This window comes from Cydia amplana, chromosome 2 (genome assembly GCF_948474715.1).
Source record: "Cydia amplana chromosome 2, ilCydAmpl1.1, whole genome shotgun sequence".
Taxonomy (NCBI): domain Eukaryota; kingdom Metazoa; phylum Arthropoda; class Insecta; order Lepidoptera; family Tortricidae; genus Cydia; species Cydia amplana.
In genome coordinates, this window is record NC_086070.1 from 17,772,503 (window position 1) to 17,912,321 (window position 139,819).

Genomic DNA, 139,819 nt, shown 5'->3' on the forward strand with positions numbered 1-139,819 from the left:
TTCAATTCCAAAAAGCTAACTTTAGGTACTGTTAGTTGCTCGTGGCATAAATATTGGGATTAGATGTGCGATCGCTCTTGGGTACCAAGCCAAGCTATGGTAATTCACATCTTACCGCATTGTGTTCCGAATTCCAATGTGGTAATGGTCCAATACCTACTGAAAAAACTGAGAAAACTGAATGAGACCGATCACTGTGAAGATCCGAGTGGGGAAATCTCTGTCCAGAAGTGGCCACTGAATAGCTTTTAAGCAAGGGAATAGCCGCAGAAAAGCCTGACCTAACATTTGGCATTATTAACCTGGAAATGTTACCAATTAAGTTTGCTCGCAGAACTTTCGCTCCGTATTTCTCGCAGCGAGATCCCTCCCGTCTCACCGGCCCCGCCATTAAACAGCGTTTAGGCAGGTGCCGAGGACCGGAGTGAAAACTAACAAGCAAACGATCACGCTAATTGATTACGCATTTGATTTACAGCTTGAGGTGTATTCGAAAACTGATTTATTTGCTAATTGAAACAGAACTTGTCCCTTTATTCGATGTTAAGCTATGTTTAGATGGTTATATTGATATTTGATTATCAAAGAAACTAATGTATTGCGTAAAGTCTTCTGCAATGCTAAAAGCATTAAACATACTCTATTTGTATCAAGCTAGGTGTCAGCCTAATTTGACAGATTTTTTGCTGAAACATGAATGGCCTCCCAGTTCTCTAGACTTGAACAAAGATTATTTTGTATGGGCGTACGTGCTTTCGAAACTACATGATTATAAAATCATAAAATCATTTCAAAAAGGTTATCGAGCGTATTTGAGACGAAATGCCAATGGAAATGGTTCTCGCTGCGTGTGATTCATTCGAGAAGCGTTTGAGGTTGGTAAAAAAAGTTAAAGGTGGAGTTATTCCGAAACATTTGTTGTAAATATAATATATTAAGTATATAAGTGTGCCATTAGTAAATTATCATTTTAACTGTAGTAACTATTTGTACATTTATTTTATTCAATATTTGTACTGTATTCGGACTTATTGGAAACGGTGTAGGTATATGAATATGCTTAGTAGTGCCGCGAGTGCCCAGCGCAGCTCGATTTCGTTTATTTTGAGAAAAATTCTAAAATTCACGTCACACTATATAATGGGATGACCAATATCGCTTAAGTTGTTATTATGTTTTATTTTAGATACAGATCGCAAATGTAACTTAATGGTATCTCAGAATGCAACCAATCCCATAGAAACTCTGGGAACTGCTAGAGATGAATAATGCACGTGCAACTTGGCTTATCTAAAAATAACAGTTGTCTGATTGGTTCTCGTTGAAATCAGAGAATTTTATAAACATCTTGTTCTAATTAAATCGAACATTATATCATTAATACGTAACAAATATTGAAGTAAGCTAACAGTAGACATTTTTTTTTTCTTTTCAGTATTCAAGTCGGGAAAGCACAATTTTCGGCTTAGCCCACAGACAACCGCTAGCGTGCTCAATTTGCGCGCGCGGTCAATCCTTTGCTCCATTATCGAAGAATTTTCCGAGTCACTGGTCACAGTTTTATTGGAAAATGTACCTACTTTAATTCAGCCCGAAGCCATGTGCTGCTCATAGAAATCTGTCTATTTATTCCATGTTATTGAACTAACCTCCGAAACAGAGGTTATCGATAATTAATGTATTATCCATACTATATACTACTAATACTACATAAGTAATATTATAAATGCAAAAGTAACTCTGTGCTCTTCACGTAAACGTTTAAAAACCGCTGAACCGATTAAGTGAAATTAAGTATGAAGATATTTTAATGTTCGGGAAAGGACATATACTTGGTCAACCAGAACTTGACAGTAGAAAAAGGCGGCAAATTTGAAATATTTAGGCGCGAAGGGATATCGTCCTATAGAAAATTTGAATTTCGCGCCTTTTTTTACTGACAAGTTTTAGTTGACCAACTATAGTATAGTTTTTATTCGTTAAAAGGGTGAAAGGGGGTCGAAAGTTTGTATTGCGAATGAGTATGAGTCCTTTCTTGAGTGAAGGAGGACTTGAAACTTCATAGAGACAAACCAAAGAAAGTCTGCAGCGCTAGAATAAAAGTAGTTTTTAAAAATCAGTATGCGACAACACCACAGAAAATGGATTAAATAGTCTTGATACTTGTGAAATTTCTACCATATTTACCGTCTATGAAAAAATTAAGCTGTATGCACAGCTTAATTTTTATGGTAAAATAAATTTCATTCCAACAATAGATGTCACTATTAATATGTAGACATATGTATACTAATATTGATAAATAATATTGGGAGAATGTGACATTTGGCTTCATCAAAATTAATAAGCTTTTGTAATATCCGCGACAGCGGGAAATAGGTAGGTACAGAGGGCCTACCGCGAACACCGAAGTTCTCAATATGCGAGCATCTTTCTCTTTTACTCCCATTAAGGCGTAATTAGATTGACAGAGAAATTGCCCGCAATTTGCGAACTAAAGTTTTCGGAAAAACGAAATAAACCATTAAAACAATAAACATATATTAAAAATTAATTTTAGCTTTAACTAGTAGGTACCCATGCCGTGAGCATAAGCATGGAGGTTGTGGGTTCGAGCTCAAAACCCGGCTAGTACCAATGAGTTTCTCGAAATGTTAGAGGAAGTTCATAAGTATGCCTATACCTATTAGGTGTGTTTAATTTGCTGTGAAACCTTAGTCTAAACCAATATTATATTATCTAAGTAGGTACATATGGTGAAGTATTAAGATGTTTCATTCCACTTATTCGTCATGCGGAAAAGTAACTCCCGCACGCCGGTTTTGTAAGGTTTCACCATGTTTATTCCGTTCATCACAAAACACAATGAATATTTAAACGATTTTGACAAACACATACCATAGTGCATGACGTTTACTGACTGCTTAAAACACATTGCCATATGTAGTTTTTTAATTCGATGTCAAATTATTGCGCTGCAGACTTTCTTTGGTTTGTCTCTATTAGGCGACATCATTTCAATGTTTTTGGATATTTTTCCTCTAAGGTGGTTAAAAACAGGATGTAAGTTTGTATTGGGAATGAATACTTGTCTAAATGAGGAACTTGAAAATTCAAAGAAAGACATAATTTTACAATACAAGGAAACTGATTTCAGTTTTTGGAATTTATCCTATAAGACGGTTCTGCCTGTATTAACCTCTTCACGCTTAAGCCGCTAAACCGATTTGTTTTAAATTTATATAATTGAGATAGTTTTAGGCCCGGGGAAGGACAAAGGATGTTTTTATCAATCGAGACACACACAGACAAGGTCGCGGACAGAAGCTAGTTTTCTCTAAGTTGGTAATAAATGTACTTCAGAGGTATATCTATACGAGTATTTAAAGGTATAACACAACAGTTTAAATTCGGGGTATATCTATATAGTTATTTGTACAACAAGAGATCAAAGTTTGATATTTCTTTTAGTGCTTATTTTGAGTCCCGTGCAAGCGAAATATTCTATACTAGATTCACGAGCTAATTTAGAATCTTGAGCGTAGTAAGGGACTCAAAAGCGCACGAGATGTAAATAACTTTGATCTCGTGTAGTTCATAAAACTTTTCACCTCAGCAGTGAGAACATATTAGAGAACCCGAAAAATGTATTCCTTCTTCATCACTTACCTCTATTCACTCATGTTTTCTTAATATATACCAACAATTAAATTTTCACCTCAGCAGCTCGAACAAGGGTACTTTGCTACTTAAAAACAGTGAGCAAAATCGCATTTTGCTCATTTTGTCTCACTCAGTGAGCAAAATGCGATTTTGTTCACCGTTTTTAAGTAGCAAAGTACCCTTGTTCGAGCTGCTGAGGTGAAAAATAATTTGGTAGGTAGGATTAAAGTGTCATAGGTCTAGACTAGATAAATATGTATATGTATTCAGGTAGGTATATTTAAGTTGTTTGTCAAGATAAAGCGATTACCATGATGGAGAAATCTAAATTAAACATAGCAATGTCAATTAAATACACCCTTGCAAATAAAATAATTATATCATTGGAATGGATTTCTGTAAGTACAATTTTGAAATTTTCTCTGCGGGTTGGCAAAGTTTTTAAGTTGTTTGTAGAAGTTTGGGAAACATTGACTTAGGTAACGGAATTGATTAGTATCTGTAGATGTACAATTTTAACCCCCTATCCATTTTAACACTAATAGGGAATTCCTTATCTATTTCAATCACTTTGGGCAAACTAGATGTAGGTAACTTATGAGTAATCTAGATCCATCATATCCTATCGGCCTAAAGACGCCTTTCACTGGTACTTGGATAACACAACAGTAAGTTACGTAGGTAACTACTAACTAGGTTTGTATACTTTGTATGTTCTATCATATTTAACGCAATTTAAAAGCAAAAATTTAAGTGACATCGCCTATGCATAATTTTGTGGCCATATACAGTGTGTGGCCTATAACGCGGGCGAAAAATTAAAACGTAGATTCTACTCCTCAAACTAGACAATGTTTGTTCAGCGACTTTTAAAAATAACTTGTGGTTTGTATTTTAAAACACTTTAAAATTTAATCGAACACGCAATGTATTACGAAATTGATTATGCCTGTACGGTGTCAAGACTGACGGGCAATGTCAATTAGACTGAATTTAAAGTAGGTACATTGAAAATATTATTTAGTTTGTTTGAAAAAGGGAAAATTTTAAGACTACATCATTTCAAAATGTTGTTGAACAAAAGTTTTATTGTTTGAGGAGTAGAATCTACGTTTTAATTTTTCGCCCGCGTTATAGGCCACACACTGTATGGTCGCTACTTCACGTGCTAATACATATGTCTAAAACAAGTCGAATTTCCTGCGGCGCCACATTTCGGTTGAGATACAGCGCCGCCATTTTGGTCGGAAACCTGAAAGCCGCTCGGCGTGTTTGTATGTGTCGTTCTATTTCCTCGAACCACCCTGTAAACATTGCACAAATAAGGTTGTATTTTTTCTAAGGCTGTCCGAGAGGCTTTAACGCAATGTCACATGTAAACGCAGGCGACACGAAAACTTAAATCCAATATGACATATCTGACGTTATAATTCGAGATGAGATGACAATTTAGTTATAGAATATGTTACTCTTACAATCCTCAACCATTGCTTTGAAACCACAGTCAGAGCGTATGAAGACAAATAAGTTATTGACAAAATTTTACTTTTTAATAAAAGCTTTTATCGCTGAATGTAATTTTCTTTCCACAGGCAACTAATACTCATCGAGACAATTCTAACAACCCCAAACACAATTAGTTTGCGTGGTTTTATCACAGAGTTCCGATGGCCACCTCCTGTCTCCGTCATCAGCTCCATGTCATCATAATATTACATAAAAAAAATTCAGACAATTAAACAGTCCATATTTTTACATTTTTAAATTAAATTAAAATTACAATTAAATTAAAGATTAAAATTTAACAAACAACATAATTAAAATATACCTCACTTTACATTATTATTTACATGTATTAGCATGCAGTGGTTCATGTAAGGGCAATCAAACCTGCTGGAGATCATGCTCAAGATGATGTTGGGGCTAGCAGAGCAAGGACGCGCACCGCCTGCGCAGAGTGGTGAAGAAGCACGCGCGGTGCGCGCCTCCGCGAACATGCCCGATGCACTGCAGCGACGCGGCAACCCCAACATCACCCTGAACGCATCGTTATACTGGACATTGTCATCTGATTCCATTTATTTAATCTAAGGTTCAATCTCTTAAAAAAACGTTATTGTTCTGCCCGCTAGCAACTCGGCGTGTCTTTAGTTAGACAATGCAAATGCAGGTGCACGTACAAATCTGTTTCGCCTAATTGTTACTAATGCGGCGTCCGCTCCAACCTACATTTCTACCACCTAATGGCACCCACTGATACGGATGGACTTGATACTCCCAGTTTAACTTTTACAAGGAATTTATTAAATGATTCAGAGCCGGGAAACTTTTTCGGGGCTAGCTTTTCACCTATTTCGTGAGCGTAGAAATATAATGAAACTTAAAATAAACAAGACTCGACATTAAATTATAAAAATAAATGAATATGACATTAAATTAATAGACTTTTGGGTAGGTGCCTACTATTTAATGCTGGTTCAATGGATTCCACGACTCGATCCAACGACGTATAGGGGGGGGGGGGATAGCCAAGACGAAAATGGTTGACAGTTAACAGTTTAAATAGGGCAAACAAACTAAGTAATAGCGACATCATATTTACAGGCATCTTTTCAAACCTACCTGCCTCATCATTATTGTAAGTAATTAAAGTATGTAGGTAAAGACTTGTAAACTACGAGCTACGAGTAACAAGCTTCAGAGTAGCACATTCACCGCTGAGCTACGGTCGTAGCGCTATATATAAGTACATGGGTTTCCCAGAATGTAACTCCCTAGCGAAAATGCTAAGCAAAACGACAACGTGTCGTGACCAGAAACTTTCCACACCTTTCAAAATACGTAGATCCCGTATAGTTACCCGAATCTGGTCGTCATATTCATCCTTTTTGGCGTAGGTAATACCTATGCTCTAGATAAATCTACCCTTAGCTAATCCATTCATCCAAATAGGACCGTGAGGGGAAATCGGAAACTATGTATAATAGATAGCTAATTTCCTCCCGCGGACGCTCCGGCTGTGGAATGAGCTGCCGAGAATTTCTCGAGTGGCTAAAGGCTATTTTTTTAAGAACCCAGTACGCAGTAGGCTGCGTACTGGGTTCTTAAAAAAATATTGTATAAGTACACCTTGTTTGTTTGTGTACACCAACCTTCGTTGTTGCAGGTGTCCATAGACTACGGTGACCGTAGAATAATAAAAATTGTTTTAAGTAACCACGAGTCGATTTTAGAAATACTTAAGAGGAAATACCAGCTGAACCCTTTCTCAGATTTGAGAATTTAAGGTAAATATCCCCGTCGCTCTGACGAGGGTGGCTCCTAAAATTAGTGCGATACCTGCTTTGATAGTTGATTTGATAGTTGATACTATAGTGATGGACCGAATATGGACTTTGCCGAATACGAATATTCGGCCAAGTATTCGGTTCAGATCATACCGAATACGAATATTCGGCCTAGTTGGGTTAAAACTGCTTAAAACGCTGAAAACAAGTTCAATACGGGTGTGCGATCTGCACTCCTCGTGTTTTTGACCTTTCCCTCTGGACCGACCGGGAATGCCGGGAAGAAAAGAAACGGAACCGTCTCATGCCTGACCGCGAAGAGCACCTGCGCCAGCTAGCGGACGCCCTTAAAAAATAATTTGTTTATTCGGTAAATACTTATTCGGCGCAATACGAACATTGAAAAATATTCCGAATATGCCGAATACCGAATATTCGGCCCATTTATAGTTGATTCTATCGATTGTCAAATCAATATCAAGTCAAAAATACACATTATTACTGTTCGAATGCCTCTCCGTGAATTAGTCAAATTCATATTTCCTAAAATAAAGCGTCGGGTTCGAGTGCCGTGCCGTACAGAGTAACAAGTTATTCTCGACTCCCCTGATACTCATTCCAATGCAAACAATATCTCATTATTACTCCTAAAGCTACATTACAACAAAAGCAAGATAAGAAACAGCATGGCTGGTAATTATTATGATTTACGTCCAAGTTCAGCAATAAAGTACCGAGTAATAAGTTAGTTTAAAACACGCTGCGTTTATTGCCGCCTTTGTAGTTGCTGTCCCTAATGCCACTGTAATCCTTACCTGTACAGTTAATCTTGTGTAATTGTGCGACCTGATTCTGGTAACGATATTTACATATTTTGAAGAACATTGTAATAGTACATTTTCCTAAAAGCTCTACGGGAGCTGCTGGATTGCGGAGTAGGGTAGGTTGCTGGTCTGGCCTATGCCGACAATGTTGTATAAAAATCCATTGCCGGCGGGTCTCACTATTAAAACATAATAACATTAATGGCAAAAGTAATATATTCGAGTACGAAAATAAAAAATCCGAAATTTGTATAAAGGAGGTACCTATTGGACATTGCAAAAGAGTATCTTTAACGAAATAACCCATTAATCTCACCGAGTTTGACCTCGTAAAAAATTGTCTTGATAAGTATTTAATATTTATTACTGTGCAAAAAAATATAAGTACCTACAACTGAAAATAAAAGCATGTACCGAAAATGGAGACTTATCATATAAACTTTTTAATTTAGGGACCTAACAAAAGAAGGACACGTTTACTTCCCTAGATAAAGATTCAGAAAACCTGTTACAAACACAGAAATTTTAGGTAAATCTCTCAAAATAACATCTATTTATCGTATGGCAACAGGTACACACACTTATTAAATCATCCCATTGAAGGACGGGAATAAATATTGACTGTGACTGTGTCCTATTGTATAGTGTGTGTACATATATATATATATATATATATATATACTCGTATCGTATGATTGATGATCACTTGATCAGACATAGGAATCCGTGGGGCAAATTTTCTTGACAGGTAGGGACTACCTATATCGATAAACTCAATTATCGATGCTCGTTCTTTATACTAGTGATCGCCCCCAACATTGTGTGTTTTTTGTAACTATTGTTTTGAAGACAAGTATACAATTCACACATAGCATATCCTAAATAATCGCCTAATTAGGTTATATAAAGGTAGGGCGTAATACCTATTGCACTATAAAATAGTTAATATTATCTCAACCTCAAAAAAAGAAGAAGAAAATTGAGTTATTATTTTATTTGATTTTTACATTTTTAAATATAAACATTATTTTACAAGCAAACCTTTGAGTGATCACTAGTACCTATATAGAACGAGCATCGATAATTGAGTTTATCGATATAGGAAGTCCTTACCTGTCAAGACAATTTGCCCCACAGATTCCTATGTCTGTTGATGATTAAAGACGTGCCAAAAATCTTGGCAGTTGAAGTGGTATTATTCGCGTTTTATTTCTCTTTCCTCACAATAGGTCTTATCTCCCAACCCTAATTATGTTTACGTCGCGGCGACTTGTCTGAATTTAGGATATTTCCGCAGTAATGAGCTGGCCCGGCTCTGCGTTATTACAGTTCATTTGTCATCGTTTTGGACTTTCGCACCGGCAATCATTTTTAATGTCCTACTACTAAATTGACAATATACTAATTTATTTAATAATTGGACACTGGACAGAAATATTAAGGTTATTATTTTGTCGTAATTATATAATTAAGATACACGGGTCCGATCAAATTAACGCTCTTATCAAAACCTACGAAAATCTAGCCACAAGTAGATATAGATAACGAAACATTTAATTTACACCGAACTGCCATACAAGTTGCTCGAGAAATAGGCACAAATTACAATATTTCGACAATTATCCTAACGTTCTTAACAAACTATAGGAATTAATAAAGATTGTATACTTTTAATTATTGATGCATCAGATACATATAGATGCCTACACGTATTCAACATTGGCAAATGCTACTGATAATATCAAAATTAAAGGATTGTTCTTGAATACAACTATTTGAATCTGGTCATAAAATCAAAAACTTTACTTGAATTAACAGTACCTACCCAATAAAGAAAATAGCGATAGACTTCAAATGGCTAGACCAGCAAAAATTAAAGGATTTTGTCATAGGTCCGGTCCAAATTATGCAAATATAGAGAACTCTGAATGGGCACACTGTGATCCCGTCCACAGCCTCCCATTTGAGCAGTATTATAAATGTAAAATTTTATATATTAAGAGGAATTAATTTTAGAGGTATGTATTTTAGTTGTTGCTCCTAGTAGCAAAACCAACTGCCTATCTATGCAAACAAACTCAATCAAAAGTTTAATGAATCCTGCATCCTCCATGATAATAATATAACGACGCTAAGGTAGCAGGTAAGTAAAAGCGTAAACGCTGCTACGAGCTGTCGCGTGGCACTAGTAGTAGTAGATTGGGCTTCTGTGCAACATCGCATAATGTGGCAATATCATGTAATGTCATTGAGTTTTTCTTTATTGATTTAAATGTCATCTAAATGAGTGACCATCTAAATCTTACGGTCACGTGATCGTCTTACGCTGTCTCGAGCATGTCTCGAGTTTAACATTTTTTCCCCACCTCAAAAAGTGCACAGCGCCACTAAAGAAGTTTTCACTTCAAAAAAAGATACGCATTTAGTCAGATTTCAACTTTTAAAGTTAGAATGCCGCTGACGCTGGTATGTAGATAAGCAATTGAATGTTAGATGCGTTCCGAAAATTTGAAAATTGACGTTTCATTAAACTAAAGTACCACTGCAATAACTGTGGTACTGTGGCCTTAAGCAGACAGCGATGTAAATTCGTAGTCCGACGAATTTTAATGAGGGTAGATTGTGCAAAGTAACGCTTCACCGTTTGTTTAGGATGCTCGTGACATTTTTTGAAAAACGCTGATCCACGAACTTCGCTAGTGGACCAAATCAAATAGATTTATGTATTAGATTTGGTCCTAGGCTGAAGTGCTCACGCGCTTTAGATCGTTGATTTTGTACCTTTGAACTGTTCCAGGTATTTAATCGTTATCAGAATCACAATTTTCACTTTTGTTAGCAACACATTTTTTTGGAATTTACAACAACATAAATGAAAGGTAGGAAAGAAATTATTTTTAATGAAAATAACAGGCGGATATTATGCTGGGAAGGATGCTGGGAGCTGGATAACGGACGGATTGTTAAAATATGTATAAATGCAGGTATCATTCACTGGAATTACAGATTATATTGGTTTGCAAATCAACTGGTGTACATATTGAGCTATAGCCAATTAACAATCATTAATATTGTAAAAATATTTCCCATTATGTCAATATCCAGAGAAGAAAAAGGGGACTACGTTTTGTATGGAAACCGGTCGTCCCAATTCCTCTTCAGTAAAGGCACGTTCAAATTGAACAAACGATCAATGGCAATTTGTGTACTCTTTTACTCTGTATTAATAGTAGTCTTACTTAATAGATGCAATCTCGCCGTGAGGCGCAAACAATCTCAATGTGAACGTGGACTAATGGTTGTTGACAGCAGTACTATTTGCGAATACTCGACAGATTAACCGGTGCGACGAATCCATCGAGGCACACTCGTATATAGTTTTGATTGGTTTTGTTCGTCTATCCCTATCCAATTAGTTCCGGTTGCGACTGGATAAATTACATCCAAAACCAATACAAAGGAATTTAGATTACTTTTCTATTCGGAACAAAAACTAACTACCTACACTACAGTATCAGCTACAACACATAACATAACACTTGCGATATTTAAACTTTCCGTCACGGGAATTTTATACACATTAAATTGGTTTAGTCACGTTTAGTTTTAACGCCATTTTATGTATATACATATCACGTAACAATGCGAGTCTGATACATTTTAATTCAGTTTTGTTACGAAAATTACCCTTATAAATTGAATTGTATTGTTTTTTTTATATTGTAGGTATTTATTTCATACAGTTCATACACATTAACTGAGGTAGGTACAGCTTATGCCAACTTACATGCATGGAACTTGACTTACCTATTAAAACTCTACTCATCCAGGCTCTTGTGCTTCCAGTCATACATTATAGTGATGTTATTATACTGTGTGATTGTAGTGTGTGAATTTTTCGTACTTTTTAAATATTTCTTGCACCATAGTACTGCTTGTTCTCTGAATGGCCCGAGGGTTAACTGGTAGAGAATACCTTCTTGCATTAATTTCGCCTTTTGCACAATTTTTACTGTACAATAAAGTTTAAAAAGCTAAACTTAAATATAATCTAACTGATTTTCGTAACACGATAGAATCAACAACATTTTTTTAGGAATAAGTATATTAATTGATGTCTACGTTTACATTTCGATAAGTCATGTAACAAATAAACGACTGTAAACCAAAATCACGTCAATGTAACTAAAAGGTTTCGCAGGAACCGCTGACTGAAGCGAGGAGTCCTGCGTCGACGGTTTCCTCCCAGTGTGCGAGGGCTATTGCAGCAGAAACTCGACGTTTAGAACAATTTGCCCCATTAAAAGGTAAGAAACGTCCTTAACGAACATCCTTAGCTAAAGTTAATCTAATAACGAAAATTTACTTACAATGGTGTAAAAAAAAATTAACGCCTTTTTAGGGTTCCGTAGTGAACTAGGAACCCTTATAGTTTATAATCAACTAGCTTTTACCCGCGACTTCGTCCGCGTGGAGTTAGTAATTTGCTGGGTAGCTTATTTTGATTCAATCTGCTTTTTATCAATTCGGTTTAAGCGTGAAGAGGTAACAGATAGACAGACAGACACACTTTCGCATTTATAATATTAAGTATGGATTATGCCGACAAAGTGGTAAAATAAAAACTAGAATATAAAATATTTTAGGGTGCCTCCTTTTAGTTTAGTTACTTAGTGTAGTTAATACTCGTCGTAGGGTCCCTACGATAAAGTTGCAATGCAATTTTGCGTGTGGGGGTACAGTCATCAATAGTAGCGTATAAAACAACGCGCCAAAAGTACCTGCCACCCTCGATTACTCTTCCAAATAGAGATATACATATCTGACAGTTAGCGTTCAAAAGTATCTGCAAGAGTTTAATTGCTCTTTATATACTATGAAGACGCTCCTTTGGATGCTGACTATACCTACCTTAAAAATTAAAAATTATATTTTCAAAAATAAAATGCTTATTCATGATTACTATGTATGATCTATGTGTGATCGCTATGCGGTTCATTCTAAGAACTTTCAGCCTATACTTATTAATTGAGATCAAACGAATGTCAGCTCTTATAAATCGAGCTGTATACCTACACATATGTGCCCTCGGCTTAGATAGTATTAAAAATCCGATGAATGTAGACGCCCTTACTTTGACTTCATAAAATTTTCACAAACCAGCCATTTGTCAAAGTTTGGAGTAACACTCCAGACGAGGGGCATATTCTGAAGCGTGAATATTCGCTTTTTTTAAACCTACGCGTCGTAAGTAAAATTTGTTGTCCTATTTTAGTATTTATTTCTATTGGATAAGTATGTACCTAGTTTGTATGTACGTATATGTACCTAATAAATACCAGTACCTACCCAGTACCAGGCAATAAAGTATTAGGTAACTAAATTGAAATTAAATTTAGCACAGAATTTACAAGCTGTTTGAACACTTTGAATACTTCTTACCTCGGAAATCATTCCTTTGGAACAACCATTGACGAGTTCCTTGACAGATGGATTTAATATATTTTATTTAATATCTATTAAGTATAATTAGACCCTAATCTGACTATAATAGGCCTGCGACTGCTAATTAAGTAGGCTTTATAAATAATTTTAAGGAGCTATCAGCGACAGAACCAACATCAGGGTCACAATCTATGAATAATAATATGACCGATGTTTTGTTTACTAAGTAGGTAAATAGTAGGTGTATTTTTCTGTAAGATCCAGTATTTACTAATGGATGGTCTCTTTGGTGTGGCCCTCTTGCAGTTGACGACTGAGCGGCTTTCATCTGATATGATGATGATAATGAAGTGATTATTAAAGACCTTCAAAATGAAATACATCTAATGTTATTAAAAATAGCAATAGAAGAAAATATATAAAATATACAAAAAGTGCGAAACTGTCTTAATTTATAACTAAAGCTATTCATACTAAAAGCTATTGCTAATAATACATTATCATTTCCAAGGCCAGCGGTAAACAAAAAATATTAGGTGTATTTATGTAATACGTAAGAATTATTTTTTATGAATATATACAGCTCTTATGTATAGTAAAATAGAGAAGTAGACTACAGACGTAGTGCATAATTGTTTTCCATCGTATTTTCTCGGAAATGTTCGTATTTGACATGCTACTTCAGTCAACCTCAGTACTTTGTGTATTTACTGAGAGTTCGTATGTTTCCGTGAAAATACGATGGAAAACAATTATGCACTACATCTGAAAATCGTGCATTCTTAGTGCGCCGTCCCACATGTTTGTTTTGTTTTAAAAGCTTTTATTTAACTTGCCCTGTTAGTACCTATGTGTTGATTTGTTAGATAGTTAGTGTGTAATCTTGGAAGCTATTTAAATTTGACCCCCTTTCCGATTTCTGATTGAGCTGAAAATTTGCATAGGTATACATATGTAAGTCGGGTGATAATGCATTATTATGATACCATCGAGCTGATCTGATGGTGGAGACAGGAGGTGGCCATAGGAACTCTGTGATAAAACAACGAAACCTAATTGTGTTTCGGGTTTTTAGTATTGTCTCGATGAGTATTAGTTGCCTGTGGAAAAAAGTACAGTCAGCAATAAAAGCTTGTACCAAGATTTTTTTTTGCCAAAAACTTGTTAGAAAGGCAAACACATTAAACAAACAATTCTTGATTTTTTTATGAAACTGTGCTACTTTCCCGTTTAGGCTGTGACAGCCTCAAGATGATGTACGGTAAATACTCGTAAGACGCATGGCATTCACATTAAATTCGAGCTGATGGCTCAGAATGTAACGAAGTAACGTAACTCATCGCCTGATGTCGTTTCTTACAAAATATTTATGAATTTATTTCAAAAAAGGACATGTAAAATATTCAAGCGTTAAATATTTCTGCTTTTCAATGTACATGTTGCAGTCAAAAATGTGAACTGGTCAAAAGAACTTTTAACCGACAAAAACGGGCAAAACTGCTTTTGACTGAGCATGTTGGTCAAACGTAGTTTTACCTGAAAATCATACCTATTTCTGGCAGCTGTTTCGTTTTTAGGGCGTAGCAAAAAAAATAACCCTAACCTACCTATCTCTGGGAACAGTTTCGTTTTTAAACAAATTTCTATGTAAAAATTGTCAAGTGCGAGTACTTTTGACTGATAGTAACAGTCACAATTACTATTAACCAATGATTTTCAGGTAAAACTACTTTTGACCAACATGCTCAGTCAAAAGCACTTTTGCCTGTTTTTGTCGGTTAAAAGTTCTTTTGACCAGTTCACACTTTTGACTGCGACATACGTATACTGAATAATACTAAAGTTAGCGTTCCTAACATGACCTAAACGTTTAAGATGAACGATAATATGAGTAGATACATCATAAACATCATCATTATCAAACATTGAAAATCACTAAAAGCAGAAATTACACGTTTTTTTAAATAATGACTAATGGTGTTATTCATAAACGCGCTACAAACTTGAATTAATTAGTAATCGCGTGTCTTATTCTGTCATTTTGACTTATATTTGTATTTGCAAGAAAGAGATAAAACATAAATTAACTAATTGAGGCTTGTAAAATTTATGAATAAGTAACAGAACAAAAAATCATAGCCCACCGATGTTATACCATGGACCTTTGTTATTACACGCGAGCCCTATAAGTAACTTACTTTTTTGGACATTCAGTTAAAAGGAACAAATAAACAGAATCAGGAAGCTGGGATTTTTCACCTCATCTCCAAGGAATAACAATCATTCGAGACTATTCCGCTTCCATCGCGCGCCTAACTTTTTTCAACAACGAAACATTTAAAAAAATTACGACTTCCCCTATCTGCGATAGGCCAAAATATTACATACATTGATAAATAAGATTTAGGAAGTACAGTGGATTACTTAACTATATATTAGGTTTGTGCAGTTTAGGATCATAGACATTTAGAAAGTAAAATACGGTTGTTTCCCCAATTTAGTTCACATGTAAGTATTGTAGATTTTAAAATAATTAAAATCGTAAAGATGTGTCTGCTCTCGTTTTTTCTATGTATATTTCTGTAATCTTGATTTCGAGGCCGTTGTTAAAAATTAATGGTGCATAATTCTATAGGAAACAACTCTACATATTGTGTTACCTCAACTTTAAAGAATATTATTTGAAAATTATTTTTTTCTTCAATTGAAGTGTGCATATATGCTTAGATCTTTAAAACTACGCAACGGATTTTTATGCTGTTTTTTTTTAATAGATAGAGTGATTCAAGAGGAAGGATTATTATAATTTGTTAACCCGTGCGAAGCCAGGGCGGGTCGCTAATTAAACAATATACTTTAAAATTACCTTCCTAAAACTCTTTTAGTCTAAAATACATGAAAACCCAATTAAACGGTGCGGGGTTGAGGTGAGTTTACGTACCTCGCCGCGGAACTTTTAATGGCAAAGTTTGATTCAATTTGAAGAGCATATCTTGCACAGGACAATGGGCGGCCCGCGATGAATAGGTTCGTTATACTCCAGCGGCGAGGAGCACGCCGCGCCGCACGGCGGACGCGGTGTATGGACGTGGTACACAGACAGCGATGTTTTTTAATGATTGCAAATTTCATCCAGTAACTCGCTTTTGGTAGCTCTGCCAGCCGTGTCCCTTATTATGACAATAAAGTTCACTGAAAAAAATACCTACTAATGGAAAATAATAGAGAAGAAGGATACTGTCATACATAGTGCCTACGCTAATACACATTCTGACGCCATTGAATTGATAGAAGTGGGACATATTATACAGTCTAAGTTAAATCGAGAGTACACTACGCTCAGTTCTTTTAAACATAGGTACTTCAGTAAGGAGAAAGTTCTCAAAAGTTATGTAACTTTTGCCTTTAACTTAATTTTTTTACTAGTAATCGATGCCGCATATATTTTTTCTTAAGCTTTGGCTCAAGTTCTTTCTCCCATCGGGCCAACTTAAATTGATCATTCAAAACTCATATAATAGCCACTAGAAATGTTTCCAGCCGACATTGGGTATTAAAGAGATCGATTTATTTTTTCCTTTCAAGCCTTTTCCATTTTGAATTGCTGCTGTCCTGACAAAAAGGGTTAGGAATTTGGCGACATAGTCATATGTAGTAATTCTCTTTAACCATTTTAAAGGTTTTTGTGTTTGGTGTGCATTATTAGTTAATTTTACTATACTATCTCATGTCATAAGTAGATTATGTTATGTTTTGGTCCTCTAATAAGTACCTAGCGATTTTTTGACAATGTCAGCGAAAACCATTTAATCGCCATAATGCATAATGTTGCTTAGATACAGTTTTTAGGGTTCCGTACCCAAAGGGTAAAAACGGGATCCTATTACTAAGACTCTGCTGTCCGTCCGTCCGTCCGTCCGTCCGTCTGTCACCAGGCTGTATCTTACGAACCGTGATAGCTAGACAGTTGAAATTTTCACAAATGATGTATTTCTGTTACCGCTATAACAACAAATACTAAAACCAGAATAAAATAAAGATTTAAGTGGGGCTCCCATACAACAAACGTGATTTTTGACCGAAGTTAAGCAACGTCGGGCGGGGTCAGTACTTGGATGGGTGACCGTTTTTTTGCTTGTTTTGCTCTATTTTTTGTTGATGGTGCGGAACCCTCCGTGCGCGAGTCCGACTCGCACTTGGCCGGTTTTTTGAATATCCCAACTACATGCAAAGTTGAATTACTGACCGCGCAGGTGCAATATCGTAGTCTCCTTTACTGGCTTTACTGCACATTGCATCTTACACAACTACGCCTCAACACGCAACGGGAGGTAGGAAGAATTACCGGAGGTCTCAAATCAACATTGTTTGAACGCCATACTTATATTCATTCGCTAACAATTCGTTCTACTTACAAGTAATCAATTTCGGCGACTCGTCAAATAGCATTACCTACATTAAAATTTCACGAATTATTTTATGGTAAGTAGAGTACATAGAAGTATACTGATTTGAGGTAACATTTCAATTTATTTCACATAGGTATAAGCCTACAGTAAATAACAACAGTAAACAACCAGTGCGCTTACACTCTAAATACAAATTATATTTAACAGTTAGGAAATAGAATTTAACAAATATTAAGCATTATTAAATTATACAACGGGACTTAATCGCGTAATTAATAATGTGTAAAAATCGTGAAAGTTTAAATCAGTGTTAAATATTAAGCATGTTACGTAGTTATTACACATTAAACATGACCATAAAAAAATAAGTAACGCGACGCATAATATGTTACTACATAGTATATATTGTAGCTACTTAGAACTTCATTGAATAATGGTATGTAAGATTTGGTAGGATTCAAACACTTTGCAAATTAAACTTTATTCGGTCGAAGTACCGTCGAGTTTCGTATCTTCGCCTGGATCTTGACACTTTTCCTAAAATATCTCTCAAATTTGAAAGCATTTTAATCCGTTAAGACGAAAACTGTTATTTTCGATACAAGTGCGAAAAAGAGGAAATTCGAAACGAGTGGCGATAAATTAAAACACGACCGAAGGGAGTGTTTTAAATTGACACGAGTTGCGAATTACCTATTCGCACGTGTATCGAACAACGTTTTACAGTACATATAGCACTTTAAAGTTTCGACATACGCACGAAAAGTGCTATTTTACGCACTAGTGCGGAAAAGTAGCCCCATATGTACTGTAAAATGTTGTTTAGTACTCCCAACTAACAGTATACACCACTAAAACTTAGAATTTCATTGGTTAAGTTGGTAATAAATGGCCCCTAAGGCAATAGGCGATGTTTGGGTATTTTTCCCAATCTTCGCCTATGACATGTCTTGCCGCCAATACTTACTTTTCTGTGACTTACACATGTTAAGTAGTATCTCCTTGAAATGTGCTAATATACTATGAACCTTAACTACACCAGACTAGGCATATTTTTAAAAAACGGGGTAGTAGGCGAAGTTTGGTAACAATCTGAAGTTGTTTTCATACATTTTCTATAATGAAGCTAGGGCTGCCAAAAGGTATATAGTTTTATTTTTAGAAGTTTTACCTAATGTCGCTCCTGGTCTATCTCTGGCCGGAGTGCAACGCAAAACTTCCACTAGGTACATTTGTGCCCAGCAAGGCGACAACTTTATAACTCTAACAGTTCCAAAACAATTACCGTCTTAACCTGCTCGTTTGAAATTTCAAAACGTTTAATTTATAATAAAATTGTTTGTATTTAAGTGCGAATTAGGCACGTTATTCGTCTCTTATTCGTTACTTTGTACGAAATTCAATTAACAAAGCTTAGTTTTACAGCCCAATGAACGAAAAATCCAATCGAATGGCTTCAGTATAAAGTTTAACCAAAAACATACACAGCGACTGAATTTCCTTTGATCGCCAATGTTTAATGTGAGTTAAAATCCAACGAGATTTTGGAAATGCAACGAAAAAATACCTATAAGAAATTTAATATGGACTGTAACCCCGGTTTTATACTTAGTTCCAATTCCAATAGTTAATGACCCGGTATAATTTTTCAATTTCTATGCCCGTCCGTCCGACTGTCGATCCTAGCTGTCAGAGGCTTAACTCGAGCTGAATATCCCGTCTAGGTCAAGTGAGTCAAATGATTGAATAGGTAGATGAAATCAAAAACCTTTGAGTATTAGATATTTTTTACCTCGGAATTCGCACCGCTCAAATGGAAAAACTCAGACCAGTCTAATAAACTGAAGCTTATTTTATGCTTTAAATTGTATTCAACTGGAAGAATAAACCAAACCAGTAAGTACGTGATAGCGTGATAAAATGGTGTCTGTCACTTTCTACCCCGCGGTTTACCTTTGTTTTGTCGCCAATTTTTCTGTAGATTTTTGTTTCACAGAAAAAATTTCAAGTAATTTCATATTGCAAAATAATCATTACACAGAATATTTAATTCAAACAATTTTAGTTCAGTTTAGTTACATTTCACAGAAAAAATTAAAAAATTGTTTGGTTTTAAGGATAATTTATCCATGTAATTTCATTTCACAGAATCATCGATATGTATAAAAGTTACTTCTCATAAATATGGTTTACCAAAACTTAAAATACAGAACATTATTTAGTCGAACATTAATTTCATAGAATAATATTTATTATTAAAGTATTCTTCATACATATTTTTGTTAGGCCGAAAGTCATTGCAACGTTAACAAAAACGTTGCGGGTAAAATCATATGAAATGTTGACGCAAATTAATTTAAATGTTGCGGAGTTGTTATTGTTGGACTTATATTCTTTACCGAGTCGTGGTCCGCGTCTGCTCCGGCGCTAAGGTCAAAGCAGCCCCTTCGCCCTTGCGTATCAAAGCGCAGGCACAAGTGCTATGGCGAGCGAGGGCTGCTTCCCCTCCGCGCCTCCGGCTTTTTACAACACTCTAGGACAGACAAGACCACGTGGATAGTGGGGTGCTCCGATTCGGATTTAGTTAGACTTTTAAGTCTAAGTGCGTTTATGTGTGCCTATTTGAAATGTGTTTTATTTAAATGAATACTAGGTGAAACGTAATTTAGTGAAGTAATCATAGTTGAAATCAATAATCTGTGAACTCTAGTGTCGTACAAATAATACTCTATGAATTCTACAGTTAGTATTTTATTTTATTAAAAAATCTTTCAATAAATATTCTGAATTTTAATAAAGTTACATAGTATGTATCTTTAAAATGAACCATCGAAGAAATAAAATTAATTGTAACAAAAATGTGGGATTCGATTATTCTATGAATAATTTTCTTTAAAACAAGATTCGGCAAAAAAATTGACGGTAAAATAAGGGTACACCCTACCCCGCGGTGTAAAAAAGTGACAGTTATTTTATCACGTGGATAAAACCATCCATAATGCGCCTGCAGCTTCACTGCTTGTAGCCACTCACATGATTCCAGCAACTAGAGTTTCAAGATTGCGCACCTCTAAAATGATCGTCGCAACTTGAGTTGCAAAAGGAGTGTATGCGGTTTTTTATTTATTATCTGTGAAGGGCTGCACAAATACGGTATAAACAATTTTTAAAACACAGACTACCAACGTGACAATATTTAAAAAATGTTTCAACCATATAGACACAACCACAGTATTTCTTATCTATTTTACTTTGCAAGTTGTTCAGGAAGTGCGATGTGTAAAAAGTTGCTGCGTGTTTTAAAATGCCTCAAGTATTCAAATTTAGATATTTCTATTAGTAATGTATATTAAACTACTCCGCGTTTATTGGTCTATTAGTTTAAAACTATATTTTAGACCTACTTAATATTGATGACCAAATAATATCACTTCAAAACAATAGTTCTGTAGATTCTTGACGTGTTTCTTATTTGAATGCCCTACATTTCTAAGATTACTAAATATATCTTGAGCAACCAATAGACATTAAATAGTTCGATTATTAAGTTACATTAATAAACCATAGAATGTATTAAATCACTGTGTATTACACAGGATTAGCGATCAAAACATGTGACGGTAAATTGTAAGTACAAACCCGGCAACTGTGGTTGCTTAAAGCATTTCTGCATATCGTAAGGCATGTGGTGTACTAGACGCGTTGCATACGCGTTTTGGGATTTTTTTTACTACTTACTTATAATTTGTATTTACTAATATTTCTTTGCTATTTACATTGAATAAACTAAATAATTATACGATTAAATAAATAATTAATTAGGTATTACAATTTTAAAGTTCCTATTTCTGTTGAACATCTGCACCGCGCGCTGTTGTGTCTCCACCCTAAATGGGTAGCCATCTTTATTTTTGAGATGGAAGAAGTCAGTTTACCGGCTTATTTACGTTTGTAATCAGTATAATTTTATGTGTTAATAGTTATTATTGGTTTATTGTGCTTAATATGTTGTGAAGTGTGTGTTATGGTGGATGTATTAAACGTGTTAGTGTAGTTATAAGTTAGTTCGGTTGTTGGTGATCGGCAATTATAAAAACACCAAAATTTAGTAGGTACGTAGATACTCTTTTGTTATTTTAAGTTATATAGCTACTATCATCGTTATAATTGCATAAGTTATGCATTTTATTTCAAGATTATTAGTGTCTTAAACTGTTTTTTACTATATTTTAGTACTTCAGTGTCTAAATTAGCCACAAAAAAATCATGAACATAATATATAGTTTCACAGCAGATTGAGCAATTCGAAAGTTTCTTATCGGAATTTGAATTAGTTTTACTCGGCAATTTCATAGGTGAGCTATCAAGATGTTTAGTACCAATTAAAAGCTTATTAAGTCTTCTTTAAATTGAATACAAAAAAAAGATACGTTATCGATTTAGATTTTTAATTAAAAATAGTTTTCTACTATAACGCGGACATTATTTCATTGGGTCAACTTTGTGAATTTTTAATAATTATTTTTATTATAACAGCACAATGCTATAGTAGTAAAATAAATTCTTTGTTTCTTTATCATTAAAAAACCAAAATAATCGTTGCAAATGCTTTAGCAGAAGTAAAGTTATCGATTTTTGAAAATATCATGACACTGTGCCGTCGTATCTGCGAAATGGCAGAGCAGTTCAGGGCACCTTTTGTTAAAATCGGAATCATGTGAGTGGGTAGTAACTCCAAAAGTAGCGAATGAGTGTGTGCTTATCCCAAACTGCCACTTTGTTGGTATTTTCCCAATAAAGAGGATCGACCAAATCCATTTTTATTTTATAAAAGTTTAACTATTTCAAAAGGCTAAAAGTTATTATTTATGAGTGTACCAATAGGAGAAACAATAAATCTGTCTGCTCGTATAAAAGCCAAAAAAGGCAAAAAGTCCATTCGCGTCAACGTCGGATTTAAAAGTAGGTACAGTTCGGCACGCCATTTTATCCGTTACTAGCTCAACAAAGCTTTTATACTGTTTTTGTATTATTTTTCCAGTATAAGTAACATTCTTTTCCAGTATATATGTATATGTACCAGATTTTTTATTTAGCTACGTTCATTTAACATTTACTAGGTACCTAACGGAGTCAAACACGGTCGACGGTCATTTGACCGTTACTAAGTAAATAGATAATATTTAATGGTCGGTACCATTAGCTACAACTAGATAAATTGTTAGTAGGTACTTTTTTATATGTAGGTACAGAAAAGGGATCCGCGATAGCAGAAATATTTGCCTACAGCTGTTGTCCATTTATTCTAAATATGAGTATAGTTTTTCTTATCCCCGAAATCGGTATATCACGTACCCTTTAGAATAAATTCGACCTAATATTAGGTGAGCCATCTGTTAAGTAAATATAAAGTGCTTACCAATACGTTTGGGTAAAACTACACAAAAATAAAGTTAAACTGGGCTTTGATTTTTGCTCTACTATGGGAAGGGTTAGAGTTGTAACAGTCTATTGTATATAACATAATATTATGCTTATGGCGTATGTTATATTGTAACGTCAAAACTAACTACCTACTGGAAGATTTATTCAACCACAACCTAAAATTACAGTCTAAAATTAATAACTATAGATAAATATAAACTAGTTACCTACTTATAATAAAATTAAAAACTAAACTAATCTAAATTAAAAAACATCTAACAAAGGACCCCGCGGCATTGTGCCAAAGATGCTGGCAGCATTCCCTCGCTGAATGGCAATGCTTATGCACACTAACTACTAGTGGTCTAGTGTACCCATGGTCTAATAAAACATGGTCTTCTCTTCCCAGAGTGTCACTTGCCTACGTCACAATAACATTGCCACTTTATTTCAACATAACTTGTAACATGGGTACATTATATCTATGGTTAATAAGTTAAAATATTTCTTTATAATTTTATAATTTTCATTTATATGTATTTTATCTTAAATTTTACAATAACACGTCATTTTTAATTATTCGTTAGCAATATCTTCCGATTCACGAAAGAAATTTCAGACGTTCGGGTACCTAATTCTGTTTACACTACTGGCAACATGGGATAGCGCTGTCACATTTGACAATCCGCCATGTTGTCCCTGACCGTCATCCTTGTCGAACGCGTGTTAATTGTTATTTCCTTCTCGCTCAGTGTCAGCAGTCGCAGTGTTTTCCGGACTTTTCACGTCGTAAGCTTGGTAATTAATGTTTTGTTACGAAAATGGTTGGCTGTTCTATTCGGAACTGTAAGAGTAGGAGTGAAAAGGGCAGTATAGATTTGTTTTATTTTACTATGTTTCTACATGAATAACTTAAAATTAATGCCGTTAAAATAATTTTCACCGTTGGTTAAAATTCTCCCACATTTTAAAGTTTGAGAACCTGAAAACAGCATGATGACGTAGGCAAGTGACAGTTAGGTCATTCGCGAATCTCGGAAGAGAGTACCAGGCGGAGTATATTATTATACCATGAGTGTACCCGTCCGTGTCGCTCGCGCCCTTGCCAACTACATCATTTAAAACTACATCATTTATGTCAAAATGTAAGTTCGAATTGGTCTACATAATTGTAAATTTTCAAATTCGTACGTAGAAAACGTAAGCCCTAGGAATGGACATAGAATACTTTATTGTTAATCCGCCCCTGGGCAGGAGGAGAGAACACAAATCGAATCACACTTCCACGGAGCCGGAGTCCTTTATGTTAGTCGGTTTAAAAGGCACAGTACATAAACATACATTTATGTATATTATTATGGACTATTTATATTATGTACTAAAAGTTCCGTTAACTAATCACATATAATTTCATGCGCTACCTACTTAAAAGTGTTTAGTACCTAGTTAGTAAGTACTTAAATATTCTCAGTGCAGAAAATTAGCTTCTAAGACTGGATGGGACCTTAGAGCTTGCTAAATCTGAATCGAAGTAACGAGCCTACACAACGAATTAAGACGCTGGGTCACAATTCAATGCCATACCAATAATGAAATTGAAATAAGGTTTTAATCAAAGCATTGACTAATTACATAAGTTCGGAGGTGCGACGTAAAACCAGCCCGATAAGCGAAGGGCCCGGAAAGTTGTGTTTTCCACGAGCCCGTGTAGAGGGAGGCATTTGAGAAGTTTGCAGCACCTTTCAGATATTTTTCCTTTGCGTTTGGAGTGATTGAAGAGCCGTTGAGAACTTTTATTGGCTCATACTTTTGTTTCGAAATCAGAAATCCTTGAAAGTACCTAGTAGTATTTATGTAGGTAGGTATTTGTAAAATGTAGGTACCGGCTATAATGAGTATGAACGTTGTTACACGCGTGTTATGGAACGCATTAACTATAGTTGGTCAAAGCTTGGTCAAAGCTAGTACTAGTGTAAGATAAAGATAGTATGATTATATCTCTGTCTATGTTTGAAATGAGACAGTCCTTTGACAAACTATAGTTACATTTTACATGTGTACAGTCAGCAATACTATTCGCTTAACACCTTTGCATACAAACCTCTCTGCAGGGGGGGGTCACATTTGTCTGCAGCTGATTGTACGCCTACTACCCACAGGCACTAATAATACCTACCACGTGGTCATGGGCGAATGTACCTACACATATTAAGATGGTATGGTAGGTAGCTATCATATTTTACTTTTCTGAAGAGACCCTCGAGATTATCAAATATTTATTAATAGTTAGTTAGGTACCTATGGTATGTAGATTCAAAAATATTGTGTCCACGAAAATTCGTATGAATATGATCGGCGCTTGGCCGGCTTTAATAAAAACAATTGTCATATGGTTTTCTTTACCGAAGATCAACTGGTAGATTATCTATGTTCCAATTTAAGACACTAATTGGTCCGAACTGTGGTTTACACTAGAAATGGGCCGAATATCCATTATATCCAATTCCACAATGTTCGTCGTATTCACCTGTATTCTTCGTATTCGGCAAACTCTATATTGAGCCCATCTCTAATTTACACCGACCAACCAGCGCTACATAGGTATACAAGGGCTCGAAAACTGATTAACCCTTTACAGCCACGTCCATTAAGTAGTATGTCTTTAATTAGACACCAAATGTGATACTTGCGTGCCTCACGAACGGCGGTGACAAATAGGCGGGAAAATGGCAGGTCGTGGGTGTACCTAAACGATACGTAGGTACCACTCTTACTACGCAAAGTCACACATGGTTAACAGAGAAATTTTATTCAATTGTACAACGGGAATTAATCGCGTATTTCAATTTTAAGATTTACCTCCGACGTTTCGAGGACGACGTTGTCCTCGTGGTCTCGGAGAAGACTGGCTAAAGTTGACATCAACATCTTCTAGCTGCGCGAGTTTTTCGAACTACCCGCACTTGGTCTTGTTTATCCGCTTGAACGTTTTGCGCACTAGGAATGTTACTCTGTCGACTCGACACACAACACTAACGATATTCGATTTATCGACTGTCGATATTCGTTTACGCTTACATTTACTAATGACTGGATTCCATGTGGATGAGATCTTGAAACCCTCGTCCCGACTGAAATGATTTTTTTTTTATTTCAATGGGTTCCCGTACTTTCCTACTGTAGAAAACAAAGCCGGAGAAACAAAGCGCACTTGCAGCTGTCAAAAATCGTCAGATGAACAAGTCTGCCATGGCTGAGCATTTACTGAAGTCAGGACCAAACCACTGAAACCGAATTTCGCAAATTGCGGGCATTTCTCTCTGTCACTCTAATTACGCCTTCATTGGAGTAAAAGAGAAAGATCCCCGCAATTTGCGATATTCGATTTTCGCGGTAGCCCCTCTGGATTGAGCTGCATAACCCTAAAATCCTTTCCACGGATCGTCATTTCTAATCCCATTTTCTAAAGGGGAAAAGAAGTATAAAGGGATTATTTTTATTTTATCGTTTTTGAAATCGGTTTTTAGGGTTCCGCAGTAAACTAGGAACCGTTATAGTTTCGCCATGTCCGTCTGTCTGTCTGTCCGCGGCTTTGCTCCGTGATCGTTAGTGCCAGAAAGCTGCAATTTGGCGTAGATGTGTAAATCAATAAATCCGACAAAGTCGTACCTACAAAAAAATCTAAAAAAAGACTTTTTTAAGTGTACTTCCCCTAATAAAATTGTATCACATCCCCCCATCCCCTCCCTTTAAACTATGGGTTTGCCTCTAACTTTTGAACTATGGGTCCAAAAAATATGAAAAAAAATAGTAGAAACAGAGCTTAAGAAACACAGAAACTACTTACAGCAAACATGATCACTTTAGAGTCTGTTCGGAAAGAGAAAGAGTCGTAGAATGTATTAGGCCCCATCACTGACCATCCAGCCTCTAGACATAGCATAGTCGCGCTACCCCCTCTGCCACACATACGGTAGCGTTACTCCATCTTCGAGTCACGCCTACACCGCTTACTTCAGTCGGCGGACCGGGCTCGGTCTAGAAACTTCGGTAGCTCGAAGAAGTTTTTGCTATCAAAAATGCATTATTGTTGTGTCAAATTGTGTGGCAAGAACACTAAAAACTCTGGTGTACAAAAAAATGGCATTTCATTTCACAGGTAAGCCGATGTTTTAGAGATTTGGATAAAAAAATATTTTAATTTAAGCGTCTCATCAAATTTGACAGCGCTTGAAACTCGATGACGTCTTTTAAGAAAGTCTCTTTCTATCACGCTGCATCCGTATACATCCTTTCTTGTCTTTTATTACGTGACATTCCTAAGCCCAAACTAGTGATGTCCATATCCATAGAATGTGATTGTTTACTATTGATAAGGTCATTCAATTCAAATCGCATAGGTATTTGCGAAAAATTCACTATAAAACAAATAAATAATATGAGAATTACACTTACGGTCAGGTACCAATTTCCCCTTGAACATAACCGATATTGTCAATTCAGCACTACATAGGTACTCGTATTACTTTTAGCGATTATAAAAACATTGCAAAAATTTATCACAAGACCAATTTTATACAAAAACACACGGTTGCAATTTAAAATGCATTATTTTGATTCCATTTTTGTTGAGAATAGTGGGTGCCGGTTTAACTTTTTAATTTTTGCTTTTTTTCTGTGTACGACTGCCAACATGGCAATGATACTTGAACATTCGGCCAAATAATTTAAACCTCATTTAGTTAGATTGTGTTAAATAACATTTCATTTACATAATAACAAATCAATATTTGATTTAAACCATGTAATAACTCTTAATAGAATTATACAGGATGTTTTTAATGGGTGGGTATAGTAGGATACCGCGAATACAGGATGGATTTTCTTTTTGGCTCAGTGAGGGCAGCTACCAGATCCCGTACTGCTACGAGAAAACGGTCTTAAGAGACCTTCCCTCGATTTTAAATTAATGAAGATTGGCATTTACAGATTTTGGAAAAAACATACAGGATACGAGAAAAAGGTCATTTTTGACAAACTTTTTTTTTATGCCAATCGATCCCATTCCTATTGAGGATCAAAAGCTTGTATGGGAGCAAAAAAAAATTTCATGCTAGAAAAGCCACAAATCGAGGAAAACTTTTCCCATAATATTTGAATGAAAATGAAAACTTTTATTTTTCACATGCTACTTTTGTATGCCAATCGATTCCATTCCTATCCAGTATCAATAGTTTCCTAGGGGTCGACTTACGGTAATGTACTAAAAAGCCACAAATTGAAGAAAACTTATCCATACATTTACTATGGAGAAAACGTGAAATTTAATTCACAGTTTTCTATCTGGCCAATCAGTCCTGTCCTGTTACATTTAAGAACCATAATACTGTATGAAGACATTGCTGTACGAATGATGGGCGAGGTAGAAAATTGTGAATAAAATTTCACATTTTCTCCATAGTAAATGTATGGAAAAAGTTTTTATTAATTTGTGGCTTTTTAGTACATTGCCGTAAGTCGACCCCTAGGAAACTATTAATACTGGATAGGAATGGAATCGATTGGCATACAAAAGTAGCATGTGAAAAATAAAAGTTTTCATTTTCATTCAAATATTATGGGAAAAGTTTTCCTCGATTTGTGGCTTTTCTAGCCGGAATTTTTTTTTGCTTCCATACAAGCTTTTGATCCTCAATAGGAATGGGATCTAATTTGAAATCGAGGGAAGGTCTCCTAAGACCGCTTTCTCGTAGCAGTACGGGATCTGGTAGCTGCCCTCACTGAGCCAAAAAGAAAATCCACCCTGTATATAAAGCCGCAACTCGACTGATTAATTGACATAATTGCTCTCCCAGAAGGGGGTTCCTGGGGTATTTGACTTTGATACGGTCGTATAGAGGGGGTGGTTTGGTGACTTCCAGAAAAATCCGACTTTTGGTCACTAAACGGTGACAGATACGTGGGAGATGCTCGACCAAATGTCATAGAGGGACGCTGACAGTTTCTGAAGCCGCCATTATTTTTTCAAAATGGCGGATTCAAAATGGCGATCATTTTTCAAAATGCTCCCAGCGCGCTAAAATTTTGGTCACGAAAACTCGGGGTCACCTAGCTGTATTCCTATGGATTTTTTTAATAAAACCAATATGGCGGTAAAAATGGCCACTTATTTTTTATGAAAAGCTTCAAAGGTGAGAGATAGGTGGGGGGTGCTCGACCAAATGCCATAGAGGGCCCGAGACAACACAAATTGCATTTAAAAAGTTTCAAAATGTACTAACTAACATAAAAACACCTTGTAATACCATGGTTGCAATAAAGAATTATGATTATGATTATGAAAATGGCCGTCTTTTTTTTTTCAAGTTGGTCTGAGCGAGTTGAGATTTGGCATGCGGCGAGCTTGGGGGCCCAAGATTAGTATGTGAATTATTTTTTGAAAACACTCAAAATGGCGGCGGACACGGGCAAAGGAAAATTTCCAAGTAGGTTAAGCGAACCCGAAGGGCGAATATCAGGCTGGGAGGCCGAAGGCTGACCCGCCGAAGGCCCGAAGCCTTCACCCCGACTCCCAAGCGTGCAACCCTCAGTAATTTAAAGCGAGGCCGAAGGGCGAGCTGCGTGAAGAAGTGCTTCCAAGCAGGGATGTTGCGAATATCCGCATCCGCATCTCGTCTCGTCTCGCGCTTCTCTAAATCCCATAAGACGCCTTTTTACCAATAGTTTATTTTTAAATTAATTATATAAAGCAGATACACCTGCTAACGAAACCACAACGTTATGGGTTAATGTTTTCGAACGAACGAATCAACATAGCATTCAAAACATGCTTGCATATTATTACTGTTATTACATTATTGACCGTGATTGACAATGTTATTATTCAACGTGTCACATCACTAGCGCCCGGCAGATATTACTGTCTGACGCCCACGTGTGTTTGAACGGACCAATCACGGCACGGGACTCGCTCACCTCGTCCCCCGCACCCCTGTATTTTTGGCAGCATCGGTTTCATGAAAGAATTGGCCTAAGTTGAGTCTAGAGGCTGGATGGTCAGTGGGCCCCATACATTTCACGACTCTTCTCTTTCCGCACAGACTGTAGCCGTTTTTGAGTTATATACAAAAAGCCTTCTCTTCATTGTAAAAATTCGTACAAAGCGCTGCGAAAGTACTCCCTTTTGCTTGAAATGTACATGATCAGGGCCGGATTAAGCATGTCGGGGCCCCTAGGCAGTGCCATATTTTAATTTCAACCTTCGGCCCCTATTTCTCCACGCTGACAGGTACGACAATTGTCAAAAAAATGACAGACCTCTGTTTCATCACGCCGACATTTGCCAGGTGACATATGTCCAGTGATAATTGTCATGTGACAGGTGACAGATGACAATTTCGTAAATTGTTTTGTATAGAACTTCATATAAACATGACAGGTATTTTGGTATAGGTGAACCAGGATCTATTGAGGGTGCGCCATATTGCGGAATTTCACTGGAACTAATTTTTTTCATACTACACTGAATTGTCACCCTATACATGAGAATAACAACGCCCTCTTGACAATTATCATACATTACTGGTCAGGCTATACAATTGTCCATCTTAAATTTAATGACAATTATTTTGTGAAACAAGGGTAATGTTTACTAGTCGACATATTTGTCAATTCTTGACAAGAAATCGTTAATTGATTTCGATGTGCCGTGTTGTCATCACTTACATGATATTGATTGAGATCCCAACCCCATCTAATGCAGTATTATTTGTTGCAAAAAACATTATTTGTTGACAAGGCGTGAAAGCATAATTTTTCAAAGTAGAAATCTATTTGTACTTTATTTATATATTCACTTATACTATAAGAATATCACCACTATTGCTTTCGCGGAGATTCATTTTCTAACTAACCAAAACCCTAACTTTACTGTTAGTGCCCAACTTCGCCCAAGTAACGTATTAAAAAAACGTTACCTACCTCAACATAGGTACCTAATTTCGCTACCGGTCCCCAACTTCGCATTATAATTTTTTTAAATTATGAAAACTATACTGAGACTTATTCCAAATCCAAATCCTAAATGTTGAATTACTAAACGACTTCATAGGCAACAATTACAATTTATAGTGGAATTATGATTTCATGCTAGTTAAGAAGAATTTAAAAGCGATTTAAAGCGATTTTTATTTCTATCCTTAAGGCGAATTTAGAGTACAAAGTTTTGCCAACGTTTATTTTCAATGAACTGCAACAATGATAACGGGGTTTACTAACAACGAAAACACTACAATTGTCACCCCTACACACACAATTGTCACAACACTACAAATGTGTAAGCCTGACACAGCTCCGATCTCATGTCAATAATTACCGACAAATTGACAAATATGTCGACTTATAAAAACTACTCGTGTTTCACCAAATCATTGTCATTAAATGAAAGATGGACAATTGTAACTAAATGCCTGTCATGTTTATAAGCACTTCTATACAAAAACAGTTTACGAAATTGTCACTTGTCACTTGTCACTTGACAATTGTCACTCGACATATGTCACTGACAAATGTCGGCTTGGTGAAATAGGGGCCGGTGTCGGTTGAGCCGATCCGAACATGCCGAGCGATGTCTTTTTCGCTCTTATTGCGTGGACATAAAGCTTTTTTCTATCAGTTTTTGCCGATTCCTTTTTACGTCAAGTGTGGCCCTTGGAGGAGAGCCCTTTTTTCTCAATAAGTAGTTAAATATTGTGCGAGGCTGAACAGCGATTGTCCGACCATAATACCAAAAATAAAGATATTCCATACGTTTAAATTACTATTCATTCACCAGTCAAGTTAGCATGTAGGTAGAGTTAGACCAAGAAAAGTCTGCAGCGATTTTGATAGCCCACGCAGTGCAAGTGTTATTTATACGTCATAATTTCATAGAAGTTTGACGTTTAAAATGACACGTGCACTGCGTGGGCTATCAAATCCGCTGTAGACTTTTCTTGGTCTGACTCTACAGGGTCAACCAGAAAAGCAGCAAAAAACGCGAGCGCAGCGAGCGCGAAATTTTTTGTTTAAAAATTGTGAAAGCGTGTTAAAGGCCGGGCCTAAAATTCCGAAGTTCCCCAGTGAGCCGAGCTTTCATGCGAGGTCAAAGCCGTGCTTCAGGATAAGCTCAGCTAGAGCACATACGCCAACCAAAGTCCATTGTATTAAAAAGCGAGACCGCAGGCCGAGCTTGGCGCAGCGAGGCCAAAGGCTAAGCTGAAGAAGAGGAGATTTGGAAGACAAACCAAAAATGGAGGTAAAAAGCGAGGCTCTATTTTTACCTCCATTTTTGGTCTACATTACTTAACAAGCCCGAAGCGTACTTATAACCAGCGAGGTGAACTTTCATGCGAGGCAAAAGGCCAAGCTTCTGAAATCAATGTTTATATTTGTTAAAAAGCGACGCCGAAGGTCGAACTGTAAGATAGCAGCCTTACAGTTAGCCTACTGTGACAGAATGGTAACTACGGAACCCTACACTGAGAGTGGCCCGACATGCTCTTTGCCAAGTTTCTTTTTTCTTTAGTTTAATATTTTTGCTCAGAAACAGTAGGGTAATCTAGGGATATAACACTGAACTTTAATTTATAAGAACATTACCAGCATAAAAAACACACATTGTATCCCGCTATAAAAAATATGCTATAATTATAATTCTTGAAAATAAAATAGGCAAATCATTACTTTATTGATTTCGTGCTATTCATATATATAATATTATAAAAACTGATTCTCTAATCAACATCGACAATTTAAAATAAGGCATGTACCAATCAAGTACCAATCTAGTACATTGATTAAATAATTCGATGCATCCCATGCAATTAATTGTTCCTGTCCCACAGGCCCACGTCCTCTATTAGTTCATATTCAACTAAAGTGACCCGTGGACTGTTTGCTTCGAAAATAAATAATTTCAATCTTAAAAAAAGCTCAGTGTGAGGTAACTTTGGGTAATTGACTTTTGTAGTCGATGATTGTATGACACATTTATTAATCTATGGTATACGTTGGCAAGTGGCAACATCGGTACAGTGTGTGAGCCATCGCCCTGTTAACGGTGTCATGGCGGTTTGAGTTGTTGAAATATTTTTTTTTGTTGCAATAACTTCCAAGTTTATGTGCTTTATAACGAACTGAATATTGATTACGGTCAATAAAATCACGCGACACAAAATAGAAAATAATGCGCGAATACAAAATAGTAGTGTTAGGTAGCGGAGGCGTGGGAAAGTCCGCCCTCACAGTACAGTTCGTACAAGGCATCTTCGTGGAGAAATACGATCCCACAATCGAGGACAGCTATCGGAAACAAGTGGAGGTCGATGGGCAACAGTGCATGCTCGAAATCCTTGACACGGCGGGAACGGAACAGTTCACGGCGATGCGGGATTTGTACATGAAGAATGGGCAGGGATTCGTGTTAGTATATTCTATCACTGCACAATCGACGTTCAACGACCTGCAGGACCTGCGGGAACAGATCCTACGAGTGAAGGACAAGGACGACGTGCCAATGGTGCTGGTGGGCAACAAGTGTGACCTGGAGGCCGAACGAGTCGTGGGCAAGGAGCAAGGACACAACCTCTCGCGCCAGTTCCAATCGTGCGCCTTCATGGAGACCTCCGCGAAAGCCAAGATCAACGTGAACGACGTGTTCTATGACCTAGTACGACAAATCAACAAGAAATCTCCTGGCCCACCAGGGAAGACCACTAAGAAATCTGTTAAGTGTACTCTCTTGTAAGGCTTGAGTCCCTGGAGCCTCCGACGCAACTAGGTATAAAACATTTAATAATTTGAAAGACTTCTCGAACCTAAATTTGGCTCTTGTGGTTCCGAAAGTTAACTAAGCTGGGTGGGTCGAGTGTTGTTACTTGGTTGCCTATAGCATTTTAAATGTGCATTTGTTGAGCTATAACATGACCAGTGCTATAGCGCGAGTGGAAAATGCACAGAATAACGCAAAATTAATACAAACTCCTATCCTGTAAATGTGTAGTTACACTTTTTGATCTATGTAAATTAGGACAAGTATTCAAATAGATTCTGTGTGTTTCACTCTAGAAAATTCCAATTGTAATGTGTGGATGCTGATAGGTTCAGAAGTTAACAAGTCTAGTGCTGTTATTCCATTAACCAGTGCGCTGATCAAGGCGCCGGGGAGTGTGTGCTGATCAAAATCCATTACAATAATATCCTGCTGTAATAGATACAAGGGTTGCTTTTGAGGAGGAAGTTTAAAGCACCTGCCTCCTTTTTAATAGGATTATCAATTGATTCTTTTTATATCTTTGTTCTCTCCCGATTGTACCCCTATTAAGCCTATTCCAGGCATTATATGATTTATCCCCAAATCTGTCATTATAATTTCAACTTTAACAATCCGTTGTAAGGTTCAAATTAAATTTGGGCTTACGAATAATGTGACTTGTTGTCAAATGAATCACCAAAATGTAACTATTTGGACCTGTTGGGAAAACCTTCTAGATTGGTACAACCTGGAAAAGGGTTAATATAAAATAAACCATGTATACATGGTAAGATGGTTTTTTTTTTACAAAATTATTTAACAATTTAATTCAACATGCACTCCTTGGCGATTTGAATTTACAATCTCAATTTGGTCAAGATTCTTTCATAGAATAGAATGAATTTTGTCAAATTTAGTGTGCTTTAAACTTGTGAATCATGCTATGTGCAGACAGTCTAGTCTCGTCAATTACAATGAACAGGAAAAGCTACAACGGCCTGTATTTGCCATAAGATAAACACTCAAGGGCGTTCACATTGTAATACAGTACAGGCACATGTTTTATTATTTAATTATGAGTTTGGTAGACTTGTGGGCAAGTGTAAATGGATTAACATCTTAATAGCAATAATAAGTGCCACATATTAGTGAAAATTTGTCATAAGTATGCCTCACTGTCTGGACCTAGCATATAGTATAACATAATTTCTAGAATATTGTTCTAATAGTACTGAATAAAAAAACAAATGGAGCCTGACTTCTGAACGGCTAGGTGATGTGAGCCAGGCTATGAGGGGCTGGGACAGCCCACGGGCCTGAACCAGTGTGTAATGTTTAAATAATTAAGGATACATGAAATTTTTCAGATATATTGTCTTGTTATATAATTCAAATGTATCGAAGGAAAAGTTGAAGTGACACCATGCAGAGTTGGTGACTGGAACAAATATTAGTGAGCCTTAGCGAGCATGCGGCTCTGCCGCACTGCCAGATCTATAACCCCTTGCTCTAGGAAATTGAACTCTAAAATTAATCGTTATGGAAGATGGGATAAAGTTTTATGATTACCAGCTCATTTAAATGTAATTACCGACCTATGTTTTGCTTCTATGGAACTTTGTTAAACATACTAATTATAGGTGTTCAAATATTGTTACGGAATTAGATGTTTCCTCCATTCTCATTTCTTTACATTTAAGGTTACTGCACAAGGATATTGGTAATGACTTCGATCTGAGTTGAATTATATTTTTTTATATATATTGTGCAAATTAGAACTTGTATATTTTTATCTTTTCAATTAATAATCGACTTGTACAATAACTATTAATTTCTTTTTTGCAAATTTATCAATAAAACCGATTTTAAATTTATGCAGTGGCTTGTTCTCTGTGGAGGCGAACTCCCCTCGCGCCCTCGCCGCCGTGACTCACGCCCGCAGCTCCCGTCACCAATCAAACGACACTTGGCTCGGAATTTTAATGGAATTTAATTGAATGAAACAACCAATTACCATCTACAACTATATTTATTAATCGGTGTAAAAGTTTTATAAAACGTGTCCCACATTGTACAACGAAATCAAAATGTAGGTACAAATTGCTGATTAGTAAAAACAATGGCAGTGATGTGGCGGGCATATGTCGACATTCTAGTAACATAAGAATTGACACAGTCCAGTGGAAATTAACATAGTATGCTAACTTAATCTAGGTACCTACTCGATAACTAAGCAATCTAATCTATAATGCAACTAAGTGTCTGATTACAAAATAGTTATTTTCGATACAAGTGCGAAAAAGAGGAAATTCGAAACGAGTGGCGATAAATTAAAACACGACCGAAGGGAGTGTTTTAAATCGACACGAGTTGCGAATTACCTATTCGCACGTGTATCGAACAACGTTTTACAGTACATATGGCACTTTAAAGTTTCGACATACGCACGAAAAGTGCTATTTTACGCACTAGTGCGGAAAAGTAGCCCCATATGTACTGTAAAGTTACATTACATGACAGTTCTGTTGGCGCGCCCGTGGAGTGAAACAAGGTCTAACGCTAGACTGAGTGCACTCTGGGGCACGCGGCTCTTTCAAAACAAGGTCTTAAATGCAACATTTTCAACTATAAAATTTGACATCAAAAGCTCGTGGATTCGCCTAAACCTACAATTGCTTTAGTACTTATGTATTGCATTTATGTATATTTTTATCAAGGCACAGGAGCCGGGCCGCCGGCGTGTCGTGTTTATCTGTCGCTTAGCAGGCAATGGGGTCATCCACATCCTGGCGCGACGCTTTTATTTTGTTATTGAAAGTTAACGAGTTCATTAACTGCATTGGTCAGCGAAAAACGGGGCGACGCATAATGGACGTGCGGTTATCAGTGCTGGTAATTTACTGCATGATAATGCTCGTGAATCGTGAAGTTACAGAGATTGTTGCGCGCTGTGAGTCTACCTACTTCACGATACTTATAGTATACTTATACGGCTATACATAGTAGGGACGAGGAAATTTATAAATATCAATATCAGTACCTATCGTTTACTACTACACTAAACACAATTACACTAAAAGTATTTTTTTAATGGACGTCACAGTTGCAACTTTTAATATTTTATTTAAATTTTAAGGGTTTTTGGATTGTGAGAGGATAAACGTAACAAAAACTGGTAGAATTTGGATGAACCCATTGCTCACACCAAGTATTCAAGGAAAACCGCTACCTACACCATGCCTACTAAATTGACGCAAAATATTAATAATAGTCAACAAGTATCGTCATTACTTAGTTTATAAATCACAAAAACGTCAAGCAATTTCTATGACCTAACTAAGCTCTCATCATTGTTCCCTTACAACAAAACATTTGCATTTTCAGATAGATTTAGGTAATTGTTTATTTGCTCAACTTTATTTAAGATGCGTCTTCTAGACATTTCTACCGATATTGTTGTGCAATTAGATTCAAACTGATCCCTAGACACTACAAGTTACTCACTAAGCAAGTCTGGATAGAAAATGTTCCAGTGCGTACCACCATTTAAGACTAGATTTTTTTCAATAGATATGCATATTAAATAAATATATGAAGACAAGGTATAATTTGAAATATACAAATTTTATATAGTTTACTTAGCATAAACAAACTGAAGATACCTTAGGTAGAATAGGTAGGCAAGGAATAGGCTAATGTCGTGTTACAGGACTCCTGTAACAACTAAAATAATTTCGTCGTTATTAATATTATTACAATACCTGGCTCGTACCAATGAGTTTTTCGGAACTTATGTACGAAATATCATTTGATATTTACCAGTCCCTTTTCGGTGAAGGAAAACATCGTGAGGAAACCGGACTAATCCCGATACGGGCCCAGTTTACCCTCTTGGTTGGAAGGTCAGATGGCAGTCGCTTTCGTAAAAAACTAGTGCCCACGCCAATTACTGGGATTAGTTGCCAAGCGGACCCCAGGCTCCCATGAGCCGTGGCAAAATGCCGGGACAACGCGAGGAAGATGATGATGATTAATATTATTACAATACACGAAAAAAAACATTTGGAATACATAGGAATGGAAGCAAGTAGATCACTCCTCGTATCTACGAGTACGTCATAATCTTTGTATTTTCCTTCCCATTCATTTAACAGTAGGTATAACTTCTAATTTTGACGATTCTAAAAATGTTTTACTTCGTAATCATAACAAACCCAAACATTTTAAAAATGCGTAATAAATACCATGATTAAACGATGAGTCACTCCGCATACAAAATGATTTCCGTCAACTTCCGGCTGACCTTCAATGACTCAGGGGTTCAAGTGATCAGTCGGTCAAGAATTGAATCACACGTTTTATCGCACATTTCGACGTCATTTTACTACTAACCGTGCAAGTTTGCACTTTTAACGGTTTTATTTTTACCGCACAATAAAATAATAAATCAATCTGATATAGGTAGGTATTTCCATATTTTTGACTAGGTATTTAGCCAGATAGTGGCAATGTCACGAATCATATTTACAGAAATGGGCATTAGGTGGGTATCTCTCGAACGAGGCCGAAGTCTACTTAATGCGACCACTTAGTATCTAAACATGGTCAGAACCACATCATTAAAATATTTCGTTTTCCATCAGACTAAAGTTATATATTGAAATAACTCTTTCTACTAGCTGTGTAGGTAGATTAATATACCTAAACATATTGTCCTATATATAAAGTCCAAGAAAAACTCGTGCTTCGAATTAGCTGATGTAGATGGCGCTGTACGGCAGCTACTTCAAAACATATGGCACCTTTTACAGAGCCATCATCTTCAGCTGTCAAATTCTGGAGCACTGTTTTTATAAACATCTTATTATAAAATCAATAAAAAAAATATTATTATAAAACATTATTATATATACGAGTTTCATCGTAGATAAAAAAAAACAATATTTCAGTATTATCTTTAGTAAGTACAATTCTAATAAACAATTAGTAAAATAAATATGTTGTGGAATAAATAACCTTTTAAATTTAACGACTTCTAATCACAAGCTTTGTCTCGTAAGTAAATATATATATATATATATATATATGTATGTATATTATATATTAGTCATAATAAAGCACGCAGTGTCAAACTTTTGAATAGAATAGATTTCATTTAATGAGAATTTTCGTAAGATGTGTAAATTTTGTACCAACCATAACTAGGTGTGATAATGCCCTTTTAGGTACTTCGCTGACAACTTTTCGGAGTACATGAGGGATTTCGTACTTTCGTTACGGTCTCAACATATTATGTGTTAATATTTAACAAATATTAATTTTAAATATATTAAAAACGGGTCACTCATGTATTTTAAGTCGAAAAACGCCGAACATATCGAGCGTTTTTCGACTTAAAATACGTGTGTGACCCGTTTTTAATATATTTAATATGTCTTTCGTCTCACGGAAGTTTTGTTATTAAAATATTAATTTTAGTGCTTACTAATGGAATGGACCTAATGGTACACCTCTAGGTACCTGTATGTATAACGTAGTTATTTAATTACCTTTGCCTGTATCTTGACATTGGCACCAATTTCTTGAGCAAGTAATTAAACCTTTTTCAATAAATCAGTTAGCCACATATCACACAACAATAAGTTACTTTTCTCAAACATGCAATGAAATGTCGTCGCTCCGGGCGTTATATCAGGCTTCGAAGTATCACGTTTAGGGCGGAGCAACTCCAGAGAACTGTAAAGGAACTTCATACGAAATTGAAGGCCTAGGCCGGGAAGTAATATTTTTTAAAATTCTAATGTAAACATGGGTCTGTGTCCATGAACAGGCTAAACAGCCGAATTATAAAGATAGATAAAGATAAGATAAAAGATAGTTTATTCAAGTAGGCATAATTACAATGCGCTTATGAACGTCAAATAAAGCTAGGTAGACCGGCTCCAACCCTACACCTCTGCCCCGAGAAGATTTAAATCCCCCCTCAATTGGAGGAGGGTATCCCAATATGGGACCGGCAACAAACTCGGCGGGACACATCTTTTCAAAAATAATTACATCTTATAATTAACATGCATTACGAGAAAATAAGGGAAAAAATACAATTTAAATTACTATAGAATTCATGCAATTATACACATAAGGTGTAATAGAAATTTGATTTAGAAAATATACATATGTACATGGAATCATACAAAATCGTAGCTCTTTCAGAAAACTATATATATATATTTATATATTTAGTGAATGAATGGTTATCGGACCAAAATATCCGTGTTAACGCCTGTTATACACGAACGTACTGATATTAAGAATAAGAATCTGTATGATTCGATGTGTTGACGAATAAATTTAAAATCTTGTCTATACGTAAGTCACCAGAGATCATAGACAATATTTAAAATCCTCTGCATTTATTTTATTTATTGAAATTGAGATTCTTATTATCAGGTTGTGTATAATGGCCCTAATAGGGTCTATTCGAACACTACACACGCGAAATATGGACGACTTCCGTAAAAAAAAGTCATTATGGCGAGATTGGAAGGAAAATTAAAAAACTTTTCTCGTGTAGCTATTTGTGGTTGATATTTATAATTTGTTTTTTTGAGTGGTGATTTTTTTTATTTCATGGCATATGTTTGAGAAAAGCACTATACATGCCTAGCCGTGAAAAGGTCTTGCCGACTTCGTATCACTATCCGGCCTCCCTACGGTCGGCCGTCTATACCTACTCACCCGGCAAGCCCTTCTTTCCCGGCGTCTGCAGTAATGTACTATAACACGCTACTTTTATATTGACTAGATAAATTGCTTCATAATACTGTTATTTACTATCTCACTTTATTATATCTTACATTAGCAAAATATTTAAGTACCTACCGTAAAATTGGCCTAGCCTCACTCCAAAATTTGAAATTTAAAATTATTACTCATAACTCGTTTCCCGCTGTCCGTCTGTCTGTATGTATGCTTAGATTTTTAAAACTACGCAACGGATTTTGATGCGGTTTTTTTAATAGATAGAGTGATTCAAGAGGAAGGTATATGTATAATTTGTTAACCCGTGCGAAGCCGGGGCGGGTCGCTAGTGTACATATAAAACTGTTTGAGAGCAATTTCCCAGTGGGGAGCAAAGGACGGACATTTTACGGTAGGTAAATAATTCTTCAATAAAAGAAACTTAAAATAATTGTAATCGTAAACAATGATATTAACAATGCAAAAGATATGTTTCAATACTGTGTGTACATTTTATAAATCTAGAATAAGTATATGTATACTAGTAAAGATGATGAAAAAGAAACAGTATCTCAGAGCATGCATTATAAAATATGTAGGTACGATCCACAGCGTGGCATGAAACTTATGAATCCTTTTATTTATTGGACATCAAGCTCGCTAGTCTGTGGCCATGAGTAAGCCCATTTTTAATAAAAAAAAAACATACATATTATGAGACATAATTATCAATACATTTGATTTCGTACCGTATTTTATTGGTATTAAATGCGTTTTTATTTTACGCATAATTGCAAATGTGTGTCCGCTAAAGAGTAAAACATGTGAACTATGTAGTTATTCATCTGGGAACATTCGTCCGTTAGCACAGCGCGTGAACCTCTAGATTCGTTACAACAAATGTTAGATCAGCGAGAGTTGTGGTCAACCTACAGCAGGATAGGCCGGTGGAATAAATAGTACCTACTACCACAGTGCGGACACGCCATACATCAAAAATGATTTGCATTTATGTGTGCGCGGCACGTCTGTACACGCGTCATTGAGTTTCTGACGGAATCCTGACATGCTCTCAGTAGAGCGACTTACGCACACATTCATGTCGCGGGCGAGGTAATCCGAGTCGGGGCGGGGCGGTGCGTGTCCGTTCTGTATGATAATACTATTATGTACTTATTCTGTGCTACTACCGTACAGAAATGAAACTTCCTACAAAACGGAAGTTTGACAGCGATTCAGGGACGAAACATGTATCCCTTTCAAATGTATGGCACTATCTCATTCGGCTATTTAGGGTTGTCAAGTTTTAAGTCATTATCTTATCTGGGGTTTTGCCAACCCTAATTAATTGCTCGTAGCAACGCTGAGCCGAGAGCGCCCGAAAGATCTAGTTTCACCCCACTGGTAGAGCCATGGTTTTATTTGGAGCTGTCGTAACTGTCGTTGAGCGGCGGGAGGCTGTGCGCGAGCGTGCTGTCGAGCTTGCGCGCCTCGTGTTCCAGTGTGTACGAGTCTAGCGCCGGGTCCTGCGGAACAAGTTTCGGTTGTACAATACAGCCAATTAATTTCTGATGCGCTATTACCTAGACCTTCCACATATTTGGTTACCAGGCCGGGCCAACACAGCCGCCAAGCAAAATGCGGGGTATAGACATTTTTTTAACAATGGCGGCGTCTAGATGAACGGAACGGCCACATCACTGTTCGAAAGACGTAACATTTCATGTATATTAAGGAAGTAGTGCCTGTAAAAAAAACCCAGTTGCACTCTGGGAGTGCCGGCAGAAGTGAAAACTCAATGACTAGTGCAAAATGTCTGCAGCACTATGTATAATTGAGGTTAACGCCATCTAGCGTTATTTCGTCGCGTTACTTGAAACCCCTAAGCACATCACTGTTAGTACTCGAGTTATATTAGTACCAGTTAGAGGGAAACTCACTAGATGGCATTTAAATCAATAAAGAAAAACTCAATGACATTGTAACAGTTTTTCGATCAGGTCACGTGTCCGTCTTACGAATCTTACCAGTCGCGAGTTTAACATTTTTTCCCCATCACAAAAAGTGCACAGCGCCGCTAAAGAAGTTTTCACTTCAAAAATCTACTTCAGTTAGCTAGTTTACCTTAGGGTAAATGCCATTCCCGGTTTTTATCCCTACACCCCGGTATAGTTTGTAGCTTTCTAATAGACCCCGAAGGCTAATCCTATTGTCTATTGTTAAGAAAAACCGCTCGTGCCACGTGCCACAACCACCTGCATAAAAAATCGGTACTTCGGTTACTGAGTGCCGGCGAGTCGAACGCTACAGAACCAGTCTAAAATGTGTCGTAACAAAGGCGCGTTATCGGAGAGCGCACCTACACTGGTTTTTTGAGCGTTGGACTAGCCCGCGCTCAGGTGCCAAATAGAATAATTAGGACCCTTTTTTGCAGGTAAGTAGCACGTGCGGTTTTACTGAACAATAGACAATAGGATAAGCCTTCGGGGTCTACTAGAAAGCTACAAACTATACACGGTATATCTAGATCTTGTGTCAAATTACCTGTGAAACAGTACGCAGCGAGTCGCCAAGCGCGGAGCGAAGACGCTGCACGTCGCGAGCGGCGCGCCCGCTGCGCGCCACGTAGCTTTGCCGCCGCCGAATCTCCGCCGACAGCTGGCTGCGCAACTGAGATGCCTGACACAAATAGGTTGCCACAGTTAAACTAACTTAATAGGGATGATGACACATGTTGAATTTTATAACAAAATCTAGTAAAATAGATAGCAAACGAGCAATTTATCACAATAATGTGGATATTAAAATAAAATATTGAAAAATTACAAAAATACAGGACCTGAAAGTTTCAAAATTTTAAAAAAGTTTTTTTAACTTCCAAAAACGATAAAAGTAAGGGTACCATTCGATTCCTTACATTTCATGCAATAAAATATTATTATTCTCTTTATTTATTTTTCCTCTTAAGTTAGGTTATTTATAATATGAATATAAAAGTAAAATATAAAAACACTTACAAAACAATAAAAAAATACATATAAACACATAAAAAACCTAACCTAGAATGCCGCCGGCAGCGGGGCAGGGCCCAAGCTACCGGTGGTCAGGGCCGCAGAGAGAGGAACCGGCGGACTATCCGCGCCGTGTCCAAGATCACCGCCTTCTGCATCTGGCCCTTGATCCAACCACCTAGCGAGAGTCTCTCAAGATGTTGGTCGAGACTCTTCGCTATTAGACCGTTCGCTGAAACAACTATCGGGACAATGATCGTCGAATCAACATCCCACATGGCGGTTATCTCGTGAGCCAAGTCTAGGTACTTACTGGACTTGTCCTTCTCGGCTTTCACGAGATTCTCATCATGGGGGATGGTAATGTCAACGAGCACGGCCCGGCGTTGCGCTCGATCTATTATCACAATATCAGGCTTATTGGCTACAATAGTCCTGTCAGTGATAATAGATCGATCCCAATAGAGCGTGGCACGACCATTCTCAAGAACTGGCACAGGTGAATACTTGTAGTACGGTACTTCGCGGTCCACAAGACCGTATAGAAGAGCAAGCTGTTGGTGAATAATCCTGGCTACGAGATTATGTCTGTGCAAGTACTCGCCGTTAGCAAGATGAGAACAACCGGAAATGATATGCCTGAGTGACTCTCCGGGACGGCGGCATGCCCGACAAATGTCGACCGTACCGTCCTTCAGGATATATTTCCGATAGTTGTTCGTCATTATTACTTCGTCCGCAATTGCACAGGCAAAACCCTCGGTTTCTCCGAAGAGGTCCCCGAATCGTAGCCAGTTCACCGACGCGAGCAGGTCCACATCGGGTCCCGTGAGAGCCTTGTAGAACCGCCCGTGTAGCACCTTACTCTCCCATGCCGCCTTGCGATCCGCAGTACTTAGTACCACAGGTTTGCGCCAGTTCTCGTTTGCCAAGGAGAGCGGCGTGAGGTTTCTGTCTACTGCCACCACATCACGATGCATCCCACACTGGTTGTTAAGGAAATAATTCCTGAGATTGTACACCTCGCGGTTGTGGAGATCCTTGGCGTTTAGGAAGCCTCGGCCTCCACATTTCCGTGGGATGTACAATCTCATAACTGACGAGCGTGGGTGTAGCATCCGATGTGCGGTGAGCAGTGACCGGACCCTCCGATCCAGGGCATCCAGCTCGGTCTGAGTCCACCTTAGTATGCCAAAGGAGTATGTGAGTAGGGGCATTACCCAGGCGTTGAAGGCGCGCACTTTGTTGCCTCCTGACAAAAGACTGTTAAGAACTTTTGTGAGCCGACTGAAAAAGCGCTCCTTCACCGACCGTCTAATACCCTCGTCCTCAATACCCAACGACTGTGACATACCAAGGTATTTATAGGTTTCTGATTCAGAGATAGATCTGAAAGACATTGTCTCAGAAGGTTGTAAATTTGTTGAATTTACAACCCTCCCCCGCTGTACATGCATAACCGCACATTTATCGACACCAAACTCCATGTTGATGGCACTACTGAAGACTTCGGTGGTTTTCAGTAGCTCCTTCAAGTCTTGGTTATTTGGTGCAAATAATTTGAGGTCATCCATGTATAGAAGGTGAGAAATGACTTCACCCTCTCTCCGAAGCCGGCAACCTAGTCCCAAATCCTTCAGCAGGGTGCTGAGGGGATTCAGAGCTAGGCAGAACCATAGAGGACTCAGACTATCACCCTGAAATATTCCTCGCTCAATCCTTATGAAATCCTGCGGGCCAGGGCGGTCATCCCCGCCTCCTGGTTGACGAAGGACTGTGGTCCACTGCCTCATACACGCGCTTAGAAAGGCTCTCAAAGCTGCATCAACTTTATACAGCTCTAAGACCCTCCCCAGCCATGAATGAGGCACCGAATCATAGGCCTTCTTATAGTCAATCCAAGCGGCTGAGAGGGCCTCCCTGTTCCGCCGGATTTGTTGGCAGATGGTCATGTCTATGAGGAGGAGCTCTTTAGTACCACGGGACCCAACCCTACATCCATTTTGAGCGGGGGCCAAAATATTGTTAGCGACAATGTGCGCGTTGATTTTTGTCCTTAAAATGGATGTAAGGAGCTTATAGAGTGTAGGTAAGCACGTGATGGGTCTGTAGTTCTTCGCTTCCGTGGTACTACCGGACTTATAGAGCAGGAAGGTGACACCAGTTGTTAAGGAAGGTGGGAGAGAACCAAGCTCAAGGGCTTGTTGAAATTGTGCTGCCAAGCACGAGTGCGAGCATCGGAACCATTTTAGCCAGAAGTTGTGCAATCCATCCGGCCCAGGACTTTTCCAGTTCTGGGTCGTGCGGATGGCACAACTTACGTCATCGGGGGTGATAGTGACTACCCCCATAGGTTCGATGGACTCGCACTCACGCTCGACAACATTCATCCAACTCCCCTCGGTGTGTCCGACAGGCACCGACCAGATGCTACGCCAAAAGTCAGTCATGGCAGTAGGATCCGGCGGCTGCGTGTCGGACTCACGAAGGTTAGTTTCCTCCCACTTTCGGTACACCTTCCTTTGGTCACTCTGGAAAAGACGATTCTGCTGGAATCGATCCACACGCTCTCTGTAGCGGCGAATACGGTTTGCCCATGCATAGACTTTCTGCTTAAGAAAGTCGATGCGCTCCGTGATATTGGCAATATAGTCGCGGGGCTCAATACCCGTCCCCACGAACGCCTGATTCACAAAGCGCATTACTCGGGGGCGGTTATTGCCCCCCCTAAAGCAGATCAGCTTTGCAATAAGAGTCCTAAAAGAGCTGATACGTCGCTCGATCCGTATTTGCCATGCGGGGGCACCTCCGTCGGTCCTAGGTGCACGTTCAGAGTCCGGAAGCTTGACTCGTGCAACACGGCACGCCGCGATGGCTCCGCAATACATGATCGCGTGCGTATCATCTAAATCTTTACTAGTCCGTAGATATGGCTCTAGTAAAGCGTTTAGGGCTCCCATTAGCGCTAGATTGCGTCTATTCATAGGCAAACGTGGTAATCGTGGCCTAGTGTTGGGAGTGGAGCGATACTGCGTAATCGCCTCATCCAGAGTCCTCCTCAATTGCTCATTGGCTGTACTACTCACACACTGCGCGATCTCCTCCTCGTCGGCGTTGAGATCCACCCGCGGTGCCCCCGGTGCCTGGTCGGGTGTCGGCACCGGATCCGGCGACGTCGCGGGCGGGTCCTGCGCCAAGGTGGAGGCCGCGCAAGCAGAGAGAGCCTCCAGGCGAAGCCGATCAAGTGTCGAGTCATCCAACCGCTTTAGTCGCTGAATGACGCGCACCTGATCCGATAATCGCTGCTCCGACACGGTGATGGTGGGTTCAAGAGCCTGAAACAGAGGCAGTATTCTTGAACGATAGGCGGATAGTTGTGTTCCCCCCTCTGTAGCCCCATAATAGGCGCGCATGACGTTCTCGTTCATTTGTTGAGTCCATCTCATGCGTCGCACTATACCACCGGTAGCGGGAGCCGTGGGCGGGGCAGGATGTCCCGCAGGCCCCAAGCGTGCCGGCAGCGGTGGCCGCCCTCGTCGCGCAGGTGGTCGTGGCGGCGGCGGCGGCGGCCCGCTCTCGTCACTGGACCCGTCTGTGTCAGGCGCCGTTGCGAACTCGTCGCCTGACGACGATGCGGACGAGGAAGTGGACGAGGCGGGCGGGGGTGGTGGGCGTGCGTTTGTTGTTACCGCTTTAGCTTTAGCTCGACTCCTTGTAATCATTTCTTAGTTTTGCCGGTGGTGTATGACAACTGTCAACACGGTAGTTATGCGGGTGCGATACCATGATCGAGGTGTTTACAATGAAATATATCAGTTGTCCGCATAATTTAATAATAACTCTGTTCACACATGAGTAAATTATCAGTATTTTAGGGCAAAAACCACATGTAAAAATATAATTTATGAAAAGAAATATAAAAGGACGTCTGTCAGTGTCAGCGGTTTTTTTTTTTTTTTTTTTTTTTTTTTTTTTTTTTTTTTTTTTTTTTTTTTTTTGCCTTATTATTATTATTATTTATAAAGCAGGCAGGCAGTTGAAATAACTGATAATGCCTGTATCCAGAGTCATCAACAGAGTTTTCCGTGCTGAGTAGAATTTGCATTGTGCTTATCTAATTTGTTCTTGAACTCATTGACACTTTGGGCCGATACTACGTCTTCTGGGAGTTTGTTCCAAGCTTTGACCACTCTGTTGCTAAAGAAGTGTCTATGAGGATTATTGTAGGACCTGCGAGACACCAGCTTATACTGATGACCTCTCAGACGGTTGTTATTATTGCGTTCTAGCATCTTATGGAAGTCTTTGAGATCATAGTGTTGGGTTAGTATTTTATATGTCTCGATCAGATCTCCACGCTCTCTACGCTCCTTCAAGGTTGTGAGCTTTAGGAAGTGTAGTCTTTCTTCATAGGACATGTTTTTGAGTTTCTTCGGTTTTTTGGTGAAACTACGTTGAACCTTCTCCAACATGTCAATATCCTTCATAAAATAAGGGCTCCACACTTGAAATGCGTACTCCAATATAGGCCTAACATAGGTTTTGTGAATTTTTAGCATCATATCTGGCGTCAGAATCCCAAAAGCTTTTCTTATGAGGTAGATAAGGCTCTTTGCTTTCTTATATTGCTTTCTTATATATTGTATAGCAACTATATACATAAACGCAATATTTCACCGACAAAAACGCAATTTTCTTGTTTTGTCCATACTACAAGATGGGCGATGACGTCACAGCCCTTGGCCGTTTTGTATAGGGCGTTTCGCGAGTGAAGTGCGACTGTCGGCCTTTGACTACAATTTCTGACTTTTGTGTTACTTTAATGCAATGGGTCCCATATAGACATTTGATCCTAAAAACAAACCCGATCGATTGATACCATAAAAAAATTTAGTCATGTAGCCTATTATATGGTATAAATAAATATTATAGGACATTCTTACACAGATTGACTAAGTCCCACAGTAAGCTCAAGAAGGCTTGTGACTCGGGAACAAATATATATGCTCATCACACAAATAAATGCCCTTAGCGGGATTCGAACCCAGGTACGCGGCTTAAGAGGCAGTGTATAACTTTACTATAAAACAATAGGTAAACACTTTCACGTCAACTCGGAAAGGATATATGTGGGTTTCCATAAGAGGGGTCCTTATGCTTCATCTGTAATAAGGACGTTTTTATCAGAATTTCTGTTGACATTTTATATGGGAACGTGCTTATTGCACTTGAAGCATAAGGACCCTTCTGTATTGAAAAGCCACATACCTCTTTGAAATTAGTGCGCAAATTCAGCAATGTTCCGCTAACTTCGCTTTTAATAGATATAAGCGACGCACAGTATAAGTACCTACGTAACGGTATTTTGTGGTAGGCACATATTATTTAGAATCCTGTTTAAAGGTTTCTGATGTTATTTCCTGATTCGAAAACGAAGTGTGGTCTGTATTTTTCCTTAAAATGATGGGCTCCTGTAGGTAAGTAATAACAATACGAATAACTTCGTAAACACGTCATAGATCAGAGGTCCCGATTTATCCCGTCCCGTAATTTCGTTATTACCCAGTGCTGTCGGGACCGGGAATTATATGCCTGATGGTTTTAATGACATAGCATAGGTCACGTTCAGAAAACAATAGGGATGATGACACACGTTGAATTTTATTTTTATTATTTAGCTAACTAGATAGAAAATGAGCAATTAATAGATTTGACAGTTTATAAAACGCAAAATCAAAAAGCGGCCAAGTGCGAGTCGGACTCGCCCATGAAGGGTTCCGTATTTAGGCGATTTATGACGTATAAAAAAAAACTACTTACTAGATCTCGTTCAAACCAATTTTCGGTGGAAGTTTACATGGTAATGTACATCATATATTTTTTTTAGTTTTATCATTCTCTTATTTTAGAAGTTACAGGGGGGGGGGACACACACATTTTAGCACTTTGGAACTGTCTCTCGCGCAAACTATTCAGTTTAGAAAAAAATGATATTAGAAACCTCAATATGATTTTTGAAGACCTATCCATAGATACCCCACACGTATGGGTTTGATGAACAAAAAATTTTTTGAGTTTCAGTTCGAAGTATGGGGAACCCCAAAAATTTATTGTTTTTTTTCTATTTTTGTGTGAAAATCTTAATGCGGTTCACAGAATACAGCTACTTACCAAGTTTCAACAGTATAGTTCTTATAGTTTCGGAGAAAAGTGGCTGTGACATACGGACGGACAGACAGACAGACAGACGGACAGACGGACAGACAGACAGACAGACATGACGAATCTATAAGGGTTCCGTTTTTTGCCATTTGGCTACGGAACCCTAAAAATGAAATTACTTTACCTGTGGTTCTAAAATTTTATAAACTTTTATCGGACGTAGGACGACAACGTATTTAAAAGGCAAAATATGGACTTAACTCTGGGTGTTTTAACCTTTTGACCGCCAAACATATCAACTGACGCGCGCATTTACAGTGTAATATAGACCTTCATGCATTCCAATAAGGTTTACAATAGCGCGCTATATTTTTTTTTTAAAAAGCGGCCAAGTGCGAGTCGGACTCGCCCATGAAGGGTTCCGTATTTAGGCGATTTATGACGTATTAAAAAAAAACTACTTACTAGATCTCGTTCAAACCAATTTTCGGTGGAAGTTTACATTAATGTACATCATATATTTTTTTTAGTTTTATCATTCTCTTATTTTAGAAGTTACAGGGGGGGGACGGGACACATTTTACCACTTTGGAAGTGTCTCTCGCGCAAACTATTCAGTTTAGAAAAAAATGATATTAGAAACCTCAATATCATTTTTGAAGACCTATCCATAGATACCCCACACGTATGGGTTTGATGAAAAAAATTTTTTTGAGTTTCAGTTCGAAGTATGGGGAACCCCAAAAATTTATTGTTTTTTTTCTATTTTAGTGTGAAAATCTTAATAAATAAATAAATAAATAATTAATGTGGTTCACAGAATACATCTACTTACCAAGTTTCAACAGTATAGTTCTTATAGTTTCGGAGAAAAGTGGCTGTGACATACGGACGGACAGACAGACGGACAGACAGACAGACATGACGAATCTAAGGGTTCCGTTTTTTGCCATTTGGCTACGGAACCCTAAAAAATAGAGTTAATGGCGTTTGTGAATGTACCTGGTTCTCGAGCCTGATGATCTGCTGCCGGTGACTGGCCTCTCTAGCTTCCAGGAGCCGCTCGGCTTGCAGGGCGGCCTGCCGGTAGTGGTCGGTATCTTCGCGCCGGCTCGGCGATGCCGTGGATAGGTCACTGAGGTAGCGAGTTCGCGCCAATTTCAGTTCTGCCTCCTAAAACATTATATCTGTAGCGGAGTGACATTTAGGAACGCACTCCTAAAATTATGTTATCTATAGCTGTCACTTTGACAGCTCTCTCTTACCTATCTAATAACGACAGACGGATGTGCTGTATAATAAGATCATTGTAAATAATATTAAGAAGAAAGTTATTACTAAAATAAACACAAGAACAAGTCTAACAGGTGTTTTATTGAAGATACTACAATATCAAGTCAATGTTCAGTGACAAATGTAACTTTTAAATGCAGACTACACTTTTCTTTGTATTCGGCCACAGTACTATAGGTAAACCAGAACTTTGGGAGTATTGTCAAGAGGGCGCTCGTTTTGAATTTTATATAGCAACAATTTGTATAGTGGGGACAATGGAAATTGGCAGATGATTTTTGTTTTATTCCGACAACTTTAATAAGTGCGAAGTTTGATGTTTGGATATTTCTTCAGTTTTTACGCTTAAATGGCTGACTCGATTTAGATAAAATGAATAGCGTGAATATCATCCAAATCTATTTTCTTTTTTTGTTTTCTTTTTTTTAGGTTTGGTCGTTTAATTCCGCCCTTACGCCCTTCGCTAGCAATCCGTGATACCGATGCATGCAATACACCTAATACACAAATCAAATTATTACAAGACATCAACCAAATCGTGACGACCTGACTATAGTGACATTTGTCCATAAGTTTGAAACTTACCCGTCAAATCAGATGCTAATTTCGTTATGTTTTCTAATGGAAGAAATTTCTCTCCCGCACGTTTTTTTTCCAATAAATAACTATATACACTATTTACAACTTTTTTCTCTGTAAAATCTAAAACTTTCGGCATGATTATTGCAGTCTAATAATAATTCACACGAAACTAGACAAAGCAATGTTTACATTGTCAATATTGACAACTATCATAGAGGGTAGATGTTGTCTATTATTAAAATTGTTGCCATTGCTAGAAATTAGTACCAACAAATTTCCGTAACATGGCGCACCCTCAATAGATCCTGGTTCACCTATAATTCAAAAGATGTAAAACTAGATGGGTTTGTTACGGCCATCTGACAGCTCAAAGATTAGTTCAGGTTTGTCCCATTGCATCGTATATACATTCAGTTTTCGAATAAATGGACAGTCAGGTCCTTATCGTCTTCTAAAATGAAATTGAAAATCGGCTGTATACTGTAGAGGGTAACACAGGAGCCTCGTACTTATTGCAGCGAAGTATAATGGCAAGTTTAAGCTTCCAATGTAGTCAACAAGATGGCAGACCCTACAATGCACAAGAAAACTGCAGAGGGCAGTACTTTGGCGTCAAGTGTCAATGTACAGTTTATGTGTCCGATTCAGGCTACTACAAGATGGCAGATCAGCAATGCGCACGGAAGGGCACGCTAAGCGCTCAGATTCGAATCCTTGTAGAGCATCTAGTTGTCGGGTCGGGGTCTAGTTGAATCGGGACCTAATTAAAAAATAATAATTCTGCCGTACATAGACGCACATGACATACAAATGTATACTTGGTCTCCCGCGGTACAGGCCTAGCCTAGTGCGGGGACTCCTGGAAATTCTGTATTACGTAACCCATGATATGCACCCACTCGATGTCACATTTCGGTATTGTACTGTTCTGTTTTGTGTGCAATAAACTTACTTTTATAGCTGGTCAAGCAAATCTTGTCAGTAAAAAAAAGGCGCGAAATTCGAATTTTCTATGGGACGAAATCCCTTCGCGCCTACATTTTTCAAATTTGCCGCCTTTTTTTACTGTCAAGATCTGCTTGACCAGCTATATCTCTTACCTTATCAGCAAGCTCTTTCTCCATGCGCCGAATCTTCATCTTGAGCTCTCTGTTCTCAAGCTCCAACAAGGTTAGGTCGGCGCGGAAACTCTTGTCGTTGCGTCCCGCGCTCAGGTTCGAGTCCTTGTAGCGCATCGAGTCTTTAGTTGAATCGGGACCTAAACGTGATGTTCAGAAAAATATATGGATTTGACATATCTTATCTTCAGCCTTGGAGGATATAATCAAACGGAGACGCCATGTCTGTAATTTTCTGTACAAAACAGTCTGCCGATTTTTGCGGGGGAGGGAAACGTCAAATGTATGCGTAACGTAAAAATAGCCATGTCAGATAAACGTCAGTACATACATTGTGTATGACCGTTGGCCGCCTATTTTCGACAGAGGGGAAAGCCTGTTAATGGCTACTCCGTTTAGTTGTATCCTCCAAGTCTTCAGCTAACTTGTGAAATATGTAAAGATTACAACAAGTATTCCCTTACAGTTATATAGGAAATACGTTGACATTGTAAATCTATTCTGTACTCTAGTCTTAAAAACCGAAATTAAGCAGCAGTAACGTGTCAAAATGATGCGTAGAAAGTTAATTCCACAGTGACGTGACCGGTAAAACCCTTATTAATACGTCAAAAATAAGGACAAATATGTGTTCAAACGCATCAATAAATATGTGAAGAAGCGCTGGTGGCCTAGCGGTAAGAGCGTGCGGCTTGCAATCCAGAGGTAGCGGGTTCAACCCCGGCTCGTACCAATGAGTTTTTCGAAACTTAAGTACGAAATATCATTTAATATTTACCGGTCGCTTTTCGGTCAAGGAAAACATCATCGTGAGGAAACCGGACTAATCCCAATATTAAGGCCTAGTTTCCCCTCCGGGTCGGAAGGTTAGATGGCAGTCGCTTATAAACTAGTGCCCACGCCAATTCCTGGGATGCCGGCACAACGCAAGGAATATGATGATGTGTTCAAACGCATAAGTGTAAAGCAGGGATGTTGCGAATATCCGCATCCGCAACCGCGGAACTTCCGCATTATTTTCAACATCCGCATCCGCATAAAATCGATGCGGATGCGGATGTGGAACAGGTCGGTACAGGAACGTCTTAGCATCGGCTTTTAGTGCTTGACTGCTAGGTAATTTAGTCATTAGCCAAAAAACCTATTAAAAATTAGCAGTCAAGCGTGAGTGGGACTTAATATACGGAACCCTTGGACCGCGAGTCCGACTCGCACTTGGCAGGTTTTTTGAAATAAAAATTACTAAAATGTAATATTTGATGTTTTTTATGTACCTATCTTGACATCCGCATCCGCGGATGTGAGCCTTTAAAAATCCGCATCCGCGGATGTCAAAAAATCGGCATCCGCAACATCCCTGGTGTAAAGTATATGCTAGTAATAATTACCGGAATCCAAATCCGAGTAGTAAACAGTCTTCTCGGTCCTGTCGTGGCTCTTGCTGCGAAGTGCCGAAGTCCTGTTCAGGCGGCGATCGGCCTCCACCTTACGGGCTGTCTCTTGCAGAGCATCGTTCTGAACAGCCAATAATTATGTTAAAGCTTTTTCTATTGCAAGACATCGTAAATGTATTATTAATAGATCAACTACCGCCATATGAAAAAAAAATTTGGAAATCATGCATTCTTTGGTATGATTTACCCTATTTATTGATTTTCCTGTTATTCAGTTTTATTTAGCACCACCTACTTTAATCTATGAATTATTTAGTTACATATTCCAGCATATGGACATGATAGAAAAAGGCATAACTAGGGGATAATTGCCATAAAATGTCTGGGTTAAAATTGTTAAACAAGATTATCAATTATTTGAAAATCTCGAATTGCAATCTGCCGTATCTCGAAAATCGACCTCGTGATTCCATATTGTCTGTTGATCACAGCCCTATTTGGATTTCTAACTGCCTGCCTTTTTTATCTGTATTAATTAGATAGGGATGAGTAGTTTATCTCGCGCGCGAGATACTGTCCCGACGCAATCGTGCTAAGCCTACTGTATACATATATACGCTTGCCTTAGCCTTCAGTTCGTTACGCTCGCGCTGCAGCGCGTGCAATTCCCGCTCCATCTCGCTGTCGGCGCTCTCCTTGCCGTCCCAAGTCGTCATACGTAGCTGCGACTCCAAGCCTGACCTGCTCACAAAATGCCCATCATTTTTATTTCGCTAGATATTGTTAACACGATTACATTCCCAAAAACTTAAACGACCTTATCTTAGCCTGTGGCGCCTAAACCGATGAGCGGTCTGGTGCCAACCATAAGTGTACGGCCTGAGTAGACGCTCGAAGCGGAGCGTTCGGCGGGGCGTGCAGCGTGGCGTCGGGGTCAGGAGTAATTTGAGCAGCGTGCACTAAGGCCACTACTATACGTTTGCATTTGTTTAACATGCACGCCGCACGCCCCGCCCCGCTGCACGCCCAACTCGAGCGTCCACTCAGGCCTTACACTAAGGTTGAGTTACCTCGCTGAATGCTGAGAAATAAACGAGCCAGCCCTCTGATCACCGATGGTGCAGATGAGCAAGTATTTACCATTTATTCTTGTTTGTAATACATAGTATGGTATTTATCATACTTGTTTGTAATGGTATGGATTGATGAACATCAAATGCATACAAAACCCTTTAAATCGAGAAATACCTGTAAATTCACTTTTGGCCCGCCTTTCTGATATGAGTCATGTATACCTTTGCGATATTCGGAAGATTGCGGGTCACTTCTGGCTCAGGACCGGGATAAGTGGCGTACTCGAAGAGGCCTATGCTCAGCAGTGGGCGATAAAAGGCTGATATGATGATGATGATACCTTTGCACTTCGACGTTGGCTAGTTGCGTCGTAAGCCTGTGCACTTGATCCTCCAGAGTGCAGTTCAATCTCTTCAGCTCGACGAGCGCTGACTTCGCGCTTTCTAACTTCTCGCTCAGTACGCGTCGCTCGTTCTCGCAATTGGCTGAAACAAATTAGGTAAGGTCTTGAATACCGTACACAGTTTCTTCCCGCGTTCTCAGCCTTTTCGCTATCATAATAAATGTTTCTAAAGTTACATTTATCAAATTGGCGAATGAATACAAAAAAGTCGTAGATATAAGCTCTGTACTCGGTCTCGCGTACTTTTCAGTGTGATTGCACCTTTTATAGACGCGCAAGTGCGCAACAATCTAAAAGGGATTTAGAACAGAGTAGAACTTGGCCTCGATGAGCATGCGCTGAGTCTTGTTCAACTCTTGTTGTCTTTTTGTTGTTGTTGTTGTTGTCTTGTTATTGTGGTTGTTGTTGAGTGTTGTCAACTCAGCTCTGAGCTCGCTCTCGGCAGAGGCGGCCTTTTGAAGCAACATCAACAGCTGCTCGACCGTACGCTTCAGTAACGTGCAGCGCGGTCTTATAACTAAAGCTACGGACAAAGGAAAACTTACCGATGTTCTTCTGAATCTGCCTCAATTTGTCCATAGCATTCTGCTCGTTGTTCTTCGCCTCGTTGAGCATGCGCTGAGTCTTGCTCAGCTCCGCTCTGAGCTCGCTCTCGGCAGAGGCGGCCTTTTGAAGCGACGTGGAAAGTTGCCCAACCGTGCCCTTCAGTAACGTGCAGCGCGATCTTAGAACTAAAGCTACGGACAAAGGAAAACTTACCGATGTTCTTCTGAATCTGCCTCAATTTGTCCATAGCATTCTGCTCGTTGTTCTTCGCCTCGTTGAGCATGCGCTGAGTCTTGCTCAGCTCCGCTCTGAGCTCGCTCTCGGCAGAGGCGGCCTTTTGAAGCGACGTGGAAAGTTGCCCAACCGTGCCCTTCAGTAACGTGCAGCGCGATCTTAGAACTAAAGCTATGGACAAAGGAAAACTTACCGATGTTCTTCTGAATCTGCCTCAATTTGTCCATAGCATTCTGCTCGTTGTTCTTCGCCTCGTTGAGCATGCGCTGAGTCTTGCTCAGCTCCGCTCTGAGCTCGCTCTCGGCAGAGACGGCTTTTTTAGCGAGATCGACACATGATCGACCGTGCCCTTGAGTGACGTACATCGATCTTCTAACTAACGCTAAAGACAAAGGAAAACTTACCGATGTTCTTCTGAATCTGCCTCAATTTGTCCATAGCATTCTGCTCGTTGTTCTTCGCCTCGTTGAGCATGCGCTGAGTCTTGCTCAGCTCCGCTCTGAGCTCGCTCTCGGCTGAGGCGGCCTTTTGAAGCGACGTGGAAAGTTGCCCAACCGTGCCCTTCAGTAACGTGCAGCGCGATCTTAGAACTAAAGCTATGGACAAAGGAAAACTTACCGATGTTCTTCTGAATCTGCCTCAATTTGTCCATAGCATTCTGCTCGTTGTTCTTCGCCTCGTTGAGCATGCGCTGAGTCTTGCTCAGCTCCGCTCTGAGCTCGCTCTCGGCAGAGACGGCTTTTTTAGCGAGATCGACACATGATCGACCGTGCCCTTGAGTGACGTACATCGATCTTCTAACTAACGCTAAAGACAAAGGAAAACTTACCGATGTTCTTCTGAATCTGCCTCAATTTGTCCATAGCATTCTGCTCGTTGTTCTTCGCCTCGTTGAGCATGCGCTGAGTCTTGCTCAGCTCCGCTCTGAGCTCGCTCTCGGCAGAGGCGGCCTTTTGAAGCGACGTGGAAAGTTGCCCAACCGTGCCCTTCAGTAACGTGCAGCGCGATCTTAGAACTAAAGCTATGGACAAAGGAAAACTTACCGATGTTCTTCTGAATCTGCCTCAATTTGTCCATAGCATTCTGCTCGTTGTTCTTCGCCTCGTTGAGCATGCGCTGAGTCTTGCTCAACTCCGCTCTGAGCTCGCTCTCGGCAGAGGCGGCTTTTTGAAGCGACGTCGACAGTTGCTCAACGGTGCCTTTGAGTGACGTGCATCGGTCTTCTAGTGAGGCTATGGTGCGAGCGTAACCCTCGCAGCGCTCTTGGAGTTTCTGGACAATGGAATTCGTTGTAGATTTAAAATGCATAATGGCGTTATTCATAAACGGCTGATGACTTAATCAGCTGATGATCATCGTTTGTCCCTCTCTATGGCATAACGACAGATAGGGCCAACGGTGATCATCAACTGATTAAGTTAGCAGACATTTATGAATAACGCCGTGGATAGTGCGTTACTAGCGATTTAAGGTTAAGGTAGAGTTCACAACACGTTCGGAAATTAAAAATCTGAGTATTTATATTTGCCTGCGTAATGACAAGCCGCCTGCCCCTTAGATATCTTGGTTAATCGTGGCCACTGACAATCCAACCTCTAGACTGAGCTTAGGCCAATTCTTTCATGAAACCGATGCTGCCAAAAATACGGGGGTGCGGGGGGACGAGGTGAGCGAATCCCTTGCCGTGATTGGTCCGTTCAAAGACACGGACCAATCACGGCGCGGGATTGACTCGAAGATGGAGTAACGCTACCGTATGTGTGGCAGAGGGGGTAGCGCGACTATGCTATGTCTAGAGATTGGATTGTCTGTGATCGTGGCTAATTCGTACACGTCGTCACTTGTTATTTGCCCGCGGGCCGCTTGTCTATTTATGTTCGAAATTTGAATACTCGTTGTAAACGGATGTTTAGGGTTTTTGTGGTCAATACTAGTTTACCTTGAGCGCCTGGTCCCGGTCCCGGGCCGCCACGGCCGCGCGCTGCACGTCGCCCTCCAGCTGCGCGCGCCGCACGTCCAGCCGCGCCGCGCGCCCTGACAACAACCCCAACATTACAACCCCACGTTACATGTTTAGCAATAGTAGACCAGGTACCTTAAAACCACGATTTACCCGCAATGTAGTGCGGAGTATGTTCCCCTCCACTGTTCGTTACGTTACTATATAAGCATGTACCGATCTTAATTAGACAGTGTTATAATAAACCTCTTACCGACAATAACGTGTGTTTCGCTTACACATCTCCCACATCACATGGCGATCCTGCCAGTCGTGATTGTGGTGAGCGCGAGTGAATGAAAGGAAAGCGGTAAAACCGAAGGCTTTAAGAGATCCGGCTCGCGTAAAGGAAGCGGGAGAATTTGAAGACCGCCGTTCTATATGGACCGTATCATACGATTCGCGGTCACCACATTCCATTTGATTGACTTTGACCATAATAACTTTACTAGTACTATTAACAGTAGTCAATAATACCTTCAGCCGCTGCTAGCGCCTCCCTCAGCTGGCCTACTTCTTGCACGCGCTCCGCCAACTGTACTCGCAAATTCTCGCCTTTATTCTGCGAAAACCACTCCAATTATGAACTTCTACAATTACATATTCGAATTTAATATGTTTATAATAACATACACTCCAACAATTTAAAAAATTTACGATTTTTTTACGTATCGAACGTCAAACATTTAGGTTTCTCAAAATCATCATTAAGTAACTGCTATTTTGCAAGATTGATTACTCAAGATTTACCTCGTTCTGAACCTTTTCTTCGGTAACGGAGCTGAGCGTGGCTTCTAGGCTCGTGATCTTGTCCCTTAGGTTGCTGATTTCGACAGTCTTAGACTGGACTGATTCATTCTGAAAACAACATTTTAATGTTCAACAGTATGCTCTGCAAGCGAGATTTCTCTTCCTGCACTGTGCGGAGGTTGGAAGTAATAGACTGCAGTTTGTCGCCCTTGCCTTGCCACTTCTACAGTTACATGAAGTAATGGGGGTCCCGTTGTTTCCCATAAAGTTTTAAGTGATAATGTATTGTTGGTCATATTATCATTAATTCATTATTCATTAGTCATAAAACTGAAACATTTCACCTAACCGTTAACCTAACGAAAATCCTGAAATATTAACCTAACCAGGTTAGGTTTGTTTTATGGCAATCCTGAAAAGTGACGCGTTTCTGAACCAAATGAATGACTAACAAAAATGCGGGCAAACAATACATTATGGCTTTAACGATTAGGGAAACAATAGAGACCCGAACACAGACAATCAACCTCTAGACATAGCATAGTCGCGCTACCCCCTCTGCCACACATACGGTAGCGTTACTCCATCTTCGAGTCAATCCAGAGCCGTGATTGGTCCGTGTCCTTGAACGGACCAATCACGGCACGGGATTCGCTCACCTCGTCCCCCCGCACCCCCGTATTTTTGGCAGCATCGGTTTCATGAAAGAATTGGCCTAAGCTCAGTCTAGAGGTTGGATTGTCAGTGGACCCGAAGTAATGTTATCGATTATCGAGTAATCGACTGCAGTTATTCTACGGTACAATGAAGTAAATCGGTTTACCAGTCCAGTAAGCTGCGCGTCCTTCTGTCCCAGCAGGTTCTGTAAGCGAGCCTTCTCTTCCTGCACTGTGCGGAGGTTGGAAGTGATCGACTGCAACTTGTTGTCGCCCTTGCCTTGCTGCTCGCTTGCGTCTTTGAGTTGCTTCTTCAAGGCGGATACTTGAGTTTTGTAGTCATCCTGTTACAAATTGACAGACTTATTTAAATTGTGAAAAAGTTAAGTACTACTAATTTTAGTATTTTGTTTTGCCCCCATTAAGCGCAGAGCTATCTCGTAAACGTGATCATAGACAAAGGGATGTGTTGGAAAAAGAAGACAGCAGGAAAGAGCTGCTTCCCTCAACACACTCGTATCTTTAGCTAGTGTTTCAATAACCAATGTCAGAAGGAACTAACCTTCTCCCGTTCAATCTGGCACACTTCGTGCATGAGGTTGCGAACGCCCTTCTTGACGAGCTCGGGGTCCACGTCGATGATCTCGTTGCGGTCTTCGGAGTGGTCGCGACCTGTGAACCATATGTTTCATATAAATGAAGCTTTCATTATTGGATAGTTTGTTGTAAGCTACGAATTTACAGAAAGATTTAGACAGAATTTGTATTGAAACAATTCATAAAATTTTATTGTTAGAAATACCTACTAGGTGAATGGAAGGTTATTTTCACAAAGCTTTTCTTTAGGCATGTCAATGAAGTATTTTTGACACTAATGTCATGTTCTCACAAAAACTTCCTACTCGACATAATGCCAACGTCGGTTCGAGTACGGTGGTTCAAGCGGGGTTCTATTACCCGAGGGCCACGAAACACACACTCAAACTGTCAGAAACGTACAAGCTCGATAATGTCGCCAAACATGTACGGTGGTTGGTTCACGTGCACGCTCGTGACGTTCGGAGCAGGGATGTTGCGGATGCCGATTTTTTGACATCCGCGGAGGCGGATGCGGATGCGGATTTATAAAGGCTCACATCCGCGGATGCGGATGCGGATGTCAAGATAGGTACACAAAAAACGTCAAATATTACATTTTAGTAATTTTTATTTAAAAAAACCGGCCAAGTGCGAGTCGGACTCGCGTTCCAAGGGTTCCGTACATTAAGTCCCACTCACGCTTGACTGCTCATTTCTAATAGGTTTTTTTGGTTAATGACTAAATTACCTAGCAGTCTAGCACTTACGCCGATGCTAAGACGTTCCTGTACCGACCTCTCCACATCCGCATCCGCATTAAACTCCGCATCGATTTTATGCGGATGCGGATGCAGATGCGGATGTTGAAAATAATGCGGAAGTTCCGCGGTTGCGGATGCGGATGTTCGCAACATCCCTGGTTCGGAGCGTGCATTCCGTGGCCTTGGCATCACAGTACCAGCAGGGGGGTGTCACTCCGCAGTTTACGTACATTTGGCCGGCGCGCCCATCGGACAGGCGTATGGCAGTGGGCTGCCGCTCGGCGTGCACGATAGTCGTGTCACGTGGCGCTCGCGCAAAATTGAAAATACACAATGGCTTCGAAACTTACTTCCGTGAGAATCAGACATACTATCTCCAGAAAATGTATGTTTACATAATCAACGTTTGTAATTCCTACATATTTATCTTAAAAATAATAAATCAGTGGGTAGGTATAGGTATAAAAACTTGTCAAGTGATAACCCCGTGCCGACACTCACAGCTCGGTCATAAAACTGCGGCGCGCAAAGGAGATTCACGGTTCGTGCGCGGTTATAAGGTTCAATTTTGCTTGCAGGCGGCGATATAGGTGTAATTTTATACCTAAATCTGACTTTTGTGAAGGAGTGAATTTTCTGTACGGTAGTACTATTAGTTATTCTGTGGTACCAGTACCTCGGTGCGGGCTGTAGCGGCGCGCCGGGCTGGCGAGGCGGCGGCGCGCGGCGGCGTGCACGGAGCCGTCTGGCTGCACGCCGCACACGCGCCGCAGCGTGTGCGCGATGGACGACAGCTTGGCCTCGGCCTCGCGCTTGCCGTGCTCGCACTGCGCGAGCGACGCCTCCAGCGCGCGGCAGCGCCCTTCGCTGCCGCCGAGACGGGCCTGCACACGATTTCACACCCGATAAATATTTACCAAAAAAAACCGGCCAAGTGCGAGTCGGACTCACGCACGGAGGGTTCCGCACCATCAACAAAACATAGAGCAAAACAAGCAAAAAAACGGTCACCCATCCAAGTACTGACCCCGCCCGACGTTGCTTAACTTCGGTCAAAAATCACGTTTGTTGTATGGGAGCCCCACTTAAATCTTTATTTTATTCTGTTTTTAGTATTTGTTGTTATAGCGGCAACAGAAATATGACGGTTCGTGAGATACAGCCTGGTGACAGACGGACGGACGGACGGACAGCGGAGTCTTAGTAATAGGGTCCCGTTTTTACCCTTTGGGTACGGAACCCTAATTACGAGCCTGAAAATCGGGTCAACAAAATTTTATTCGTGAAACATTACCTTCAACTCCTGAATCTGCTGTGTCGCGTCGGCGAGACACACTTCAAGATTATGTTTAAGTTCCTCGAGACGACGCTCCTTGGACCGGCAGTCTTCCAAACGTAGAAGCAGTTCCTAGAAGCAGTCGAACATCATTAGAAATCAAGTACGTATGTGCTACTATAAATGTAAGTCATGGAAAGTTTTCAGAACGTTAGAAATCTGGAAGTAATTGATAATTTTTACAATAAAGAAGATATACCTAAGTATTTCAATAATTTCGACAAATCATTATAGTTCGTTTTTTTAGGGTTCCGTAGCCAAATGGCAAAAAACGGAACCCTTATAGATTCGTCATGTCTGTCTGTCTGTCTGTCCGTCTGTCCGTCTGTCTGTCCGTCCGTATGTCACAGCCACTTTTCTCCGAAACTATAAGAACTATACTGTTGAAACTTGGTAAATAGATGTATTCTGTGAACCGCATTAAGATTTTCACACAAAAATAGAAAAAAAACAATAAATTTTTGGAGTTCCCCATACTTCGAACTGAAACTCATAAATTTTTTTTTCATCAAACCCATACGTGTGGGGTATCTATGGATAGGTCTTCAAAAATGATATTGAGGTTTCTAATATAATTTTTTTCTAAACTGAATAGTTTGCGCGAGAGACACTTCCAAAGTGGTAAAATGTGTGTCCCCCCCCCTGTAACTTCTAAAATAAGAGAATGATAAAACTAAAAAAAATATATGATGTAGATTACCATGTAAACTTTCACCGAAAATTGGTTTGAGCGAGATCTAGTAAGTAGTTTTTTTTTATACGTCATAAATCGCCTAAATACGGAACCCTTCATGGGCGAGCCCGACTCGCACTTGGCCGCTTTTTAGCATTAGAAAGAACTTGCAAGAAGGTAAGCGATCTTGACATGTCTTTTAATTGGAAACGCTTTTTATAAATCAAAAACTATTACTTGAAAGCAGAAGAATATAAATGATCGTATTAGATTCATAATTGTTACATATTTGCCGTAACTTATTTTTAAAATGTGTTTTTCAATTAAAAGACACATAATAGTATTTTATGCAACCGTTGTTTAAGAGGGGTCAAAAAAGGCGAGTGGCGTGAGTAACAATTTGAGGCGAAGCCGAAAATTGTTAATAAAGACGCCACGAGTATTTTTTGACTCAGTTAAACAACGTTGCATACAATACTTTTTCTACGACCAAACACTTACTTTGAAATAAAATTGTAAATTTAACAAATATTTTTCATGTCATCTAGTGGACTTCTCTACGGTATCTACCTGTTTTTAGTGATTCTTGTGCTATTACTGATATTTCTTCATCTATGTTAACTTGAAAGACACACTGTTTTTTAACACAAAAGTTAAGTTTTCATTCGACAGGCACAATAGTATTCATATTAAAGATTCACAATAAATTCAAGAAGTAGCAAAGAATGGAGGGTACGAGCGCAGTGAAAGCATATAACTGGAAACCGCCTTTGGGAACATTACCGTTCAAATTCTCGGGCCAAATTAGCACACATACACAATTACGCCTACATTTAAACAAGACGATACGTTTACAGAGCCTGTCTCTATTACACTAACGTACACAGCTAAGTGTAGATGAAATGCATATAATGTCAATAACTACCAATCAGCGACATTAATCCGCTAATAACCTTCTTGCTGTACGTACTGGCCGCTGAGAGTTCGCGGTTCATATTTGATTAGAATATGACTTGGACAGGGATAGGTTTATGCCATACATTGAAGAACCAGTCAAATAATTCACGTATAATAATTTAATGCAGATTAAAACATAACTAGTTAAAATGTTGTTATGAAATTAAATGACAGACTAACTCAACATAATTAAATATTCATTGTTGTATAAATGTATTCCGCTATAATAAGTATTTTGTATATTTTATTATCAATCTGTATGGCAGTGTGAAGTTACGTTCAGCACGGCTAGCACATGATGGGCGCGACAGTCGACAGGCGAGAAAATGCCGCGACATAGAGCTCTCTCGCGAATCGGTAGCATAAGAGCCGCGCGACAACCCGCTGTCTCGCGGACAAATGTCAAAGCGACATAATTTTGTCGTTTGACAGTTCCACGCGGGATACTCTCGAAAATCGTAGCACGAGTGTACTATGGGAGACAAAATGTCCCGCGTTTGAACGTCAAAATGAGAGAAATTGTCTTCGAGGCTAGAGGGTCGCGACTAGGGTTTGCTCCCGGTACTGAGTTTGGCGACAAGCGCATTTGGTCGAAGTTTTGTTGACTTTTGTTCTAAAAGAAAGATAATTTTCCATATTTTATATTTATTTCATACTACAACACTTTTTTGTTTAAGTATAATTTGAATCTTGAGTTTCATGATCATGCCATTAATATCAAAATTATTATATTTTTTCACAATGACTTGTTTGTTCTCTTAAGTTAAACGAAAATCCGACAGAAAAAAATCTAAGCCTAAGATTGTACGATCACGACCACATCAACAAAGCAAACCTTTGGTGGCGAATTGACTGGGGGATAATTAATAGAAACATAAATAATTGATACAAAAATATTACATTGCTAATCCGGGAAACAATTACGTGCTATCAATCAGTGCTAACCCGTTATATTTACACGCGTATTTTTACATGCAATTATTGTTGACAACCTATATTATGTCGCTCCTTAGGTGTTTCCATTCATTGTGGGATATAAACAACACAATCCCGACCTGAATATTGCGATCAACCTCACTTATAATAAGTAAATGCAAAAGTAAATCTGTACCTATGTACAGTCAGCAGCAATAGTTGCTAAGCGGGCGAGGTGTTCAAAATGATCTTGACGCGACTTTATTGTTAAGAGAATAAGAGCGCGTCAAGGTAATTTTGAACACCTCGCCCGCTTAGCAACTATTGCTGCTGACTATATGTTACCTCTTGACGCTTAATCCGCCGAACCGATTTAGACGAAATTTTGTGAAACAACATTCCACAAAGAATGCAAATAATGAATCTGGCAGCTCAACTCAAACTCCACCTCACAGAAGACCACAGCCGTAATACTTACTTTGTAGTGTACGAGTTGGTACTAGCCTAATCCTTAAGTTACGATTCCCACCGACCGGCTGGAGTTGGGCCGCGCCGGAATGCTTTTTCAGTGTACCTATTTACATAATGTGTGGCAGAAGCGATAGAATCCGCCCGGAGCCATCCGATCCGCAAGCAGCCGACCGGCTCGGCTTTGGGCATACAAATGTGAAATGCGCTCCGACTCCGACGAATCGTACTTAAATCTGAGTACCTATCTCAAAAAGGTCAAAGTAAATAAAATCATTTAAAGTTTTTGGTAGTATTTATTTAAAAGTCACATTATTTGAGAAGTGTTATCAACACTCGACTGTCCTTGCACGGAGTAGGTTCCCAACTTGAGCCCTTCTATGTCCTCCGTGATGGCAGGAGGGCTGCGGTTAGCAGCAGCATGCTTAGGTGTAGAGAATACCTCCGTGTTTGTGCTTGTGCATGATTGTCATTCAATCTATCTTCGAAGCCAGCAATGCAGCGGCTAGCCAGCCATAAGGGAGATATGTCGGGGATTAGCATAAGATATTTAGTCTGTAAATAAGATTTAAAAGGAATGTAATTTTTTTGCAAAAGACAACGGAAAAGAGCTTTATGAAGATTGAATTGTGTACGTAAGTACTTACAACTTGACTTCTTCGTAAAGATGGTATTTTGTTAGCCAAAACTTTTAACAAAAGGCCAATTATTCGTAAGGAGTTGTATTTTAATGATTAGGTAGGTAATCTTTAGATAATTATAATAATATATTCCAACTTGTAACGACAAAGCGAATCAAATTTTGATTGACAGTATTGACACTGACATTTTCGACTTAAAAATAATATTTGCTATTTCTTATTCTTCATACTGCGAGAAAGAGACAAAGTTATCGTGACTAGGGACGCTCCGTTTCTAAGGCTGACTATTCATTACTTATCCGATTATTATTTTACCGATTCAGTGTTGCCACGAATGAAAAGTTTGTTCCATGTATAAATGGCCACATTGGCTAAGTCGCGCGCGGGATGGCTCTCTCTCGTGGAACTCTTTTCTCGATGTGCGAACTCATGCTGCCAAAATCGAGGAATTGACAGATAGAGATAGAAATTTGTGACGGGCGACTGCCGTCTCTCGCGGCGCGAGCTATCCCGCGGGTAATCATGTGCTAGCCGTGCAGAGCCCGTACCATGAGTCACTGACAGTGTCAAAACTGACATTTACGCTATCGAGAACGTAATTTACTTTCTATACATCTCGTTTGCACTAATATGCGAGTACGAGCGAGATGTATAGAAAGTAAATTACGTTCTCGACGGCGTTTATGTCAGTGCCAAACTGATCGTAGCCGTACTGGTATAGTCTGTTTTTCTAATATCAAGTACGCCATAGTAAATGTATGGCGAACTTGATCTTAGAAATCGGACAGGCTATACAGCCTGCAAAATTTACATGGGTACACGAATCGGAAAAACATTTGAACAGGAGGAGTCACAATAAATCCCCACTTTCAGTTCCAATGGAAATATTTTATTATGTATATAGCCGGTCAAGCAAGTTTGTCAGTAGAAAAAGGCGCAAAATTTTGTATGGGACCATAACCGTTCGCGCGCTTACATTTTCTAAATTTGCCGCTCTTTTCTACTGACGGAAATGGCTTGACAGAGAACCTACATATATGTGACAGTAGAGAGTGGATTCAAATGATCAACATTTTCAGATAATGTGTGTATTTGTTAAATTAATTCAGTGAAAGCGTGATAGAAAAAAATGTATCTACATATAGGAGACCGGGTATGATTATCTCACGGGTTATCTCATGAATAGAACATAATATTCTAGATATCTTGACAGGCATCCACTCAATTTCATGTCTCTCTAATTGGACAGCTTTTTTCCATAGTTCTCTGCGAATAGCATCTTGTGGGAATCTGAATGGAAAGTAATGTAAAATGACAATACTAAATTTGATTATTAATTTGAAATAACTAGGTAGTTTTTTTATAGTTCCATCTCATGAAATAAAAAAGGAAAATACAAATCTGTAAGAAGGAATTTATTACTACATTTATAATTATATAGAAAACACCTAAACCAAACATAAGTTAATAAAATAGTCTACTTCATTTGGCATAAAACCATCCCTATTATCCTCGCAATTTAAAAAGTCGTATGTTGTTATGAAAGTCGTATGCAGTTATTACGTTTTAGCTTAGCATGATAGTATTGAAAAAATGTCGTCATGTTTATTCCAAATTTTACTGAAGTTATCTGTTTACTACAAGTGAAAAGTGATTCCACTGTCCTTGATATGAACTAAAATAACTTCTGCACCACTTCACGACCCATGAAGACATTTTTAATTACAAAAAAACGTAGTTTTTATAAACTAATTTAGCCATCCGTCACTGACTGTCATCTCGGCCGAACTGAAGTTGCCAATCGAACACTCTGTAAGCACCGCCTACAATCGAATACTTTACGTTGGGTCATAATTGAGCGGACAGAATACTTCCATGGTTTATATGCGTTCACTGTACGAGCGGGAAAAGAATGAATGAAATTAAAAAAAAAACATGTCTATGGTTCACTTATTTGTCATATATGACATTTCACACCCATAAGCGAGAGCGAGAAAGATATATTTCTTTCTCGCTCTCACTTATGGGTGCGACGAACCAAGGTCGCGTTGCGGTGCGACAGTGTGTTATGACTATAAGGTTGGCAACAATGTATTTTTTAAGTGGCCATTACACGAAGTATCGTAAAAGAGCCAAAAAGATACTGCGTGTATGCACAAATGCTTTTTTAGGGAATAGACTAAAGACTTGTCTTGACAACTTTAAGATAGGGTTTTAAAGATGTGTGCACGACCCTTTAAATGACAAATAAAAGTACGGGAGTAGAAAAAGATTGTTTACCTTATTTCTAATGCAAAAAAAACGAACTATAGGTGCATGCAGTTCCACATAGCAACATGTTTCCATATACAACACTATTAGCGCGCGCGGCAGGCATCTCGGAGCCCGGCGCCGCACTGTCGGCGTGTTCGCGAGCGAGAACAGCAGATGTTATTAATAATAATGGGCCTTGCCCCGCTGCTGGCGGCACCCTAGGTTAGGTTTTTTATAATATGTTTATATGTATTTTGTATTGTTTTTGTAAGTGGTTTTATATTTTATTTTTATATCCATGTTATAAAATAACCTAACCTAAGCTTCAAGACAAATAAAGGTAATAATAATTTTCTTTACTCAGACAATATACAGTCCACATTTGTTACTCAGCTACTTATAACTAGATTAATTGTACTTACATACTACACTAGAAATACAGTGTGTAAGTCCAATACGGGCAATAAATTAAACTAGATATAAGAATTTACCCGTCTAATCATTAATTAAGAAGTTTTTAAAGTTACACTTAATATGACTCCGTAATGAATTTTTTTCACATGTACCAAGCAGCAATGTACTGCAAACATTAAGAAACAGAAGATGACATGACATTACGAGATACGAGCTTTTTATTGTAACTGCTAACAAACGTTGACAGTTACTTTAAAAAGCTCGTATCCCATAACGTGTGGTGTATTACATTGCGGGCCGAATTATTTTGTATGGTTAAAATTTTCATTGCATTTCTAAGTAAAATGTATCTCAATATACTTTTTAGGTCCTATGCTAACCACCGTTTAAATATTCGCCCGTATTGGATTTACACACTGTATACAGGTAATTATTTTTACTTGTCCTTTACCGCATACGAAGCCAATTATGGCGGATATCATATTCAGCTATTGCCGCCACGTCCACACTCGTCTACAAAGATGTAGGTACCTGGTCCCTGGCGCGGCAGGCCTCCTCGAGCTCGGCGCCGCGCTGGCGGCTGGCGGCGAGGTCGGCGCGCGCGGCGCCCAGCAGCGCCTCGAGCTCGGCGCCGTGCCGGCGCGCCGCCGCCGCCTCGTTGGCCGTCCGCTCCCGCTCCTCGCACTCGTTCTGGAGCCTATCATATTCAGCTATTGCCGTCACGTCCACACTCGTCTACAAAGATGTAGGTACCTGGTCCCTGGCGCGGCAGGCCTCCTCGAGCTCGGCGCCGCGCTGGCGGCTGGCGGCGAGGTCGGCGCGCGCGGCGCCCAGCAGCGCCTCGAGCTCGGCGCCGTGCCGGCGCGCCGCCGCCGCCTCGTTGGCCGTCCGCTCCCGCTCCTCGCACTCGTTCTGGAGCCTATCATATTCAGCTATTGCCGTCACGTCCACACTCGTCTACAAAGATGTAGGTACCTGGTCCCTGGCGCGGCAGGCCTCCTCGAGCTCGGCGCCGCGCTGGCGGCTGGCGGCGAGGTCGGCGCGCGCGGCGCCCAGCAGCGCCTCGAGCTCGGCGCCGTGCCGGCGCGCCGCCGCCGCCTCGTTGGCCGTCCGCTCCCGCTCCTCGCACTCGTTCTGGAGCCTATCATATTCAGCTATTGCCGTCACGTCCACACTCGTCTACAAAGATGTAGGTACCTGGTCCCTGGCGCGGCAGGCCTCCTCGAGCTCGGCGCCGCGCTGGCGGCTGGCGGCGAGGTCGGCGCGCGCGGCGCCCAGCAGCGCCTCGAGCTCGGCGCCGTGCCGGCGCGCCGCCGCCGCCTCGTTGGCCGTCCGCTCCCGCTCCTCGCACTCGTTCTGGAGCCTATCATATTCAGCTATTGCCGTCACGTCCACACTCGTCTACAAAGATGTAGGTACCTGGTCCCTGGCGCGGCAGGCCTCCTCGAGCTCGGCGCCGCGCTGGCGGCTGGCGGCGAGGTCGGCGCGCGCGGCGCCCAGCAGCGCCTCGAGCTCGGCGCCGTGCCGGCGCGCCGCCGCCGCCTCGTTGGCCGTCCGCTCCCGCTCCTCGCACTCGTTCTGGAGCCTATCATATTCAGCTATTGCCGTCACGTCCACACTCGTCTACAAAGATGTAGGTACCTGGTCCCTGGCGCGGCAGGCCTCCTCGAGCTCGGCGCCGCGCTGGCGGCTGGCGGCGAGGTCGGCGCGCGCGGCGCCCAGCAGCGCCTCGAGCTCGGCGCCGTGCCGGCGCGCCGCCGCCGCCTCGTTGGCCGTCCGCTCCCGCTCCTCGCACTCGTTCTGGAGCCTATCATATTCAGCTATTGCCGTCACGTCCACACTCGTCTACAAAGATGTAGGTACCTGGTCCCTGGCGCGGCAGGCCTCCTCGAGCTCGGCGCCGCGCTGGCGGCTGGCGGCGAGGTCGGCGCGCGCGGCGCCCAGCAGCGCCTCGAGCTCGGCGCCGTGCCGGCGCGCCGCCGCCGCCTCGTTGGCCGTCCGCTCCCGCTCCTCGCACTCGTTCTGGAGTCTACAGAAAAAAAAGTTGACCGAAAAAAATCTGCGGAAGTCCCTACTATATGTGTGTATCTGCAAACTAAAAAAAACCGGCCAAGTGCGAGTCGGACTCGCGCACGGAGGGTTCCGCGCCATCAACAAAAAATAGAGCAAAACAAGCAAAAAAACGGTCACCCATCCAAGTACTGACCCCGCCCGACGTTGCTTAACTTCGGTCAAAAATCACGTTTGTTGTATGGGAGCCCCACTTAAATCTTTATTTTATTCTGTTTTTAGTATTTGTTGTTATAGCGGCAACAGAAATACATCATCTGTGAAAATTTCAACGGTTCGTGAGATACAGCCTGGTGACAGACGGACGGACGGACGGACGGACAGCGGAGTCTTAGTAATAGGGTCCCGTTTTTACCCTTTGGGTACGGAACCCTAAAAACAGTATGTACCTGGACTGAAGCTCCTTTATGTCATGGTTGGCTTGCTCCAGCGCGGCGCGTTCCCTCTTCAACTGGGCCTCGGTAGCTCTCAACTCCCGTGTCACGTGTTCGCCGCCCGTCTCCGATTCCTTCAGCATATTCTGAAGGCGCGAGAGCTCCAGCTCCAAGGATGATCGGTTTTCTTCGAGCGCTGGAAGATAAAGAACGTTGACGCTGGATGGCGTAAAAAAGACCAAAGATTAAGTTGAGACTAAGAAACATAAATTATACTAAATTCTAGGTCGCAAGACGGGACGAGAGATCCCCAAGTAAACATCATTCAAGGGATTGGAAAATCAGTCTGGGGATAAATTACAGGAAAAAAGCATAGAAAAAGAGTGGTGAGAGTATGTCAAATGCTCGAAAAGGACAACACAACACTCACTGGCCACGCTGTGCACGGCCTCGCACACTGCTCGGCGCGCTTCACGTGCTCGCGCAGCTCGCGGCAGCTGCTGTTGTACTTGTCGCGCTCAGCCGCGCAGTTGCTGAGCGGGAGAGGGACAACAGGACAACACTCACTGGCCACGCTGTGCACGGCCTCGTCGCGCGCGCGCGCCGCCTCGCGCCGCTCGTGCTCGGCGCGCTTCACGTGCTCGCGCAGCTCGCGACAGCTGCTGTTGTACTTGTCGCGCTCGGCCGCGCAGTTGCTGAGCTGAAGAGGGACAACAGTACAACACTCACTGGCCACGCTGTGCACGGCCTCGTCGCGCGCGCGCGCCGCCTCGCGCCGCTCGTGCTCGGCGCGCTTCACGTGCTCGCGCAGCTCGCGACAGCTGCTGTTGTACTTGTCGCGCTCGGCCGCGCAGTTGCTGAGCTGAAGAGGGACAACAGTACAACACTCACTGGCCACGCTGTGCACGGCCTCGTCGCGCGCGCGCGCCGCCTCGCGCCGCTCGTGCTCGGCGCGCTTCACGTGCTCGCGCAGCTCGCGGCAGCTGCTGTTGTACTTGTCGCGCTCGGCCGCGCAGTTGCTGAGCGGGAGAGGGACAACAGGACAACACTCACTGGCCACGCTGTGCACGGCCTCGTCGCGCGCGCGCGCCGCCTCGCGCCGCTCGTGCTCGGCGCGCTTCACGTGCTCGCGCAGCTCGCGGCAGCTGCTGTTGTACTTGTCGCGCTCGGCCGCGCAGTTGCTGAGCGGGAGAGGGACAACAGGACAACACTCACTGGCCACGCTGTGCACGGCCTCGTCGCGCGCGCGCGCCGCCTCGCGCCGCTCGTGCTCGGCGCGCTTCACGTGCTCGCGCAGCTCGCGGCAGCTGCTGTTGTACTTGTCGCGCTCGGCCGCGCAGTTGCTGAGCTGCCGGCGCACGTCGGTCAGCTCCTTGCGAAGACTTTCGGACTCGTTCTCCACTGAAATACAAAACAGATTTATCTAATATTTGCAGACTTTCATCAGCTGTCTGTTTTTAACAGGAAGGACAAACTAATACTTTTCAAGTAAAATTTGACACACTTTCCTACCAGTGGAATATTAAATGTTATTGAAGTGATTTAGAATGCGAATGCAGTGTTTAGGAACTTCCCTACTAAACAACAGTGTGCCATTTTCGACCAAAAGGGTACTTAATACTTATTGTCGGTTGTCAATAAGGCGCTATTTCCATATAGCTTCAATGTGGTACCTTTTGGTTAAAAACGCCTGATTGTGGTAATGCTAACGAATGACAAATGAGAAGAAAACTGTAAAAATTGTTTAAATAATGTGGTTTTTTTTTACATAGGTCATTACTGCTTCTACTCACGTTCTTTCAATTTCCTAATAGTGTCCTGCAGCTGCGTGTACGCGTTGTCATACTTGTCTTCGGCCAGCGAGAGCTGCGCGCGGGCCTCCTGGCACTCGCGGTTGCTCGCCTCCTTCTCTAGGTGGAGTTCCTTGATGCGGTTCTCGAAGCGGGCGCACTCGTCTTCTGCTGCCGCCCTGAACGAACAAATGGGAAGTTGTTCGAGAAGGTTTTAGAACGTAACTTCGATAAGGAAGAAATCCAGGGAAACTTCCCTGAATTCATTCCTTATCTTAGGGTGGTATTCCACCTCTCCAATTTCTTTTTCCAATGTATATTGCACCTCACGCAATGACATTGGACAGGTGGAATACCACCACTTTGTCGTTTGGTCTCGTGTGGTAAAATTTGGTGTCTCGCTATATGAGCTCCAGCTAGCTTCTTTGGGACCTATTGGAAGTTTTAAGCGTAGCGAACTCGTTTTTCAACCGGTTGATGTGTCTAGGTACTGGCCGAAGGACGAAGAACTGGCGCTCCTATCTGTTCTGAAAACACGCTACATATCCCCTAAGTTCTATATCATACTCTACAACTTATTTGGGCGCCTCAAGGAAAGTATTCTTATACTTTCCTCGTCTTTCAACCGATGTGTCCGCGGAAGATCGGGGACCTTTTGCCTCCTGTTCCGACTAAGAAGTCGGAACGGCGTCTCGCTTTTCGCTTTACGCATTCTCGTTTGTTCTAGGAAAAATGTAGAACTCGCTTCACTATCCCTGAAGTTTCTATCGTACTCTACAACTTACTTGGCCTCCTCAAGGCGAGTCTTTAGCGCAGCCAGTTCATCTTTCAACTGGTTGATGTGTCCGCGGTCCTGGTCGGAGCGGGCCGCGGCGTCTCGCTTCACGCGTTCCAGCTTGTTCTGGGAACAATCTAGAACACGCTTCGCTTCCTCCAGGCGTTCTAACAGCGCTTGTTGCTCTTGGTGAACTGAAATTGATTAAGAAATCAAGGGTCTAAAAAAGTTATAAGTACAAGAAGAATAGAACTATTCTGCGAAGGGCTTTTCGGGAGTCAAAATGTACCCGTCCAAGTTCTTACGGGTCACAACTAACGGAATATGTTATACTGACCCATGATCAAGGCCTGTTGTTTGTCGCTCTCGGCTCGCAGCATCGCTTCGTCGTGCTGCAGTATGAGCTGATCGCGTTGAGCCAGAAGTTTTTTCTCTCGCTCGCGCGCACCTGCATCGCTAGCTTCCTTCTCGCTCGTTAGCGCTGCTATTGTCTGGGATAGCTTTTGCTCGAGAGTTTGGCGAAGTTGTTCCTGTAGTGTAATTTAATAACGTTACGGTGCTGCTTTTAGTCTTAAATATCTAGGAGACCGAGCTTTCCTCGGAAAACATATAAAAACTCAAAAATGTGCGTTTTCCCAGAGATAAAACCTAGCTAGATCGATTTTTCGCCTCTAAAACCGCCATATAGGAAATTTCACCGAAATCGTTAGAGCCGTTCCCGAGATCCCCGAAATATATACATATACATATAAATAAATAAATATACAATAATTGGTCGTTTAAACTTTAAAGTTATTATATCTTAGTAAGTAAGTGATTTCAAACGTGTAAAGGTTCAAAGTGCAGGCGCGAAGGCATTGAATAAGTATACAATATACATGAATGTATCTATGTGTGTAAATAGTACATGTCTGCATAATTATCAATCAACCATATACACGACCAAACAAACTGTCATTTTAGTGAAAACCAGACGGTTTGGTCAATCGAACTGTCACTTGCGTGTCTGAGATATAAGAACAGATTTTACGACAGGATCCTGTGAACGCCATCTGGACTACAATATAACGTCACGAATTGTTGTTCCATTTCACACACAGCATCTGTTAGTTCTAAATTAGAACTAAAACGATCCTATCGTTACCTTTTCTTCCTTAAGCTTGGTGATGTTCTCGGCCGTGGTGCGGTTAATGTTGGTGATGATGCTCTGGTACTCGGCCTCATTCTTCCCGAACGACTGCAGCTCATAGTTTCACGCCAACCTCATATTTTATTGATATGGGCCTACCCAGTGAACGATTTAATGTGACAGCACGAGTTGTTGTTTCATTTCGCACGTCTAGTTATTCAACTGTCAGTGGAATAGTCCTAAAATGTTCCAATAGTCACCTTCTCTTCCTTAAGCTTGGTGATGTTCTCGGCCGTGGTGCGGTTGATGTTGGTGATGATGCTCTGGTACTCGGCCTCATTCTTCCCGAACGACTGCAGCTCATAGTTTCACGCCAACCTCATATTTTATTGATATGGACCTACCCAGTGAACGATTAAATGTGACAGCACGAGTTGTTGTTTCATGTCGCACGTCTAGTTATTCAACTGTCAGTGGAATAGTCCTAAAATGTTCCAATCGTCACCTTCTCTTCCTTAAGCTTGGTGATGTTCTCGGCCGTGGTGCGGTTGATGTTGGTGATGATGCTCTGGTACTCATTCTTCCCGAACGACTGCAGCTCATAGTTTCACGCCAACCTCATATTTTATTGATATGGACCTACCCAGTGAACGATTTAATGTGACAGCACGAGTTGTTGTTTCATTTCGCACGTCTAGTTATTCAACTGTCAGTGGAATAGTCCTAAAATGTTCCAATAGTCACCTTCTCTTCCTTAAGCTTGGTGATGTTCTCGGCCGTAGTGCGGTTGATGTTGGTGATGATGCTCTGGTACTCATTCCTCCCGAACGACTGCAGCTCATAGTTTCACGCCAACCTCATATTTTATTGATATGGACCTACCCAGTGAACGATTTAATGTGACAGCACGAGTTGTTGTTTCATTTCGCACGTCTAGTTATTCAACTGTCAGTGGAATAGTCCTAAAATGTTCCAATCGTCACCTTCTCTTCCTTAAGCTTGGTGATGTTCTCGGCCGTGGTGCGGTTGATGTTGGTGATGATGCTCTGGTACTCGGCCTCATTCTTCCCGAACGACTGCAGCTCATAGTTTCACGCCAACCTCATATTTTATTGATATGGACCTACCCAGTGAAAGATTTAATGTGACAGCATGAGTTGTTGTTTCATTTCGCACGTCTAGTTATTCAACTGTCAGTGGAATAGTCCTAAAATGTTCCAATAGTCTCCTTCTCTTCCTTAAGCTTGGTGATGTTCTCGGCCGTGGTGCGGTTGATGTTGGTGATGATACTGATGATGCTCTGGTACTCATTCTTCCCGAACGACTGCAGCTCATAGTTTCACGCCTACCTCATATTTTATTGATATGGACCTACCCAGTGAACGATTTAATGTGACAGCACGAGTTGTTGTTTCATGTCGCACGTCTAGTTATTCAACTGTCAGTGGAATAGTCCTAAAATGTTCCAATCGTCACCTTCTCTTCCTTAAGCTTGGTGATGTTCTCGGCCGTGGTGCGGTTGATGTTGGTGATGATGCTCTGGTACTCGGCCTCATTCTTCCCGAACGACTGCAGCTCATAGTTTCACGCCAACCTCATATTTTATTGATATGGACCTACCCAGTGAACGATTAAATGTGACAGCACGAGTTGTTGTTTCATGTCGCACGTCTAGTTATTCAACTGTCAGTGGAATAGTCCTAAAATGTTCCAATCGTCACCTTCTCTTCCTTAAGCTTGGTGATGTTCTCGGCCGTGGTGCGGTTGATGTTGGTGATGATGCTCTGGTACTCGGCCTCATTCTTCCCGAACGACTGCAGCTCATAGTTTCACGCCAACCTCATATTTTATTGATATGGACCTACCCAGTGAACGATTTAATGTGACAGCACGAGTTGTTGTTTCATGTCGCACGTCTAGTTATTCAACTGTCAGTGGAATAGTCCTAAAATGTTCCAATAGTTACCTTCTCTTCCTTAAGCTTGGTGATGTTTTCGGCCGTGGTGCGGTTGATGTTGGTGATGATGCTCTGGTACTCGGCCTCCTTCTTCCCGGAGGACTGCTGCAAGGAACTCTTCGTTTCGCGGAGCTTCCGCTCGCTGCTGTCCAGTTCCTTCGTGAGACGAGCTATTTGACCTGGGGTACGAGAGGAATTATTAACGTTTGCTGTTTTAAAATTATTCGCCTAAAGAAGAATGGAGTTAGCTTCTTTTATTCTAACAAAGGTTTGACCAAGAAAATATTGTTAAAATGAAGAAGAATCGGATCATGAAAACAGATTAAGACCTTATCTTAGGTTTAAACAGAAAAAGCATTAATTGACTTTCATAAATCAGCATTGAATTTTTTTCAATCCAATATTTCAAACAATAGATACAGTATGGCATGGCAGTAGGAAATGACCAGCTTTATTACAACCAATTTTACTATGAGAACTTTCTTATCTGTGGTAGTAGGAAAATCTGTACTGTAATGTTATAACGTCATAAATTTTTGTATCGTTATGAGTTTAAATTTGGAACAGCAGTCAAAACTCAAGTGGGTCTCTATTCTAGTATCCATAGATATTAAAACAGTTATCGATACGAAACGTCAAATTAGTATGTTTTTTAATAAAAACCGCATGATATTTGATCTCGAGTGACATGAGAACAGGGACTTCATTCTTTTGTCTAGGAATTAAAAAAAAATATGGATGCGTGACATGCGTGAAAAAAGTTTTCATTCACCGCCATTTGACGTACAGTTTATCTTAGTTTTAAGTATCTGTTTAGATAAAGTAGTGTATGTAACTGTACATAATTAGGCATTAAAACACTCGTGTGATCCTATTAAGAAACTCACTAACGTTCGTTTCTTAAACCCACACTCGTATTTTAATGCCTCTCATTATGTAGCAGTCACATAAACTACTAGTTCAAGAAACTAAAATACAAAAAAAAAAATCATTAGAGTACAATAGCCAATGCTTATCCCTTTAACTTGATTATTGTTAATACGAGGGGCGTTCAAAATATTCTCGGTATTGATATCTTACAACCTCTTCTAAAATTTCTTTCGTTACTGGCCGCTAAGGTTTATTCATTGACATTAAAAAAAAGTATAATTCGAACCGAGATGTTCTTTTGTTTTTCTGCAATTGCTGAACAAACATGAACATCATGTGGGAATTGACAATGTTAACTAAATTAGAACATCGATGCGTGATAAAATTCTTGACAAAACAGGGTAAAAATCAAAAAACCATAAAAGAGGAAATGGATTGTGTTTACCGTGAGTCTGCTCCTTCTTTATCTACCATTCAAAAGTGGTCAAGCGAGTTTAAACGTGGAAGGGAGAGTGTTGAAGACGACCCTAGACCTGGTCGGCCTGTAGTAGCTACTTCACAAGAAAATATTGATAAAGTGGAAAAACTTATATTGGAAGATGGTCGAGTGAAGGTAAAATCTATAGCACAAGTAACCAATCTCTCTATTGGTACCGTACATGATATTATCCATGACCATCTTAATATGTCAAAAGTAAGTGCAAGATGGGTTCCGCGAATGCTGACTCGGCTTCAAAAAGACATGCGTGTAGCTTGTTGTTCCGATTTTATTGACCTGTGCGGTGAAAATCCTGATGAGGTGCTGCAAAGAATAGTTACTGGAGATGAAACCTGGGTTCATCATTATGACCCAGAGAGTAAACAAGAGTCCATGCAGTGGCACATTAAGGGTTCAGCTCATCCCAAGAAGTTCAAGGTCATCCCTTCAGCTGGCAAGGTCATGGCCACGATATTTTGGGATTGTGAAGGAGTATTACTGATCGATTATAAAGAAAAAGGTGTAAATATCACAGGACAGTACTACGCTAACATTCTACGTCAATTAAAGGATGCAATCAAGAAAAGAGGCGAGGAAAGTTAACCAAAGGTGTTATGCTTCTGCATGACAACGCCCCCGTCCATACTGCTCATATTGCCAAGGCAGCTATTGTTGAATGTGGGTTTGAGACTGTTACTCACCCACCGTATAGTCCCGACTTAGCCCCCAGCGACTTCTTTTTGTTCCCCAATCTTAAAAAGGATCTGCGTGGAAATAAATTTTCCGATGATGAAGCATTGAAGGCGGCAGTGGAGGAGCATTTTTACACCAAAGATAAAAAATATTTTTATGCAGGATTAAAAAAAAAAATTGATCGATCTTTTAAGTGTATGAACATAGGGGGGGAGTATATTGAAAAATAAAAATATCAAACTTTTCGTACTTGTTCTCATACCGAGAATATTTTGAACACCCCTCGTACATATTTTTAATTGACTGGTTTGAATGTACGTAAATGTGGACTCAATTGAAATAAGTGGTCGCGCTCCAAACGCTACGAGTATGTGTGGTAACCGTGGTAACCACATCTGCTCTGTCAAGTAAATGACCAGAGTTCAAAGCACGTTTTTCACACCAACCTTTGTGGTTCTCCTGCTGAACCATCGCGTCTTGCAGGTCACGGTCGAGTTTAGCGCGCCGCGCCTCCGCGTCGTCCAACATATTCGCCGTGTCGAAGAGTACGGCCTCCAGGGCATCTTTCTCGGCGCGGACGCTGGCCAACTGCTCTTGGAGATGCTGCTTGTCTTTGTCCAGACTGTCTATTAGTATCTGCCAATGTAATTAGGAACTAATTATCAATCCAATTAATTAGTTACCAAAAAAATAGCAGACGCTACTGGTGATCGTAGAGCTGGCAGTTTCATCGCACAAAGATTAAGTATTGCGATACAGCGAGGAAATGCTGTCAGCATTTACGGCACCATGCCGCAGGGGTATATTTAGTTTTTAGTTATTTATTTTAAGGTTAGTTTTACTTATGTTTAGATTTAGTTTTTAAGTTTTATAGGTTAATGTTTTTGTATGTTTACTAAAACAAATTGTTTTATGTTGCATTAAAAAAAATAGGAACATAGTATAAATATGTAAGTACACATGGTCTAATAAAACATGGTCTTCTCTTCCCAGAGTGTCACTTGCCTACGTCATAATAACATTGCCACTTTATTTCTACATAACATGTTACATGGGTACATTATATTTATGGTTAATAAGTTAAAATAATTCTTTATAATTTTATAATTTTCATTTATATGTATTTTATCTTAAATTTTACAATAACACGTCATTTTTAATTATTCGTTAGCAATAATAATAATAATAATAATAATAAAATGCTTTATTGCACACTACAAAAGAAATAGTACAAAAGTATGAACAGGTACAAAAATGTAGGTAACAACAGGCCGATTCACGAAAGAAATTTCAGACGTTCGGGTAATTCTGTTTACACTACTGGCAACACAGGATAGCGCTGTCACATTTGACAATCCGCCATGTTGTCCCTGACCGTCATCCTTGTCGAACGCGTATTAATTGTTATTTCCTTCTCGCTCAGTGTCAGCAGTCGCAGTGTTTTCCAAACTTTTCACGTCGTAAGCTTGGTAATTAATGTTTTGTTACGAAAATGGTTGGCTGTTCTATTCGGAACTGTAAGAGTAGGAGTGAAAAGGGCAGTATAGATTTGTTTTATTTTACTATGTTTCTACATGAATAACTTAAAATTAATGCCGTTAAAATAATTTTCACCGTTGGTTAAAATTCTCCCACATTTTAAAGTTTGAGAATCTGTAAACAGCATGATGACGTAGGCAAGTGACAGTTAGGTCATTCGCGAATCTCGGAAGAGAGTACCAGGCGGAGTATATTATTATACCATGTAAGTACAGATAACATAGTATCACTAAGATAAAAATCTACGGAAAATGGTTTATGATAATGAGAGCAATGAAATCGCTCTAGTTAGTTTGTTATACTATCCGGGCGCCTCGCACCTGTTCATCGGTGGAGATCAGAATGACAGGCCATCTAAACTTTTCTGTTCAAATAAAGAAATGCTAAAGTACGAGAACAATCCTGAAGTTATCTCAGTCATAGAGGACCGGTCCCATATTTTAGAATTAGAATGAACAACATTACACTACACATTATTAGAAGAATAACGTTAAACATCACCTATCGATTCTGCTGTGAATAAGAGTTTGAGGCCTGACGAACGAGGCCTAAATATTTCATATCTTTAAATTTATACATCATAAGATTTTTTTTCTCCCAATATTTGGCAGGGCATTAACGGAGTTCACGAGCCATCCTCTGCACATATGTATAGATAAGATAAGATAAAAGATAGTTTATTCAAGTAGGCATAATTACAATGCGCTTATGAACGTCAAATAAAGCTACACCGGCTCCAACCCTACACCTCTGCCCCGAGAAGATTTAAATCCCCCCTCAATTGGAGGAGGGTATCCCAATATGGCACCGGCAACAAACTCGGCGGGACACATCTTTAAAAAAAAATACGTCTTATTAACATGCATTACGAGAAAATAAGGAAAAAATACATAAGTATGTAAGTGCTCCTTATTCACCTGTTTCTCCTCAGCGTCCTTGACGTGGTCCTCGAGGGTACGGTTGAGTCGGCCCACAGTCTCGCTGGCTTGTTCTAGTCGCTGTTGCAGACGCATGATTTCTTCGTTGAGAGAGTCCTTCTTACGCACCATTGCTGTCAGCTGGGAGCTTAGCTCGCCGCGTTCTCTGTTTTATAGATCCATATTAGATACATATAAAACGAGTTTTTTTTATGACTTGCACTCAATAACAATCAGGAACGGAGATTTTTTTGTAACCCATAAACGCCTCAGGCAGTTTCCGCAATCTAGCTAGCTAGATAAAGCTATACTGATATATAGGGACCATGCGCGTTGGAGTCTGCCACCTTCTAATTTTAATTGAAAACTTTAACTTCACTCCAATGAGCAGAATCATATAGTTGGAGAGACAGCAACCTTCTGGCCTAAATAGGAAACTTGGTATTGACACTTCGCGCCAATAAACAGAGGGCACCTGTGCTAGACTCTACAGTGCCCGCACACTCCCCTATTTCCCTTGAAGAGCTTTCTTTCTTGCTCGTGACTTGGTGTCGAGCCAAACATTTGTTAGGAGACTTAGTGTAAGGCCTGAGTGGACGCTCGGAGCGGAGCGTTCGGCGGGGCGTGCAGCGTGGCGTCGGGCTCACAAGTAATTTGAGCAGCGTGTACTAAGGCCGCTCCTATACGCTTGCATTTGTTTAACAAATCAAAACAAATCAAATATAATTTACTGTCAGGCAACTAAGGCCCATAGACCCCACCTTACAAACTAACATACATACAATAATAAAAATCTTATAAGCTAAAAATGATTTCATTATTATTTTTTATTATTTAACATGCACGCCGCACGCCCTGCCGCGCTGCACGCCCAACTCGAGCGTCTACTCAGGCCTTACACTTAGGGAGTGCTAATCCCAGCTGCTTAGAAGACTTGCTATATTAATAATCTATTGTCTTGTCTGACCTGACCACCTGCCGCAGCTCCAATTCAACCTTCTCCCTGTCCTGGTCCAAGAACTTGATCTTTTCGTGCAAGGACGACTTGTCGGCTTCGAGTTCCATCCGCGTCTGCTCGGCTGCGAGCAGCTCCTTGCGCAGAGAGTTCAGGTCGCCCATTTGTTCCGAGGACTGATTCGATAGGGAGGATTTTTCGTCTTCTAGCTATAGAAAATTTAAGAATCATATGGTTAAATTGCATTACTCACTAATCCCTATGGGATACGTTCGTTAAAGGATTGACTTGTTATGGTAAATTAATTGTATTTTTGAGGATTTTTAAGAGAGTAAGGGGAAGAGTCTGTTTGGTAATGTTAGATTGTAATTCTTCTTGTTTACCTAAATAAATGAAAAAAAAAAAAAAAAAATATAAGAGACTACTGACAAAGGTGTTACAATATTACTGGATTAAAGTTTAATCCATGTAAGTTTAATCATTAAACTTACATGTTTGACTTCTTCATGCAATTTCTTCTTGTCCGTTTCAAGATTTCTGATAACCGCTTGCATCTTCTCTACCAGATCTTGCAGGTCACCTCTCTCCAATAGCGTTCTCTCAAGCTCTATTTCTAAGTCATCTGTAAAAAGATAGTTTACTCTCAATTTTAAGAAAACAAAAATATTTCAATAATTATGCAACTCAATGAGCAAATTTAAGATAAAAAAACTTTGAATAAATAAATAAATATTGAGGACAAACTTACACAGATCGACCTAGCCCGAAATTAAGCAAAGCTTATACTATGGATACTAGGCGACGATATACATACGTATATATGATTATATGTAGATAAATATACACTCCTACACTAGATAACAGTAGAGCTTAGTTTCCTTACTCCTGTGTTTCTCCACCTGCGACATGATGGAGTCCGCCTCCATCTTCTGCTGCTCCAGCAGGTCGCGCGCCAGCGAGGTCTTGTTGAGCTCCTCGCGGACAGTCACCAGTTCCGAACGCAGCCGAGAAGGCTCCTCTATGACATTAAATAACAGTAGAGCTTAGTATCCTTACTCCTGTGTTTCTCCACCTGCGACATGATGGAGTCCGCCTCCATCTTCTGCTGCTCCAGCAGGTCGCGCGCCAGCGAGGTCTTGTTCAGCTGCTCACGGACGGTCACCAGTTCCGAACGCAGCCGAGAAGGCCCCTCTATGACATTAAATAACAGTAGAGCTTAGTTTCGTTACTCCTGTGTTTCTCCACCTGCGACATGATGGAGTCCGCTTCCATCTTCTGCTGCTCCAGCAGGTCGCGCGCCAGCGAGGTCTTGTTGAGCTCCTCGCGGACGGTCACCAATTCCGAACACAGCCGAGAAGGCTCCCCTATGACATTAAATAACAGTATAGCTTAGTTTCCTTACTCCTGTGTTTCTCCACCTGCGACATGATGGAGTCCGCTTCCATCTTCTGCTGCTCCAGCAGGTCGCGCGCCAGCGAGGTCTTGTTGAGCTGCTCACGGACGGTCACCAGTTCCGAACGCAGCCGAGAAGGCTCCTCTATGACATTAAATAACAGTAGAGCTTAGTTTCCTTACTCCTGTGTTTCTCCACTTGCGACATGATGGAGTCCGCCTCCATCTTCTGCTGCTCCAGCAGGTCGCGCGCCAGCGAGGTCTTGTTGAGCTGCTCACGGACGGTCACCAGTTCCGAACGCAGCCGAGAAGGCTCCTCTATGACATTAAATAACAGTAGAGCTTAGTTTCCTTACTCCTGTGTTTCTCCACTTGCGACATGATGGAGTCCGCCTCCATCTTCTGCTGCTCCAGCAGGTCGCGCGCCAGCGAGGTCTTGTTGAGCTCCTCGCGGACAGTCACCAGTTCCGAACGCAGCCGAGAAGGCTCCTCTATGATATTAAATAACAGTAAAGCTTAGTTTCCTTACTCCTGTGTTTCTCCACCTGCGACATGATGGAGTCCGCTTCCATCTTCTGCTGCTCCAGCAGGTCGCGCGCCAGCGAGGTCTTGTTGAGCTCCTCGCGGACAGTCACCAGTTCCGAACGCAGCCGAGAAGGCTCCTCTATGATATTAAATAACAGTAAAGCTTAGTTTCCTTACTCCTGTGTTTCTCCACCTGCGACATGATGGAGTCCGCTTCCATCTTCTGCTGCTCCAGCAGGTCGCGCGCCAGCGAGGTCTTGTTGAGCTCCTCGCGGACAGTCACCAGTTCCGAACGCAGCCGAGAAGGCTCCTCTATGATATTAAATAACAGTAAAGCTTAGTTTCCTTACTCCTGTGTTTCTCCACCTGCGACATGATGGAGTCCGCTTCCATCTTCTGCTGCTCCAGCAGGTCGCGCGCCAGCGAGGTCTTGTTGAGCTCCTCGCGGACGGTCACCAGTTCCGAACGGAGCCGAGATGAACGCTCCTCTTCAGCCCTATACATAAATAAAATATACTAGGACAATCTTACGCAGATCAAACAAGCACCAAACTAACCAAAACCTGGTACTCGGTGGTGATATACATACTTTATATAGATAAATACGTACTTAGATACATAGATACTCCTAACATCCATAACAAGTATTTGTGATACGTAAACACACCGCCGTGTGTAGCCCGTTTTCGTGCGTTGTAATTTACATACTTAAATCACAAGTTCTTTAACTATTTATATTCTAACTTCTCTCAAGCCTTAGGCTTATTTTAGGCCTGTCAGTTATAGATGAATGACAGATTCCACGTTCGTGACGTTCAGTATGGATTTTCGATTGGTAGACTCGCAGTGTACAGTCGACGTCAAAGATATGTTTTACCCTTTAGCACCTTACTCCTTTGTAATAAGGCGAAAAATGTAAACATATCTTTGACGTCGACTTACGCTTCTCCGTCTTCAGCGCGTTGATTCTTTAAAGCTTTTCGTAGTCTAAAAGGATCTATCCCACCTGTATATGTTAGAATCAGGTTAGAATAGATTCCAAACATACACCGACCTCAGTATGGACTCTCGGTTGGTAGACTCGCGGTGCAGGTGGTCCACCTCCGAGTTGAGATTCCGCTTGTCCGTCTCCAGCGCTTCGATCGTCTTCTCCAAACGCGCATTGATCTTCTGCAGCTTTTCGTAGTCTGACGTCAATGACTCTACCTGTACAATACAAAAATAAAACAATTTGAGATCAATAAATGTAATTGAATAAACTACCGGCAATCGATAACCAAAGAGAAATATGTAATGCTAATGTGTAATAAGTAAGTGTTTTTTTATGCTCAAAGTTTTTCTTCATTCCTCCTTTGTCATTCAAAAAAATACAAAATTAGCTAAAGTTTAATTTCATGAAAATAAACGTACAGTCAGCTACGGATAGAGTGCATGACCCCGCCTGGATACAAGTGCACTTAAACAGTGACTAAGCAGAATATTTTTTTGAAATGGTGATTTGGGATTTTCATTCATTAGTATACCTACATAATTATATTCGGCCAAGCAGACCCCAGGTTCCCAAAGTGAACCGCGGAAAAATTCCGAGTTGATAGAATAATTATATTCAGTCTTCAGAGAAGTTACCTAAATGCTGGGTATGTTAAGGATCCTGACAAAATGATTAGTCAACTTTGTGCGATTTTCTCGAGAACAACATTTTCTGCCCTAGGGGCTGCTCATAAATTACGTCATCTATTTTTGTCGATTTTTGGAAAAATCATGCTCGGAATGACCCCGTTTCCTCCTACGTCATGCTACCATCATCCGATGTCCAGTAGGGCCCCCCCTAATTTGAAATGACGTAATTTACGAATAGCCCGCTATACGGCAGGTCCCAAACCACAAACTCAAAAAGTCAACTTAACCTTTTCGACGCCGTGTCAAACACAAAAGCTGTCACGCTGACGCCACGCCACCGAAGTGTCAAAACTGAAATTGAACTTTATGCATATGCACGTAGGTCTATGTTGCTCTGTGGTCTGTGACCGATTAATCGGTCTTTCGCGTTGAACCTACGGTGCGGATATATCGGTCATTGGCGTCCAAAAGGTTAAACAACATACCATGGCGTTGATCTCGACGCGGTTCCTTTCGAGGTTGTTTTTGTCAATACGCAAAGACTCCACAGACTTCTGCAGAGACTCCTTGTCTTGTACCAGCTGGTTTAGATCCGTGTTCGCCTGGTCCAGTTTAGCTGCCAAAATACGATCAATAAATAAGGAATGTAAACCGGTTCTTAATTCTATGGAAAAACCGGTTATTAACCGAAGTTTCATAGGTACAAATAAAATCCGGTTTACATTCCCTTATAAATACTTATAAGGTAAAATAAAGTAAGGTATTGCAGAATCGGACTACAGGCAATTTTTTGACAAAACGACTTGGTAGTATGAAATTTGCACAGGTGACTCATGTATTACCATCAAGGAGGCTCGTGTTTTTTGTTTTATTAATCGTTAAAATTGCAAAATCCTTTCAATTAATTTGTTCAAATTATCCTTTAAATGTATGTATTCAGTTTGATGAGCTTGAAACCCAATCCTCTATGGACGCTTACTTCTTGCAGTATTGATCCAATTATAAATTTGTCATCGTTTTGGTGATATATTGAGAACTATCAGGGATAATTTGTATATGTGTGTGTTCTGTACCATAAAGAGTTAATACAATACAAGGACAAGACTCTCATTGGCATTTTTATCATTTCTTCTTAGGATAGACAAATAGGGACAGCAGTTATTTTTAAACATAATTTATATGTATTTTAAAACCTATATAAAACTATAAAGAGTAGGAAATATGATTGTGACGTCACATGCTAGTGTTTCATATAAATTCCATAGAAGCAAAATCTTTTTAACAGTTCGTAAAAAGTAACTGATTTGACTAGTAGTCAAATACCCTATTCAGATCGCTCTGTTAAATATTATACACCTGTACCTTGCAGGTCCTGCACTTTGTTCTCGAGCGTGAGTATGTTGGAGTCTGCGGCCTCGCAGTGCTTGCGGCTCGTCGACAACTGCTCCCGAGTGTTCTGGAGTTTCACCTGAGAACAACGACTTATGATTCTAGTATCAATTTAGTTTTTTTGCACCTCCTAATTATATCATTTTTTTTTTATTTCTCCACTACCTAAAGGTTGTCTAGAAGAGATCGCTCTTTAGCGATAAGACCGCCTGTTGTTTACCTCTGTCTTCGTGTATTATTTGTGTTTCCATGTACATTTATTCTGAGGTTGTGCAATAAAGAGGATTTGTATTGTATTGTATTGTATTGTATGATGACTTTTAAAGGGGCCCACTGATTAACAGTCCGCCGGACGATATCGGCCTGTCAGAACAAAAAGTTGACAGTTCCGAACAACTGACAGGCCGATATCGTCCGGCCGACTGGTAATCAGTGAACCCCTTAATTCTTTAAAAAAATGTAACGTTTTGCGGTGAACCTAACAATTGCTTTGTATTCAAAAGTACGCTGTAAAATGAATTGGCCAAAAAGAAAAAACCGGACAAGTGCGTGTCGGACTCGCCCACCGAGCGTTCCGCACTTATTAGTATTTGTTGTTATAGCGGCAACAGAAATTCATAATCTGTGAAATTTTCAACTATCACGGTTCATGAGATATAGCCTGGTGACAGACAGGCCGACAGACAGATAGACGGACAGACAGACGGACAGTGGAGTCTTAATACTAGGGTCCCGTTTGTACACTTTGGGTACGGAACCCTAAAAATGAAACACTATACCTGCAACTCGTGTATTTGTATCTGGTACTTGTGCAGCGCGGCCTGCACGGCCGAGATGGTGCTCTCGGCGAACGCTGTCGCGTTGGCCGCCTGCGACACGCCTCGGCGCGGGGACCTGCTGCTATAATCGACAAACATCGGCTTTTAATATTAAATATGTTTTAAAAGTATCCAAATATGTAGGTATGTATGTGAAGGCAATAAGGCGCATTAAAAAAGCGTTTGAATGACACGAATGGATACATGTGTATTTATTCACACGATGGCGTTGGCGCTTTTTGTGAAGCGGCGTTACATTTTAGACTTTAATCCTTTGTCATTAGTCATTAAATTGAATTTAGCGTGCAGACAGATTCAAGCGCTTTTTTAACGCGCGTTGAAAAAGCGCTCGTGTGATGGGGCACTAAAACTGCACGATATTTGGTTGGACCAACCGCCTTTTTTCCAATTCACGCCCATTTTTGTCTCAGCAAAGATCAGGCAATATTTTGGTATTATTTACACTACTTTAGACCTACTGACTGGCGGTCTTCCTATTGGATGCATACCCGTACGCCGCTCCGGTATCCTGTCGCTATATACTTGAATAGTGCTGTCTCGCTCACACACTGCAGGAGCGTGCTGATCAGTGTGATAATTGCGTTAGCCCTATTAACTGTCTTGAACTCTATTCAAATCACTTTAATTTAGATACCTGTCAGCCATATGCAGATGTTGCGACGGCACATCAGCCTCGGAGTCCTGTATGAGCGCTCGAGCCACTTCTTCCAACGCGGATCGCATGGCGTTCGCTTCGGAGCACATAGCTTCCGCTACTTCGTAACGTTCCTCCTAAAAACAGGTCAAATATAAGTCCTTCAACACAAACTGCTACTGTGCTGTCAGTCCAGACACGGAGACCTTAGACGTACTAAGTTACTTACTTAACCCTTCGAACACCACGCCTATCGTCTGCGGCGCGTCATCGTGAACCATGTTGGAATGCGCGAAGGTTGAAATTGGGCTGTAGCCACGCGCGTCAGTTGACGTCTTTGGCTGTCAAAGGGTTAAGGAACCAATGTCTTGCGCTGGTGTAAACCGTATCTTATACAATATAATAGAATAGAGAGCATTTATTCGTGACAAAAAATAAAAGAAAACAACAAGTAACACAACAACATAATAGTCACGAAATGGTCCCGACTCAGCACCCGGTCTTCCGTCGGGGCCATGATCTTTTACAGCACGAAGTTATAAAAAAAGCACACATTATAAAAAAGAAATAGTATTTTATGCAACCGTTGGTTAAGAGGGGTCAAAAAAGGCGAGTGGCGTGAGTAACAATTTGAGGCGAAGCCGAAAATTGTTAATAAAGACGCCACGAGTATTTTTTGATTCAGTTAAACAACGTTGCATACAATACTTTTTCTACGACCAAGCACTTACTTTGAAATAAAATTGTAAATTTAACAAATATTTTTAATTCAAGAAGTAGCAAAAATGGAGGGCACGGGCGGGAAAAGAATGAATGAATGAAATTAAAAAAAAACATGTCTATGGTTCACTTATTTGTCAGAGATGACATTTAAAATAAGGTTGGCAACACTGTATTTCATTCAATATTTTTAAAGTGGTCATTACACGATGTATCGTAAAATCGCCAAAAAGATACTGCGTGTATGCACAAATTCTTTTTTAGGGCACAGACTAAAGACTTGTCTTGACAACTATAAGGTAGGGTTTTAAAGGTGTGTGCACGACCCTTTAAATGACAAATAAAAGTACGGGAGTAGAAAAAATTAAAAAACACACCATTATTATAACATTGCACTCTTTACAGACACTCACCAATCCCTGCAGTTCCCCTAGCAGACGTTGTATGCGCGCGTCTCGCTCGCGCAGCTCGGCTTGCGCCGCGTCGCGCTGCGACGTCGCTTCGCGCAGATCTATTCGCAAAGTCTCCACTGTTATGTTCGGAGTTGACGTCACGCCTGACGTTGAGTGGTGGTCGGATTGAGGCTATACAGAAAATAGTACCATTAAGCGCCATATTAAAGAGTGGGATTTACTGAGTTTGCTCACTAGTACTCGCCCAAAAAATAGGTAAATGGTAAACAACAGTTATATTTATCCATATGGCCTATGTACACGAGCATACGCATTAAAATAGCGTACCGTCTCAGCGTGCCCACAAACTCACGCATAACCGACTCGAGGTCGTCCTCCACTCACACTGACAATCCAACCTCTAGACTGAGCTTAGGCCAATTCTTTAATGAAACCGATGCTGCCAAAAATACAGGGGTGCGGGGGGATGAGGTGAGCGAATCCCGTGCCGTGATTGGTCCGTTCAAAGACACGGACCAATCACGGCACGGGATTGACTCGAAGATGGAGTAACGCTACCGTATGTGTGGCAGAGGGGGTAGCGCGACTATGCTATGTCTAGAGGTTGGATTGTCTGTGTTCACTCAATACAGATCGTGCTCCGTGGTCGAGTACAACTTGGAGAAACGACAAAGACAGATAACAGGAAAGAGACATTTACCCTCACTCCCTGTGCATACGCATTTATAGCGTATCCACTGAGCGTGCCGACGAGCTCGCGCGTGGCCGACTCGAAATCGTTCTTCACTTTATACAAGTCTCGCTCCGTGGTCGACTGCAGCTCGGAGAAGAAACGCTTCACAGAGACCACCTCGCGCCAGAGGCTGAGCAGCCGGTTGTGCTCGCTGGTGTAGTAGTCGTTGAATGCCTGTAAATAAAGTTACAATTTCACAACTGGCAACATTGTGCAAAAGGCCATTGGTAAGGCCATGTTAATCATATCATTCATATCAATGTTGTCTTTTAAATTTGTGATTATAAAATGTGTAAGTTACAGACTTGCTAACAGCGTTAGCAGTTCAACTAGACAGTATGAGTTTCTATGTATGTATAGTTGCATTATAGATAAACTAAAACCAAACAATAGAATGTGGGATTCATAGTAACGGAATGCTTCTGGGACTGAATTTGTATGGCGAGAAAACCGTAAGATGAACTTTTTCACAACAGTTATTTATCCAGTTTTGTCAAGTTTGTGGTAATAGACTAAGAATAAAATTACTCCAAGAAAGCCACTAGAGTGTGTTGAAATTCCATAAGTTAATTATTATAAAATCAAAACAGAATTCATTAAATCGGATGACTAACCTGTTCCTCATCTTTCCACTCATCCTCTTTGACAGTCATCTCGTCCCGGAGAGCCTCCCAGTCGTTGGTGAGCTTCTGCAAGTCATTCGTTAGTGCTTCATTCAGCTGGTGGGACTCCTCAAGCTGGTCTCGGAGAAGGTTGTTCTGGTTCACCAGCTTTTCACACCTATACAATGCAAGTCTCAAGTTTTGACATTATTTGTACAAATGCCACCCATCAAGTCAGTAAATGAAATGCAGTAGTAGCCAAATACAAAATTCATATATTCCATCAGTTGCAATTGCATTCATTTGAATGCATTATCTAGCAGTCAGGGGATGGTTCCTTAAGACATCTTACATTACTATCAACTAATGAACATAAATCTTGAGATTTATAAAAACTTCTAGACCAATTTATAGAATACAAACTAAGAAACAAACATGACTAAGCAGATAAGAAACTTTTAAAGGATAAAAGCTAATATACAACCATTAGTTGTCATGTATTTGTCACTAGGATTGGCAAGACTCCACATGAGCAGAGCTACTCTAGCTATTGTCTCTCTCAGCCCTCAACAAACTTACTTGCGTTTCTCCTCATCCAACCGCCTCAAAGCCGTTTCCAGGTCAGCGATGCGCTCGTCCCGACGAGTGTCCAAGCTGGAAGCGGACGGCAGAGCGGCCGGCGCTGGCAGCGCGGTGGCGGACGCAGGCTTCGCGCGGTAGCTGTCGGTGCGCGGCGTCGTCTCCTGCATATGCTGCTCCAGCTCTGAGCAGCGCTGCTTGTATTGTAGCACCTGCAGACCAAATCACAAAAAGAATACTACAGGTGGTGTTAAATATACCGATTCTCAATAGAATTTTTAAGTCATTCGAACTTATTTGTACTCGCTATTTACAAACTTATTGTAAGTGTGGCTGCCCTGCAGCGATTCTATCAAAAAAACCACGCCAAAATGAGTATTGGTAGTGCTAAGTTTAATAAGAATTTGTTAAGTTAGTTAATTCAACACTTACTGTGATTTCATTTACAATTTTAAATTGTGACATAATTCAGGTAGACTTTTAATAGAAGATGTGTAATAAAACTAATAAACCTCCTTCTTACATAAAAAAGGATGATAAAGAAGTCAACTTGTGGACTGTGACAAGGACAAACATTAATAGTGCTTTCGCTGCTACTCCTACTGAATGATACATAAGACTATCCCGTTCGGTCATTTCCCCCACCCCTCATGCCAGATCCAGTTATATACTAGATTCATGATATGATAATATTATGAAAGAAAAATTATAAACTAAAATTAAAAACTATATAAAGCTACAACTAAAACATAAACTAAAATTATAAATAAAAAAGTGGCTCCAGCTCTGTGCCTTTGGGCAGGGTGCCAAGAAGGCTGGCGGCATTGCCGCGCTGGACGGCAATACCAATGCGTTGCGCAAGGTAGGAGCCAGCCCTCTTGTCACCCGTCGCCTCCACGAGGCGCTTCGCCAGCTCGGTGAATATGCCGTGGGCGCCAGGTCCCCACGGCCCAAGGGTTTCCACCCCAAACGGCTCAAACATGCAGCCAGGATCAATGGCTGCATATTTGCGCCGCTTGAGGTGTTCAGCCGCGTTGGCGGCCGCACCAGCTCTGATTGATGTTCCTGGAAGATGGGACGGCGCAAGGGTGTCCACGCATGTGGCATCCCAAACTAAAGGCCGTCCAATCTTCCAGGGAACGAGGGTCATGCCGTCCGGTCTTTTGCCATCATCGCGGGCCAAACCAGACGGTTCCAGAACACTTACTTGATTATAACGTAACTTTTATTTATAAAGCAATGTTGTTAAATTGATAATTCCAACGTACCTCATAGTGGTTTTAAAGCAAATTTCCGAAATAAATATAATAATGTTTTAATAGCAAGTAGAATCAAAACAAAACATAGCTTTGTAAAATGTCACTGTCAATGTGACATTTTAATAACTGTCAAAACTGTACGTTCGGAAATAAATTCAACAACAATTTAACACAGAATACAAAATAATCTAGAAATTTTAACAGTCGTAATTAAGAACCAAAAGAATTCTTTATGATTTAATATAAAGTCTATTTTTTTTATTCGGTATACTGAAATGACAGTTCATAGTATGAACATAAAATGTCATTTCATACTATGAAATGTCATTTTAGTCCACCGAATAAAAATATAGACTTTAGTTAAAAAAATATAATATATACACCTTTGCTTGGAGTCTCGATACCAACGCTGCCTGCCCTTGCTGCGCGCGGCGGTATGCATCAAGCCGACGCCTATGGTCTGCTGCTTCGCCGGCCAAACGAGCGCGAAGCTCATCATTCTGCCGCCGCAAGTCACTGCTTACGCTGCCGCCTGGGGAATCCATCTCCGGTGGACTCTCTAGCGATTTCTGAACGAAACGTAATAAATTTGACGCCTGATGTAAAATAATAGCAATCTTTCTTTTCTTGTATAATTTATTATGTAGGCGCAATTAAGTAAATTAAATACCATATACCCAATCACAGCAATCACCAATTATGTTCACCATATATCAAATCCAGGCGGCGTAGCACGGTCGCGTTTTTATCGCTTATCACCATGCCTGTCACGTTCTAACAAGTATGTAAGTGCGAAAGCGACGCGCATAGTGATATATGCGATAAAAATGGAACCGTGCTGCGCCCGCAGATTATTTTAACTGCATCTATAAAAAGTTTGTAAACAATTTTTTGCTCACCTCCCTTTTCAATCGCTGATGTGGGAGCGTCCCAGTCCTCCTCGCCACCGGAGCCCGAGCGCTCCGCGGCGTTGTCAAACCTTCCCTCGCAGGCAACTGAAAGAGAAACAACACCTTACCTTTATTACAATCGCGTGTCTAAACCTAGCTTTAACCCGAATTAAAAGGCGTTTAACTACCAAAAACGTCACTTTCTTTTTTATCTTCCTTTTGTGTTTTACTTCAAAAAACAAATGCCGGGATTTATACTCGTAAGACATTTTGGGCAAGAAACGTTTTCAGCCAACGTTTTTCATGGCGTTATGATGGAGCCGTGGTCTGTAAATGCGCTATCCCGGTAGTTAGTGGGGGTTTGTAAGGCGGTCGCCGCGGCTATCGGGCCGGGCATCTAATTACTGCCCGCCCACTGCAGTTACACCGTTGTAAACACCATACTTCATAGCCGCATAAGGTGAATAAACCTGTCTCTCTTCAACACGGAGTAGGTACTTAAATCGCTACGTTGGCAACTTGGACACGTAGAGAAGGGTAAGTATTTTAGGTACCTATTTCCAAGTATTTCGGTACATTATTACAATTGCAGTGTGGTTCCTAATAATATGTGTGTATTGGTACCCAACTACATAAGTACCTATATAGTAACGGCACCAGTCATGGGACATTTAAGAGGAAATTTTGAGTATTTGTGATATTTCCCTGATACATGTAAAAGTTCTACCGCTTAGCTTGTTAAAAGATGAATATCCTATCCTTCTTTCATGTTTCAGGCGTGTTGTATCAAAGATACTGCAGTTAGTTTCCACATAATTAATAAATTAAAAGTATGTTTTTTTTCTCCAGTCATGGACACCAAAGCTCCAGTAATGGAACCCCGGTAATGGACGTGGATCCAGTAATGGGCCCCCTATAATGGGCATACCCTATCAGTATAAGATATTGGAATAGGGAATAAGTTTTTGGCAAAAAACTAGTTATTAGTCATTTTTGTCACCCGATTGCATTGTCATCCGATGTGCATACGTATCCAAAATTTCAACTCAAATGCCATTTCCAAGATTTGAACCACACTAACTAATACAGGGTGGATTTTCTTATTGGGTCAGTGAGGGCAGCTACCAGATTCCGTGCTGCTACGAGAAAACGGTCTTAGAAGACCTTCCCTCGATTTCAAATTAATGAAGATTGGCTTTTACAGATTTTGGAAAAAACATACAGGGTGCGAGGAAAAGGTAATTTTTGACAAACTTTTTTTTTGATGCCAATCGATCCCATTCCTATTGAGGATCAAAAGCTTGTATGGAACTAAAAAAAATTCCGGCTAGAAAAGCCACAAATCGAGGAAAACTTTTCCCATACAATTTGTATGAAAATGAAAACTTATATTTTTCACATGCTATTTTTGTATGCCAATCGATTCCATTCCTATCCAGTATCAATAGTTTTTTTGGGGTCAAAATTAAATTTCAAATTTTCTCCATAGTAAATGTACCTATGGAATTTTTTTTTATTAATTTGTGGCTTTTTAGTACATTATCGTAAGTTGACCTCAAAGAAACTATTGATACTAGATAAGAATGGAATCAATTGGCATAGAAAAATAGCATGTGAAAAATAAAAGTTTTGATTTGCATACAAATTGTATGGGAAAAGTTTTCCTCGATTTGTGGCTTTTCTAGCCGGAATTTTTTTTTAGTTCCATACAAGCTTTTGATCCTCAATAGGAATAGGATCGATTGGCATCAAAAAAAAGATTGTCAAAAATTACCTTTTTCTCGCACCCTGTATGTTTTTTCCAAAATCTGTAAAAGCCAATCTTCATTAATTTGAAATCGAGGGAAGGTTTTCTAAGACCGTTTTCTCGTCGCAGCACGGGATCTGGTAGCTGCCCTCACTAACCCAAAAAGAAAATCCACCCTGTATACAAACTAACAGGGCAAGTTAAATAAAATTTTGTAAAAACGATATTAATTTATCCGAAGTCCGGGAAGACCTCCTGACATAGTTCGTACGAGTAACTACATTATACTTCTGTATTGTTTAAACATGAAATTACGCCATGGCAAGCATCATGTAAATTATCCCATCATAGGAGGTATGCAGTTTTACAGCTCCTATAATGGGATTGGGCAAAATACCTCTATTTTTTATACATCTCTAGAGTCACAACATAATGTGTTGTATACCTTATCTCATGGTAAATGCAATTAACAAAACACATTCTAGTTTACACCAAGTAATAATTAATTACAATTTAATATATGAACTCACCTCTCTTAGCGAAGTTGTTAAGAATTCTTACTGGTTATTTTTTCCAGTGACACGACAACTTTTGGGTTGGCGCCAATTTCTTAAAAATTAACCGAAATTAATAAAAAGTAAAACTTAAACAGCTCTATGACTCTTATTTATGGTAAAATATTGCCAGTGTTTATAAACTACTTTTACATACTTATTTTAGAGGATTTGTGGTTTTATGTCCCATTACCGGTTCCACGTCCATTATAGGGTCCATTACGTTATATTTTGTGAAAAATTAACAACCAAGGGAAATATTCTAGTGCATAAAATACAGAAAAGAAAAGTTGAGATTCCACTTAGTATTTGAAAACTTGTACCTAGCCTAGCATCAAAACTAGTTTTCTTAAAAACGCCTCGGTGAAAATTAGTTATAACTAGGTATTAATAATAACAAACTAATTTTTACACTGAACATTTTCTAACTGAAAAAGTCCAGTCAAAACTAGGTTTCACCAATGACACCAATAGACCAATAAGCATTACGTTACGAAAAACAAGTTTTAACTTTAACTACGAAAACGCATTTTCACTAAAACGTGTTTTTAGAGTAACAATAATTAATCAAAAATAAGACTTAATTAGTGGCGTAGCGACGAGAGGCCTAGGATGGGGGGGATGGCCTTATAGGGTTGCGGCACATGAAAGGGGCTCCAGCAAGACATGATGAGGCTTGGCGAAAAATAATGGCGATTTTGGCAAAAACCAACTCTACGCCACTGAACTTAATGAGATTGATCTCGAACTAAGAGTATAATTAAAAGAACTTAGGAGCAACTTAGTCTGATTGTAAACATCTGAAATGAGGGCACATTAGACGGCTTTTGACTTCGTAAACAACGTCATTTACGTAACAGGTCAATTACCCAGCAATATACTATAAAACTGGGTGAATGCAATTGTCTTAACCTTGCTCGGCACGCTATGCTAGTAGAGGTCAATACAACAAGGCGTAATAACTGCATATTAGGTACCTAATAAGACAAAGACAGGTAATAACCAGATGGGCATTAGCCAGCCCTGCTAATGCTAGAGCTATAATTTTTCTTTTATCATACTATTTTTTTGGGTTAAGTATTATTTTGTAACAATAATTACCTCATAGGCGATGTGAAAAGCAGTATGTGTCACATGGTAGCAAAATTATTTCCACCTTGGGCGTCAATATGCCACGCCATAAATATGTAATTTTGCTCCCTTGAGACACAATCTACTAAATTCGCCATCACAGTTACGTTCTAAAGAACAAATAGGTACCTACTTCATTTATGCTTATTCGTAATTGCTCACTATTATCTATATTCAAATCTGAAAAGCAGTGCCACTGTCAATTCAATACACTTTATTTTGCTAGCTCACATGTTTAGTGTTGTGTGGTTGTCCGCAATGATTCACCACTCACCAACACTACGCGGTTGCCTAGCAACGCAATCAGCGTAGGGTTGTCCCTAACAACAATGCGCCTTGAACGTTCATCGCACGATTCCACAATGCATTATCAAATAGGTCTACACTTAACACTTCAATAATTCTAGAGTTACTTGAAACCGCTGAAAGGTCTATTACTATTAATTACGCAAGACATGCCTACTAACTCCTACTAGCCTCAGCTGTTAACTTAATCACCGCACCTAAAATCTATTTTTTTATTCGGTAGACTGAAATGACAGTTAATAGTATGAAATGACATTTCATGTTCATACAATTAACTGTCATTTCAGTCTACGGAATAAAAAAATAGACTTTACTCGTACATGAGATGCGTTATTCGACTTATTTAATGACAATTAATGACACTACGATTACAGTCACATTTCTTAAAAGTATAAAAATAATTTTAATATTTTAGATATTATTATCTTGTTCATTTTTATATATTACGAGGGGTGTTCAAAATATTCTCGATATGAGAATGAAAACAAACAAGTACGAAAAGTTTGATATTTTTATTTTTCAATATACTCCCCCCCTATGTTCATACACTTAAAAGATCGATCAATTATTTTTTTTAATCCCTCGTAAAAATATTTTTTATCTTTCGTGTAAAAATGCTCCTCCACTGCCGCCTTCAATGCTTCATCGTCAGAAAATTTATTTCCACGCAGATCCTTTTTAAGATTGGGGAGCAAAAAGAAGTCGCTGGGGGCTAAGTCCGGACTATACGGTGGGTGAGTAACAGTTTTAAACCCACATTCAACAATAGCTGCCTTGGCAATATGAGCAGTATGGACGGGGGCGTTGTCATGCAGAAGCAGAATACCTTTGGTTAACTTTCCTCGCCTCTTTTCTTTAATTACATCCTTTAATTGACGTAGAATGTTAGCGTAGTACTGTCCTGTGATATTTACACCTTTTTCTTTATAATCGATTAGTAATACTCCTTCACAATCCCAAAATATCGTGGCCATGACCTTGCCAGCTGAAGGGATGACCTTGAACTTCTTGGGATGAGCTGAACCCTTAATGTGCCACTGCATGGACTCTTGTTTACTCTCTGGGTCATAATGATGAACCCAGGTTTCATCTCCAGTAACTATTCTTTGCAGCACCTCATCAGGATTTTCACCGCACAGGTCAATAAAATCGGAACAACAAGCTACACGCATGTCTTTTTGAAGCCGAGTCAGCATTCGCGGAACCCATCTTGCACTTACTTTTGACATATTAAGATGGTCATGTATAATATCATGTACGGTACCAATAGAGAGATTGGTTACTTGTGCTATAGATTTTACCTTCACTCGACCATCTTCCAATATAAGTTTTTCCACTTTATCAATATTTTCTTGTGAAGTAGCTACTACAGGCCGGCCAGGTCTAGGGTCATCTTCAATACTCTCCCTTCCGCGTTTAAACTCGCTTGACCACTTTTGAATGGTAGATAAAGAAGGAGCAGACTCACGGTAAACACAATCCATTTCCTCTTTTATGGTTTTTTGATTTTTACCCTGTTTTGTCAAGAATTTTATCACGCATCGATGTTCTAATTTAGTTAACATTGTCAATTCGCACATGATGTTCATGTTTGTTCAGCAATTGCAGAAAAACAAAAGACTATCTCGGTTCGAATTATACTTTTTTTTAATGTCAATGAATAAACCTTAGCGGCCAGTAACGAAAGAAATTTTAGAAGAGGTCGTAAGATATCAATACCGAGAATATTTTGAACGCCCCTCGTATGTATACCACGGTCAGTAAGTAAAATATTTGATGTCATCAGCTTTCTAAAAAGATATTCAAAGTACCTTTAGAAGTTAAAACCGTAGGTACTCCTGCTATGTGTTACATTTTTTTAAAGTAACTGAACACCTTTTTACACCACACTCCCGTGTATGATACCTGCGGAGTAAAGAACTGTACTGATTAAATATTTAGTCACTCTGTGATGAGGGGTGCCATAGGGGTGCCACCGTTTCGCTTCAGCGGTCACCCTTTAACGATTGCAATGTGCTGATAACAATATCAGTAGTTTTTATTGATTCAACAAGCCATCATGCAGTCTTATGCAATGCATTAATGCCATTGCCATTGATTTTCTTAACATAAAGTTAAAAGGTGCCGAATACAGTCGAAATATTTAATTGCTGCGGCGAACTGTGAGCACGCGTGCTTTATTACCCAAGTTATTTATTTTTAACCGACTTCCAAATCTAAAAGTAGGAGGTTTTTTTTTATGTTTGTTACTCCATATCTCCGTCATTACTGGACCGATTTTGAAATTTTTTTTTTGATTGTATGTATATGCATACAGATTGGTCCCGTTTTTGTCAAAACCCAGTTCTGATGATGGGATCCATGAGGAATCGAGGGAACTCCTCAAATCTTAAAGGCATACATATAGTGATTTTTGTGTTTTTATCAACAAATCAAGCATATACATTTAAAAAAGTGACATTTGATGAAGTGGAACTGCTGATGATGATCAGAACGGAACTCTTCAACGACGCATAGTACACGTTTGACGATTTGTCCTCTTCGTTATGTTTGTTAAGCAAGTTAAGTTTTTAAGCCACATTTTTGTCAAGCTCGAGTTCTGATGATGGGATCCATGAGGAATCGAGGGAACTCCTCAAATCTTAAAGGCATGCATATAGAGATTTTTGTATTTTCATCAAAAAATTAAGCATTTTCATTAAAAACTGTCGCATTTGATGCAGTGGAACTGCTGATGATGATCATAACGGAACTCTTCAACGACGCATAGCTCGCATTTGGCGATTTGTCCTCTTCGTTATGTTATTATATTATGTTATGCTTGTTAAGCAAGTTAGGTTTTTAGGCATATTTATGTCAATCTCAAGTCCTGAACATGGGATCCATGAGGAATCGAGGGAACTCCTCAAATCTTAAAGGCATACGTATAGAATTTTATATATTTTCATCAGAAAATCAAGCATTTTAATGTTTTTTTAATGTTTTAATGTTTATTTGGGCACAAACGGTACAATAATACTAACAGATATTAATATTATTCAATACATGAACCAATGAAGTTGCCACTAACTACTAACACGTATACAAAAAATAAACAACGGAATAACAATATCCACAGAACAAACATTTGTCGGCATTACTAATGAATTTAAAAATAAAAGATATTAGTGGGGAAAAAAATGAGTTAAAGTTAAAATATTCTAAGCATTAAGTATTCAATGTACTAAGAACCTCAAACTTAAACTTAACTAACGGAATGTTAAACATATCAATGTGTGAGAAAAGATTATTATTACACTTGCAGGCTTCATCAATGAAGGAATTTGCTTTGTATTTTTTTCGCGTAAAGGGGATGTGAAAGAGTTTGTGATGTCGTGTGTTCAAACGAGGAGTTCTGAAGTTAATTTTATTTATTAAATAAAGGGAGTCAATATGATTTGTTAAAATTTTATATAAAAAAGTTTGATCCTTTAATGTGCGCCGACCTTCGAGTGAAAACAAATTTCCCACGTTTGGTGGTTGATTCGACTTATAGGCTTTATATTTTAAATGTTTAATTAGTTTTTTCTGGATTGCCTCAATGCAGTTGACGTAACATTTATAGCTAGGATTCCAAACGGTGGATCCGTATTCGAGAATTGGCCTAACTAAAGAGTTAAACAACATCCGTAAAGTATCAGCCTCCTTGAACTCTTTAGTGGTTCTTAAAACAAAACCGAGTAGCCTGTATGCCCTACTTGTTATGTTCTCTATATGGTTGCTAAATAATAATTTGCTGTCTAAATGTATGCCTAAATCCTTAACATTAGAGACTCTACGTATTATTTCATTATTTAAATGGTAATTGAATTGTATGACCTGTCGTTTTCTGGTGAAAGTTATAATATTACATTTTTTTGTGTTTAAATGTAGGTAATTTTTTTGACAATAATTATACAACCGTGTCAAATCTGCCTGTAATGAAAGACAGTCATCTATATTTTTAACTACTTTCAATATTTTTTTATCATCTGCATAAAGTAAGCAGGTAGACGATTTAAAAACTGAAGTAACGTCATTTATAAAAATATTGAAGAACAAGGGTCCCAAATGAGAACCTTGGGGGACGCCAGAAGATACAGGGATAAAACTGGAACAAAAGCCTTTGACTGCCACTGCCTGACTACGATCGCGAAGATAAGATGTACTTGTATGTATTTACATTACAAACTGTGGCATTTGATGAAGCGGAACTGCTGATGATGATCAGAACAGAACTCTTCAACGACGCATAGTACACGTTTTGTGATTCTGAATTTCGATTTTGACTTGGACTGGGCCCCGAACTCCGGACTCGGACCCGTACTCGGACTCGGACCCGTACTCGGACTCGGACCCGGATCCGGACACGGACCCGGACCTTGATCCGGAAAACCACTATGATACCTAAACTAAACAAACCACTATGATTACCATAAAATGTATACATATTACCAAATAAAGTATAAGCGCCGTTAAGTGGGTCCAGGCTAGTAGTTAGAGAAGTCGGTTTTTTTCTATTAAAGATTATATTTCATTTATTCATAACAATAAAATTATTGTGTTGAACATAAGCATGTAATTAGAAAATTGTACTCTACATTAAATTAGATTAAATTAAAGCTTAATGGGTGAGTTACAATTGTAGATGTTTACGGAAAGACTAAAGAGTGTATACGTTATTAGCAGATATTTTTCTGGATAATAGAGGTATTTTCTGGTGTTTGGGAAGGTGTTATAATATTCATATAATATAAATAATTCCCATATAGTATATGTCCCTATTATTATGTCTCCGCTTCACGTATGGCGGCGGGCACGTGGAAAATGGGAATAGACCATTTGCTGGTATAGAATCTGGTTCTAAAGTATTTTTAGAGTGTTTATGGTTTTTTTAATGTTTAGTTACTATGTCACGTACCTACCTATTCCTAATTAATTATAAAAGATCAGACACGTTGTATCTTATCATGATTGTTTCATGAATTTCATAAACAAGCCTGCCCCTAACAATTAGATAAAAGTAAATCACCTAATTATAGCGTGCTACGAGTACCTTCCTACTTATAATGGGTCATTAGGTAGATAGGTGGGTACCGATAATATTTATACATAGTACCTATCTATGTAGGTATATATCGTCAGATGACAACCAAAACTCACTACTTAATTGAAAAAAAAAAACAGTTAAGTCCGAGTCGGACTCGCGTTCCAAGGGTTCCTTACATTAAGTCCGACGTCCGACTCACTGCACACGCTTGACCACATTTCTAATAGATTTTCCTGTCATCTATAGGTAAAAAAATATTTTGTGTATTTTTTTCAAAATCGTAGACCTTGAGTTTCGGAGATAAAGCGAAGGGAAAGGTTATTTTTTTGACTATTTTCTTAAATAACTTTTAACCTATGTATTTTAAAATTATAAAAAAAAATCTCAAAATGTGCTCTTTCATTTGATATATCACACGATATTTTCTTATTTACCTACCACCCAAAAGTGGCCCCATATTTAAACTTCATTTGTTTACGTTACATGTCCATCTTTGGGTCACTAATTTAGATATGTGTAGTGAGGTACCAAATGTCAACTTACAACTTAATTGGACTAATTGGTCCAGTAGTTTCCAAGAAAATAGGCTGTGACAGACGGACAGACAGACACACGAGTGATCCTATAAGGGTTCCGTTTTTCCCTTTTGAGGTACGGAGCCCTAATTAAACAAAAATTAACCTTATTTTGGTACGAATACGATTCGCTATGGCTCTTAACTTGTGAAAGTAATTACCTATGTATAATGAGTTAAGGTACCTACCTAATAAGTATAAGTAGGTAACTGTTTCAGTAACCTCACGAAACCGTATATTTTGTTTCATAATACTGCCTTAACTTATTTATGAAATAGATAACTGGTAGTTAAGTGTACTTACATCGGTTATCTACTTCCTATTATGGTTACATATATAGCCCTAATCTATTTCCATTTACGTTTGATCAAAGTACAATATCAACACACTTGATAAAGGCATCTTTGCATGTTTACTTGTTATTACATAAACAGTAATCACATTTATAAAACAATTACAAATTACCTACATTAAATTTAATCAAACAAAAATATTAGGTAAGTAGTGTATCTAAGTATGGGCCTAATTAAGTGGGCATAACTACCGCAATTACTCGAGGGGATTTTGTACTTGAATTTTCCATCAAAAGCACCGGATCTTTTATCTCGTCAGTGAAACCGTTTAATCAGAGTTAACCTTTATTTGCTTCTAATGTAAACTCGCGTTAGCGAAAAGTTAAGAGCCCATCAACGTGCACACTAGCGCCACTGCTAAACAATCGTGATTATTTCAATTTAACGAAAGATATTTTAAAAAGGGGACCGCTACGTACTGTATCTTGTATTAAAGTACCTTTTGAATATATCAAACTAGTTTCTATGTTGCTGGATTCGTCAATCTATGCGTCCAAAGTTAAAATGGCCGTTTTTGTTTTGAGTTTATAGACAAATCCAACAACATAGAAACTAGTTTGATGTATTCAAAAGGTACTTTAATACAAGATACAGTACGTAGCGGCCTCCTTTTTTAAATATATTTCGTTAAATTTAAATAATCACGATTATTTAGCAGTGGCGCTAGTGTGCACGTTGATGGTGTTTTACTTTAAATAATACACTTTTATATTGTAAGAGTGACTCTTTATTAAAACTTCCATAGATAGCTACAAGTCCACAGATAGCATAGCATACATGATCACAGATACACAACACCTCCCCTACCAGTCCAGCAGCTGCCTAGGTCTTACCTCACGACCGCTTCTAGTCTGGTAATATTTTGGTACAGGTTCATTATCTCTTACATTATTATCATTAAAATTATTTAACACATCACTATTCATATTATTTTTCCCATTTTTTCCTACATCCTCAGTATCAGTTTTATCATCTCTATGAACACCATCATTATTAATTATTTCAACATTCATAGCACTTTCATCAATAAAAGGTGACCCATCGCTGGAGTTTCTGCTTAGAGATGTAAGATTGGTGAAAGACTTTTTAAGATGATGAGTACTTCGTCTAAAAGGTCTGGACGAACTGTCTTTAGTGATCCAATATGATCTTGGTTCTTTACACTTACCCAGTATAATTCCTTTTTTCCAGTACTCATCATTTTTTGTTTTGTACACAATATGATCTCCCTTTTTAAATACAGTTTCTTTTCTCTTAACATGTCTGTCATGAATACTTTTAGTAATTGATTGCCTTAACTTTAACAGCTTATAAATTTCTTTAACTACTTTTGGTTCCAAGGCTTGTCCATTAGTAGGAACATTGGTTCTGATACATCTACTGTTTAATATTTGTGACGGAGAGTATTTAAGTCCAGACAAAGGAGTGTTATTATAACTCATAATAAAGTCTCGGTAGTCCGCTCTATCCTCTGAAGCTTTTTTTAGTAAGTTCTTTGCAATATTAACAGCTTTTTCTGCCATTCCATTGCTTCTAGGATAATGCGGACTACTGGTTATTATTGTAATATCTTTAGACTTATAATAGTTAATACATTCCTGAGATTTAAATGGATTGTTATCCGCAATTATTTCTACTGGATATCCAAATCTTGTGAACACTTCTTGCATGGCATCAATTACAGATTTCGAGGTTTTATTAGTAAGAGGCCTAACTTCTAGCCAATGAGAAAAATAATCAACAATGACCAAGTATGATTTACCTGCAAACTCTAAAATATCTGTGCCTACTTTGTAATATCTGTATTTTGGAATTTTATGCGGTAATAATGGCTCATGTGAATTAGATGAACTGAACTTTTCACAAGTTCGGCACTTCTCAATAAACTCTTTGATATCCAATGCTAGATTTGGCCAATAGAAAAGTTGCCTGGTTTTCTGAATAGACTTGCTAATACCACTGTGACCTTCATGTACACATTTAAGTACATACTGTATTAAACTCTCCGGTACAATAATTTTATTATCAAGAAAGATGAGGCCCGATTCAACATAAATTTTATCTCTGAGTTTAAAATATGGAAGGCATTTTCTTTTCAGTTTTTTCTCATCTGGACAACATATCAGCAAAATGTATTTCTTTACCTGGCACATATTTTAGTTCTAGACTGTAGTTTAAGAGCTTCAGACAAAGTCTTCTTAAACGTGGTGATCCTACCTTACTAATTGGTTTAGACATTATTGCAAGTAGAGGCTTATGGTCAGTTTGAACTACAACATGTGATCCATAAATATATTTATGGAATTTTTGAGTTGTGAAATATATTGACAATAATTCTTTTTCAGTCTGGCTGTAATTCAACTCACAATCATTCATAGTTCTTGAAACACATGCTACAAGGTTTAAAACATTATTTTCTCCTGGTTGAAACATACAGCCACCGACCTCATTTTGAGAAGCGTCACATTGCAAAATTATTTGTTTATGTGGGTTGAATGGACATAAAGCAGGAGCTTGAGATATTTTATTTTTTAGTTCTTTAAAAACTCTGGCATGCAATGGTAACCACTGAAATTCAATATCTTTTCGAAGTAATTTGCATAATGGTGCTAATAATTCAGCCATTTCAGGAACATAGCGTCTAACATAGTTGAAAGAACCAATCATTTGTTGTAATTGATCTTTATTTGTTGGTTCTTTTAATTTAATTAGTGACTCAACTCTTGCTTTATCCACACTCATACCCTTTCCATTAAATATTTGGCCTACATACTTGACCTCAGATTGTTTATACTGTAGTTTATCTTTGTTGAAGACGGCTCTAATTTCCCTGGCCTTGGCCAAAACTTTACTCACAGCTTCATTATGAATTTCCTCTGTCTCACCCATTATTAAAATATCATCAAACCAAGTTATAACATTTGGTATATCTCCAAAGTAGCCTTCAATTTGGTCCTGGAAAAGATCAGGTGAATTAGATAAGCCATATGGAAGAACTAAGTACCTAAAAACTCCAAAAGGTGTTGAAAAACAACATTTCCATGATGACTCATCTGTCAAAGGTATACAATGAAATGCTTCAGACAAATCAAATACACTGAACACTTTTTTTCCTTGCAACTTAGCAGCTATTTCTTCAACTGTCAGTAAGGTTTTTGGCTTCCTAACAATACTTTTATTGAGGTCTGAAGGATCTAAGCACAATCTTATTTTCTTATTTGGTTTCTCTACAATAACAAGTCTATTAATACAAGCAAGACTATCTATATCATCTACTTTAGTTATAGCACCCCTTTCCATTAATCTGTTCAACTCTATTTTTAAAGGTTCATACAATGTATAAGGAATTCTTGGTGCTGGATGACAGATTTGTTCATGATCAACAGTAGGTATTTCACATTTTTTTGGAAACTTACCATGACCTTGGAAAACATCTATATTTTCTTTTATGAAGTCCTGTTTTAGAGTCCCATCTCCAGCTTCATCAACACTATAAATTCGCTTAACTAGTTTTAAAGCTTCACAACCTGGCACTCCTAATATCATTGACTTGCAATCTACAACTCTGAAGTCCTCATAACACTCTCGTTCCCTGTACTTGCAATGGAGACGGACCTTTCCAATGGCTTTGACTTTTGTACCATCAAATGCTTCTAAGGTCTTTGATGGTCTGAGCGCCTCAATAGATTGAAGTTGCTTGAAGAGTTTTGTTGGCATGATACTTACTTCTGCCCCGGTATCAATTTTACCATATATGCTCTTTCCTTCGATCTCAATAAAGTCCATCCATTTGTTTTTCCCTTTACTAGTAACTGCACCACAAAATAAAGTGTCATCAGACTCCACTGAATCTTCTTGAGTTAAATTAATTTTCTTGACTTTACAGCTGACTGCAAGGTGATTCAATTTTCCACATCTGGTGCATTTTTTCCCATAGGCAGGACATTCTCGCAGCCCATGTTGAGTTTGGCATCTCCTACATTGAAATACGTGTTTTTTCTGTGCCTGATGGGATTTAGATTTTTTTACCACATCAATTTCTATTGTCGGGTTCATCTCCTGCACCTGTTGTTTACTCATTTCTGAAGTGCGACAATAGTTGGCTGCCTTTTCAAGTGTAAGGCTATCTAGTTTCAGTAAAGATTCTTGTACTGTTTTGTCTAATACTCCTTGTACAATTTTGTCCCTCAACAATTGATCTTCTATTGAGTCCTTGTTTTGTTTATAGTTACATGTCAAAATTAATTGTTTACATTCCGTAAAGAAATTATCAAAACTTTCTCCTTCTAGTTGTTTCCTATTATTAAACTTAAATCGTTCGAAAACTTCATTTACTCGCGGGCTGACATATTTTGTTATTGCGTTCATGACCGAATCGTAATTATCTTTTTCACTCTCGGAAAGCTGTAGCGACGTGGTGACTATTCTGGCAGCTTCCATTCCTAGCATATTTCTCAATAGGGCTAATTTTACCTTATCCGCGGCATTATCTTGCCCTGAACCCACCAAGTAGTCTTCAAAACAGAGACGCCATAGCCGCCATTCTGTTGCCGCATTTGCAGCTCGCAAATCAAAGTTTGGTGGCAGCTTGATGGAGGTCTTTACTATATATTTTCTACTTTTACAGACTGCGCCATGTTTTACTTTAAATAATACACTTTTATATTGTAAGAGTGACTCTTTATTAAAACTTCCATAGATAGCTACAAGTCCACAGATAGCATAGCATACATGATCACAGATACACAACAGATGGGCTCTTAAGTAAAAAGTATATCGGATGGAACAGAATGAGGGACTTTTATGCAAACGGAGAATTGTTTAGGCTACGTACTTTATTTTTCACTTATTAATCACGTTATCGTTTGTAAGATACAGTTTGTTAAACATTAGTGCAAAAATCTGCATGTTTCAACCAAATGTAGCAAGTCCCTAGATCCGGCCCTTAAACAACTTTGTATGAACTCGTTTAAGGGCTTGTCGGAAGCCGGTGTTGCTCGAAGATAAAACTCGTCAGTGTTTTGTTTTTCACGATCAATGGAAGCCCATCACAGCTTAAAATTTAGCTGAAGCTTAAAACCTCCGCCATGAATAACTTTCTAGTGATCTCCATGTGAAGACAAAACATACCTATTTTCAAAAAATTTCGTCACAATGTATTTACTTTTAGGTCCAATCCATTATCGGTAATCCATCGTTATCAGTAACTTAGCCATCTTTTTAACAATTTTAACTAACTACCAACTCCTTGTTTAATTTTTTGATGTCACAAAGTTTATTTAATTCTGAAGTAGGTAGTTCTTATCAAGGTAGTTTCTGACGATATATATAGTAAAATTATTTTTATACAGTACATTATGCATTACATAGATACTGCTTATTTAAGCACGAACTCGTATCGTACGTACCATGAAGTTAATCCCACCATTTAAAGGATATTACTTGATAATTGTTGCTCTCCTAAGAAGGGTCCTTATCCTTCATGTGCACAAAGACCCTTCTCTAATGGAAAGCCACAATTTTTTTAATTTACTAAATATGTATGGTTGGCAGACACGCCTTCTATTCACTCCCCTCAACAAATCTTTAATCGGTATCTATTGAGACCTCAACAATGTCGCTTGCGTCAAACGAATCAGGTCGTTGACCGATTGCAGGATTCGTGATAAACACTTTGAAATTGATACCTAATTCATAAAGCTAGTCCCTAGCATAACTTGACCCTGACATTCGTTACTGCTTTGCTTAATCGTAGGTCAGGCTTGAAATGGTCATCGTAATAATGCACCCTGTAAGCGTTGTCCACAACAGCGGTGTTAGTAACGACTGATAAGTTTTTGTTATTATCTTGCATATTACGTTGTAGTGTCTCGCGTTTGCCGGTTGCTAATGAATCAAACACTTATAGGATTGATCGTTAAATTTACAATATACTTTCATTGAATTATAGGGAAGACCGGAGCTGGAATAAAATTTAACAGGGGTAACTATTAACAATAGTTGTTTGTACAACAAGAGAGCAAAGTTTGATATTTTTTCAAGTGCTCATTTTGAGTCCCGTGCAAGCGAAAGATTTAAAGATTAAACCAAGAGCGTAGCGAGTGGTTCGAAAAATGGCATCTTGAGCGTTGCGAGGGTTTCAAAGCACGAGGGTTAAACACAATTTGCCCCTGAGTGAAACACAAAATTTTTACCATACCAACCCGGAGAAAATATTAACTGTAACATATGAAACAAAATCAAACCAAATGAAAACCTTACAAACTAATGAATAACACAAAATAAATTTACGAACAAACAGAATTGACGACTGCATTTGCTATTAGATAAAACTAATCCTGTTAAATCTTTATCATTCAAAATCATCATTTAAAAGTCAATTCTACCAGCAAACATAAGAAAACAACTCAAAATTTGCATTTGATTAGGTACTTTGCCTCACATGTGAATAAAATGCAACTTTGCTATCAGTTTTTGAACAATAAAAAGAGCCTTTACCAGTCGGTGTGGTGAAAAACAGTTTTACTCCAGTTTTAGGTATACTTACAACCCTATTTTTAAATATTTTAGGAGCGTGAAATATAGATGGAAATTAACTTTATTATTGATATTATGTACCTATAGATAATGCATATTTCTCATCTATTTTTAACCGACTTCCAAATCTCAAAGAAGGAGGTTATCAATTCGGTTGTATGTTTTATTTTATTTTTTTTATTTTTTTTATTTTTATTTTTTTTTATGTTTGTTACTCCATATCTCCGTCATTACTGGACCGATTTTGAAAATTCTTTTTTTGATTGTATGTATATGCATACAGATTGGTCCCGTTTTGGTCAAAACCCAGTTCTGATGATGGGATCCATGAGGAATCGAGGGAACTCCTCAAATCTTAAAGGCATACATATAGTGATTTTTGTGTTTTTATCAACAAATCAAGCATATACATTCAGAAACGTGACATTTGATGAAGTGGAACTGCTGATGATGATCAGAACAGAACTCTTCAACGACGCATAGTTCACGTTTGGCGATTTGTCCTCTTCGTTATGTTTGTTAAGCAAGTTAAGTTTTTAAGCCACATTTTTGTCAAGCTCGAGTTCTGATGATGGGATCCATGAGGAATCGAGGGAACTCCTCAAATCTTAAAGGCGTGCGTATAGAGATTTTTGTATTTTCATCAGAAAATCAAGCATTTTTATTAAAAACTGTCGCATTTGATGAAATGGAACTGCTGATGATGATCAGAACAGAACTCTTCAACGACCCATAGTTCACGTTTGGCGATTTGTCCTCTTCGTTATGTTTGTTAAGCAAGTTTAGTTTTTAAGCCACATTTCTGTCAAGCTCGAGTTCTGATGATGAGATCCATAAGGAATCGAGGGAACTCCTCAAATCTTAAAGGCATACATATAGTGATTGTTGTGTTTTAATCAACAAATTAAGCATATACATTTAAAAAGTAACATTTGAGGAAGTGTAACTGCTGATGATGACCAGAACGAAACTCTTTAACGACGCATAGCTCGCGTTTGGCGATTTTTCCTTTTCGTTATGTTTGTTAAGCAAGTTAGGTTTTTAAGCCATATTTATGTCAAGCTCAAGTTCTGAACATGGGATCCAAGAGAAATCGAGGGAACTCCTCAAATCTTAAAGGCACACGTATAGAATTTTCTGTATTTTCATCATAAAATAAAGCATTAACATTAAAAACTGTCGCATTTGATGAACTGGAACTGCTGATGATGATCAGAACAGAACTCTTCAACGACGCATAGTACATGTTTGGTGATTTCGAATTTCGACTTTGACTTGGACTGGGACCCGGACTCGGATCCAGATCCGGCCTCGTACCCGGATCCGGTTCGGACCCGGACCCGGACCTGGACTCGGACTCGGACCTGGACTAGACCCGGACTCGGACCCGGACTCGGACACAGACCTTGACCCGGAAAACCACTATGATACCTAAACTAAACAAACTACTATGATTACCTACCATAAAATGTAGGTATAAAGTATGATGAGGCCAAACCCCTCCCGCTCAAACCCCCGTACACCGCACCGCATGCGCCGTTAAGTGGGTTAGGTTAGGTTTGAACTGCTATCCTCACAGAACCGAACAAAAGTGGGTTAGGTTATGTTAGAACTGCGAGCCTTACAGAAACGAAATGCTACTAGAAAAGTGGGTGGTTTTACCTCCTTTTCTACATAGCGCACCATCTACAATAATCTTTCACCGGGCCGCATAGAAGTCGGTTTTGTTTTCTTAAAAATTATTTATATAGTATTAGTCTTAATCTTCGAGAAAGTTGTAATCAGCAGATACACTAAGGAATATGAGATGTAATTTTTATCAGCCCACGCCGTATATATTCGAGAATAAATAATACTACACATAATATATACATACAAAACTTGCTTGTTTACCGCAGTGAATTATGGATTGGACGAAGTACCTACATATAATTATCGTCTAGTCTACATTATCGTCTCCTTACGTGAATGTGTTTATTACTGCACTTTTATCTGTTTATTTTGGTTACCAATACATATTTATAATTCCACGGTAACCTTCACGGATAAAAGTCCAAGGTTAGGTTGACATATAATTTTAGTTAACTTTAGGTATGGAAAGTGGGTCTATAATATTATTATGAGTTAATAAATCCAGAAGCGCTATAAACTTGGTTAAATTTAAAAGGTCCTTACAACTTGTCTTCATAAATTTTGTCACGATTATTGCGCGTTCTCGGCTAAGATCCGATGATTTGATTAAGAAATATTTTACTGTATGTACTTATAAAACACATTTGGTGCACTACATAGGCCTGAGAGGAAGCTGGGCTCTCACAGAAAATGTGTAGGTACCTTATGGACACAGTCAAGGTTGGCAACTTCGAATATATATATTTTGTGATTTAGACTAACGAACTTTCGCCCTGCGCAGACGCAGAGTAAAATACTAAAACATAAGTACCTAAGTACCCTACACTTTTGTAGGCACGTAACTGAAATTCGGTCATTGGACCCCATTATCGAAGTCATTGTTTTTGTCATCTAATACAAAATATTATTGTTCACAGTTTAAACATATTGCGGTGACACGATAATATTGTAGTTCATGTCGTTTCTTTCCTATCCATGAAAACCGACACGAGGCATGCGATATTTTATCGACTAATATTTTACCTACTTTCTTATTTCATTTCCCATTCTGCCCGGCTAGTGAAATATAACTCCGTAAATAATAGTCCGTATTATCTTATAAAGGCTGTCCCAAAAAGGACGCAAGATTTGAAATTGATGAAAAACAATTTTTTTTTTCTTTATAATATAACTGTATATAAAATCTTGAAATACATAAAATAGGGTTATTTGTGGAATAATACGTCAGGCAAATGTCCTCCTAGGCTTTCCTGGCACAAACGCACTCTTTTGTCAAAATTTTCTATGAACATTTTGCATAGATGCGGCTGAATTTCTCCAATGCAGCGTCGAATTTATTAGGGCGAGCGAAGCGAGCCCTATCACTATTCGACAAACTATGCATTCTTGTGGTACACTTTACGGAAAAACTATCGCACTTATAGGTTTGAAATTTAACATAGTAATTTAAATTCATGTCTAGATGTGTTATCAAACATAAAAATATCATTTTATAAACCTAAAAAAATAAAATAAAGGAATAACACTTTGTATTACTACTAGCGACATCTGTTAGAAAAATTATGAATTAAAATTCGTGCTAATGTACTATGTGCTAACAACGATGAATACAAAAAAGGGTTAACATTTGGGATTCTGACCCATCTCGCTTCGCTCGGTTTGATTCCCAATTTAGCAATCAACATGATATATTTGTCGACTCTCTGTCTTTCCTTCTTACACGTGATAATATGTCTAATCTGTCTTGTTCTGATTCTATCTGTTCTGTTTGTGTATAAATTAGTTTATTCGTCAAATTACAAATTTAGCAATTAAGTTTCTCTGAATACTGGAACATTCAATCTTGCTGTATATTCACAGCGGAGGTCAATTTACTCGTATGTTCTGTTCTGTGACGCCGATGAACTGAGGGCCTACCGGGAACCATGTTCGACGTGTTGTCTCCATGTCACACTTACGTAGTAATTTACAAGTGCGACAGAGAGGCAATACATCGAACGTGGTTCGCGGTTGGCCCTCAGATCAGTCATGTTATGTTAGCAAAGCAAACTTAAATCGGGTATATTTTCAGTTCGAGAAAGTTTTAGTGTTACTATTGCTTGGAACTGCCAAAATTATAAATAAAGATAAGCATATTTTAGGCCGTCTGTATCGGCCTACAACCCGACTGCAACTTGTATGGAAACTGCACGCCGACTGCACGCTAATTGCAACGTCGGCGTGCAGTTCAACAAAATGATCCAGAACCCTGGCAGCAAGTACCTAGTGGAACTCAGGTTTGGTGCAACATAGGCATACGCTGTTTTAGTAATTCGACACGTCTTGATGAGCACTTGGGAGAGCAGTACGATAGAGCTGATGCTGAACCCTGGCTGTACCTAGCGGAACTCAGGTTTGGTGCAACATAGACACATCCTGGGCTGGACATCCGACTCGTCAGTTCCATTCTGGGGCCATTGCTGTTTGGAATCATGATCGATGACTTACCATCTGTTGTTAGATCTGCTGGATGCTTGCTGTACGCCGATGACCTCAAAATTATTTACGGTATCCAGGACATATCAGACTGTTTATCTCTCCAAGAAGACGTAGACAGAGTTCACCGGTGGAGTATCAAAAATAGGTTGACTTTTAATACAACAAAGTGTGCGGTCATGACATTTAGTAGAGCTCGCAATCCACTTTTCTACGAGTACATCCTGGATTCGGAGACTATATCCCGGGCTAATTCCGTTCGGGATCTAGGCGTTATCCTTGACTCCCACCTCAACTTTCATGACCACATGTTGTCATTGGCGCGTGACTGCTACAAGAGGTTAGGGTTTGTAGTCAGGAATTCTAGGGATTTTCATGACACTGGTACTATAAAGCTCCTGTACAGTGCCCTAGTAAGAAGCAAACTCGAGTCCGCCTCCGTTGTTTGGAATCCTTATGAGGCATCTTATGTCTTGCTTCTGGAGAGAGTGCAAAAGGTATTCTTACGGTTCCTCTATAAAAAAATGTATGGGTACTATCCGTTCCTATACCCAACCAAATTTTTGCTAGGAATACTGGGTTTCAACTCTCTGGAGGTAAGACGTAATTTTGGACTTCTCACTACTGCTTGCGGTATCCTGCGCGGAGAGTCGGACTGCATTGAGCTGGCGGGGCAACTAGTACGTCTGTACGTTCCCTCACGGACCAGAATCGAGTTCAGACCTCGTGACCGTTGTCTCCTGGCAGTCCCATCTTCGCGTACTGTAGCACGTAGGAATTCCCCTCTGGTTCGTTCTTTGCTCCTTTTGAATGCGCTCCTTGCATCAGCCTCTCAGTGTGATTTGTTTGCAGGCAGACAGGTGGTTGTGCGTGATGAATGTTTGAGGTTTTGTGAGAAGATGGATGCACGTCCTTCTACAGTTTAAAATGGTACATTATCGTGTGTTAATATTGTGTAATTTGTGATTAATTGTATACTGTTTTCTTCTTCTTATAATATTCTGTGTAAGTTAGCAGTGGTTTGGTATTTATACTGTTATGCTGTATAACTTGTTTTGAAATAAAAAAAATAAAAAAAAATAAAAAATAAATGATGATCACTTGGTGCTGGGTACTGACCCAAGATAGCTGATGCTGAACCCTGGCAGTACCTAGTGGAGCTCGGGTTTAATACAACATATGCACACGCTGTTTTGGTCATCCGACTCGGCTTGATGAGCACTTAGGAGAGTAGTACCCAAGATAGAGCTGATGCTGAACCCTGGCTGTACCTAGTAGAACTCAGGTTCGGTGCAACATAGCCACACGCTGTTTCAGTCATTCGACACGTCTTGATGGGAATTTGGGAGAGCACTACCCAAGATAGAGCTGATGAGCTGATGCTAAACCCTGGCTGTACCTAGTAGAACTCAGGTTTGGTGCAACATAGATACACGCTGTTTTGGTCATCCGACTCGTCAGAATGAGCACTTGGGAGAGCAGTACCCAAGATAGAGCTGATGCTGAACCCTGGCAGTACCTATTGAAACTTAGGTTTCGTGCAACATAGGCACACGCTGTTTTAGTAATTCGACACGTCTTGATGAGCACTTGGGAGAGCAGTACGATAGAGTTGATGCTGAACCCTGGCTGTACCTAGCGGAACTCAGGTTTGGTGCAACATAGGCACACGCTGTTTTAGTCATTTAACACGTCTTGATGAGCACTTGGGAGAGCAGTACCCCAGATAGAGCGGATTCTGAACCCTGGCTGTACCTAGTAGAACTCAGGTTTGGTGCAACATAGGCACACGCTGTTTTGGTCATCTCACTCGTCTTGATGAGCACTTAAGAGAGCAAATTATACGTAAGTTTATGTGCGGAGCAGCATGATTACCGCCAGTAGGTGTCCAGACGGGATAGTTTTACGCTCAATTGCACACAATTGAGCGTAAAACTGGTGTGGACGCATAAATAAATTCAAGGACATTGGCTCGTTGACCAATTCCAATCCTCCAATCCTGGGGTCTAATTAGTAGGTATATTTCTTTCTTGCTCTCACTTATAGCTGCGTCCTTAACTGACTTATTACGTACCCACTCGATCGAACATGGAACAAGCCTCGGACTGGATCAAAGTCGCGGTCCGGTACGTTTAGGTAGAAAAACTCCGCGAGCCCTTACAAAGCTCTGCTTTTTGCTAGTTAATTACTTTGAACTATCTTTGAATGATGTTACTTTTTAATGAAGTACCTATGAAAAATGAGTACTATGAATGTAAATACACGCAAGTCAATAAATTAGTTATCTTGGCCTTTTTGTTCTTTCAAAATACTGAACGCGACACCGTGTATAAGTAAGGGTAGAACTTTGCAGTCGTATCTAATAACCTGTCACCTACTTATCCTAAAAGATAGCTAACGATTTAAAAGAAGGCTCAAGGCCTCGCGAAAACAAAACTATCTTTATGAGATTCCTTGGCAGTGGCGGATTTGCAGTCTTTGCCGCCCTAGGCTCAGACCCTGTAGCCGCCCCTTTCTCAGTATCAGCACCCATCATACTGACTGCATTTAGGTCAGGCAACGAAAAGGTATAGAGGGAAATGCTTGGACACATTTTTAATAAGTAACTTTGTTTGGACTCGTTAGGAGGTCAAAATATCAAAAGTCGCCGGCCGTAGCCCTTGAGCGGGGGTGGGGGGTTTGATTTAAAGGTCCCATTTTTCGGTTTTTCGCTTATAATATCTTAGAAACTATGCGTCCTTGTGACATGATCATTATACAAAATGAAAGCTGATTAAATTTGCTACAAGTTTTATACAGTCGAGTTTTTCGATAGGTATCTTGTTTAGTTTTTGAGAAAGCCGCTCTTGAATGTCTATAATTTTGCATTAAATTTCCATCAATAATATTCACAGTGCTCACGAGGAAAGGAACCCGAAAGATTTTAACAGTGTAGCAGATCTGCGAAATTGACTCCACACTCGCGTTCGCGGCTTCGTGCACGAATGTGGAGGGCCCTATACAAGCCCTCCTTCAGACTATTGCGCGTGAATCGCGGCTCGACTTCGCGGAGCGAATATATCGCGACGTTGACGTATGACTCCACACTCGCAAAGTTCTCGGTGATTTCGCAGTTTAGTTCGCGCCAAGATGGCTGAAAAGCATCAGCTGATTGACTTAACTGTAATTTATCTACGGCAATGATTGCTGATGCTTATGATATCGAAAAACTGTACTAAATAAAACTTGTAGCAAATTTAATCAGCTTTCATTTTGTACAATGATCAGTCGTTAGAACGCATAGTTTCCGAGATAAGTATAAGCGAAAAACCGAAAAATGGGACCATCAAATCTCCCTCTTTCCCCGGCTCATTAGCTACGGCCGGGGACTTTTGATATGTTGACCTCCTAAGTAGTTCAAACAAAGTTACGAAGTCAAAAACTGTGTTCCAAGCATTTCTCTCTATACCTTTTTTTGAGAATTCGTTGCCTATATATGTATAATTTTGTGTTATTTCTTGTTATCATCAGCGATTTTTTGCCACAATTTGCCGCCCCTAATATCTCGCCGCCCTAGGCTCGAGCCTACTGTGCCTTATGGGAAATCCGCCACTGTTCCTTGGTAAGTGCGTGTTCAGCCAGAACTGGGTCACTAGTCCTTAATAATGATATTATGAGCCATTTTCAAAACTTAAAACTTCTAATAAAGGGATGGGACTTGTTCACAATTTAGTTAGGGCCACTTGCACCATTCCTTCCACTAACCCGGGTTAACTAGTGTAAAAAATATTAGTTTAAGTTAGCTTAATTTACTTATATAGTTATATGTAAGAATTGTTATATAATATAATTAAATATTTTAAGGAAAATGATATAATAACTGACGACTATACATAAGTATAGTCGTCAGTTATTATATCATTTTCCTTAAAATTATTGAGCAATTATACTTTTTTTTCCCTTATACATTTATATGTATAAGGGAAAAAAAAGTATAATTGCTCAACCAGTTTAATATATATACTAGGTATTTGTGACGTTATCTATGAAAAGGGACCTTATTGTCGAGGGCGCTTACGCCATTATTAACGATGCTCCGATATAAATACAATACCGCGCGACGCTGTGCGGCGTAAGCGCCATCAACAATAAGGTCCCTTTTCATGGATAATGCCCCATTTATCTACTAGGCCGACTCAGATAGATGGCAATCTTTTTATTTCAGTTATAACCGTCAAATGGTAAGCTGGCGTTTAGAAGCTTTGGCAAGTTTCCAAGTGGCGAACTTAGGCTCATTAATAGTGTCTAACTTCCTGATTCCTCAGGAGATAACCCGAAATTAAGACGATCGTTTTGTTGTGTTTTCACTAAACGATGCCACAACAAAAAACATTAAATTTCATTAAATTAGCATTATTCGGCCCCAATTTCACCACGGTGACAGGTGCGACAATTGTAAAACATCACTGTTGCTGACGTCACAGGCATCCATGGGCTACGGTTACCGCTTACCATCGGGCGGGCCGTATTCCTATTTGCCACCATCAGTGTATTATTTTAAAAAAACTTTATTATATGGGAAAAAAACAGATATTTCTCTTACCAAGTTTCTGACAATTGTCACAAGAAACACGACAATTGTCACATAATTCCGACACAGAACTCATTTCCTGTCAAGAATTGCCGACAATTCTTTTAAATCTTGTGACGAATTTTAGACTTGGTACGTGCTTGGTACCAACGTTCTTATACTTAAGTATATTAATTCATATTTATGTATTAAGCTTAAACTATAGTTTAACAAAGGACTGTCTCATTTCACACATAGACAGAGATAATCATACTATCTTTGTCTTACACTAGTACTACCACCCAAAAGAAAAGGATGAGTATAGTTTTCCTGGTTCTTACTGACTGACAAATTGGTTTGACAAACTATACCTACCTACCTACTACTCTTACTTAATATTTCAACTGCCGAATTTAATAGGCATGGATGGATGGATTTAATAATACATATAATACAATGAACATGTATGTTACTGGAATCTAAAGACATTAGGTACTACCTACCTACCTAATAGGTAGGTAGGTACTCTCTCTCTTTTGTCAGTTGAGTACCTAATCCTATAGTAGTCAAGGGCAGCTACAAAATATATAAATAAACAACTCAACCATCTAGTCTCTATTTATCATGAATTCGACCTCTTTGGCTTTTATCGAAATGATAAACGAGCTAAGTATGGTAGTTACACTTATCTCTAAAAACAAATAAAAAGGAAAGTACGCATGCACTTACATGTACCTACGCTACAACATCATTCCATGTAAACTTACCGTCATAAGAAAGATTACAAATTGTGCTGTTCAAGTAAGCTCGATAAGTCGAATCCTTTTTAATACATTTCCATGAATCGAAATCGTTCCTTACGATGCCGTATTTCCGCGGTTCGTGACATTCTCGCATGTCATCCCGCGAACTTCCCGCTCGTAAATAACCGTTTTATGTCACGTGTCTAAACGGCCATCTTGGTTTACCGGTAAATTTTAACAAACATACGTTTGCCGTCACGTTCGGCCATCCAATGATTCGGTACGTTACCCTACAAGACGCAAAGTTCAGAATCGCGTGACCATGTTTTTGGACTCGCAAAATTTCGTGTATAGGCTTTATAAAAATGGGAGTGCTTGTCTTCATATCGATTGTGCCAACTGGTGCTTACCTCCGATCTCGATTCGTCTGCAATCGGTACGAATCAAGTGATTGCTACTTGAATTGTATTGTAGAGTTATTTTGTAAAGCAAATTGAAACTTCAGCTGTTCCTTCAATAGGTTTTGTTCTTTAATGGTTTGAACAAACTACCGGTTACTAGATATTGCTGACTTTAACCAGGGTACTGTTTTGATTTGCTCATAGCTGCAAAAATCATATTTTAGAAAGTAAATTTATTTAATTTCTGGTCATTCTAAAGTCGGAATAATCGATCGAAATCATAAATTGAGCATCGGTGAATGATGAACAAAACTCACTTTTTAATACTTCTAAATCAATAAACCTGCGAATTATACTTATAAATATTTCACCCCTCTATGACACAGATTAATCTTTTTAACGAACTGCCGTATTCGAACTTCAATATATTCACAAGAGACGACACGTACTAGATCCATTCTAGATACGTTATAGTTTTGATTTCAACTAGTTCTCTTTGGCAGCGCAATTCGGGCAACCAATGTCACTTTTACGATAGATCGTTTAGATATCTGTTAGATGTGAATTAGATCTCTAAGTAATATCTTGTAGAAATCGTTCAAGAGTATCTCCAGAATCGCGGAAATGTCAAATTTGACAGGTTAGATCTTAAACATATTATCGTTATCGTATCTTGGCGATGCATGTCTAAAAGATATCTAATAGATGTCTATTACAAAATCCGAATCGGGCCCGAAGTCGTGTTAAGATATGATCTATCGATCTTTATCTTAGACGGAGGTGCTACGCCGTAGAACACTACGTAGCACCTTCTACGAACGTCGGCAACATTCGACTCATTTCACACACGGCGATTTTTTACCTCCGACGCAAAAGAGGTACGTTATATTATAAGTTCAAGCGCTTATGGGCCCGATTCGGATTTTGTAATAGACATCTATTAGATATCTTTTAGACATCGCCAAGATACGATAACGATATGTTTAAGATCTAACCTGTCAAATTAGACATTTCCGCGATTCTGGAGATACTCTTGAACGATTTCCACAAGATATGACTTGGAGATCCAATTCACATCTAATAGATATCAAACTCTATCTAACCTAAAAGTGACATTGGTTGCCCGAAGTGCGCTGCAAAAGAGAACTAGTTGAAATCTAAACTATAACGTATCTAGAATGGATCTAGTACGTGTCGTCTCTTGTGAATATCTTGAAGTTCGAATACGGCAATCATTCACACACGGCGATTTTTTACCCCCGACGCAAAAGAAGGTACGTTATAGATTTATAAGTTCAAGCGCTTCTGTCTGTATGTGGCATTGTAGCACCCTAATGAATCAACTGATATTTAAGTGTGATTTTTGAAGTGAAAACTTCTTTAGCGGCGCTGGGCACTTTAATTAGTGTCCGACCGAAACATGTTTTTTTGCCGAAACCGAAACCGAAACCGAATGTTCGGCTTTGGCTCTAGTTTCGGCCGAAACCGAAACCGAAACCGAAACTTTTGTAGACTTGTTAAAATCGTTGAAAAAATGTAATAAAACCGCTTTTACACACATATTATGGGGCCGTCAACACCCAATGTCCTTGAAATTGATGTTACTTAAGCAGTTTTTTATGAAAATTACTAGAGTTAGACCAAGATAATTCTGCAACGATTTTGATAAGTTGATAACACACGCAGTGCAAGTGTTATTTTAAACGTCAAAACTTCTATGAAATTATGACGTATAAATAACATTTGCACTAGTTGCACTGCGTATGCTATCAAAATCATTGCAGAATTTTCTTGGTCTAACTCTATTCATTCACCAGTCAAGCTAACATGTAGACACAGGGTCAACCAAAAACGCGAGCGCAGCGAGCGCGAAATTTTTTGTTAACAATATCGCAAGGCCGGGTACTGATCTTCACCTGGGCCGAAAAGTCCGAAGTGCCCCATTGAGGCGAACTTTCATGCGAAGTCAAAGCCCTAGCCGTGCTTAAGGCTTCAGGATAAGTAGTTGAGCACAGACTCCAACCAATGTCCATTGGATTCAAAAGCGAGACCGCAGGCCGAGCATGGCGCAGCGAGGCCAAAGGCTAAGCTGAAGTAGAGGACATGTGGAACACAAACCAATGGTAAATTGAGCTAAAAAGTGAGGCTAGTTTTCTTATTATTATCTTGCCCAGGGCCCAGTAACATGCGACAGTGCTATCTCATTCACTTATGTATTGACAGCCTCTTAAGACTGCGTCAACCGTCCAGTGGCGCCCTCATTAGTGGAATTGTGTTTTATAATAAAACAATTAATGTCTGTACCTAATATACATGAATCAGTATATGTAGGTATTAATATTGTTGTCCTACTTATTCCCCAACTTTTGGTCTTTGTCCGAAGTACCATTTCGTAAGTTTCGGCCCGGCCGAAAGGTTCGGCCGTTTTTTGGCCGAAACCGAAACTACAGCCGAAACATGATTTTTTGGCCGAAACTGGCCGAAACCGAAACCGAAACCGAACCTTCGGTCGGACACTTTTGAGGTGGGGAAAAAATGATAAATTCCAGACAGCGTAAGGCGATCACGTGACCGTAAGGGGCGTAAGGCGATCACGTGACCGTAAGCCCCGTAAGGTGGCCACTCATAATTTAAATGGCATTTAAATCAATAAAGAAAAACTCAATGTTTGACATTTATGTTGTGGATTCCTTTTCAAGACTCTTTACCTATGTTCAAATAATTTGACGTTGTCATGGCAGTATGTAAATAAACATGTCAATGAAAAAGTGTGATCTTATTTGAGAATGATAATAATATAGGTATAATACAAAAAAGGAGTTACCGAGTATGTATCGTGTTACCGGGCGTCGGTAACATAGTGAGGTGAGTTTTCACTCCTATCGGCACTCTCGGAGTGCAACCGTTGTTGCTTGTTTTTCAAATCGAAAGAAAGTCTTGTTTGCCAAGATGGTTCAGTGTTTGGCACAAATTTGCCAGCCGAATTTTTAATTTATTGTTAATGTAGCTATGCTTTGGCGATGGTTAGAAGTGATCGTCGTCTCGCTATAGTCGATATATAAGTCACGATTCAAAAACAAAAATCCAATAAACCTACCAAAGCGATTAAATTTTATAATGCTACCTATACCTAGTACCTACCTACAATTGTACCTACTGTACATGTACAGTCACCAGCAAAAATATATGACTGTGGGCAGCCGTGCAAAAATATCTGATGCTCCATTGGAGGCATAAGTATATGACGACACTACCTCGGTAAAAATATGTGATGCTTTGTGGTCGGCAAAAATATCGTTACTCTGTATCCGCATAAATATCGGATCGGATCGCTTAAAAATATTTGATTACTCATAAAAATCAAAATTATGTGATTACTCTCATCTGGCATAAATATCTCTCCAATGTGAATGCAAATACATCGGATGGCAGACGGACCGCCTATATATCTGACACGAAATTATGAAATATGTCATCAATCGGCAAAAACGAACCATACCTGGATAGCATAGAGCCTTACATTGTTTGAAGTGATTTGACAATTCACGAAAAGAGTGCAGACTTGTCATTGCATATGTCTGTCTCACATATTTCAGATGCAATTTTAAATTGTGACATAATTCAGGTAGACTTTTAATAGACAATGTGTAATAAACCTCCTTCTTACATAAAAAAGAATGATGAAGAGGTCAACCTGTGAGACTGACAAGGACAAACAATAATAGCGCTTTCGCTGCTACTCCTACTGAAAGATACATAAGACTATCCCGTTTTGTCATTTCCCCCACCCCTCATGCCAGATCTAGTTATATACTAGATTCATGATTGCAATACGTTACAATTCAAAATTATATCCAGTTTATTCCGTCAAATCGATGATAGAATATAATGTGAGACAGACATATACAATGACAAGTCGGCACTCTTTTTGTGAATTGTCAAATCACTTTATACAATTTACGGCTCTATACCAAACATGTATGGTTCGTTTTTAAAGGTCGATAACATATTTGTGATTTTCCAACGTGTCAGATAAATAGGCGGTCTCTCGTCCATCCGATGTATTTGCTTTTACAGTGGAGAGATATTTATTCCAGATGAGAGTAATCACATAATTTTGAATTTTATGAGTAATCAAATATTTTTAAGCGACCCGATCCGATATTTATGCGGATACGGACTAACGATATTTTTGCTGGTCACAAAGCATCACATATTTTTACCGAGGTAGTGTCGTCATATACTTATGCCTCCAATGGAGCATCAGATATTTTTGCACGGCTGCCCATAGTCATTTATTTATGCTGGTGACTGTACATGTATAAAAACGTTCAGTGTGACCTTTGTTCCGGAAACGTAACATGCAAATTTTTAGCTAAACTATAATTCCCAAAACTGGGTTACTATTATTAAAAAGATATAAGCACGGATCCTTCTTCATAAAATTACTTAATGTTATTTTACGGACTTATTTCAGTTCGGTCGGTAGGTTATTTGCTCTGACACGCACGGGTGGCACCAGTCTACTGCTCATTTGAAAAGTTGTGAGTCTGATAATAACATTTATTACTTTGCCTTTCCCGAAATAAGAAACAATATGTAAATTCATTTACCTATAGTAATGTATTTTCCCTTGACAACAGCTTTTGTTAACTTGTCAGGCCGCGGTAGGTACTCGGAAAACAAGATCCGTTCTAGAGAAGAGAACGATACGATATGTAGTAGACACCTGGTAGTTTAGATTTCAGCTAGATATCTTTTGCAGCTCAATTCGGGTAACCAATGTCACTTTTACGTTAAATTATGGTATTAAGATCGTTTAAAAATCGTTTTTAGGTCTAAAAATACATAACGAGACGTTTTAGACATTGTGAAAATCTTTCAAGAGTTTCTCCAGAATTGCGGAAATGTCAAATTTGACAGGCTAGATCTTAAACATATCGTTGTCGTATCTTGGTGATGTCCAATAGATATCTAGTTCAAAATCCGAAACGGGTCCAGGGTCGTCGTAACATTATCGTATACTATAAATACCTATTGTTATACATATAGATAAGTGCCTCACGTAGGTACTTATATGTAGGTATATACATGTATGTATATCTACCTATTTTATTATGCTGTGTTTAAGAAGATTGTCTACTATATATCTAATATAATGACGTCTAGCCTTTCTGATCTCTCATTTGAAGATATCTTCAAAACGCAACATATTATAACTATTATAGCCGTCTGCATTAAAAGTTCAGTGACCACATTTTAAACAGGGAAGGTTGCAATAGTTCTAAAATGTTTTGTTTAGAAGAAATCTTTAAAGGACGCATTTACCTCGGTTGACCTTGCCGTAGTAGACATTAAATCAAGTTGTGCAATTTTTCTTATCAAAAACTCTGTCTGAATGCCTATACTTTAAACCCGGGATCTACAATCGCACGTTATCACGCAGCATCCCCGTGCCACGATCTCGTGTCAAAGTCACGTTCACTAACGCTAATTAAGCACTTTGTACCGGCTTATCACTGGCTTTAATTAGGGAATAGACCACTGTGTCATAAATAAATACCTACGTCTCATAGTACAACCTCGAAATGATCAGGGTAGGTTTTGATGAAACTTTGTAGATACCTATATTTTTATTTTATTGCACCAAATTGCACCACTTAAGAATTTTGATTATCACATGAAAAATAATTTCATGTTTATTGAAATTTGAGAAACAATTGACTGCTTATTTAATTTTTATAAGCCTTAATTACAATTAAAGCCTTCTTTTACTGTTATTAAAAGAAATACAGAATGTTTTGTGAAAAATACAGGGCGTGTAAAATGTAAGATTGGTTGGGAATTTGCTATCTTTTCCGGCCACCAAAAAATCTAAAAAGTGCTTACGGATTTTTTTAAATTAATATTGAAAAGTAGGTACTAAAGATTTAGGTACTCATTTACACATAAGACTAAAAATATAAATAGGCCTTCCTTTTTTTATCAAGTTGAAACGGGTGAAATCTTCGTAACTCATCTAAATACGCGCGGGCACATGATTTTATTTAGAGGTCCGAAAAAGATAGTGAACAAACAAACCTATCTAACAATGGTATAAAGGTGTGTTACGAATGTTACGATACATTTGGCCACTTTGAGAGAGAGAGAGAGACAGAGATAAATTTTATTTAACATCAAACACATTCATTAAAGGTAGTCGATGCTGACTGTACAATAATTTTATTTTAGTTGCTCAGTTTTAATTCAAGACACTCTTTCAACTTTGCCGCAATGAAATAGGTAAATATTAAAACCACGAGAGACCTCAGTTGCTCCATTCCAGGTTGAAAGGTTTAAATTATTAGTTAAAATGGGTCGATAGTAACTTAATACCTAAGTGAAGTATTAGGTGTACATTACCTAATTAATACAATAATTATTACAAACTTAAGGTAATTAATGTTATTTATTCATGTTTGGTCTCCTTTGTGACACGAATTAGTGTTTCATTCACCATAATTTCAGGGCTTCGTTACAACTATGTAACTGTAATCGGAGAAAAAAATATTCCGTTCTAGTATTATCTAACCGTTGACCCGGTTCTAATTATAGGGGCCCGATTCGGATTTTGAAATAGACATCTATTAGATATCTTTTAGACATCACCAAGATACGATAACGATATGTTTAAGTTCCTGTCAAATTTGACATTTGCGCGATTCTGGAGATACTCTTGAACGATTTCCATAGGTAGAGATCCAATTCACATCTAATAGATATCTAACTTTATCTAATGTAAAAGTGACATTGGTTGCCCGAATTGCGCTGCAAAAGAGAACTAGTTGATATCTAAACTATAACGTATCTAGAATGGATCTAGTACGTGTCGTCTCTTGTGAATATCTTGAAGTTCGAATACGGCAGTATTTCCCTTACTGGCCTTATATTTCGGTGCAATGTCCCTGATTGTGTTCTAAAAATATGCCTTCACAATCTTCACATCCGTCGATAACTGCATTAAAAGGGAAATCGCATGCAATGTTAACTTAAACTACGGTTTTCGCGACTGTTATTGCAAGTGAGTAGAGTGTAATTTGCTTTGCACTATGTTTCAGATAGTGGTCACTAGAACGTCCCTACCTATACATAATTATTATCAGCATTATAGACAATTTAGGAGTAATGACCATTTTGTCCTGTTACTATATATTAAAACTTTAAACAATTTGATTGTTCGTCATTTAGCGCTTTATGGAACCCGGGACGTATATTTAAAGTAGGAAACACTTGTTATTAATACAGCATTTTAAGTATATAAATAATAACTCAAGTTTACTAATTGGATTAGGTACACCATTAATGTTAAGTACACTAGTTGGCAAAACACAAGTATTGATACCAAAAGAGCCTTACTGCCGTATTCGAACTTCAAGATATTCACAAGAGACGACACGTACTAGATCCATTCTAGATACGTTATAGTTTAGATTTCAACTAGTTCTCTTTTGCAGCGCAATTCGGGCAACCAATGTCACTTTTACGATAGATCGTGTTAGATATCTATTAGATGTGAATTAGATCTCTAAGAAATATCTTGTGGAAATCGTTCAAGAATATCTCCAGAATCGCGGAAATGTCAAATTTGACAGGTTAGATCTTAAACATATCGTTATCGTATCTTGGCTGTGTCTAGACGATATCTAATAGATGTCTATTACAAAATCCGAATCGGGCCGTTAGGGCAACAAAACCATATATATATAGGTTGTACGATACACGTGCGAATAGGTAATCTGCAACTCGTGTCGAATTTCCTACTTTTCGCACTTATATCGTAATGTACTATTATAACTAGAATTTATGCAATTTTGTATCAGTCATCTTGTAAACATATGTACCTACTAATATGATATCAAGGTTACGACTTGCGACCCGGATGCGATGCGATATCTGATTCGTTTATTTTCGCGCATCTAATAATTTTAGACACTAATTATTATAGAAAAAAATATACTTGTTTTATACGAAAAATATTTCTTTCAAAAGGTACTGTAATATATTATTTTTTAGAAAGAATCTCAACATATCAGCTATAAAATAAACAATTGGGATTAATCAAACAAAAATAAATAAAATTTAGAGTTAATTTTTTAATGTTACAAGTTAAGAAAGAATAATTATTGAATGTAAGTACCCTAATTACAGGCAGAGAAGACACGGGTGCGGTCACGTAGACAACACATATATGTTTTCCTACTCCAGACATAGTCAATGTCTGAGATTACTTATCAGTTTAAATATAATAAACATTACTTACAAGGCAGCAGGCGTATAATTCCACACTAATACTTACTTATGATTGTATTTAATCTTTGTAGATCAGCATGAATGATACTTACCTGAATCTAATCACATCGGAACCGCTATGACATTAACTATGATTAACTTATGTATGAGTATACGCGGGTTTACCTATAGTAGACGTAGACTGGTCTTAGTGTACCTACTTGTTTCTCGAAAGCCAGAAGTGTAGCTTTTTTGACTTTTAGCTTTTGATTTTACACATTGACTTTGACTAAATACATTTTGATTTTACGCGACTGACGAAGAAGGAAGAATTATTCGGCGGGTTTAAAGTTAGTAGGGAAAACATCAAAAATTTACATAATCAGTTAGCTAGTTCGTAAACTGGTAAGTAGGTAAGTATAAATCTTAAAAAAACATGATTTTGATTTTTACATAACCACATTTATTAATTATTTGATTCATTAGCGTCACTGGGGTACACATTTGTATATCCACACAACACTTAACATTTTGTGTTTCCTCTATACTAGATTAATTGATTTATACCTACTATCAGAACAGCACCCGTAATATCAGCAGTTTTATCAAGATTAGAGACGATTATTTGTAGAGACTAAAATAAATAATACAGTTTCCTGAAGGAATGAATATGTGGCATTTAAGAAAACGGAGGTAGGATAGTTAAGTTGATTCATAAAGGAATAATGTTATAGCATAGAAATAGGGGCCCGATTCGGATTTTGTAATAGATATCTTTTAGACATCACCAAGATACGATAACGATATGTTTAAGATCTAACCTGTCAAATTTGACATTTCCGCGATTCTGGAGATATTCTTGAACGATTTCCACAAGATATTTCTTAGAGATCTAATTCACATCTAATAGATATCTAACACGATCTATCGTAAAAGTGACATTGGTTGCCCGAATTGCGCTGCAAAAGAGAACTAGTTGAAATCTAAACTATAACGTATCTAGAATGGATCTAGTACGTGTCGTCTCTTGTGAGTATCTTGAAGTTCGAATACGGCAGTATGTACCGGTTGTTCACTTCCCAGCACTGCCGTGTCAAGCTAACATTAGATGCGATGCCAAACGCAACGCACCATTTCGCCTATCTATCCCGGCTCAAATAACTATCGCAACTTTAATTACCTTCAAAACTTGAGGCAAATAGGTCAATTGTCACGAAGAGAAATAAACATTTGATTAAGTAAGCAAAATCCCGAATTCTCTCAAAAATAATTAATACCATTCATTAATAAATAGTTAACTTAGCACCTAAGGGATTTGCATCACCGATGTGACACTATAACATGACACTTAAGGATAACTTGATACTTAATAATATTTTTTTGTCATCAGACATATTTTCTTTATTTGGTAAAATTAAAATGAAGCGTGTGTTGAGAGTTGAAACGTCCACATACATTTAGTTTTGATAGTAATATTACATACATTAGCAAAAATAGCCTAGGATAGCATCGTAACAGGAAAGTTAGCGAAGCAGTCAAGAGTGTCGCCCTCAATAGTCACTAGTCAGTAATCATATAGTAGTTAGGGTTGTGTGGAAAGTTTAATAACACACACTTTTATATCAGACGATTGCCATCCCTGAAAATCTTATCTATTGTCAGCTTCATCTCAAATCTTCATTAGATAAAGTATAAGCTAGACTTACCGGCATGTCTTCGAAGCCCGCGTAGTTTGCCCTCCGCGCCCGCCGCCCTACTGCCAGCGTACCCGAGCCTCCACTGTGCCAGCTCACCACCTGGTCCGAAGCCTCCTCGCGTGACTTTAACCCTCACTAGCCTTCTAAACCCCAAAATCTACCATTGATTCATACTCACAAGTCTCAAAGTCGTCTGTGTCGCGTTATCACGATTTACATTCAGATTTGATGTTTCAGCATTGTCTTCGGTAATAATTGTACGGATTACTTTGACATTAGTGTTAGTATCTGTGCCGAATTTGGTTTTCAGGGAATTGATGATGGCGGCTCGGGCGGCCTCGAATTTAGCCCGCGATTGTGCTTCACGCCATCTTTTGAGAATCTTATCCTTGGGGAGTTGAATATCTGTAATTTTTTTCAGATATAATTAAACTAATCCTATTATTAATTTGAACGGCACTTCATAAGATAACCTGATAAGGGTGTCACAGATACAAGGACATGAGTTACCAATTTTCAAACCCACAGAGGCACAACAAAATGACATCAACACACACCAATTACCTTTAAATACTTAAGTACATGCTCTCGTGTCTCAAACAGTCATCTTCCAAACAGCCCACATACTTACCTTTTACAGCAGTCCCATTCCCATCGGAAACAGTAGAGTTATCAGTAAGGACCTTTTCTTTCTTACTTTCCCCTTCATTTTTCTCCAACCGCTGATGTTGTTTGAATAAAACAGATCCCTGGTCTGTGCTTCCATAACGATCCCACCACTTTACTCCCGCCTTATCAATGGGTGCCCTCGACCTGGCTGAATGCGGACTCTTTGGCACTTGCATCTTATTTATTTAAAAAGAAAAATGTTCTCATGTTTTAGACTTTGAAGCAGTCCTCTCACTATGAAGCGTTTTGTACAACTAATTTTATATTTGGTATACTGAAGCTACACTGTAATGCAAGTCATATACCTAGAAGTAATTTCTAAATTTTCTTCATGGTGAAAAGTGTTTTACCTCACTTTTTTCCTGCATAAAAATAAAAGAGACAGAATGAATAATTTCTATTTAACGAATGTGTCTTACTATAAGGAGTATAGGGAATAGAATCACACGGGTGAAAAATTGAAGGTTCCTAAATACAATGGCTTTTGTGTCTATTTTCTGTTAGTAGGGCAGTGTAACCTGCAAGTCATTTAAAGGCATGTAGGTTTATTTATTCATGATTCTTCATTTAACAACAATTTAACATGACTTGCTAAATTGTATTCATTATAAGGCCTGTTAATAAATATTTTTGAGACACCAGGTGACACAGTTAAAATTATTCAATTTACGCAATTATTTAATTTATTTTGGTACAATGCCTCAAGGGCCTATTTTAGATTTAAGCTAGTTTTTAATTTCTTTTAGTAATACACTGTATATATCTTGTTTGTAAATAAATGATTATTAAAAAAAATTACGCAGAGGAAGTCGCGCAGAGCTACACGCAGGTATCTTTATTTAAAGGGAATCACAAAAAAAATAAAGGACAATATGAGAAGTAGGTCGCACTATAGGTAAATAAAAGCGTTAGTACCTATTGCTAGTAGGTATATTGTTCTTCTTCAATTAAAAAAAAAAGACAGGCCATTGCGAAAACCTAACTCTCAATATGTTTAATATACTTAGTACCCCTTTTCCATAACCGCATGATGGGTTGAGTTGACATTTTTTGTTTATAAAAAAAGTTCTGGACTATACTGTTGCCATTAAGTAAGGGTACCCACTTGCCCAGCAGGGTTCCGTCTATTGTGTGGTTTATCCTATAGCGTCAAGTATTTAAGTACCTATTAATTCTATTATTAATCAAACCTTTTACAAACCAGTTTCCTTTTTAATTTATTTTTGTTATCAAAGCAATCTTGATTGATTTATGTAAGTAATAGGTAGGTATTTAGACGTGAAGCGCCACAACATAATTATATTATCCGCTTTTAATTGCCCTATTAATGAACTCATTTAATTTAAGACACCTCAGGTCAGCTAGTCTGCTCATAACAAGTAAACCTAATTAACCCATAAGTTATCAGTGTCTGATTTATAGCTTACGACCTAAATAATGATGCAATAATATGGAATTAAGTTCCGTGAGCAGGGGTTATCGAAAACATGGATTAATTAATGCAAGAAGCGGGTCTCGAATAGAATAAGCAGTTACTACCGCATCCGTAAAAAGTTATCATCGGTTGTTGATTTTTATAAATCTTAGCTTGATTTGATAACGTTCTGATATTACTCTTCACTTGTTTGCCTGCGCAAACAAGTGAAATAGTTGTGTTATTGATTCGAGAAATATAATTATGTATAAATATATACCTACCTACTTGCTGCGAATAATGTCAAATTGCTCCCATAAGTAAATACAGTAGGAAACGTATTCTGATTGTAATAACTAGTTCCATCCATTATGAATATGATCTGTCAATGACAAAAGTGGCATTTCTTCAACAAGAAACGTTGACACTGACATCATCGTATCCCTAACAGATTCGGGCTTAGCACGGTAGCAGTTATCACGCAATAATTCATAACCTGTAAGTACAACGTTCTCCCAACGTTCTCATTTCTCAGTACAAAATTTATCCGTCAAACCGTGGCAAGCTTTGTATGTGTGCGTTAAAATGTGTATGTGCGAGTTTATTGCATGTTTTTAGGGATGTGGACTTGTCGATTTTAATCATGTTATATATCGATACTCTCTACACAGCGGAACGGAATAGCGATTAATTGAAGCTTCGATATCTTCACTAAAAATAAACACCCTGGAAATGCTAATGGATAATTAATATTTTATAAAATAATAATAAACAAATTATCGCCCGTTTTGGATTTACACACTGTATATAGAGTTATGTTATAATGGTTATCTGTTCATTTTAGGTAGTTTAAATCCTTTCAAGTAAAATTTAAATTGTAAAAAGGCCGTATAGTTTATCGAATTATCGATATCACTTTATCGACGTGGCCACATGCCTCTGGTTCCTCATTGTAAATCGTACATAAAATGTGTCTGTGTTTGTGAGGCTACGGTGACAGATGGCTTAGGCTTCATCTTTAAAAATAATACATCTATGATGTAAACAAACCGCCATATTGAAATTATCTCTGAATGATGAATTTACTAGTGACTTTTGTTTACATAGTTAGCAAGTTCCATAGAATGACACTTTAGGTATACGAACGAACGAAGTGGTACGCCACATCTCGCTCTCGCTACGTCGTAGCTGCTACGAAATCCTACACATACCTACATAATTTCAGTATATATACCTACCTAAACTATCGTGTATGTGTTCTTATGGTAAACCTTATTTACCTATTTTTGAGTAGGTAAGTACCTAGTATACCTATTCATTTGTAAGAGGAAGTGGTGAAAAAGTACCAAAAAATGGAGCTAATGCATGCTGATAAGTTATTAACAGGGAATGGTAGAATTGCCCAAAACCTTTAAGTGATCCTTAGACATCATCATCATACGAGCTGTATTTGAACACCAAAATGACGTGGGCAATGTTGTCCCAAACCCCGGATATCTTTGCCCGCCCTCTAAAACGCCAAAAAAGTGGGTAAAAACACGATTTAAATTTTTTTTCTTCAATGAAACTGATGCGTTTGATCACTATGGACGTGCTGAGCAAAACAAAGTCATATATATGATGTGATATAATTTTCTTGAGAAATTCGAGTTTTTTCAAAAAAAGCGGGCAACGTTGGCTATAATGACGGTACATAATTGGAAAGCTGAAGATTTTTTGTGACTTATCTATTAATTCTCGATCTTTGGATCAGTCACATAATTGTAGAGTGTAATATATTTATTATATACTAGTAACTGCCCGCGATTTTGTTGGGGTTGGTTTAATAGGTTTAATAGGTTGTCTAAAAGTATAAGAACTTTCGAACTGTTATGGTGTATAGGTATCATGTAATGAAGCCGACATGGTATTTAGGACCAAAGCTTCCAAATCAACATAGATTTAAAAAACCGTGGGTAACAAACCTAACCTAACAAACATACAAACTGTCGCGTAAATTTGAATGAACACTATATATAGTCTGTGCGGAAAGAGAAGAGTCGTGGAATGTATTGGGCCCCATACATTCCACGACTCTTCTCTTTCCGCACAGACTCTACTAGTGTGATTAATTTATAACAAGCGTCTAGACATCATAAAAAGTAGGTACCTATATGTCACCTGAACTCTCATTATCTATCCCTCCCTATTATGCTGTTTACTCGTTAGTGAAACGTTAATTGTAAATGTTTATTGGTGTCCAATCAATAATGTAGGTCGCTCTGTCTGCGCCCAGAACTTTGAACGTCTGGTGGCATTGACTCCGTCCACGCACCTACAGTCTGGTATACTAGCAACTTCGTATTTGTAATTACGTAAAATACGAGCGGTATATTCCAGTGAGATAACAGGAGCAAGGGAGCGGCGAACTTAATTAGAGTCGATTCAACCAAACTTGGCGCCTATTTGATTCACCAGAGTGACGCAGAACGCATCTCGTTGTCGTGCCCCCAGATATACTGTATAACGTGGCTACAGTCAATAAAGACGAAAGGGGAAGAAGTCACGTGACCGCTTCTCCATACAAACGTAGTATCCACGTTCCGAACATTACCTATAGAAAATATTCTTACCACAGCTATGCCCCTTCGTTTGTTTTTAGGGTTCCGTAGCCAAATGGCAAAAAACGGAACCCTTATAGATTCGTCATGTCTGTCTGTCTGTCCGTCTGTCTGTCCGTCCGTATGTCACAGCCATGCACTTTTCTCCGAAACTATAAGAACTATACTGTTGAAACTTGGTAAGTAGATGTATTCTGTGAACCGCATTAAGATTTTCACACAAAAATAGAAAAAAAAAACAATAAGTTTTGGGGGTTCCCCATACTTAGAACTTGAGTTTCAAAAAAAATTTTTTTTTTCATCAAACCCATTGGTGTGGGGTATCTATGGATAGGTCTTCAAAAACGATATTGAGGTTTCTAATATCATTTTTTTCTAAACTGAATAGTTTGCGCGAGAGACACTTCCAAAGTGCTAAAATGTGTGTCCCCCCCCCCCCTGTAACTTCTAAAATAAGAGAATGATAAAACTAAAAAAATATATGATGTACATTACCATGTAAACTTCCACCGAAAATTGGTTTGAACGAGATCTAGTAAGTAGTTTTTTTTTTATACGTCATAAATCGCCTAAATACCCTTCATGGGCGAGTCCGACTCGCACTTGGCCGCTTTTTTAAGATTATTATAAGAGTTAAGAAACTTTGTAAAAAATGTATTTTCGCTCCCAACTCTTATAATCTTAATCATAGCTATGGTTAATATACCATAATAAATTGTGTAAAAATATTTTCCATAACGTCAATATCCAGGAGAACTATGTTTTTATGGAAAAGCGGTTCTCCACTATCTTCTTAACATAAATCATCAGACTAGAGTCAAATCCCACAACTGGGCACAGGTCTTTAAAATGACAGTCCCGGATTATAGGATCTTCCAATTTCAATACGTTATATGTATATTCTTTAAAATTTTAAATGTTGTAGAGCTAAAGGCGACGCAAGAGAAGTCGCGGGCACAGACTAGTTTCCAATAAGTACCTACTTAAAAAAGAACTATATGAGATTAGTCATTTAAACCTATAAAAAACCAATAAAATCGAAACACTTTGTGGATTTCGGGTTGCCTTGACACAGGCCTGAATGTAGTCGTATCGTCTTATCTGTTGTTTTGTCGAGACTCTAGACCCACCTGCCACGAATTAAGAACGTGCATTTGTTATCTGTTATATTTAAGTGGTGTAAAGAAATTGTGTCTGTGACTATAATTATTTTTAGCAGGCAGATAATTTGTAGCCTACCTACATAACAAGACCAAATACTCATCATTACCATCAAAAAACTGAGCAAAAGGCTAAATACTATACCGAGCATTCTATATATTGGATCGAGGAAACGCTGCCAGCATCTTTAGCACGAAGCCGTGGAAGCCTTTTTTAGCTGTAATTAAGTTTAGATTAGTTTTAGTTATTCATTTTTAGGGTTCCGTACCCAAAGGGTAAAAACGGGACCCTATTACTAAGACTCCGCTGTCCGTCCGTCCGTCCGTCTGTCACCAGGCTGTATCTCACGAACCGTGATAGCTAGACAGTTGAATTTTTCACAGATGATGTATTTCTGTTGCCGCTATAACAACAAATACTAAAAACAGAATAAAATAAAGATTTAAGTGGGGCTCCCATACAACAAACGTGATTTTTGACCGAAGTTAAGCAACGTCGGGCGGGGTTAGTACTTGGATGGGTGACCGATTTTTTGCTTGTTTTGCTCTATTTTTTGTTGATGGTGCGGAACCCTCCGTGCGCGAGTCCGACTCGCACTTGGCCAGTTTTATTTATGCCGTATTATTTTCCTTACTTGCATACTTCGTTTAGAGAAATGAGACGGCCTCAGCGATATTAGGGGAGTCTGGTAGGATATTCCCCTGCTGGGAGTCCCAGCTCTTGTCTCTTTCCAATCTTCCCTTATCTCCAGATGGCCATGACTAAGGAGTCTGTATTAAACTTTTGTATCCCCTGTGAAATTATGGTTAGCTACAGATTTCATAGTGCTTAAGGACTCTACGGCTTCCGTGTAGACGTCGTTTTGGGCCTAGTATAGATAGACACCTACTACCTATTACCGTGAGGTTTTATTTTAGTTTTCCTAATATTTTCTTGTTGTATGATGTTTTTACAATACATACCTGATTTTTGATAAAATGGTAGGTACTTACGTAAAATGTAGAGCACAAATGCATAATGCATATCGCATGTAGATAGTAATGACTAATGACATTTCATTCCCGTTTTTTATCTTTATTTACCTCGGTTGTCGGAATCTTTCGGATTAGACCCATTACATACCTAGTTGAACTAGATTACCTACAATTACTGAAATACCTAACCTATCCGGCAACACGTGAAGGGATGTCGGAAATCGGAATATTATTAGATAACACCTAAATTATCACGTTAATCGCGACCTTCTAAGGGCCGCTCCGTCTGGACTGAAAACTGCGCCGTGGCCTTATCATCGATTACGAAGAATTATTTAATATAGTTTCCTGTAAAGCCAGTACGATCGTCATTGTAACATTAGCAATTTACTAAAGTCAAAGTAGGTATAGTTTGTATTTTTCTAATAGAGCCCCACGGCTAATCCTATTGTCTATTGTTAAGTCAAACCACTCGTGCCACGTGCCACAACCACCTGCATAAAAAATCGCTCGTTCACTTTACCCAGGTAATTGAATTACAACTCCTATGGAAATTGCAATAAGATTCAAAATGAACTAATGGATAAATATTTTGTTACGATGTGTGTGGTCAGAGGGCCTACCGCGAACCACGTTCGTTGTGTTGCCTCTCTGTCGCACTTGTAAATTGGTACGTAAGTGTGACAGAGAGGCAACACGTCGAACGTGGTTCGCGGTAGGCCCTCAGTACTTCGGTTACTGAGTGCCGGCGAGTCCAACGCTACAGAACCAGTCTAAAATGTGTCATCGAGATGCGTAACAAAGGCGCGTTATCGGAGAGCGCACCTACACTGGTTTTTTGAGCGTTGGACTAGCCCGCGCTCAGGTGCCAAAAAAATCAGCATTTCGCTGTTTTCCACCGATTTTCGAGTGACGAAATCGAGCGATCGAAATTCAAAAATCGCCCCCCTGGTGCTTTAAGTATTTTATGCTAATTTCCGCCATTTTTACACGACTGCCCAAACAAAAAGAGTGTATTGTTTTCAGCGTTCATGTTTGTATGTATATATTTATGTATTTATGTGAGTTTCTTTATTAACATTTCACAAAAAAACGAAACTAACAAAAAGTATACATATCGAACCTAGCAAATTTCACGAGAATTGGTTGAGAATTCCGACCTGCAGAGGAGAACATCCGAATATATATACGAAAGCAAAAGCTGATTCGCAGACCTTCGCTAATGCTCGGTCGATTATTGATGATTTCATATTTACCTACTGCCAAAATCCTGTATTTTTTTATTATGGCTCAATAACTGGAAATTTATAGTCACCCCTGCATTTCAAAGCCACCCCGTTTTACGGTAGGTACTCCATCTAGTTGTAGTAGGTATAAGTAAATTCTGTGGTACCGAAATAGGTAGGTAAGTACAGTCGCCATCAAATATATCGGAGCGGCCGAGGTGTTCACAATATCTGAACACGCACTCTAACGCCCTGTGACAATAGAGGCGTGTTCAGATATTTATGAGCGCCTTAGCCGCTCCGATATATCTGATGGCGACTGTACATATAGAGTCGGGCCGAGCTACTCTGCATGGCGTTTGTAAAGCCATGCAGAGTAGCTCGGTCATCATAAATATCAAATGTCTATGAAAATATAGGTTATATAGGTACCTACTTAAAACACGTTTTATAATGTTTACACTTCCACATTTCCAGTTCGACTCAAGCATGGACATTGGACTGTTGAACACAAGAGCCACGCTGTTTTGTCGCCTAAATAGGTAGTGTTTGGTTAAGTTTATAAAATGTCTGTGATGTTAGTCTAGAATATAGACCTTGTTTGTAATATAGGCATTTCTGTCTTATTTATATATTTTAGTGAAAAAATCGTTCTGTTAAAGTCGGTGCAGAATTAACTTCGACGGACTTTAACCCGCAAATTGACACTAACCACGTTGACAGACAATGTAACTCCATATTAAAACAACACAACAACGTGCAATGTATCTTTGCTACTGCGCCGTTCTGCCCCCTATCGTCTAGACGGGCCAAACAAATAAGAACGCAGACTTGAAGACTAGGCCAAAGGTGAGCTAACCGGATATTACCTACATCTTATATATAAGTATATGATACTGCGAAATAGTGGAATTTGCTACTGAAGTCTTAATTTTTTGATAAGGCCAGGGTCCCAGGGTGCCCTTGGCTTTTAAATATCTACTTACCTATTTGCTGTACCGGCCGGCTTCATCTCTGGCCAAGTTGTACTTAAAACGTATCGACAACTATTCATGTTTAATTTGAGTGCTAAACTTTTTTGGGTCAAAAGAACGCGATGTTTAAATATACCGGTATTTATTTAATTTTCATGATATACTTACTTTTCTTTTCTTGCACCTTAATTGTATAAAGTGCCCAGCCGTAACTCTTCTTACTTAGTCATAAAAAACCGGCCAAGAACATGTCGGGCCATGCTCAGCGAAGGGTTCCGTAGTTACCCGTTCGCCACAAACTGCCTTTGTAAGTGATCATCAACTGATCATGTTCGCTATAGTTTTCATTTGATTGAATGTCCTTAAGCTTTAAGATAACTTACGTTACGCTAGACCGGGCTGGAGCTTCCGACACGTCATTTTCTGACGGCTGAATCGGTGATCACGTGGTGCTCCATTTAAGCTCCACACTTCCACGACGTTTTTCATATTTTAATTTCAAAAGTTAAAGGGGGGCGACGGGGAGGACACACTTTTTTTTCCTTTTTGGGCGCATATTTCTGAAAAGATTGACTTTATCAAAAAATGCTTATTGAAGACCCCTATTTGTTTTAGAATACCTAATCTTACAACACTCCACACTATAGGCCGCGGTGGGTTTTACGCGTCTCGTGTACATAGCGCGGAGGTGCGGCGGCGGCGCGGCGGCGGGCTTTACGTGTCTCGTGTACATAGCGCGAAGGTGCGGCGGCGGCGCGGCGGCGGCACCGTGTACAGGCGCCCTAAACTTGTGTTTGGGCGTTAGATACGATAGATTAT

The 139,819-nt window shown here is 39.2% G+C and overlaps 2 protein-coding genes across 2 annotated transcripts; one reads left to right on the top strand and one right to left on the bottom strand.

The window, feature by feature from the left end:
• The first annotated feature begins 33,094 nt into the window (after positions 1 to 33,094).
• On the top strand, positions 33,095 to 34,138 carry LOC134659226 (ras-related protein Rap-1b). The gene has a single exon (XM_063514857.1). It carries the CDS (start codon positions 33,278 to 33,280, stop codon positions 33,836 to 33,838), a length of 561 nt encoding a protein of 186 aa, XP_063370927.1. The 5' UTR covers positions 33,095 to 33,277; the 3' UTR covers positions 33,839 to 34,138.
• Positions 34,139 to 41,991: 7,853 nt separating this feature from the next.
• Positions 41,992 to 94,433, bottom strand: LOC134656531 (rootletin). The gene is made up of 55 exons (XM_063512094.1): positions 93,956 to 94,433; positions 93,440 to 93,625; positions 91,798 to 92,009; positions 91,231 to 91,396; positions 90,584 to 90,790; positions 89,884 to 90,054; positions 88,751 to 88,887; positions 88,057 to 88,177; positions 87,251 to 87,356; positions 86,374 to 86,504; positions 85,323 to 85,474; positions 84,598 to 84,764; positions 84,462 to 84,533; positions 84,273 to 84,407; positions 84,100 to 84,234; positions 83,927 to 84,061; positions 83,754 to 83,888; positions 83,581 to 83,715; positions 83,408 to 83,542; positions 83,235 to 83,369; positions 82,843 to 82,973; positions 82,364 to 82,560; positions 81,397 to 81,562; positions 79,387 to 79,576; positions 76,909 to 77,078; positions 74,151 to 74,343; positions 73,824 to 74,007; positions 73,042 to 73,217; positions 72,464 to 72,649; positions 71,264 to 71,444; positions 70,653 to 70,833; positions 70,446 to 70,604; positions 70,224 to 70,382; positions 70,002 to 70,160; positions 69,780 to 69,938; positions 69,544 to 69,716; positions 69,336 to 69,501; positions 62,442 to 62,555; positions 61,824 to 62,031; positions 60,370 to 60,479; positions 59,975 to 60,151; positions 59,152 to 59,259; positions 58,879 to 58,963; positions 58,342 to 58,436; positions 57,230 to 57,674; positions 56,807 to 56,998; positions 56,596 to 56,751; positions 56,168 to 56,401; positions 55,560 to 55,704; positions 54,769 to 54,886; positions 54,140 to 54,278; positions 52,734 to 52,891; positions 50,761 to 50,931; positions 43,130 to 43,264; positions 41,992 to 42,111 (listed from the first exon to the last, which is right to left on the bottom strand). The coding sequence occupies exons 2-55, from the start codon at positions 93,599 to 93,601 to the stop codon at positions 42,004 to 42,006; spliced, it is 8,577 nt and encodes a 2,858-aa protein (XP_063368164.1). The 5' UTR covers positions 93,602 to 93,625; positions 93,956 to 94,433; the 3' UTR covers positions 41,992 to 42,003.
• Positions 94,434 to 139,819: the final 45,386 nt, after the last annotated feature.

What these genes read in the sequence shown, in the direction of transcription:
- LOC134659226 (XM_063514857.1), top strand. Translation starts at nt 33,278, where the DNA reads ATGCGCGAATACAAAATAGTAGTGTTAGGTAGCGGAGGCGTGGGAAAG.
- LOC134656531 (XM_063512094.1), bottom strand. Translation starts at nt 93,601, where the DNA reads ATGGATTCCCCAGGCGGCAGCGTAAGCAGTGACTTGCGGCGGCAGAAT. An exon ending in GCAAGTGGAGAAACACAGGA is followed by an intron (nt 83,889 to 83,926) that starts GTAAGGAAACTA and finishes TTAATGTCATAG; the next exon opens with AGGAGCCTTCTCGGCTGCGT. An exon ending in AGCAGATTCAGGAGTTGAAG is followed by an intron (nt 62,032 to 62,441) that starts GTAATGTTTCAC and finishes AATCGTGTGCAG; the next exon opens with GCCCGTCTCGGCGGCAGCGA.